The 144,179-nt window shown below is 42.8% G+C and overlaps 3 protein-coding genes across 5 annotated transcripts; 2 read left to right on the top strand and 1 right to left on the bottom strand.

Annotated features, from left to right (window-relative positions):
• The first annotated feature begins 42,191 nt into the window (after positions 1-42,191).
• ALKAL2 (ALK and LTK ligand 2) lies at positions 42,192-70,860 on the top strand. Its single transcript, XM_072143481.1, has 6 exons — positions 42,192-42,829; positions 42,952-43,224; positions 53,112-53,165; positions 54,365-54,448; positions 58,785-58,858; positions 69,895-70,860. Exons 2-5 carry the CDS (start codon positions 42,972-42,974, stop codon positions 58,847-58,849), a joined length of 456 nt encoding a protein of 151 aa, XP_071999582.1. The 5' UTR covers positions 42,192-42,829; positions 42,952-42,971; the 3' UTR covers positions 58,850-58,858; positions 69,895-70,860.
• Positions 70,861-73,903: 3,043 nt separating this feature from the next.
• Positions 73,904-82,459, bottom strand: ACP1 (acid phosphatase 1). Of its 2 annotated transcripts, none has more exons than XM_072143479.1 (6): positions 82,270-82,459; positions 79,700-79,773; positions 77,791-77,904; positions 77,105-77,166; positions 75,137-75,242; positions 73,904-74,199 (listed from the first exon to the last, which is right to left on the bottom strand). In XM_072143479.1, exons 1-6 carry the CDS (start codon positions 82,310-82,312, stop codon positions 74,122-74,124), a joined length of 477 nt encoding a protein of 158 aa, XP_071999580.1. In that variant the 5' UTR covers positions 82,313-82,459; the 3' UTR covers positions 73,904-74,121. The 2 variants fall into 2 exon arrangements, with proteins under 2 accessions (XP_071999580.1, XP_071999579.1); XM_072143478.1 differs by lacking the exon at positions 77,791-77,904 and adding an exon at positions 77,963-78,076 and having other exon boundaries at positions 82,270-82,457.
• A 98-nt stretch (positions 82,460-82,557) lies between these two features.
• On the top strand, positions 82,558-131,338 carry SH3YL1 (SH3 and SYLF domain containing 1). Of its 2 annotated transcripts, none has more exons than XM_072143477.1 (10): positions 82,558-82,631; positions 89,346-89,456; positions 91,037-91,150; positions 92,202-92,266; positions 106,566-106,678; positions 107,585-107,713; positions 109,359-109,524; positions 111,478-111,538; positions 111,683-111,739; positions 131,035-131,338. In XM_072143477.1, coding segments are annotated over exons 1-10 (1,011 nt in total). In that variant the 5' UTR covers positions 82,558-82,630; the 3' UTR covers positions 131,229-131,338. The 2 variants fall into 2 exon arrangements, with proteins under 2 accessions (XP_071999578.1, XP_071999577.1); XM_072143476.1 differs by having other exon boundaries at positions 111,478-111,568.
• The last annotated feature ends 12,841 nt before the right edge of the window (positions 131,339-144,179 follow it).

Below are 144,179 nucleotides of genomic sequence, written 5' to 3'. Positions count from 1 at the left end.
GCTCCTCACAAGAGACGGGGGAAGAAGATTCCCTTGTTGATAGCCAAAGCACCCTTAGGTCTGTTTCTCAGCGCATATCGGAGGAGGTGGAGGAGGATGAGGAGGAAGAGGAGGAGAATGTTGGCGAGACACAAGAGGGGACCATTGTTGAGTCCTTCACTGTTGAGCGTGTATGGGCAGAAGAAGAGGAGTTGGAGGAGTTGGAGGAGGAGGAAATGGACAGTCAGGCCAGTGAGGGGAGTGAATTCTTACGCGTTGGTACTCTGGCGCATATGGCAGATTTCATGCTAGGCTGCCTATCCCGTGACCCTCGCGTTCAAAGAATTTATTCCAGCACCGATTACTGGGTGTTCACTCTCCTGGACCCACGGTACAAGCAAAATCTTTCCACTCTCATCCCTGGAGAGGAAAGGAGTGTGAGAATGCATGAATACCAGCAGGCCCTGGTGCACAAGCTGAAACAGTATTTCCCTTCTGACAGCGCTAGCGGCAGAGTGCGTAGTTCTGCGGGACAAGTAGCGAGGGAGAGTAGGCGAGCAGGCAGCTTGTCCAGCACTGGCAAGGGTACGCTTTACAAGGCTTTTGCCAGCTTTATGTCACCCCAGCAAGACACTGTCACCTGTCCCCAGTCTCGGCAGAGTAGGGCTGATCTTTACAGAAAGATGGTGAGGGAGTACGTAGCTGACCATACCATCGTCCTAAATGATCACACAGCTCCCTACAACTACTGGGTTTCAAAGCTGGACATGTGGCACGAACTGGCGCTGTACGCCTTGGAGGTTCTTGCCTGCCCTGCCGCTAGCGTCTTGTCCGAGCGGGTTTTCAGTGCAGCTGGTGGCATCATCACCGATAAGCGTACACGCCTGTCGACTGACAGCGCTGACAGGCTGACGCTTATCAAGATGAATAAAGCCTGGATTTCTCCTAATTTCCAATCTCCACCAGGTGAAGGAAGCTCAACCTGAATAATTTATCCACTCCTCCTCCTCCTCATTTTCCTCCTTCTCCTCCTCTTTGTACAGTAAAGCAGAGGAAACTGGCTATTTTTTGACAGGGCCCACTGGCTCTAGCTATAGTACTTTATGCATTTAATTTTTCTGGAGGGCCACCGACCCGGTCCTCTGTTTTAAACAATTTTTGGGAGTGCCACATACAGGCACTCAATCTATTCAATTTTTCTGGAGGGCCACCTACCTGCTCCTCTGGTTTGAAAACTTTTTTGGACTGCCACATACAGGCACTCAATCTATTCCATTTTTATGGAGGGCCACCTACCTGCTCCTCTGGTTTGAAAACTTTTTTGGACTGCCACATACAGGCACTATCCAAATTGAATTGTCTCCATAGCAGCCTCCACACGTTGTCTCCATTGCTACCTCCAAAAGTCGTCCATATAGCTGCCTCCATACATCGTCCCTTTATCAAACGAGGTGTGTCAGGCCGAAATTTGGGTTGTTTTCATGGATTCCACATCAAAGTTGTTAACTTTGTCGCCACCCTGCTGTGTTATCCACAAAATACACTGGCAAACTTTTACCATTTACGGATATTATTTCAGCGCTTCTTGCACATCTGTTTACATTCCCCTCACCCGCCATATCCTAAACTTATAAGAACGCTACTACACTTGATCTTATACAAAAGGTTCTTAGAAGTGCTGTTTGGGGAGTAGCCTAGAGACAGGGGCTTGGATTGGCGAAAGCTCGCCTGGCAGCGGAGCGCCAGCTCCATGCCAAGAACCAACTAACATAGTTTTAACTGCAGCACCTTTAATCTACTACTAGTTCACTGCCTCCATACATGGCCGCCTTATCAAACGTGCTGTGTCAGGCAGAATTTTGGGTTGTTTTCATGGCTTCCACAACAAACTTGTTAACTTTGTCACCACCCTGCTGTGTAATCCTCAAAATATACTGGCAAACTTTTACCATTTACGGATATTATTTCAGCGCTTCTTGCGCATCTGTTTACATTCCCCTCACCCGCCATATTCCAAACTTATAAGAACGCTACTACACTTAACTTGGTGCAGGCTGGGACCGAGTCTGACCCTGGGGCTGGTCATATACTGCCGACGCAGAGGATTGCGGGGCCTACCTCGGTCCAGGTGTTTCAGGCCTACTATGCCTCCTCCTCCTCCCACCCCTCCTCCACCTCCTCCTCCTCCTCCGAATTACCATCCGTGGGCATGGCGCCATCAGTCGCTAGCTCTAGGCACAGCAGCAGTGCCGTCACTAAGCGACAGCAGGCGGTGCTCAAACTGCTGAGCCTAGGTGATAAAAGGCACACCGCCCAAGAGCTATTACAGGGCATTCCGCATCAAACTTGTTAACTTTGTCGCCACCGTGCTGTGTAAGCCACAAAATATACTGGAAAACTTTTTTCATTTACGGATATTATTTCAGCGCTTCTTGCGCAGATGTTTACATTCCCCTCACCCGCCATATCCCAAACTTATAAGAACGCTACTACACTTGATCTTATACAAAAGGTTCTTAGAAGTGCTGTTTGGGGAGTAGCCTAGAGACAGGGGCTTGGATTGGCAAAAGCTCGCCTGGCAGCGGAGCGCCAGCTCCATGCCAAGATCCAACTAACATAGTTCTAACTGCAGCACCTTTAATCTACTACTAGTTCACTGCCTCCATACATGGTCCCCTTATCAAACGAGCTGTGTCAGGCAGAATTTTGGATTGTTTTCATGGCTTCCATGTTAACTTTGTCGCCACCCTGCTGTGTAATCCACAAAATATACTGGCAAACTTTTATTATGTACCGATATTATTTGAGCGCTTCTTGCTCACCTCCTTTGGCTCCTCTCTGCCACCCATTGGTTTGAAGCCTGAGTCCATTTAGGGTATGTTGCCATGCCACTCTCTAGCCTGCCGCTGCTGCCGCTGCCTCTGCATGCCGTCCCCTATAGTGTCAGGGTCAATTATTGGATGTTTTAGATGCTATCTAGCCTCATTCGGTCACTCTGTCATGGCCATGCTGTTGCCCATAATTTTGGCATAATGGTGCGATTAAGCAGCCTCAGAGGCATCCATGCATGCTGCCCCTGCTGTTTCCTGTCCATTTCCGTGGTGTTTCCATCCTTTTCTGAGGTTCCCAGGTGTTTGGCCAAGCTTCCCTGTGCAGAGCCTTGGTCCCCTTGAAAAATGCTCGAGTCTCCCATTGACTTCAATGGGGCTCGTTACTCGAAACGAGCACTCGAGCATCGGGAAAAGTTCGTCTCGAATAACGAGTACCCGAGCATTTTAGTGCTCGCTCATCTCTAATTATCACCCATATGACATTACCACTTCTGCTATCTCATCACATCCACTAATGTTCTACAGGGAATCATGTTTCTTTATGAAGACCTGTCAGGTCTTTCGAGGTCTTCACATCTAAATAAAAATTGAAAAAAATAAACTTTTATACTTACCTAGATGTGATTCCAATTAAGCACTTCCCGCGCCGATGCATCATCTCGCAAGACATGAAGCCAGGACAGTATCCAGAAGCACGTATGGCGCTTGTGCAGTGAAGGCAGGCTGTAATACACCGGCTTCACTTGCCAGAACTCACAGATGCAGAGGGAACAATTGACGGGGTGAGTATTAAGCTTGGGTTTTTTTCCAGAATGCCTAAAAATCAAACAGGGTGATATGGGACTCTCCACCACTGACGTTTAAGGACCTCCGGGTGGTTTAGTTTCCCAAATCGCTCTGACAGGTCCTCTTTAATTAATAGCGAGTCAGTGACATACAGTGCAGTAGGTCTCCTTTTTCCTCGCAAAGACATATTGGGGCACATTTACTTACCCGTCCCATTGACGACGCCGTTCCGCAATGTCCGACAAGCTGCCGCGATTCACTAAAATCATGCGTCCAATTTCCTGCATGTTTCGCTTCCCCTCTGAGGTCCGCCGGAGTTCACCTTCTTCTTCCTGGTGCATGTAAGTGCTGATCTTGCGGCACAATTTCATTTTTTAATTCCGCGGTTTGTCCGAATCAGCCGGGTTGTCCGATGGCCGTGCCCTCCAATTTGTGCAGCATGAAAGCCGGCGCCAATGCGCCACAATCCAATAGATTGTGCCAAAAACCCGGGGGAATTCAGCGCAAAACAGAAAAATTCCGGAAACCCGACGGTAATGCGTCCGACGGACCCTTAGTAAATGTGCCCCAATGACTACTTCTGAACGTGGATTACATAGCTATCCAATCTGAGGCATTAGTGATATGTCATTGCTCAGGTGATATGACCAGTGCTGGCCCACAAGAGTGCCAGACTATGGCGTTCTATGTTCAGACTTCCTTTATTGGGCATCCAAGATCATTTGATTCATTATCTTGTGTATTTAATGTTGCACGTGTTAGATGCCGACAGCCATGAATAAGGATAGTGTGTATCCAAAACGCGTAGGTGTAATACTTTTTCTACATCCTGTATGCATCATGGGACTTTTTCTATTTTTAAATATGTACCTAATAAAGAATCTATTGGATTTTAATTTTTGGACCAGTCAATCATTTTGAAGTTGGATTATAATACTACCATGACTTTCACTCTTAAGTTTTCCTGCTTCTGATTCCTGTACAGGTGCCATGTTAACAGTATCAGATGAGCTTTATTTTACTGTAGAGTACCAGAGTATTCTAATACTGGACTCCAGAGTTTCAGTGTCAGACAACTCAATGCATGTGCTTGTAGGGTCTATAATGAAGATTGGGCCCCCCAAATAATTTGAACCCTAGTCTGTTAAATGTTATTGACAATAAATGACAACAAGCATGGGAACATCTCTAAAACTCGAATGCAGCTCCTCATGCTATAGCTCTTTTCTATTTTCTTTATATGACTATGAGTGTGGCCGTGGGACCTAAGCTGCCTTTGACAAGCTTCAGAGATATGCTTTACAGCAGCTACATGGACCATAACATCCAGTAGGCTAGAGATGTTCACTGACTTTAATCCACTTTCTAGGTATGTTCTGCAAACTGTGTCTGTGCAGAGGTCATTGTGCAGGAGGTAGAGGTGTAGAGCTGTGCTTCTTGTGTTATATTGTGTGACATACCCTCACTCTCAGGTCACATTATGGTGCACACTTACACTAGGGAACCTCACAATTTAGTACATACAGCCCTAATCACCTATCAAAGATGGCATTTCCATGCTAAATTCTACTCAAACCTTTGAGAAAATTATGCTACCAGCACCTGTACTAAACTAAACAAATGCAATAGGGGCCTATCTACATAAATTCCTACACAATTTGATAACCCAAAATACGGCAAAACCTAATAGCTAAGATAACATGAAAATAATACTTGTAGCATTATCCCTTTTAAGGCTACAATTAGAGACTTATTAAGTTTTAAAGATTTAATACATAGATGTGCAGTGCAGGTATAAAAAATAAACAGTTGTCAGGTAAAAAATTATAACAATGAATATAAAAACAATAAATATACAAACATATAAAATAAAATGGGTAAAAAACAATAATCTACTAAAGTACTTATTAATTGTAGAATAAGTGACGCTCTGAGGTTTCAGCAAAAGTGATTCGGACAGTGGGGGTCATTTACTATGGGCCCGAGTCGCGTTTTCCCGACGTGTTACCCGAATATTTCCGATTTGCGCCAATTGTACCTGAATTGCCCCGGGATTTTGGCGCACGCGATCGGATTGTGGCGCATCGGCGCTGGCATGCGCGCGACAGAAATGGGGGGGCGTGGCCGAATGAAAACCCGACGTATTTGGAAAAACCGCCGCATTTAAAAACCGAAAATGTGTCGCTTGGGAAGTGCTTACCTTCACCTGGTCCAGCTCGGTGTATTCCGGCGCGTTGAGATGATTGGTGGACGGCGGAGGAACTACCTTCATAAATCCCGTCCGGACCCGAATCCTGTTCAGAGAACGCGCCGCTGGATCGCGAATGGGCCGGGTAAGTAAATCTGCCCCATAGTCTCCATGTGGTGAGGACTAGCAAGAGTGTTGTGTGCTGTCAGCTAATTTATACCCAGCTAATTTATAGCCAGTGAGTTTTTTCTCCCACACTCTGGTTTGTGATGTCACCGAGAGGGACTCTTCACATACTAATTTGGATGATTCCTCCTCTCGGTGAAGTACCCTTTTGCAAGTATTGTTTATAAAACTTCACAACTTTTAACAGGAAATGTTATGATGGAACAACTGCCTTCAATCAACTGGGTATCCTGTTACCTCTCACCCCGTATCAGACTTGAGGGTTTTGAGGATTTTGAGGATCAGGGTTGTTTTATTGAGGTTCTCGGAGGGGTACAGTTCCAAAGTTTGCAACAGAGATCTGTACTCTGTTTTGTTTGATTCATCTTAGAGGGTAATACATCTGGCATCTGAGTCTTTTGGTTTTGTGCAACTTTTTATTTAAAAGATTGCATAAATTATTGAGCAGCTCCTTCAAATCTCATACACCAGTTTGAGAGTGAGTTTTTGTAACGCAAAAATTAGCAACTTTTTAAAAACCAACATCTGGATTCCAAAGGTACATCAGGGGCAACACCGTCATGGCAAACATTGCTTGGGAGGTTTAAAAGTCACAAAAAGGTGCAAATCCACTAAATGTGCCCACAAAAGTCACAAAAGAAGTGCAAAACAAAGATTATGATAAATTCCCCCCCCCCCCCCCCCCCCTCCATAGATGTATTGACCTGCTTAGCACAAGGCATCACGACAAAGCCCCAGGGAAGGCACTTACATAACAGCCTTGCAGTATGTGTGCAGCACTTCCACTCCTTATTATTGTTGCCGTTTGTAATGGTGCATCTAAATATATACTGAATTTTGCAGCCTGAGGTCGTGTTAATATTTTCTGCTCGTTGCTTTATCCGATAAATTGAAGGCTGACGTCACGGCCGAGAAGTGAGATTCTTCTTGTTAAAAATAATGAGGGAAACAGATCTACAACATATACAGACCCATACAATGAAATTTATTATACTTCTTGTGAATATGATGGTTGGATCCTCTCTGTTTATCCTTCTCTCCCCATAGACTCCGCTGGCCGGATACACAACTTCCATTGACTAGATGCTCTACATGTAGATCTGCTCTGTCATCACATCCAACCAACCATACACGACCATGGTTTGGGAACACTTCTCATTATCCACCGTTGGAAAAAGATATCCGGTTTAGCAAGTATTTTTGAGAGAGGGCCAGTATTTTTAACACTTTAACATCTGGTTGTTTTTAACAAGGCAGATGAAAATATATAGATCAATTGTCAAAAACAGGTGGGTCTATTTTCAATCCTCCTTAGATTTTAGTGTTGGTTAATATCGTTGTTGTTTTTTTTCACTTTGGGTGCTTTTTTCATAACAAGTTGTATTTGGTTATGGTATTGATACAATATATTGCGATACCAATTTTGTGTGTTCTTTAAAATGTGTGGTTTTTTTGGTGCTTCATGAAGATATTTTTTTTTAATTGATTTTTAGTCACCCTAGGGCAGTGATGGAGAACCTTTTAGAGATCGAGTGCCCAAAGGGAGACTCAAAAACCACTAGCGTTTCCCAAAGTGCCAACACAGCAATTTAGGCAGTAACAAACTTATTGCTACCAGAATCTTTGAGCTCCAATCCGACACCTTCTCACTCTTTGGACAGGACCAAGCAGCACAGGATGGGTCACTTTACAATAGCAGGGCACTACTTGGACTACCTGAGACTGCAGGAAGATGCCATGTCTGGCAAACTCTGTGCCTGGGAGACAGCCTGTGTGCCCACAGAGATGCCTCCGAGTGTCATCTCTGGCACTAGTGCCATAGGTTCGCCACCACTGCCCTAGGGGACTTGAACATGCAGCCGTTTGATGTGATACTTCTGGATACAGTACAGGCAGTCACCTACTTAAGAACACCCGACTTACAGATGACCCCCTATAAACGGACCTCTGGATGTTGGTAATTTACTGTACTTTAGCTGTAGGCTTCAAAGATCAGCTATAACAGTTATCACAGGTGTCTGCAATTGAGTTGTATTGTTAATCCTGGTTCTTATGACAATACAACTTTTTGAAAATCCATTTGTCACAGAGACCAAAAAAATTCTGTCTGCGGTTGCAATTATAAAATATACAGTTCCGACTTACATACAAATTCAACTTAAGCACAAATCTACAGAACCTATTGTCAGGGTTCAGTGTCAGTGTATCCTCTGGACCACCGCGGGAGATGGTACCAGCCGACACCTGGGACCGGAGTCTAAATGGCACCTGCTCTTCACCAGGGCCCACCGCAAAGTGGGATGGTCTTGAAGCGGCGGGGTGCCACCAGGTCGTTCCACAGGTGCGACTAGCCCACAGTGGCAGTCAGAACACAGTCCAGGCTCAATTTCGAACACCAGCGGGCAGTCCGGGATGGCAGCAGAGATACAGAGTCCAAGCCCGGGGTAACAATGGGAACACACAGGAGCAGGAACGCTGGAGAACAGGAACACAGGAATCACGCAGGGGAGATTTCTCTAAGGCTTTTGGCTCAAAGATCCAGCGGGGAATGATGGGAGCTGCCGGATTAAATAGAAATCCCGGAAGTGGCCAGCGCCAGTCACCAGTACACTGGGCCTTTACATTTTTGAGTGGCGTGCGTGCTTGCCCTAGTGAGTGGGGACGCGCGCGCGGCCTAGGCCAGATGGGAGCAGGAGAGTGGAGAGGTGAGTTCAGGCCAGGGACCGGGGCAGCGCCACGGAGAGGGGCACGGGTGTGGATCCGTGACATGGATCAAGGGGGCACCCGTGACACCTATCTTGTACTCAACTCGGGGACTGTCTGTATAATTATAGACCTGGGATGCAATAGAACCAAATGGAGACTCACTGTCCCAGGCCCAGCAGGGAGTCGAAGAACCCATTTACAGACATAAGAGATAAATATATAGCAACAGTAACTACAACTATACTTATTGTATGGCTTTATTACTGTATAGAAATTGCAACAGTTTTAGTGAAGAAATCCAGCGATGATCTTTCATAGCGGTTCATCTGCACCAGCACAGTACATCCTAACATATTTGTTTTGGAGCCTACATAGTAAAAGCCACAGATGTCTATTCAGAAGGCAATTTTTTATTAGTCAGGAATAGTGCTTCCGGATTTTTATTCTTTTGCTTTTCTTCTTTTTAAATTTATCTCTTGCTTTTTTATTTTTCAAAGTCTGCAGTGGTTTTTATTGTATAAATTTGTGTTAAAAAGACACAAAATACATTAAAAAAGCCAAGCAAATCCAATGATAAATAACTCCCAATGGGGCTTATTTACTAAGGGTCGCGGATCGCGCTTTCGTTGGACTGTTCACCGGTTTTCGGGATTGACAGGTATTTAACAGGGGTCTGCGCTGGGATTGTGTTGCACGCGATCGGATTGTGGCGCAGCGGCGTTGGCTTTCATGCAACAGAAATTGGGGGCCGTGTCGTCGGACGATCCAACTAATTTGGACTGAACGCGGGATTTAAGATTCAAATTGTGTCGCAAGACAATGCACTTACATGCAGCAGGAAGAAGGTGAACTCTGTTGGACCTAAGCGGGGAGCGAAACATGCAGCCAATGGGGCAGATTTACTTACCCGGTCCGTTCGCGATCCAGCGCTGGATTCGGGTCCGGCCGGGATTCATCAAGGCAGTTCCTCTGACGTCCACCAGATGGCGCTGCTGCGCTGAAGTTCCCTGAAATGCACTGAATTCACGATCCTATCCTGGATGAAGGTGAGTGCAAGCTCCGCGACACAATTTCCTTTTTTAAATGCGGCGGTTTTTCCGAATCCGTTGGGTTTTCGTTCGGCCACGCCCCCGATTTCCGTCGCATGCATGGCAGCGCCGATGCGCCACAATCCGATCACGTGCTCCAAAATCCCGGGGCAATTCAGATACAATCGGCGCAAATCAGAAATATTCGGGTAACACGTCGGGAAAACGCGAATCGGGCCCTTAGTAAATGACCCCCAATATCTTAGTGAATCGCAGCAGATGTGTATTATCGTCGGACAATGCACTTTATGTGAACTCCTGAAAAAGCTGCTAAAAAAAGCTAAAAAAATAACAAAAACATCACATCCAAATAACACAAATACATCCGCACCTGTATTATCTCGACAAGGGATGAGATGACCCAATCCCAGACTTCAGCCAGAAATTCGGGTTTGGGGTTCCGGCTCAACCTGGGATAGAACCTCGCTTCTCCCATGCTGCAGAACTTACCATTTTATATATCTAAGTCTCGCTTCACTTGAGAAAGGAGTCCTTGATACTCCGAAATGCGTTGTGTTCCGAGATTACCAATAAATGTTTTGCTTCACCATATATGATGTATCCATCTGAACTTGAGTGTGCACCACATTAGACAATCTCTAACCCACTGCTTCATACTCCGATCCTGACCGTCCTGGCAACCGTGTCTCGATGTTCACTGTCTGAAGGCAGCACCCCTACCTATACAACTGAGTGTTAACTAGCGTTGTGCCTAATATAGCACAACCCCATCTGATGAGCCTCAGTCCATTTGACTGTCTTTAACACCTATCAGCTAAGTTTAACTAAAATTACTACTCTATGAGGGCTACCCGGTCTCTCCTTGTTCGCCTTTCTATCTTCTGACACTTATCTGTAATTTAATAATCCTGGAACCTAATCGAACTTGTTAAAAACTTTATTTTATTAATATGTAAATTAACTGCAGAGGCTACTGAGGCGTGCACAAGCCTTATCTCCCAGTGCCTGGCAAGGCTAGTACACGCCCAAGTAGCCTCTGCAGATAATTTACATATTACTAAAATAAAGTTTTTAAAAAGTTAGGTTAGGTTCTAGGATTAATCATTTACAAATTAGGGCAGAGACAGGAAGGAGGAATCTACAATCAGATCTACTTCTGGTAGTAGATTCATCTTGGTAGGTATCCTTTAAAGGGTTAACACACACAATCATTCCTGCACTGATCACTGGTGCCGAACTTTTGCTCAAGATTCGGCCAAACTTGGCGAAGCTGAATCTCAACGGATCTACTCATCACTAGTCTTGACTTATAAAAGAAATATAAGCAAAAGAATGGATACAGGTAATAGGGTTTTAAGGGAGATTGAGGTCATCCCTAAACTGTAAACCGGGGCCCAATGTATGGCTCTTATTTGGTCACCCTATATAATGACACACTTAGTCGTGTTTGTCCTTAATGGCCAATATTGAAAACAATTGTACCCCTCAACCAGAGGGGAGAGAAGAGGACCGACTAAAAAAGGTGCATACGAAAAAAGAAGTCTTTATTGGTGACACTATACACTTAAATAAAATACAATAAAATCATGAGTGGTGGGATACAAAAAGGAAGAAGAAGCAGACCGATCTGGACAGGATGGAGTAACACGTAAATAACAGAGAGATATTGGTAAGAGACTAGCCAAGTGCAAGCGAGGTGCCTATTATTAGGCCATGTATGTGGTATAACCTGTAGTGGTTTAGAGGGAAGGTGTATGTTCTTACCAGATCGTTATAGTGTTAAGGTTCCACTGTCCAGGAAGGGCTGCATCCCCGACGTACTTTTTGGCTCGGGATGAGCCTTCGTCTGGGGGTACACCTTCCCTCTAAACCATTACAGGTTATACCACATACATGGCCTAATAATAGGCACCTTGCTTGCGCTTGGCTAGTCTCTTACCAATATCTCTCTGTTATTTATGTGTTACTCCATCCTGTCCAGATCGGTCTGCTTCTTCTTCCTTTTTGTATTGTCACCATTGTCACATTGTCACCACTCATGATCTTATTGTATTTTATTTAAGTGTATAGTGTCACCAATAAAGACTTCTTTTTTCGTATGCACCTTTTTTAGTCGCTCCTCTTCTCTCCCCTCTGGTTGAGGGGTACAATTGTTTTCATTATAAAAGAAATAGCAATATTCCTGAACATAACATGACGTGTATTCTTCATCTTTCAACAGCTTTAATCTCTGTCTATGCAGTTGTTCTCTGTTCTGGTGGGTGGAGACCTAACTCCTGTCACTCATCTCCCCAGCGGAGACTTCAAAGTAAAAATCAGCTGAGGAAGTAAAGAAAGTGGATGATAGGAACCAAAGTAATAGGAGAAAGAAGCTACGGTAAATCACATTACATCATTATCAATATTCACCTCTACAATGGATTTATACAAACAAAAGATATGGATTTCAATATCATTCACACCATATTTCTGACAGCGTGTTAAAAAACTGCATAAATAGGATGTCCCCTGATCTGCTCCGGATGTTATCACAATGAGGCTCATTTACTAAGGGCTCCACGGCCGCACTTTCGTCGGGTTGCCCGAATTTTTCCATTTTGCGCCGAATTCTGCAGGGATTTTGGCGCACAAGATCGGATTTCGGCGCAATAGTGCCGGCTTTCACGCGATAGTAATCGGGGGCATGGCCGTTGGAAAACCTGATGTATTCGGAAAAACCACAGAATTTAAAAAACCAATTGTGTCGCAAAATCAATCACTCACATGCACCAGGAACTCCGGTGGACCTCCGCGCAGCAGAGACACCTGGTGGACATCGGGCCACAACCTTACTGAATCGCCGGAAGACCCGAATCCTCGTCTGAGAATGCGCCGCTGGATCGCGACAGGACGGGGTAAGTAAATGTGCCCCAATATTTTGCATCTACTATATGCTAAAGAAAATTTGCAACAACAGTCCAATTTTTTTTTGTAAAGAGGTTGCAAAGTTGTAGCCTCCGTTCAGCATTTCAGTATTTTGAATCGCCTTTGAGTAGATTGTGGTGAGTCACTCCGAGTTTACATAAATATTGTATTTTCACTGCTATAAAGTGCTTGATCTAATCATCAGCAATCGTCCACTTCACATGACTGAGTGCTGTCATCTTCTGCGAATACTCTGTTATCACAAGGCTTGGGTCTGATGAAACATTGCCTGAGAAGTTGCCATACAATCACAAATCTTTCATGAAGGAAAGTATCTAGGATTATAGTTAACACTGGAGACTTAATATTTCCCCGAAATGTACATATATTTCTTATATATGGCAAATAAGCTTTTAGTCGTCTTGAAGTCTAGTGGGAATATTTTGTATTGAGTCTTCTTTTTCATTAATTAGGTGGAAGTCTGTAGAAGTTGGCATTGATCGCGGTTGTTAAACCTTTAAATTTTGGCCGCAGAATTTTTGGCAGAGCCACTGGCGGCAGCATCTGATGGGCACTTCTCCTCCTAAAGGCTTCTGCCTTCTTGATGATTGTACAGCGAGGCTCCATCACCCAGGACATACACCCCCTTCTTACTTCAAACTGTCCAGCTGTAAGTCTTCAATGCATAGCACCGACATTTAAATGGTGGCCTGTATTTGCCTACAGGATTTAAATGCCACTAATGCGTTTGCAGGCAGCATTTAAAGGGTTAACACCGATAATCTGTGCCAACACCGATTGCAGGTGCTACTGGTATGGGTGAACCTGAGTTTCAAACCTGAACTTCTGGTGGTTTGTGTCCGCTCATCCCTACTTGTAGATAATAATCTTTATTTAGAATAATCTTTATTCGTATAGGGCAGTGATGGCGAACCTTTTAGAGACCGAGTGCCCAAACTACAATCAAGACCCAATTATTTATCGCAAAGTGCCAACACAGAAATGTAATTAGTGACTTATACTTCCTTCTCTGTCACAGCTTTCATTGATACCGGCTCCTGAGGCACCGATAAAGCAGAAAATAGAAGAAATTTGGATGATCACTGTACCTTCCCTCCAGGGTCCCATAAACAGGAAGAATTGTCAGGGCCGGAGCAGTAGCTACAATGATAATCCAGATCTGTCCACACCTTCCCACACCTCCAGTAGTCCCAGGTAGCACTGTCACTTTAAAATAGCTCTGTACATAGCAAGTCCTGGGCTGTCTGGGACTGCAGGAAGATACCTGGAGTCATCTCTGGTGATGGCCTGAGTGCCCACAGAAAGGGCTCTGAGTGCCACCTCTGGCACCAGTGCCATAGGTTAGCCACCACTGGTATAGGGCATCATATTCCATAGCACTTTACAAATCATAGGGGATCTCTGAAGCCAACCATAAAGAACCCAACAGTCAAACCTAGACAGAGAATGAAGCATCTAGCAGGGGGCCAGATAAAGTTTCACATACTTTATTTTAAACACCATATGACACAGATATTTTTTTAAAACATGTTTGACATATTCAGTACTTTGTCTATAGCAACTTGATTGAGTGGAGATACTGTATGGACTAAAGTGTAACTAATAATATATAACATATATTGATTGCAACATATACAACATACACTCACCGGCCACTTTATTAGGTACACCATGCTAGTAACGGGTTGGACCCCCTTTTGCCTTCAGAACTGCCTCAATTCTTCGTGGCATAGATTCAACAAGGTGCTGGAAGCTCCTCAGAGATTTTGGTCCATATTGACATGATGGCATCACACAGTTGCCGCAGATTTGTCGGCTGCACATCCATGATGCGAATCTCCCGTTCCACCACATCCCAAAGATGCTCTATTGGATTGAGATCTGGTGACTGTGGAGGACATTTGAGTACAGTGACCTCATTGTCATGTTCAAGAAACCAGTCTGAGATGATTCCAGCTTTATGACATGGCGCATTATCCTGCTGAAAGTAGCCATCAGATGTTACAGGGTACATTGTGCTCATAAAGGGATGGACATGGTCAGCAACAATACTCAGGTAGGCTGTGGCATTGCAACGATGCTCAATTGGTACCAAGGGGCCCAAAGAGTGTCAAGAAAATGTTCCCCACACCATGACACCACCACCACCAACCTGAACCGTTGATACAAGGCAGGATGGATCCATGCTTTCATGTTGTTGACGCCAAATTCTGACCCTACCATCCGAATGTCGCAGCAGAAATCGAGACTCATCAGACCAGGCAACGTTTTTCCAATCTTCTACTGTCCAATTTGGATGAGCTTGTGCAAATTGTAGCCTCAGTTTCCTTTTCTTAGCTGAAAGGAGTGGCACCTGGTGTGGTCTTCTGCTGCTGTAGCCCATCTGCCTCAAAGTTCGACGTACTGTGCGTTCAGAGATGCTCTTCTGCCTACCTTGGTTCTAATGGGTGGTGATTTGAGTCACTGTTGCATTTCTATCAGCTCGAACCAGTCTGCCCATTCTCCTCTGACCTCTGGCATCAACAAGGCATTTCCGCCTACAGAACTGCCGCTCACTGGATGTTTTTTCTTTTTCCGACCATTCTCTGGAAACCCTAGAGATGGTTGTGCGTGAAAATCCCAGTAGATCAGCAGTTTCTGAAATACTCAGACCAGCCCTTCTGGCACCAACAACCATGCCACGTTCAAAGGCACTGATTGGGGCACATTTACTACCCGGTCCATTCGCGATCCCGCGGTTCGTTCTCCGATGTGGTTTCGCGTCCTGCTGGGATTCACTAAGGTCTTGCACCCGATATCCACCAGGTGTCACTGCTGCCCCGAGGTCCACTGGAGTTCACCATCTTCTTCCCGGTGCTTGTAAGTGCTTGTCAACCGACACAAATATTTATTAAAATACCACGGTTTTTCCAAATCCGTGGGGTTTTTCCAACGGCCACGTCCCCCGATTTCCGTTGCGTGAAAGCCGGCGCCGATGCGCCAAAATTCGATCATGTGCACCAAAATCCCAGGGCAATTCAGCGCAAATCGGCAGGAAACCAGACGAAAGTGCGGCTGTGGAGCGCCTAGTAACTGAGCCCCATTGTGTTGCTGGCCCTTTTCTTACCAGAGTTATGACATTTTCTGTTATGCAGCTACTTTTCAAGAATTTTCCTTAGCAGCAGTTAAGTGGGTAGAGTTTCACTTCTTCTTATCTTATTTTAAAGCTAAGTCAATAAGCTGCCCTCACTTCTCATGATGATTTGTGTTCTCTCATGAAGTAACTCCAGTGAGAAGTAATTGAAGTAATTCGGCAAATCCAGTAAAATTTCTACAAGTACCGTATATACTTGTGTATAAGCCGAGTTTTTCAGCACAAAAAATGGCTTATACACGGGTCAAAAAATAATAAAAAATGGACTAAAAAAAAACAACTTATTTACTCACCCTCCGGTGGCCCCGATGCGCAGCGCTGCTCCCCCGATGTCATCGCGGCTCCTCTTCTGGCTTCCCGGCTCCTCTTCTTGCTTCCGCGCCATCTTCTGTCTTCTTTAACATCGCGTTGGGTGCCGCCATTGTTCTTCTCCCGTGCGGTGCCTAGTATGACGTCAGCAGCGGCGCGTCATACTAGGCGCCGCACGGGAGAAGAACAATGGCGGCGCCCAACACGATATTAAAGAAGACAGAAGACGGCACGGAAGCAAGAAGAGGAGCCGGGAAGCCAGAAGAGGAGCCGCGATGACATCGGGGGAGCAGCGCTGCGCATCGGGGCCACCGGAGGGTGAGTAAATAAGTTGTTTTTTTTAATTCTGGGCTGACTGTATACTACTGGGGGGACACTGTATACTACTGGGGGCATACTGTATACTACTGGGGGCATGCTGTATACTACTGGGGGGCAGGCTGGCGTGGCTGTATACTGCTGGGGGCAGGCTGGGGTGGCTGTATACTACTGGGGGATGCCTGGGGTGGCTGTATACTACTGGGGGCTGCCTGGGGTGGCTGTATACTACTGGGGGCTGCCTGGGGTGGCTGTATAGTACTGGGGGCTGCCTGGGGTGGCTGTATACTACTGGGGGCTGGCTGGGGCAGGCTGTATACTACTGGGGGAAGGCTGTATACTACTTGGGGCAGGCTGTATACTACTGGGGGCAGGCTGTATACTACTGGGGGCAGGCTGTATACTACTGGGGGCAAGCTGTATATTATAGGGGGCTGGCTGGCTATATACTTGGCTGGGTCTGTGACCAATGCATTTCCCACCCTCGGCTTATACTCGAGTCAATAGGTTTTCCCAGTTTCTGGTGGTAAAATTAGGGGTCTCGGCTTATACTCGGGTCGGCTTATACTCGAGTATATACGGTAATTCTTTTTACATCAGCTGAGTGTCTACTCACAGCATCTATACACTGACTAGCCTGTTAGCTTTCATAACATGGAGGAGCATGGAGTAAGTAGTAGAAACCAGCAGTAAAATTGTTCCATGAAGTATATAGCCTACAGTGAGTGGCCATTGAGGGTTAGCGGTGTCTGTGCTCTGTAGATGAGAGTCCAGAGAGCAGAAGGTGGGGGAGCGTTGATGCCTAGGAGTCTAGACAAACTGCAAACTGACTTTAGTGGAAGGTATCTTCTACCGAGAATTAGAAGTGCAAAGTTTAGACGTTTGTTCCTACCATTGGCTATAACTTTGTTTAATCTGGCATGTGGTCTTGGATGACAAATGTGATCTGAAGAAAGAAAATGTCCTGATTTACGCTGAAACGGTATCTGCCTGTATATTTTTGTATGTATATTCTTTCTCTGTCTTTTAGCTGGTGCGATCTCACGCTTCCTTAGTTACCTGGAATCTCCGACTTCTAGTGCACTGGCTGGTAACTAAGGAAGTGTGAGATTGCACCAGCGAACGCATCCTTTGTTACCTGAACCCCCCCCATACTGCCGGCAATTACTTTATATTGGCAACGGATTGCAATCCCAGTCACCTCCATGCCCGCTCCAGCCTTTCGCTCGCTCCGCCCAACAATCCCCGTCACTTCATGGCCCGCCCAATGAGGAGGCGCTACCACTCCAAGCAGCACTATTGAAACTCGGAAGTGGACTGCGCATGCGTGGGGTGCCGAGTGCCCCGTTCTTATCTACAGGTTGCCTGTAACTTGAAACGCCGTAAGTCGGGGACTGTCTGTATGTATATATATATATATATTTTTTGCTGGCAATTTTAACCCTTCTTTGGGATTATTAAAGCTTCTATCTATCTGTCTATGATACAGGTTGAGGTGCAGAGAGAGACAGAATCATAGACTAGGATAGAGGGACTCATAGGGAACAGAAGAGAACTTTACTTATCTATTTTGTCCATCCACAGATTTGCACAGACACAGCTATTCTGCTACAAACCGACAACATCACATGATATGCCCTTCCGTCGAGAGTGAGCAGGGAGCAGCAACCCCTCCCCTCCAGCAGTTAGAACCAGTAGAACAAAGAACAATTTTACTTCTGGTGTAAACAAAGAACAATTTTACAGCCAGAGGATACAGCTACTGCAGGGACAGGCTAAACTGAGGAGGATAGCAAAGAAACTGTTGGACCTAGGTAATGGGTGTAATGGTCAAAGATGGCCTAAATCCCTAGAGCTATTAAGAAAAAAAATACTTATCACAATTGTGGAGCTGCACTTGTATGGGAACAAACTAAAGTTTTAGAGGCTAAACAAACCAGCATTTGTGCGCACAGCCTTTAAAGAGAACCCGTCATGCAAAATAACCCCCCTAAACTAAATCTATTTTCATAAACTGCCATTAGAGAGCATTGCCTGTATCCCTTCATTGTCCCTCTACATGCCTGTAAACCTAAGCAATGAGGTCCTAAAGCTGTATGCAAATTACCTGTGAGATGTCCAATGAAGCATTAGCATATTCAAGCTGTCCAGCTTATTCATGAGTGGGAGGCACAGCCACACCCCCAGTGCATGACTGACAGCCTGTATAATGATGTGAGGCTGTATAATGATGTAAGGCTGTATAATGATGTGCTTCCTGGTGCTGGCGCCCCCTGCAGCCTGTGTGTGTATGTGTGTGTGTATAGGAGAGATACAGCAGCTCCAGGCAGCCATGTTACAGCAGAACATGTCAGAGCTCATATGTAGCTGATGTCTGTGTCTCTGTGTATTAGGAGGATGCAGCATGTCAGCAGATACAGCACAGACACTAGCCATGCTTTACTATACATTACACACAGACATGAGCAGGGGGAGGAGAAGGGAGGGGTAACAGGGGTGACATCACTGCCTCTGACCATGTGACCAGCCTCATTTATATGATAAAGAATAGATGATTTTACAATGAATAATGTATGAAATAACTAGATAAAGGCTGGGATGGATCCTTGTGAGCTGCTCCAACAGGTAGTAGTGACAGGACTAGTGACACAGACCTGATGACAGGTGTCCTTTAATAGATACATTTCTTGTATCAGAATAATTAAAGTTTTATTAAGACACATTGCTAATTGCAATTTTTGTGCAGGGCATAAACATAGGACTTCCTGAAAGTCACAAACGGCAGATGTGTATTTCCAGATTGTCTGCTTCTACTACATAGTGGTACATTGAACCACTGAGCTATCTCCTCTCCTTTAGACCCTAAAAGAGCCATGAAATCTAATCAGCTCAGAAAAAGGACTCTGCAAGAAATATCATTTTTGTCTTTCTCCCTCTGGGCGTTGAGTCAAATAAAACTGAATGTAATAAATCAACATTTCTGTTTCTAATATGTAACTTCTAAAAGATTTGAAAGTTTATATTGTATGGGAATTCTGAGTAGTTTAAAGTATAGGAAAGAAATAAACTAAATAGTGAAAGTTATTCGGCAGAAAATTCTACCCAAAAAAACGTAATCCAGATAGTCCACCAGCTCATGGGAATGGCAATCATATGCTAGTTCTATTTTCCTCTCGGATGGGGATGGTATATCCACTTATAAGCCTTTAGTCATTAATATGTATGTCAGGATTTGGCCAACCTGTACAAATGGGAACTTCCTGATAACAAAACCTCAAAAACATTTCAATCCAGATTGAATCGGACACAGAAGCTCCACTTTAAAGCACCCAAAGCACCCTAATGTAATGCTGCTATGCAAATCCTTAAGAGCCACATCCTTCCAAGTCTAGATTATTACATACAATTATGGTTATAAATTCCAAATTCATTTGACATTACAGTTACAATTTGTAGCTCTACTAATATGATCATGTGAGAAGTAAGATGCAGAAAGATGGAGATAAGCATCATAACTAGATTCTAAAGAAAATTAGAGAAATAGAGTGTAATGATCCTGTTTGGGAATGGACCATAAAATGGAAAAGCAAAGGACAGACATAGACAGTGAGCCCTAAAGCCAGATCCCTTAGCTGCCCCTACCTACTTGACTATCCCTACCCTAGATGTAGGTGACAACTGGTTGATGTTCACTTCCTCAAAACACAGAGACAAAAACAGCACAAAACAACACAGAAGAATGGTTGTACAAATACTTGTCAAAGTCAAGAGAACAACGCAGTACAGAATCAAGAGACAAATGGATGATCATAAGGCAAGCAATGGTCCGAAGATCAAAGAACATGGAAGTCCAGGAAATGCTCTAACACTCCAAAGAAGACTTACAGCAACCATGTGGGTATAATACGGTGTTAGTATTTGAAAAGTAAAACTATTTGTGGGTATAATATTATTTACATTTAGCATTTTAGCAGCTCTTCAACCTGCAGGCTCAGTTAGTGTGCCACTCAGAAGACTGGCAGAAGACTAGCTGCTAGGATGTCTCCCTTAATGCACACATAATTTATAGTACAATTTGCTCTATGATTCTTGCTGAGCAGCAGCAGTGGAATCATTCAGGGCATTCTAGAGAAGTGATGACCTGTATAACGAGAATAAAGCACTTGGGGTTAAATAGAAACAAACTTTTAGCTCCAGCAGGATCTTTTAGGTGGGATTGTGTCGCACGTGATCATTTTCTGTCGCAGTGGCGCTGGCTTCCTTGCAACACAAGTTGGGGAGCGGGCCATCGGACGATCTGACGTATTCGGACTGAGCGCGGGATTTAACGTTCAAATTGTGTTGCAAGACAATGCAGTTACATGCACCAGTAAAAAGATGGTGAACTCTGTTGGACCTGAGCGGGGAAGCGACACATGCAGGATATCGGTGCACACAGTCGATTATAGTCTGACATTGCACTTTCGGTGAACTCAGGTGGGAATGTAAGTAAATGGGGCAGATTTACTTACCCGTTCTCTGCAGTGGATTCGGGTCCGGCCGGGATTCATTAAGGCAGTTCCTCCGACGTCCACCAGGTGGCGCTGCTGCGCTGAAGAGCATCGGAACACACTCAAGTTCACCGGCCTATTCCTAGTGAAGGTAAGTGCAAGCTCCGCAACACATTTTTTTTAAAAATGCGGCGGTTTTTCCGAATCCGTCGGCTTTTCGTTCGGCTACGCCCCCTCCCCGATTTCCGTCGCGTGCATGCCAGCGCCGGTGCGCCACAATCCGATCGCTTGTGCCAAAGTCCCGGGGCAATTCAGGGGAAATCGGCGCAAATTGGAAATATTCGGGTAACATGTCGGGAAAACGCAAATCGGGCCCTTAGTAAATGACCCCCACTGTGTCCCAATGTGCCGATGCTCTCTCCTCCATTCCCTCTTCATGGATTGCTCTAGCAATATAGGTGTAGGAGAGACGAGTAAATATCCCTTTTGAATGGGGGGAGGAGATAAGAACCATGTAGGTGGAGAAGGAAGCACTTTCCCTTTAGTTATTATAGAGTTTTTATATTCATTTCTACTACTTCATTCAAAGTTTCTCCACTCATTCTCCACTATTCCCCTTTTTCTAGACAATTTTCAAAGCAGCTGGCAATCTTATCATTTTGATGCTCATTACATTTTTCATTACTTTTGGTACAAATCTGTGACTTGATCTTTATATATTTTTGTTCAAATGGTAAATACATCAATTATAATATCATAAGTGCTTATAAACTCTTAGGGGGAGATTTATCATCAAGTTTCTGAGTTAAAACTGTTCTAGTTGCCCATGGAAACCAATCAGAGCTCCATTTAAATTTTATACACATCTTTGGGAAAATGAAAGCTGAGCCCTTATTGGTTGTCATGGGAAACTAGAACAGTTCTGCTCTATAAGACTTATGAGAAATCTCCCCCTTAAACTTTATATGCAAATTATAATTTTTATAAACTAAGTTACAATTCAGATGACAAATAACTTATGGTTCTGTGTTAGGGAATGTAACGTAACATGTCTGGTCTGGTCCTTGTTGCGGCAGTCCTGCATAACATTTGCCCTGTGCTTGCACCGTGAAGTCTTATTTCTGGGGTGAAGTGTAGACAACATGTGCTTTGAATCACTCTACCTTCTTTGTGGTGCAGTCACATACCTGCCTATTAAACAACAAGAAAGGTAAATATCTAAACACCACTAAAGCTCCGCAGCTTTTTGACTAAGCACATGCAGGATAAGTCAAGGAAGAGCAAACATACCAGGCTGGGCATTCACCTCTACTCTGTCAAAATGTGAGAAGAGATCTTAAAAACATGTTGACTTGATATATACTAGGTGCAGCTGACTTGCCAGAGAACGGTCAGGTACGTAGAGTATAAAAGGAATGGAAAGCTACTTTACAATTTTACGCAGTTTTATTGCTGTTTTAGCTCCTATCCCTCAGTGATGGTCAGTGTAAGATTCCAGAGTGTGGGCGGGGACTCTCTATGCAGACACTTCATGATTCCTCTGTGCTATGAGATGCTGTGTGCTGACAATGTGCTTAGATTATCAGGGTACAAGGTTTATATACACTTTTATTTAGCATCTGAACATTGTACTCGTATCTGACACAATAAGAGAGATGAGACACATCAGAGATGAGAGATGATGAGATGCATATAACACACAATGACACTCTCCAGCTCTGCTAACTCATCTATATCACACACACAGTCAGCTCTGCTGTGTCTTCTTCCCTTGATATAAAGATCTTGCCTGTAGCTTGTAGATTTACTCTCCTCACGCTGCTATTTGCCGGCAGTGTGAGACAGGACAAGATTTTCATTAGAAAAATCTGGCCTGCCCGACCCAAAGTCAGAAGATTTACAGTCGGATCCCGGAGCAACCAAAATTGTGTACACCAGGACAGATAGAGATAGCTTGTAATTATATCTGTGAAATGCTGTATTTTTGTTAATAACAGTGAATTAGAGAATTTGTTATTTTGTGATCCTGAGTATATTTAAGAATCTCGTCTTCATGGGAATACCCCTTTAAAGGGGCCATCTCCAAATTGATGTTCTTGGTTACCTCTGGAAGTCCCATAGTAAGAGGATCAGTGCATATTAACAAGATTAATTAGTGAAAACATGATCCACATTCTTGTGATCAGTGGGGTAAAAAAATTGACTTGAACCCCATTGATCAGCATGCTATCCCCAAATCATTTGGATTGTAATAAACAGATGAATAAATTATCAATCTTGCAGAAACAAATTAATTCTTTTTCATACAACAAGGACAAAGAAACCTTAAAATAAATCTTGTACTTCAGATCCTCTGTCTTAGACCTCCTAATGTATCTGTTGGGTGGCTGCGCTGCCAGGCAAAGCTATGCTATGCTCAACCTGTCATAGTTTTGCGTTAAAAAAAACCATCGTATAAAAAACAGTGAATGTTTGCAGGTTTTAAAGGGTGCGCGGGCATAGGGTAAGAACTCCACCGGCATCCGCGTCCCCTTCACATCCGCATTGTGTGGAGGTGGCCCAGTGGCAAGAATAATTGCAATTTCTTGCAGTGTTAAAGAAATTGTGATTATTTCAGTGCTTATACACCAGAAATCTTGTGTAGAAGCGCTGATACATCTCCCCAGAGACTTAGTTCTCATGCTGAACAGATATGTTGGAAATCTAATAAGAAGTAGGCATAACATGATTTTTTTGTATAGTTGTAATGGTGGGTCTGGGAATGGACTGAGACAAAGACAGAGATAGTTAAACAACCTTCCTAGCTGTCCCTACCTATTGCCCCAGCTTACCCTAGGCAGTCGGTAGACAACTTGGAGACATTTCTTTCTTGCGCCAATATGCAAAAAACAGAGGTGGAGACAAGACAAAGCAAGCAGAGAAGAGTTGTTGCCAGAGCTGGGTCACAACAAAAAGTGCAAATGCAGACAAAATCACAAGGCAGAAGGGTAGTTTGAATACAGGCAGAAGTTTAGGATACCTGAATATAGAGAACAAGAAAAACACAATGCTAAGATATAAGGAGCTTGCTTCAATCTATGACTATAGCAAACTGAACTGAATCTGAGCAGGTGATTTTTGTGGTGCCAGAGATCCGGATCTGGCAGTGATTGGAGCAAAGCTTTGAAACTCTATGAAGCTTTCTTACTCCAAACAGCATGACTAGGGAGTAATATGAGTGGACGGAGAACCTGTCAGTAACAGAAAGTTAACTGTATGAGAACAAGAACATGTGACAGACGGGTGTGATGTAATCCATTAGGGCAGGGGTCAGGACCTTTTTGGCTGAGAAAGCCATGAACGCCACATATTTTAAAATGTTATTCCATAAGAGCCGTACCATATGCACATGCCCTCCAGTAATAGGTAGTCCCAGTGTCACGGGTATCCCTGCAATCTAGGTCTCGTATCGCAGGCACACCCGTGCCCCTCTCCGTGGTGGCGCCCCTTTCCGAGCGCACTCAACCCACCACTTTCCGGCTCCCGTCTCGGGTGGCCAGCGCGCGCGCAGACACTTGCAGGTTTAATGGTGCCTTGCTGATTGGCGCTGCCCACTTCCCGGGTTCCTATAGAGACTGGCAGCTACCAGATAGGTAGCCACAGCACATGCCCCCAAGTAGATATGTAGCCACAGCTGTCTGAGAGCCAGATGCAGCCAACAAAAGAGCCATATCTGGCTCCCGAGCCATAGGTTTCCAACCCCTGCATTAATGTATTCAGCAAACACAAACTACTGTTCACACCAGCAATGTCACAAGTGACACAAGTGACATCAGATCAACCTTAGGCGTACCCCATATACGATTGCAATTATTTAAAAAATATTTTTCAATTGTGAGTCCTATAAAATATATTATCACCTGTGCATAGGAATAAAACATCACCCCCTCCCAGTTTGTATATTACATAAAATGTGCTACATCTGGTGTAAGGGTAAAGGAACTCGAATGGGTTACCATCATCTCACCATGTTAGGAGACAAGTGATGATGAGTATATACGGGATGAGTGAAGGGACTAGTTCTATAGTAAAAGCAAACACCTCTCTTTCATCACCCACTGAACATCTATTCTCTAGGACCTACTACCTCCTTCTCTATGTTTTCAATGGAAAAATTGTTAGTCTTTGTTTCGTGGGAATTTCCGGAGCCAAGTAACATAAATGTTATAGCACAAAGTGACATCGGCACAAAGCTTCTCGTTCTGTCTCCAAAACACTCCCATAAGTCATTTCTAGATTCATCTCATTTTAATGTCCATATGAATTTTTCTACAAAGCTAATTAGAATTCTAAGTTGGAAAAAGCTCTGGAAAATCATAAAAAGTGAGAAAAGTTCAAAACATAAGCTAATGGTGATGAATGATTGTTGGGTGGATATTTAGTCTGGGCATTTGGTCAGGCTAGCGGTTTTTGGCAGATTGTGCTATGGCTTGTACATATAATTAGGAGCAGACACATCAACACTTGATGCTCATTAGCACATGACAACAATATAACAGACATGGACTGCACATTCACATGATTGGGAAGTAAAAAGACGCTACCACCGCTGGTGAGTGGAGACTTACATACATTTCTGTACACTGGGGGATTCTGGGAAATATGCAAATACATTTACCAGGATGGGATCAGGAAAACATTGCCTCTTGGCTACCCTGTAAGGTGAACAGCACTTGGAATCTGTTCCTTCTGCCATAAATACTGCTTTGGTTTTAATCCCACATCATGTAATTAGGCTTCCTGGAAGTCATGATTGAGGGTAAGGGGGCTACAGAGACAGGTACAGGCAAGGTACAGGCAGTCCCTGAGTTACGTACAAGATAGGGTTTGGTCGGTTTGTTCTTAAGTTGAATTTGAATGTAAGTGGAAACTGTATATTTTATCATTTGTGCTTCAGACAAACTTTTAGCTACAATGGGATTAAGGATTATCAATAAATCTTCATTACAGACACCTTACAGCTGATCATTGCAGCCTGGGACTATAGTAACATCCAGAGACTTCACCAGAGGTCACAGTGGTGGGGTCCGTCTTCAACCAGGGGTTGTCTATAAGTCGGGTGTCCTCAAGTAGGGGACCGCCTGTATTCCTTAATCCATCCTGGAAAACTTATTTGCATATTTCGCAGCACCCACATTCATCCATCGCTGCTACACCAAAACAATTTGGGAGAGATTTTTCAGAAGAGTCTGAGAGAAAAACTGGGTGCAACACTGTCAAGTTTCTATGTTTATGCGGATAACAATTATTACCATTTATATTTAACATTCATATATATATTCCTATATTTATATAAATGAATCATGTCCCCTCTTAGTCGTCTCTTTTCAAGACTAAATAAATCTAGTTGTTTCAATCTTTCCTCATAACTGTGACCCTCCATATCCCTTATCAGTTTTGTTGCTCTTCATTGAACCCTTCCGAGCTCCCGGGCATCCTTCCAGAATTGGACGGCATATTCCAGGTGAGGCAGACTTTGCAGACAAGACATGTTGATTTCCCCCCATGTTTCTTCCATTATCAGCTATCATAACAGATTGAAATAATATAGCAACCCCACAACAGTATTTAGGTGGAAAAGGGGGAAATTTATCAGAAGTGTCTAAGAGCAGAACTGTTCTAGTTGCCCATGGAAACCAATCAGAGCTCAGCTATCATGCAAGCCAAAATCTGATCGCGTGCGACACAATCCCCAGCGCGATGCGGCGCAAAATGGAAATCGGAAAATGCACTCCGCTGACCCTTAGTAAATGAGCCCCATTAAGTATGAAGAGAAACTATTTTGATTGACAGGTCTTGCTTTCTAGTAGATAACTGTGCCCCTGATGCTGCCCCACATCTGGCTTCAAATGGTGCTGCCTGAGGCAATAGGCTCAACTCGTCTCATTACTGGTGCACCCCTGTGTACAGAAGTGGAGGGGCGTGATCGGGATGGTTCCCAGCCGTGAAGTGGGCAGTAGCAAGGCATTCCTGCCCCCCATGCTTGCACACTAACTATAGCCTGTGTAAGGAACTGGTACAAGTTGTAGCCCATTTCTACACCAGGCCGACCTAGAATAGAACTGCTTGGCCGTTGGATATATCTGACATATCCAGCGTGGTGGTTTTCATCAGGCACTGGCAAACCATGCGTCTTAGTGTCATTAATCTCCCCCAAAATGTCTAACTTGGAGTGAATATGCCTTGGGTGAACCAGACCTGAAAAGGGAAAATCTGAAAAAAACAGTTGTGTCTTCTTTAAGAATAAAATATAAGAAAACATTTTATTAAATTTGAATAGGGATTACTTATTCTCACATAATGTATTTTAGAACAGAATAGTTTACTTCATAACCATATGTATGAGTCTTAATATCCAATGCTAGGGCACCCTAGGAGTCTGGCTAAGCTTCTTAGACTACGAATACCAAACCTATAAAAGATAAGACACGGGAAGATTTGTACAAGCTCCATTTTCTGCCTTTACTTCTTTAGTCGAAAGTGAAATTATTTTATTATGACTAATTTCCTCTCACTTGTTGTTTAACGCAAAATAAACCCGGATTGACGGTAATTACTGGACAGCCACACGTCGTAATGAACAATTCCTACTCGGAAAGCAGGAAGTTTTAAGAGATATGATGAAGACTTGTTTTCCTGTGTTACAGGTAATTTCAATGTTAATTATTGAATGTGTTGGTGTTTGTGGGAGACGGTGCACAGGATACATTAGCGATTCTGGGATTACCATCTGTAAATAAAGCCGGTCACACATTGATATGTATTACTATGTCATAAATTATTGATCGTGGCTCAATCCTGATCACAGAGGGAAAAAAATGTGTTTTCTTGTAATGCAATCTTCTGGAAGTCAGCTTCAGACCTCCTACATTACAAGGCTGAACAATTTCCCTATTTATTACATTCTTTTCACTACTTGTGTGTATCTATCATGGATATGATATACAAAGACCATAGTCACAGGACAGAAAAATATATACATTTACATATTTCATGCATTTCTATCCCAACAGATTTTCATCGGGGTAATGGTTAAGCAGGTACATAATGCATGTGCTGCTGATGGTGGATGCACACATGGGCCCTGCAATTGATAACAGCGGTGAACCCGGGCAGGGCCGGCGCCAGCACTGGGCACACCTGGGCATGTTCCGGGGCCCAGGGCTCCTAGGGGGGGGGGCACATAAGGCTGTATCTAATAGATCCATATAAGTGAGTGGGCCTTATATAAAATAACCATGAGGGGGCAATTTACTATGGTAAACTAGGGAATATTTTAGGGAACAGTAGACTGTTTTAGTTTCTGCCACGTGAGGTCACTGCAATGGGGCCCACTGAGGCTCTGTCGCCCAGAGGCCTACTGAAACCTGGAGCCGACCCTGAGCCTTGGGCTAGGAGAGATTATAAAACCCATGTCTTCTCCCCTAACAGGGGCGTGTATAAGTCACCACCCAGTCACAATATCCCATTCGGGGAACTGCCCTCCGCCATGTTCAAGCCCCATCAGGAAGACTCCAGCAGCACATGCATTATTGTACCTGATCAGAGAACATCAGAGAAGTGGCAGCAAGTTATTAAGCCGCGCATGCGCAGCATTTTAGATGAAAGGGTAGTGATGTCACAAACTCAGGAGGATGAAGTACAGGCTGGCACTGAGAAAGGGTGTGAAGGCAAAAGGCATGTAAGAGAGGTGCTTACCTAGGGTGCACCAATAACTTCATATACATATAGGGCACATTTATTAAGGCCCTGCGCCAGATTTCTGTTAGACTTGGCACGTTCTTTCTTGCACATGTATTTAAGAAGTGTCCGTGCCTGCACTATGACCGACACAACACAAGTTTCTGCACATAAAGGGGTGTTCCGGTGCACAGTTGGTCCCCATGTTAAAGGTGCACCAAAAAAAGTTTGTGCACTCTGCCAGAGCAGTGTCGGGAGTTCCAGATTCTTGATGAATGGGAACCACAAATCCTGAATCTGGCGCCCTCTGTTTGCAATGTTTTGAATTTTGTTTGCACTGTTTTTGATGAATGTGGGGCATAGTTTTTTTCTGGATAACTGGACATCAATAGATCATTATCCATTTACTGTGACTGTGAGTGGTGAGGATGGTGCTTGACTCCCTAACACATAATTCTTTTAGTTTGGCTCCCACTCCTGGATGTTGCAATGACTTTGGCACCCAAGCATGGCTGTGCTCACATACTGTAGATGAACTGGATGTTGTGTCAGTACACAAGATCTGTATGTGAGTTACTTCTGTAAAGAATCGTTGGGTATTTGTCTATTCAACAACACTCACCATGGGTTTTTTGACAGATGTTTTTTCTGATTTCATCCTTTACATTCCTAGGGCAAACATTTGTATATAGATCCTGCACGCACAGGTCAGGTGAGTTGCTTCCGATGCACGCATAGTCAGTCATAACATCTTCTACTTATTGACCGCAAAAATAAAAAAAACCTTTATGCATATGATAAAAAAATTAAGGCCCTGGATAATATCTTTTGGAATGTACATACTGTTACATCTCAATGGTTACTCCAAATGTCTTCTATCTGTGACACAATCCCACAACAATGGAAGACTCTCACTATGTTGACTTTCCTACATAGCAAATGGGTCAAAAGGAACCATTAGTGGGTGTTTTGTGCTTTGGAGCAACTTCTGATGCAATTCAGTTGATTGAATGACCCAAGAGTATTCACCCTTTAACCCCTGTACAACGATGTAATTTTAGCTGCAGAGGACAAAGATACATCATGATGAGACATTGGTGCATTGATGGAACAAGCAAGGGCATGGCCAGTAATCAGGCCAAGGTTAAAGGAGGGGGTTACAGTAGGCCAGCAGAGGTCAGTGGAGCAGCCGGGGTCATCTGATGGAGATGGTGTGTTATATATGTTAAAGGGGTATTCCGGGAATATGAACGTCTGACACAAAAATCCTTGATGATATAAATAAATGAATTCAACAATACTCAATGTCATTAGTCACAAAACAGAGGTAAAATAATATGATTTTATGATTTACAAAATTTATGGCCTCTCTAAAGTAGGTGGAGTTATCACTAAGATGGCCGCCACTGGAAACTACAAGTTCCATGATCCTTTAGTTCTCAGTAACTCCTCCTCCCTCTTATGCTCTGCTCCCAGTGATGATGTAACAGGTTTTCTTGCTCTGTTACCATAGTAATGATGTGTAACTGCCATCACCACAACACTGACCATACTGGATGCACTGCAACCAACCGACTACAGCCAAACATAGTGGTGATCACATGACCTGCCCAGACAGGTAAAGGACATGTGATGTGGACATGTGACCAGCGGCCATCTTCTTTTCTGCGACGGACCGCGCTGAGGAAATTAACGGACTGATTAAAGGGCCAGCAGCATTTTAATTCTCCATTACAGTCTATGTCACCAGCATTTTCTGCTAAGGGGAGCAAAATTTTAAATAACAACTAATTACACATTAGCTTCTATCTTGAGTGCCCACTTGTATATGAATTATGCTGATTCTCGGAATACCCCTTTAAGGACAGAGATGTGTAACAGGATGTATATGCTGGTCATAAGAGCTCACTAGGAGCAGCCAAAGACTGTAGGAGGAATGTATGGGTGTGCAATGAGAGGTTTTCTTTTGTAGTGCGAACTAGGGAGACTAGTACCATATGTAACTACAATTCTTCCAGATAAGTTTTAACCACTTACACAGATCATTACAATCAGAAGTTTTTCCCCTCCCACGATTCTGTCATGAAGCTTTACTACATATACATGTCATCTACACTCAAAAGTAGTGCAAACAGTGGTGTCTACTTGCTGTTTATCTTTTTGTAGACTTCCTCATGTGTTTACATATAGGATAAAAAAAAATGTAAAAAATGTGAATTCAATGACACTTCTGTGAAATCAACTAGTCCAATTATAAATCAACAATGATTGTTATTCAGTTTTTGTTGTTGCGCAAATAGACGACAGGTAGCAAGACAAACCCTACACATGAGTGGTTCTGTAGGTGGTGACCACAGACCATTTCTTTGTTCTCATCCGTTTTGGCTGTTGTTTTGGTCGCTCTTTTTTTGGCATTGCTCTCAGTCGTAGAAGAAGCCAAAGGCATTGTCTACAATACACAGAGGTTGCGTAGGTAGTGCAGCTCATCCAGGATGGCGTCAATGCAAGCTCTGGCAAGAAGGTTATCTGTCACTGTGCATTCCACTATCTAGGATGTGATATTCTAGGGTTATTTTTTGAGTATTGTCTATCTTGTGCATATCTTATATGTTTTATGGTTAGACATATAGATAATATTTTCTAAAGCTTCTTATGGCTAAACAAGGATTGTAGAAGCAGAAAAGTAGAATTTAGCTGAACCTTTAAAGGTGTGGGGTGCTCAAAATAACATATAAAGTCATAATGCAAACTAATGACATATGAGGCTAAGCTAGGAGATCAGTCTATGTAAATATAAAACTTGTAAATGAGCTCTACAGCCTGTGATATGCACATCGTGAAGCATATGGAAAAGCTCTATATGTTCTCTTCAGTCTAATTAAAGAAGCAGACGACTCCCATAGAAATGATACTAGATATACTATAAACAGCCATTAAAAGACTGTCTCCATGACATGATGCAGAGCACATGGAGTCCTCATAGGGATTATGCTTTACTCCTAAATCAAGGTCACTGTCCATTACGTCTTCTCCTACTTTACTGCATAAACAATTACAGGATTGGTCATTCCCCTACCAATAGAGTCGCTTTATTTTTTCCAGCTTATGTGCTTTCTTATGTTTTATGCTGAATGTTTTATTAGGTAATGGAATGGGCTTATGTTGAATTATTGGACATCAAAATAAAGGATCTTTAAAGGAAATCTACCATCAAAATAAAGCATAATAAACCAGGGGTAGTTACTCATAGATCCAGGCACTGTATCCGTGGTAATCTTCTAATATTTGTTATCCATGGCCTCCTTCCTTCTAATATCAACTTTTACAATAAGGTTAATGATTCTGAAGCCCTCTGGGGGGAGGGGGTTACAAGTGCTCCTCCATGCTTAAGTTTTACAGACTGTTACACTGTCACCCTTCCTCCTGCTCCCTCAGCACCTTCCCTCCCTCTACAAGACGTACATCTTGCGCAGTGTAACAGAATTGAGGGGCTCTGGTAACGGCCTCGCAGAGCCCTTCAGGCTTATTAGCATAATTTTTAAACATTGATTTTAGAAGCAAAGAGGCCATGGATAACAACTATTCACAGGAACTTCCTGAACTGTCCAGACAAAACTAATCAACCTGAGCTGGATGACTCATACACAGCAGATGGGGGATGGTGCAGCGATTGATTACTTCTGCCTATCAAGGAAAACACAGTGAATACAGCGTTCTCTGGAGCAGTGCATAATTAGGGTAAAAGGAACAGGAGTGACAGAGCCTCATTATCGTAATTGTATAATTGTTTTCAGCAAAACCACTCAGTTCAGGGATTAAGCAAGATATGTTTCTGCATCAGTGTAGCTACAGCATTCTCAAGGTATGGTTGGTTCAAAATGCATGAAAGCAAATAGTAGATTTGCAAGCAGAGATCTAGAAAACTATAAGGAATTGATACAGAAAGTGTATTGAAAAATGGTATTTAACAATAACAATTATTTCCTGAAAGTAAAGATCTTTACTGTACTGTTACCCCTTCATAAAATCTGCTTTATCACGAGTCTGAATTTGATCATTTTGCTTTTATTTCCCCAAACTGAATATACTGTATTCCAGACTTTACACGATCACTTGTAAGATAGGTCTTTCTTTCGGTTCTATCATTCATCGTTCTTATAGTATAGCAGCAGCTTGTAGGATAGGATTGATTAAAGGGGTATGATTGCTTCTGATGACTACAGATGCCTTTAATCTTACCCTATGTCGTTCATTGGTTGCGCAGAAATTGACTTATAATAACTATGAGGTCGTAACCTCAATACAAGAAGAAAGGTTTTGACATTGACTAGAACCTCTCGCGTTCCCTCTCCCAAATATTGACACAGTGTAGGAAGCCTTCCATTTTTCTAATATGACATGGCTGTGTTTATACAGTCCTGCGAGGTTGTTCCTAGATATTTTCTACAGGAATTTACAACAAAGAGATTTTCCATTATTACCTTAAAAGGAGACTCCCCCCATCAATATAAGGCGCGTGGCATCATAGGTAATATGGCATCTAACCAAAAATAGGCAAATGCCCTCTGGCTCATCATCCTGACCCTATGATAGGAGTTCTGTTGTAGAGCCTTGGTGCCCTGTGCATGTTCTGCTCTGTGAGAGCCACTAATGCATCCGAATAGAGGGAAGATTTATCCAAATGGGATAGCATAGCCAAAGGAGGGGTGGAGGGCACCCCATTGCGGTACCAAACCAGCATAGTGAGTGATAGGCATATAGGTAGGGATATGCAAGATACATTGGACTCCTGGGTAAGATTCAGCATTACACAGTGCCATTGTCTTTCTCTTGATGGGGTAGGTGCTTGAATCCCTTTGAATTTATATGTAGACCCTTTATAATTGATTTAAAAGGGTTTTCCCACTACTGACATTTTTGTACCGTCCACAGGAGAGAAGATAAATGTCTAATCATGAAGGGTCAAGCAGTCACAAGATATGGGATCCACAAGTGCCCCTGACTAAGGGCCGGTTTTAGACAAAGTGTGGCCCTGGGCAAAAGTGGGGCCCCAAAATAAAACAATTTTATGAACAGTCACAGTCAGTAAGAGGCTCCTTTATCCCTGCACAATAATAACACTTTGTAGTTACACACAGTAGTAGGTAAGTATCTGTAATATGGGACTGTAGGAGGATTGTATAGGAAAGACAGATGATAGTGATAGAAGATAAATATGAAAGATGTTATAGATTTATAGATGCAGAAATATAAAGTAGATTACAGATCGATACATGATAGATAGATAGATAGATAGATAGATAGATAGATAGATAGATAGATAGATAGATATGAGAGATGTAGTAGAAGAGACATAGAAGATTGATAGATGGATAGATAATATATAGGAGATAGACAGATGATAGGGAGATGGGTGATATTTATCTTCTATCACTATCATCTATCTCTCCTATACAATCCTCCTACAGTCCCATATTACAGATACTTACCTACTACTGTGTGTAACTACAAAGTGTTATTATTGTGCCGGGCTAAAGGATAGAAGTAAAATATAAAAAAGATGATATAGAGTTATATAGATAGATGATAGATATATAGATGCAGACATGTAAAGTAGATTATAGATAGATAGGTACATAGAGCTGAGAGATAGATACAGAATAAGACAGATAGAAGATCAATTGGTAAATTAATAAATAATAGATAGGAGATAGATTGGTAGGTAGAAGATATACAGATAAATAGATAGAAAAAAATCTAGATAGATAAATGGTTAGATAGACAGATATATAGATGGGAAATAGACAAATTACAGGAGATAGATAACTAGACAGATAGATGATAGATATATAGACAGGAGATAGATAATAAGCATCTTCATCCGGGTATTCAACTAAAGGAGGCATGTGCCCACATAAGATCACATGCAGGGGGCCTCTTTAGGACAGGGGGGGCCCTTTAGGACAGGGGGGCCTGGACAAATGCCCAGTTTGCTGCACCCTAAAGCCGTCCCTGCCCTGACAGATCCATCTCTAGAAAGTCCCATAGAGGTGCAGAGTGTAGTAGCCAGTGGATTAACACTATTCACAAAGCGCACTAGGGGGAAATTGCACACCCTTGTTCTCACAATTATTAGGGCTGTCAGATGTTTGATCTTCCATCGTCAAAAATAGTGAAAGAAAAACCAAATGCTACTCTGAGCCCCTAGGAGCCTACTGTTCAAAGAGAACTGCTAATGTGCAGAATAGATTATTTTGAGATTATTTCAACACATATAAAGTGATTTTCGGTTTTCTAGATTCTCCAGTGCAAGATAGGGGTAAGATTTGGGGAGTTTCTAAGAATGTTGCATAAGAGCAGAGAACGGACTGTGCTCAGGAGGCGAACACGGAGGTGATTGACAGTTCTACTGAAATCAAGATTATTTTATTTGTGTTCCATGAAAAATGTCAAAGGGAATCCAAAGTTCCACAAAACAAATACACTCATTATATTATTTTCTCAAAAATATCAACAGACAAAAAATGTCAAGATGACATGGTGTCCTCACTTTTTGGTAAAAAATAAAGATGAAAGTGGTGCACTCTGTTGGGGCAGGGCAGGGGGCGCCAGATACATACAGAACGTGTTCCATAAACCCTGAATTTGACTTCCCCTGCACACTACACAGGCAAACTGCACATAGCACATTCAAGCTGTGCCCCTCTTCATGCCCACCTTGCATGGAGGTGGCGTAAGGGGGGAAATAGGAGCAATTCTTGGCCATGCACCAGGAATTGGACCTATTTCATGGTTCTTAGGCCAAACTGGAACACAAGCCCTGATAAATCTGCCCCTTTATGTTATAATGGGTCACCTTGATAGGGCTTTTCTCTACATATCTACAAATACTTGTAAAATATAAAAACAATCTTTAAATGTTACCAGTCTTAGAAGCAATTTCCAAGACTATTATCATATTTTGGAAAATTGTATACATCCAAAAAGGTTCGGTATCTTACAAAGTATTGGAACTAGTGTAACACATAAGACATAATTAATAACTAATGACCACACAACAACCCCATGGGCCGCAGCAGGGAGGTAGGGGGCATCTGGTCTATCTCCCATACACTCTCATGAGGGATTACTGGGTCGTTTCCATCTTTAATCACAATATGATGAATATTGGGTTATTTTTTCCTCTTTGAATTGCTGATCCAGTGGAAGAGTCGTTACAGTTTTATGAGCAATTACATGTTAATTATCAGGATTTTATGTTTAACTTTGCTGTAGACTCAATAAAGATTGAATTCTCCCTGCCAGGGACCCCTATAACCTGTCACTGCTCACTAGTAAAGGCTGTATTGTTCCCAAAATAGGACCTGGTTTACTTTATGTTTTAAAAAAGCTTGTGACAAGTGAAAACGATCATCCATATACTCATCAAAAGTGAAAAATTCTATGTTTGAATGTAACAAGTCACATACTGTATAGTTGTGCTTTCATTGTTTGTGGATTGTTCCCACTTTGTATAGCTTTATTATTTGTCTTATGACTACTTTAAATAAAGCTTTTAGAAAAAAAGTTCTATGTTACTAAAGAGGTAATAGGTTACTTTACTTGTCTCTACTACAGCGATCCCCTAAATCAGTGTATGGGGGGTTGTGAAATGTATTATAGTTTTGTGTATACAGCTCTCACGCAAAATGACTTTCTATATAGGGACTTACAAAACTGATCATGGATTTCAGGAGCTTCATTGAATAACATTGCCTCCATGGTATAGAATCCAGCTCCTAATCATGTATTCTGCTTTTAAGAAGTTGTAAAGTGGAGGAGCGATATTGTTCTTTGGCAGTTCTTCAGGGGTTGGCCTAGGCTCCTTAGTTTGGTGTCTAGGCCATCCCCTGAGTCCATCGAAGGCTCCCTGCACACCTCCATGTGAACGGACATGTTCCGTGAGTCGAGCGCAGGGTGGGGAGGAGAGGGGTGAGCGCTTCTCAGGGGTCAGCGGCCATGCTGAAAAGCCGGGCAGAAATAGAACGTGCTCTATCTTTTGTGGTGCGGCCGCCCAGCTCAGACATGCACATTGCTAATTTTCTTCTTGATAAATGGGAAGTGCTTCTTCCTAGCTGCTTAAAGGGGAACATCTAGGTATAAATATCCATGGATTAAGCATGAGGAGGTAGCCATACACTTTAGATCTGTCATTCAGCGGATGGCAATCATCTTACAAATAGACATGTGCAACATCCCCAACCGGGGCCTAGCCTTTTCTTGATGGCCTGGAGGCAGCCGGGGCCCAGAATACTGGAGTGGCTGGCGGTTGCGGCCTAGGCACGCTGTGGTCACGGTGCTTGGTATGGGGACCGGAGGGCTGTCCTACAGCCTGGCAGGTCTCCAGCAGGTGGTGTGTGAAAGATATATGGAGGGAGAAGCTGATGCCATGGTATCTTCCTGGGGCAACCCCTGAGGTGTCTGTAGGATGAGTCCCTGGGTGATGGATTGGGATGATTGTGGCGGTAAGCAGCCTGGATCCAGGGGTTAGATGGAGGAGACGTTGTGCAAATCAACTTACAGTTCTTTATTCAACAGCAGGCAACGCCTAAACGATAACAGCAGATTTGGCAAGCTGGAAGAGTCATGGAGAGCTGGTCAACAGGAATGTTACACACATCCTGGTAGTAGCTTCAGGCTGAGCTGGTAGAAATGGAGCCGGGTGGTGGATCTCAGTTCTGGGCTTAAGTCTCCTGACTTGCCCTGACTTGCCAGGTTAGGCTGGGGGCCTGAGGCACCTGTGGTTCCTGGTATTAGGTCACTGGCTGGTTATCACTCCTTTGCTCACTGCTCAGACAGACCTTGAGGTCTGAGATATCAGAAGACTAAGACATCAGACCATGTGCTCTGGCCCACCAGGGCTTTATATACTCCCTTGGTCAGGTGGTAGCACTTCCCAATCAGCTTCCAGCTTGCTTCACGAGAACATCATTGGACAATAGAATTAGGTATTGTTAACTCTTGCCTAACCAGTCAGTGGCTACAACTGTAATCACTAAGTCCTCCAGTACATAGAGAGGTGATCAGTCTCCCTAACAGCTCCTGACATGGAGAGGGCGTTATTCGAAAAAATACATTCATCTAATATGTATGGACCTCTGAATTGTTAGGTGAGTAGTTGTATGAGGGGCGTCAGATGTTCCATTTCATAGACTCAATCTATCATCTGCCACAGGGAATAATCTAATAAATCAGGAGGTGGAATGTGGACAGGGGTTTATGTGTCACACCTGGGTAAATACACTTACTGTACATGTATGAAGGTGATGCATGGAGAAGTATGGGAAATATGCGCAGAGGTAAAATCTGATATAAATCACTTGATATTCAGAGATTTACGGTATATAAAGCGCTACGGAATTTGATGGCGCTATATAAATAAAGATTATTATTATTATTATTATTATATACAGTTTGTCAGATGCCTTGATATTATACACAGGCTTTTGGAACTACAAGTGTCAGAAGCTCCTAGACTGAAATACAAAATCTCATATGAAGCTCACTCCCATTTAGGGTCCTCCCATTATGGTCTGTGGTCCCCCACTTATATTATACTGTCACTTCCCCTGTGGTCTGTTTGTTTCACCAGTGTCTACTGTGCTGGAGCCTGATTTACAGGTATGACCCTGATACAGAGGTGACCATAACCGTATACAGGGGAAATGGATGTCTACTACATGGGGATTGCCACAGAAGAAACTTTTCCTTCATTTTCTGCGTAAATATGCTAAATTGCCCATTACTAAAAAATATGTAATATACTGTCCAGGACCCCCGCCCCTATAATATACTGTCCTGTAATCCCTCCCTTATAAAATACTGTCCAGGAGCCCCACCTATAATATACGGTCTTTGAGGCTACCATTATAATATACTGTCATTATTCCCCCTCCCTTCCCATAATATACTGTCCAGCAGTCCCCCCCCCCCCGTAATATAATGTCCAGGAACCCCCGTCCCTAGAATACACTGTTTAGGAGCCCCCTTCTTCTAATATACTGTACAGGAGCCCCCTCTTATAATATACTGTCCAGTAGTCCCCGCTTATAATATACTGTCCAGGAACCCCCCTCCCTATAATATACTGTCCAGGAGCCCCCTCCATAATAAACTGTCCAGTAGTCCCCCCCTTACAATATACTGACCAGGAGCCCCACCTTTAATATACAGGCAGTCCCCAGGTTACATACAAGATAGGGTCTGTAGGTTTGTTCTTAAGTTGAATTTGTATGTAAGTTGGAACTGTAACTTTATATTTTTTGGGTTGTCATAAGAACCAGGATTAACAATAAAGCTTCAGACACCTGTGATAACTGTTACAGCTGTTTATTGTAGCCTAGGACTAAAGTACAATAAATTACCAATATCCAGTTGTCCGTTTGTAACTAGGGGTCGTATGTAAGTTGAGTGTTCTTAAGTAGGGGACCGCCTGTACAGTCTACCATTATAATATACTGTCATTATTCCCCCTCCCTTCCCATAACATACTGTCCAGGAGCCCCCTCCCCCATTATATACTTCCCAGTGGTCCCCCCTTATAATATAATGTCCAGGAACCCCCTCCCTATAATACACTGTCTAGTAGCCCCCCTCTTATACCCTGTAAATAAGATGGCGGCTGATGACTGGTTCAAGCAGCAGAATTTTATATTTATTAAATCATTATATACTGTTCTCTTATAAATTATGGCTGGACCATTTTACAAGCTCTTATACCTCTTGTGTCACCCCCTCATCCTCATAGACTGTAACCTCTTGTGTCACCCCCTCATCCTCATAGACTGTAAGCTCTTGTGTCACCCCCTCATCCTCATAGACTGTAAGCTCTTGTGTCACCCCCTCATCCTCATAGACTGTAAGCTCTTGTGTCACCCCCTCATCCTCATAGACTGTAAGCTCTTGTGTCACCCCCTCATCCTCATAGACTGTAAGCTCTTGTGTCTCCCCCTCATCCTCATAGACTGTAAGCTCTTGTGTCACCCCCTCATCCTCATAGACTGTAAGCTCTTGTGTCACCCCCTCATCCTCATAAACTGTAAGCTCTCGTGTCACCCCCTCATCCTCATAGACTGTAAGCTCTTGTGTCACCCCCTCATCCTCATAGACTGTAAGCTCTTGTGTCACCCCCTCATCCTCATAGACTGTAAGCTCTTGTGTCACCCCCTCATCCTCATAGCCTGTAAGCTCTTGTGTCACCCCCTCATCCTCATAGACTGTAAGCTCTTGTGTCACCCCCCTCATCCTTATAGACTGTAAGCTCTTGTGTCACCCCCTCATCCTCATAGACTGTAAGCTCTTGTGTCACCCCCTCATCCTCATAGACTGTAAGCTCTTGTGTCACCCCCTCATCCTCATAGACTGTAAGCTCTTGTGTCACCCCCTCATCCTCATAGACTGTAAGCTCTTGTGTCTCCCCCTCATCCTCATAGACTGTAAGCTCTTGTGTCACCCCCTCATCCTCATAGACTGTAAGCTCTTGTGTCTCCCCCTCATCTTCATAGACTGTAAGCTCTTGTGTCACCCCCTCATCCTCATAGACTGTAAGCTCTTGTGTCACCCCCTTATCCTCAAAGACTGTAAGCTCTTGTGCCACCCCCCCTCATCCTCATAGACTGTAAGCTCTTGTGTCTCCCCCTCATCTTCATAGACTATAAGCTCTTGTGAGCAGGACCCTCACTCCTATTGTTCCTGTTTGTCCTCTGTAATGTATTATATTTGTATATGTCCCCTATGATTTGTAAATATATAAAATACAAATAATCCAGCTCCACGGACACTCCACGGTTGTAGATAAAAACGTGATATTTTCTTTATTGAAGTACAAAAAGGAGGTATACAGCCAAGCAGAGGGAAACACACACAGAGCCACGGCTATGGTCTACACTTTTCGGAAAACTCCTTAATCATGACCACACATACCAAATATGGTATGTGTGTATTTATGCATATATACTGTATGTGTGTATAAGATGTGTATACACTGTATGTGTGTATACACTGTATGTGTACGTGTATGAATGAGTGCATACATGTGTGAATGTAATAGTGTATAAATGTGTGTGTATGAGTGTAGAACTGTATGTATAAGCATATAAATGGTGCACAAGTGAATAAATGTGTGTGATTGTATAAACACTCTATTGAGAAGGGGAATGCACATTTACTAAGCTGCGCCAGTTTTCTGTCGGACTTTATGGGGCTCATTTACCAAGGGTCTGTGGAGCACATTTTCGTTGGGTTTCCCGGCGATTTCCGTTTTGTGCCAAATTGCCCCAGGATTTTGGCGCACGTGTTCGAATTTTGGCGCATCGGCGCCGGCTTGCACGCGACAGAAATAGCGGGGGCGTGGCCATCAGACAACCCGACGGATTTGGACAACGCACAAGATTTAACATTTAGAATTGTGTCGCAAGACAATGCACTTACAAGCACCGGGAAGAAGAAGGTGAACTCTGGCGGACCTCAGCGGGGAAGCGACGGATGCAGGAACTTGAGCGCACAATCTTCATGGATTTCATCCTCGTCGGAACGTCCGAATCGGTGATTGCGACAGGACCAGGTAAGTAAATTTCCCCCTATACGTTCTTTCTAGTGCAAACTGCATGCACATGTATCCAGGGCCGCTATCAGGGAAAGTTAGTGTGACTGTGTTCACAAAAGTGCACTGTCCAATGATAATGCACTCTGCCGCAATTCACTAAGATCGTGCGCCCGATATCCTGCGTGTGTCACTTCCCCGCTCAGGTCCGCCGGAGTGCACCATCTTCTTCCCGGCGCATGTAAGTGCAATTTTAAAGTTAAATCCTGCGCTCAGTCCGAATCAGTCGGATCAGCCGACGGTATGCCCCCTGATTTTTGTGGTATGGAAGCCAGCGCAGTTGCACCAAAACCGAACGCGTTTGACACAATCCCAGCGCAAACACCTGTTAAATACCGGTCAAAGCTGCGCAAATCCAGAAAACTGTGAACAGTCCAAAAGTGCGATCCGCGACCCTTAGTAGATAAGCCCCATATTGTAGCCCTGGCAGCATTGATTAGATGTTGTCAGGGTACAACACTAAATGATAACAACCAATTGTCAATTTATGTATACAATTCTAGCAGGAGCAACACCGAGAAAGCTTTATACAGAGTAATAAGAAACTTATTTTGTAGAATTTTGAGGATCACAATATTTTAAAGAAACAGACCACCTTAGACTCTAATCATTTTAACTACAGCAATTAATAAAAAAAAAAATCCCTGCAGTACCAATATCCACCACTGTGTGTCCTCAGAGTAGAGAGAATTACCTGTAGTGATCTGAGTGTCAGTGTTTAATGACTTTTTTAACTGTTGCATCTAAGTAATGGGAAGAATAACTAAGTGCCCCCTTTATGCTTGACCCTCATTCTTTCCCAGATTTTTCCCTTTACCCCCTTTGTCTTGAAATCCAGACAAACCACCATCTTCTGCTATATTTACTCATGGCTGGGAGTGGTAAACACACACAGATTAAAGCAAATAGAAAAGTTCAAGCAGCTCAGATTTCTGCATCCTTCCCCTATAGCCCTGACACAGGGAGGGTGGGACACAAGAGCTGGGTGCCCCTGCCACCTTCCAGGGTGGCACATGAGCTGAGTGCAGCAGGAACTTGCTCATCAATCAGCAGCATTAGGCTAATGCATCTCCAGGAATGAGGGTTATGGATCTGGAGAAGATGTTGTGAGTGAGAAGATGGTTTCCTGTAATATTCTCCTTGAAGTAAAGTTGCTGCTGGTAAAGGCTGGTGGTGTAAAATGAGACCTCTGAGAAGACTTGCCTCCTGCACATGAGGTGTGATGATGAGGATGATGATGATGGGAATCCAGCAATGGATTTTCCTGGGGATTGCTAATTAAAGGCTGGTGCATGAGATGAGCCACAAGGGACAGCTCCTACGTCTGCTATGAGAGAGGATAAGAAGTGCTGCCTGCCCAGCTGAAGATCAGGGGGACCTGCCTGCCTGCCTGCCTGCAACACTCACTCTCCCAAGTTGACTTTTCCTCCCACATTGAATATTAGAAGCTGCAAGCACCTCATGGACAAGCTAAACTCTATATAAGAGTCATCTGGCACTGAGGGTGCAAACTTCATCCCTACCAGCAGGAGCCAAGGGGGCACAGGGACCAGTACCAGCTGCAGATCAGGTAACACTATGCAGGTGTGAGTGTAATGTGAGTGTGTATGACCCACACTGAGCTGCAGCTTTATCATACTGATACATGTGCACTTTATCTTCCTCTTCTTCTCCTTCTTCCACCACCACAAGGAGCTCCACTTGGATGAGATATGAGGGATATTATGTGCTCTGCACTGCTGGTTGTTCTACTTCTATTACTCTCCCCTGGATGCTGCAAAGGCAGGACTGACTCCGGCAACCTGACTGACAAGAACCTGCTCAATTTTATCATGAAAATCATCAAAGACTTTAAAAAGTATAATAATATAGAAGACAACAGGGTGCAATATCCTTCCAAGCAAGACTATTACGCAGAGGACAAGGAGGATGTGGAATATGGGGCTTACCAGGAGAAGAGAGTAGGTAAGAACTTTACTTGTTGCTTTTGTATCTTCCATACATTATGTGATACTATGTATTTAGTTCCTAGATTTCTATTTATTTCTCTATTATACATTTGTTTATTGCTATTTACTTTTAGGTTTATTGTTATTTTATATATTTATTTAAGTGTTTGGTTTCCAATTTTAGATTGATTGAGATATTTTAATATTAAATTATTTATAGATTGATTTTCTAGTTTGAGATTTATTGCTTTCTTATGCATTTGTGTTCCGATTTTGGTTTCTAAATTTATTGTTATATTATAGGTTTATTTATAGTTATAGATTCAGCTTTATATATAATATATGAAATATATATATATATATATATATATATATATATAATTTAGATTTTTTAGGTTATTTAGTTTTGATATATGTATGCATATATATTTTTGTGTTTGACTTAATGTTTTAGATTTCTTGAGATATTTAACATTTTTTTTGTTAATTCAGTTTGTAGTTTGAGATTTGCTGCCATATTAATTAATTAATTAATTATATATATATATATATATATATATATATATATATATATATATATATATATATATATAATATATGAGAGAGATCATTACTTTCTGAAACTTTTGAAAGTTTGCATGACTTGCTATTGAAATACAGAAAAAACACCGAGTCCAACTGGTTAGTAGTGCTACATTATTAAACTAAGCAATTCTACACGTGCCTAGTTTTAGGTGTGTTGCTATATTATATATATATATATATATATATATATATATATATATATATATCTGTATTTGATGACTTGCTGTTGAAATATAGAAAAAACCCTAAGAAAGCAAACTCATGACTACTACATTAGCAAACTGAGCACTGCTACACGTGTATTTAAACTTTTTGCGCTGCCTAGTTTTAGATTTGTTGCTATACTTATGTATTTCATGACTTGCTACTAAATGTGGAAGTTTTCATGACTTGCTATTGAAATACAAAAAAGAAACAAGATAACAAGCTCATCACATATATTTTTTGGAGCTTCCTAGAGGATGACTGTTTGGGATCCATGTTATAACGTGATGGTATCTTTGGACTAAAGGATGAATGACTTAATATTTATCCAGTAGTTGGGCAGATTTTACAAATTCTTCTTGCCCCTAGCCACCACTAGAGGGAGCTTAGGAGTTTGTTGCATACAGTTTTCATTTCCTTTTTTCTTTTTAGCTCAGGTTCATATGACTGAGCAGGTTTACCAACATTTCCTGGAATTATCATAGATAGACAGATAGTATGAACAGGCAGTGAATGATAAGGTGCACTACACATATTATATGTAGCACCTCTAACGGGGGCATTTCTTAAAAATGCACTTGTGAGTGTTAGCTATTAAATCCTCTAGTAGATATACGTGTTTTGCTGTCCTGTATATAACCCAACATGTTGAGAGCTGATATGCTGTATAGGTTACAAGATAGGGGGTATGGCTGATGAGGTGGCACAGCTGGCATCACCCATGTGTTGTGTAAGCTGGTCCTTGCGGCTATGTATACCTGGATAGAAGGTTAGCATCACATGCTCCAGCTTGTACATACAAAGTGCTCCTTGTGTCAGATTTATCTTACAGAGCCAAGTATGTATTAGGCATATTGCTCTGTACAAGGATCACATACTGCATAATGTAAAGCAGGACTTAGTCACTTCTCTGAGTATCTACTATAATATTTCTGTACTGGGGTATAGAAACAGTCTTTTAGTTAAATGTTTGCTTAATACACTTTATCCTCCAGATACTTGTTCACACTTGGCATAATACAGGCTGCCACCAAATAGTAAATCTTTATTTCTATAGCGCCATCGTATTCTGTAGTGTTGTACAGATCATGGAGTACAAATACAGACATATTAAGACATTACAGAACAATAACATAGCCAGAAATGAGGGTCCTGTTCAGAAGAGCTTACAATCTAACCTGATTGGATGGCTGGGGAGCTACATGTTGTCCTGGCTGTCCTGTGATATAACTAGAGTGATATAGATACTAATAGTTTATAAGAGGTTATCTGATATAAAGGAATAGTCTGAGGAGCTGCAATGAATCTATAGCAGATGCAAGTTATTATACATGGTATTATCTAGTTTGGGCAAGCGTTCTGCTTCTTGGCAATCCCCTAGTATGTGTACATGGCTGCCAAGCAACAAACTTACATGCGGTAGGTAGCACGGCTATTGTGTCGTTTAGATACTAGACTGTAGCCAAATCTGTTTGATCATTCTCAAGATACTAGAAACTGAAACCAATTATGTAGGATTGATAGAGCGGAAGGTACGGGAAGGTGCTCTATGATGTGCAAGGGGGGCCGTATAGTGTTCATTCACAGTGGTCCTCATATTTCACATACCCCCCTGTCCTATGACTAGTCAGAGTTCCCAGAATGCACTGTTCTCAGGTAGAGGGAACCCAGAAGAGTTCTGACTTTCATGTGAATGAAGAATATATCAACTTTTATTTGAAAAAAACATTTACAATTTGAAGTAAAAATTTTATTAAGTATTAAAAAGAACCTGTCACCACATGTAAATGCTAAATATATGATATTGGTGCTCCCCGGGATAGGAAATAACTGCTCTTACCTATAACAAAATAGAATGGGTTAACCAAAAATATTTTATATGCATCTATCTCTCTCTCTGACTTTCTCTCTCTCTCTGACGCTCTCTTTGTCTCTAACCGTCTCTTTCAGTGACTGTCTCTGACTGTCACTTTGTCAGAAGTGTCAGAGGAAAACTGCTCTACTTGGCCATGGCAACCAATCAGAGCTCAAGTTTCATTCTTGCACAGTTGTTTATAAAAATTACAGCTGATCTCTGATTGGTTTCCATGGGCTACTGGAAGAATTGTACTTCAGACATTTCTGATAAATCTCCCCCTATCTCTGTATCCCTCTCCATCTTATCTCACACATAAGCGTCTTATACTCATTGCCTATAATAACCAATCACAGCTCAGAGCTCATATTAATGACCTGAGGCAAAATAGCAACCAATCACGTCTCAGCTTCCAACTGCCACAGCAGCAGCAGACAATAGCTCCTGTAATGGTTGTTAATAAGTGTATTTTGGAAATCACAGGGTAAAAATTTTTGGCTCAAACCCTAATCTATGATATTCCCTGAGTCAAAGAGGGTGGCTGTGCAAAATCTGGTGATTGTAAAGGGGACGGTGCACACATACACACAGACACACATACATACACTCGGCTTTATATATAGTCTACTGCATTTACCCAGTTGCCCACGAGCAAGTTTGGTCTGAGAAACTCCTTATACTTGTCGTATTTCCCAAACTGAACTTGCTTGTGGGAGGCAGGTAACTAAGGCTTAATGCACATTGCAAAGGAACTAAATCTATGCCAGCCAAAGCCTGTTGGATCAGACTACAAAGAGTTTGCTTGCAGTCTGTTACTATGGCGATTCATTGCTTTGCATGGCACCAACGCATAGGACAATTTTCATGCTACTGGATAAGTTGCTGATTGGCTGGAATTGGATCTTTCTCTTTTTCAACAGTGTATGTAAAGGGGTTGGCCACTTTATCTCATGTTTTTTGTAATGTGTGTGTGGGGGGGGCAGGATATTAGTTAATTTACCAATATACATCTATAAAAAGTTTTGCACTGCTTTCTTGATATGTAAAGTGAAGCCTCCTGTCTGTTACCTTATCAGCCGGACTATGTAAATAAGAACATTAAGCATGTAAGCAACAAGTAGTCTTAGTTTATGTAACTGTATATAACCGTGCTGTATCCATATCTGTTGTAACAATATACCTGAACACTGTGTACAAAAGAATCCCCCCCCCCCCCAGGGGATCAATAAAGTTGTATTGTATCGTATTCCTGAGCATAAAATGGCCACTGATGGTGGGTCATGTGATCTCTATCTGTCCATCAGCAATCGCCCTGCCAGGGCTTTATAGTAGTAGCCATGAATATAAGATCAAGGTCCTGGCAGGGTAATTGTTCATGGACAGTTAGATATCACACAACCCTCCATCTGCGGCCATTTTATACACATGAATGTCTGGCTGATGAGGTAAAAAACAGGAGGCTTCACTTTCGATATCAAGAAAGCAGAGCAGAACTACTACTAGATGTATATTGGTAAATTACCAAATATCCTGCTCCCTACACATATACACAATACTAAATCCAAGACGTTAAGTGGCCAAACCCTTTAACTGTATCTCTGGTTCTGTTGATCACACAACAACAATTTTGTGTCATCTGAAAAATGAAATTCTTATCGTTAATGTGACACCAAGTTGCCCATGTGTGGGTGCACCTTCTGTATTGCCTATAGCTGGATACGCGCCAATTTTCCCGTTTCTAACAGTTTTTTTCTGTCTTTCCTCTTTGCTATGTAATGGGCAGAGCTACATTTCCATGATCGTGTTCTTTTCCTCCGGGTTGGTAGGTCACCGTTCTGATCCACATGATACATATTACAATGTGTATTTCTATGAAACTAAGTGATATATCCCAGGGGCGCGATTAACTAGAGAATCCGCAGCTTATAATGAGATGGATCATGACAGTGTCTTACACCAGATCATCACTGCTCATGTAGCTGCACTGCCTTCTGCTGCCATTAGGCTTCATATTATAACATACTATATGTGATTGCTGAAGCTTTTCTATAGCTATAGCATAGCCGCCCTGTAGTGTTCCATCTATTCTCTATGGTTATCTTTAGACTAGTTGCACTCGTTAGTTTGTATCCATTTTATTAGTAATTTCATTACTTTTTAGTTGTATTTAAAGGGGCTTTTGCTTCTTTAGAATATTTGACATATCCACTAGATGTGCCAACAGTACCTGAAAAAGGCAAGCCCCTGAAATGGGGTCTCCTGACCCTGTCCCACCACTAGACCAAATAGAGAGTTGTCTGTGCATATCCTGTAGATATGTCCTACATCTACATGAAATCTACCATGAAAGTTAAGCATGATAATCTAGGGACACTTACCCACAGATCCAGGCACCCTGACTGTGGTAATATTTTACATTTGTTATCAATGGTCTCCTTCCCTCTAAAATCAACTTTTTCAAATATGCTAGGCGTTACCAGAGCCTCACCATGCTGCAGCTTCAGAGGCTGTTACAATGACTCACCCTCTCTTTTTGCCCCTTTTGCACTTTCCTCCTCCCGCTGCCTGATGTAATCTCATGGCAGCAAAGGAAGTTTCATCACACAGTGAGAGGGGGAAGTGTTCCTTACAAAGTGTAACAGTCTGTGAAGCTGCAGCGCAGAGAAGATCTGGTAACACCCCAAAAAGCTCTCCTGACTCATTAGCATAATTTTAAATTATGTCTTCCCGGCTTTGACTCTTCTCCTCTTTCAGGCTGCTAGGGAACCTCTTACTGTGACTGACAGCTCAGTGTCTCCATAAATCCCTGCTCTGCCTCCTTGTACATAGGGACTGTCAACTAATTTTTAAGGGGTTATCCGATTATAAAAAGTTACTTATGGCCGGGCTGGAACTGGCTATTTAAAAATAATAAATGTGTACTTACCTCCTCCGGAGCCGATGTCGCGCGCCGCGGTCCGTTTGATCCGTGCCACTGTTTGTTTACAGGCGCACAGAAGCCGCGCACAGGGACCCTCCGGTCCGCGATGTGGCCGGCTCCTCCCATCCGTCCCTATCTCTCAGTGTTCCAGCCGGCAGGAAGCTCCCTGTGCACCCGCGCACAGATCAGATGGACTGCGGCCCGGGACCCCAGCAGCGCCGCACGAAGTAAGTCCATGTTTATTATTTTTAAATAGCCCGCCCCAGCCCGGCCATAAGTAACTTTTTATAATCGGATAACCCCTTTAACTACATACAGTATATACATAAGGGATATTTTGCAAATGTAAAGGGTATAAGGCCTATAGATAGCATCACCCTGGTCACATGACATAAGGAGGCATAAGGCATGGGGAGGAGTAGATGGGAGGGGCCGGCCAAGCAGGACACGCCCCCTCCGATGCCTGGTAATATACGATAAAGTTGATTTACGGATATATGAGGAAAACTATTTTAGCTAAAAGAAAGATGTCAGTTAGTTAATAGGGCTCTAAATAGACCTGTCACTAGCTGTATATCTTACAATGTTTCCTTTAGAGGGGTTTTCAGGTCAAATAAATAAGTAACAGAATACCTCAATATGTGTGCTGAATGCTCACCAGATAATACCACCATTAGTATTATATGTTTGTATCTTTCAGCACTCAACACCAACACCATTGAGCTTTACAATTGCAACACTAGACACAATTCATAGGTGAAGGTGTTGCGGTTTTTGAAAGAGCATCAACCCCCTTTTCTATTTAACCACCAAATCAATATGGTGGCTCAGCCAGGGGCTCGGCTTATTGATTCTGATCTGTGCCTAATACTATTGCCCACAAACTATTAATACATTAGCTGCCATCACTGAGCCGCATTGCTATTCCTAATTGTTGATAAAAAAGGTGATGACCTGAACCGAACCACAATGTCTCTGTCCATGCAGAACAAAGTCTGTGTTTCGGTCTCAAAAACTCTGTTGATAACGCCTGCCACGGTTACGGGCACCGATTGCAGGTTTTAACTGTGTAAATGCTGGCAACAAAGCACGGTGGCATTTAAATCAATGTTATGTGCAAGTGCCGCATTGATTTAAAAGGCTGCCAGCATTAAAACAGTTAACGCCATGATGCTGGGGTTTCGGGTACTGGTTCAGGAATTTTGGGTTCTGCTGAACTCGGTCAAACCTGAACTTTACGGGTCTTCTCATCACTGTAGATGAAGGAAACTGGCCGCCAAAATATCTTTAAGTAGCGAAGAATGGCCAATGACACATCCCTGGAGGCTCATAAGTGACATCTAAGCTATATGTAGGAGATTATTTACTGGATGCAGTCTTTTGACTCTCCTCGATGGTAGAGGGAATGAAAGGGAAAAGAATGACCATTTTACATTACCCTTTAAAGCAGTTTTTTCTGGATGATTCCCCCATGTTGGACCACCTTTAACAATCTAAAGGACTTTCAATCTGCTCCAGGCCTTCTACGTCTGTGCACTATATAAGGAAGCTATTGCTTGTTGCATTTTCTGATTCTGCCTGACCTATAGCTGGAACTTTTCAAATTTCAAATTCTGACTGCCTTCACTTCAGATTGCCCATTGTCCATGTGCTGGCCTGATCCTTGGTGCCAGACATCAGCACCTTCTGTAACACTCAGGATGGATTTCACCAACATTGTGAGTTGACACCAGAGGATCACCGGGATCATGGCCTTAGGATCAGCCAAATGGCCAAACCGATTAGTAACACAGTGGGTCCACACCTTGCTGTCCGTCACACAAATGGGACTGACATCAGCTCACCTCATTCAGAACATGCTAAGCCAAAACAAGGGAACTTTTTTGAGAAGGGCAAAGAGAGAAATAATTATCACACGCATGAGCATTTGGGTAACAGATACCTAAATGTCTGGTCAGCTTTTCCGGCTTAGAACTGATCCAGAGGATAACCACCCCAATAGGATTTGATGGATTATATTTTGGTAGACTTCAGGACCACTGTTTGATTTGCTGTGGAAGAGAAGGGGCCAAAGGTGTAAGTGGCCCTGCTGTCGCCCTAATGTAGCTTCCTATTGTCTATTGGAGTCTATGAAAAAGATAATGAATTTCTTGGCCAACAAGTAAAGTAGATAGTTGATTGTTACAGAGAAAGTAGGATGGTTCTTTATGATAAAATGGGGAATAACAAGGGGCCCCTATTGGGCCCCTTCACAAGGGCTCATGTACTGTTTTGTCTACCATTGTAACTATATGGATAATGATTACCTTAACATTCTTGAATCACTGGCCCCATACACATAAAATATATATAATATACACCTAAACCTCCTATATCAGTAGGACAAACCATCTCTCTCTAGAAAAATGATGTTTAGGAAAGGAGAATTGGGCATTTTGAACTTTACTATGTCCAATCCCTTGTTCCTCTTCCCACTGAAAATACAGTGGGTATGGGAAGAATTCAGACCCCTTTAAATTTTCACTCTTTGTTTCGTTGCAACCAAATAGTAAGATCAGAAAAGTACTTCTTTTGCTCATTAATGTACATTCTGAACCCCATCTTGACACAAAAAAACAAATCTTCTGATCTTCCTTTAGATTGTTCTACTCCTTCATTGGAGTCCAGTAGTGTTTAATTCAACTGATTGGACTGAACTAGGAAGGGCACACAACTGTCTATATAAGACCTGACAGCTCACAGTGCATGTCATGGCAAGGCACAGATCTGGTCAAGGTTACAAAAGAATTTCTGCAGCACAGTGGCCTCCATAATCCTTAAATGGAAGAAGTTTGGGATGACCACAATTCTTCATCGATGTGACTGTCCAACCAAATCAAGGAATCAAGGGAGAAGAGCCTTGGTGAGAGAGGTAAAGAAGAAGTCCAAGATCAATGTGCCTGAGCTCTAGAGATGCAGTAGGGAGATGGGAGAAAGTTCCACAAAGTCAACTATCACTGCAGCCTCCGCCATTCGAGGCTTTATGGCAGAGTGTGCCTACTGAAGTCTCTCCTCAGTACAAGAACTTTTTGGTGTTCATTTTTAGTGCTATGTGTGGAGAAAACCAAGCACTGCTCATCACCTGCCAAATGCAATCCAGTAACACATGGTGGTGGCAGCATCAGGCTATGGGGACAGGGACAGGAGAGATTACAGCAATTGAGTACAGAGAGATCCTGGATGAAAGCCTCTTCCAGACTTCTGGTCTTTAGACTCGGCCAAAGGTTCACCTTCCAACAAGACAATGCCCCTAAGCACACAGCTAAAATATCATAGCAGAGGCTTCAGAGCATCTCTGTGACCATTCCTGACAGTCCCAGCCAGAGCCCGGACCTAAACCCAATTGAGCATCTCTGGAGAGACCTGAAAATGGCTTCCACCAATGTTCAGCATCCAACCTGAGGGAATTGGAGATGATCTGCAAGGAAGAGGCAGAGGATCCCCAAATCCAGGTGTGAGAAACTTGTAGCATCTTCCCAAGAAGCCTCCTGGCTGCACCAGCTCCAAAGCTGCTTCTACTCAATACTGAGGGGCGGAATACTGATGTTTTAGTTTTTCAAAAATATCTACATTTCTGTTTTTTTCTGTCAAGATGGGGGTAGAGTTTACATTAATGAGCTAAATAAGAACTTTTTTGATCTTACCAATTGTCTGCAATAAAACAAAGAGGGAAAATTTTATAGGAGTCTGAATACTTTCCATACCCACTGTACATGGATGCCGGTCCAGTACTTGTAGTAATAGAAACTGTCAGAAGAAAAAACCATTGACCAAGAGCTTTTGGAAGTGTATGAGAACATTAGAAAGGTTGGTAACTACTCAGGTTGGGTCATGGTTAAGGTTTGGCTAGTTGGTTAGTTATGTCTTGACTTTATAGTTCGTTCTTTCTCACGTTTTTTGAGCAGACGCTTCCTGTAAGTTGCTGGTACTCTGTGGTGGATCCAGCCCATTTGTGGTACATTAGGATAGTAAAATAAACATGGCTGTGTTATGTATACCAGGCACGGTATCACTTGTGTTTATACCTCCGAGTTGGCTCTTTCATCCTTGCGCTTAGCCGGCAGCAGTAACGGGAGGGTGTAGTAAACACACTGTGAAAGGATTGTATTTAATGGATCAGGCCAGCTTAGCAGTTTGGAGGCCCGGATTTCACTGTCTTATATACTTTGGCACAGTCTAATATCCACCACTTTGATTTGTCAATCAGGAGGTCACGTCTTCACATGTACATTCAGCCCTCTGCAGAACAATTGTTCTGTTCTCTGCAAATCTTATGTGTGTTGTCTTTATTTCCCTCTAGAAATAGTTCCCAGAGACCTTCGAATGAAAGAGAAGTTTTTAAAGCATTTAACAGGTATGTTCTCCAGCTGCAATGGTCAGAAGACAACATTTATGTTACCGATTATCTCTATTACTTGTCTATATCGTAAATGTCCTATAACACCATAATAATCTGTCACAATGTACAAGCAGTTCAGTCACCATATGCATACTGTCCTTTATGCAGGCAGCATATTATAGAGCAGGAGGAGCAGAGCAGATTGTATGCCATGTCCTATCTGCAGGCAGCATGTTATAGAGCAGGAGTTGCTGAACAAATTGGAGGTACTAATTTATAGTGCAGGAGGAGCTGAGCAGACACAGTGTCCTATCTGCAGGCATCTTTTTATAGAGCAGAAGGAGCTGAACAAATTGAAAGTAGTAATTTATAGAGCAGCATCAGCTGAGCACATTGAACATATACCGTATTTTTCGGCCTATAAGGCGCACCGGAGTATAAGGCGCACCTCTAATAAATGCCTGCTAAGACATCTAGGTTCATATATAAGGCGCACTGGAGTATAAGGCGCAGGATCAAATGCAGTACCTAAAAATGACCAGCAGGTGGCAGACCTGTGCACAGTTCAAGCCAGCTACACTTCCCGGGAAACTTGTCTTCAGCATGTCACAGAGCTCCGATCTCAGAGGTATGGGCTGCTGGGGGTTAATGCAGGGTGATGCAGCAGGGGTTAAGCGGTCTCCCTCTGCCCCTTCTCCTTCCCTCCTCAGCCAGGGTGTTATTCCTGAGGGATTCCCTGTGGCTCCTTCTCTTTCCCCTGTGGTATGGGGGATTTCTTACTGATGATGATTGCCTCGTGGTCGGCACTATGGCAGCTCCTGTCTCTCCGTGCTAGGGGAGGCCAGGATGGGCACAATGTTAGTTGTGGTGCCAGGGCACTTCAGGAGCTAGGGACCCTGTATACTGTGTGGGAAGGTGCAGGAAATTTCTGGGGATGGAGCTATTAAACACTGGTAAATGTACATTACATCTTGTCTGTAGTACATTTCTGTATAAGTTCATATATAAGGTGCACTGGCCTATAAGGCACACCTTTGATTTCTGAGAAAATTAAAGGATTTTTGGTGCGCCTTATAGGCCGAAAAATACGGTAAGTGATTTGAAGGGGGCATGTTATAGAGCAGGATGAATTGAGCAGATTGTACATAGTATCCGTTTTTTTTACTTAAAATATAAGATTTATTGCTACTCATTCATCTCCTCCTGTGTTCTAGGGCGATTATCTTTCACCAGCCCAAACTGCAATAAACACTTTCGAAGACTCTACAATAGCACAAGAGATTGCACCATTCCAGCACGTAAGTGAGAAAAAAATGTACATATATAATAATAATTCCTTTATATATTTATATAGTGCACACAGATTAGGCAGCGCTGCACAGAGTTTCCAGATCAGTCCCTGTCCCCAATGAGGCTCACAATCTAATCATCCTACCAGTATGTTTTGGAGTGAGAGAGGAAACTGGAGGACCCGGAGGAAACCCTCAGAGAGAACATACAAACTCTTCACAGATGTTGACCCTGGGTGGATTGGGTAAGCTTTATTGTTAATTCTGGTTCTTATGATAATCCAACATTTTTTAAATCCAATTGTCACAGACACTAAAAATATTTTGTCTGGGGTTGCAATTATAAAATATACAGTTCCGACTTACATACAAATTCAACTTAAGAACAAACCTACAGAACACCTATCCTATATATATATATATATATATATATATATATATATATATATGCAGTCCCCGGGTTACGTACAAGATAGGGTCCGGAGGTTTGTTCTTAAGTTGAATTTGTATGTAAGTCAAAACTGTATATTTTATAATTGTAAACCCAGACAAAATTTTTTTGACCCCAGTGACAATTGGAGGTTAAACATTTTTTTGCTGTAGTGGGACCAAGGATTATCAATAAAGCTTCATTACAGACACCTTACAGCTGTACATTGCAGCCTGGGACTATAGTAACATCCAGAGAGCTTCACCAGAGGTCAGAGGGGTCTGTCTGTAACTATGAGTTGTCTGTAAGTCGTGTGTCCTTAAATAGGGGACCACCTGTATATATATATTGGATGAATCAAATCCAAGGTGTGCACATCACAATTTTACCAAGATATCCCAATATGTTAGCCAATTCTTTAGAAAAAGATTATAGCTGACTGCCAAATAGACTGCTTACATCCAAGGCTGTCTAGATCAACAAACAATTAATTTGTATATATTATAAAAAAATTCCTTTACAAAAGTTCCCATAAAGTGGAGCTTTCCTTTAAATATAACCTCCATTCTATTTTTGGCATTGAGTAAGCAGCGCCTAATGATGGGATGTTATGTATATGCAGACATTAAAGCGCAGTGTTGTAGTATTGTATGGATTAAGTCCAGTAATGATCACAGATGGCTGGAGCACAACCTGGATAAATTACTCCCTACTAAGCAGAGGGCAATTTTATTTGCATAAGCAATGACTTTCCATCAAGTACAATTAGGTTTATTTTACTATTTTTCTAGGAAGTGGATAATTTACAGGTTTATTTGGGTATAATTTATTGTAAGAGCATTAAGATTTTGTTGAGGTTTTCATGATTACTCAAGTTATTGGAATGAAGCACAAAAAGTTGGTCCTAAAAAGTGAAAATATGTGTTATTACATTTATGTATGGTAACTTCTTATAGCATTCTCCTTTACACTTCTAACAAATCCTTCTGAATAGTGGAGGACCTGTCCTCAAACGTGACATTAGGCCTACTACCTCCTGCAGGCCTTTATTCTTTCAGTCTTTTATGTCAATTCTGAGAAATTCCCATTTTATTCTATATGCTAATAAGGCAGTTGCTGCTCCCAATGCATTGCTATTCCTGCCTGCATTCATATTCTCGTGGTCAGATAAGCAAGATATTTGTCTCAAGAAGCCTGGGGGTCACAATGGTTGAAGAGGGTGGTGATTTAGGTGGGAATAGTAGTGTTCTGGGTGCTGAAGACACAAACTATGTACCTCATTAGCATAAAGATTAAACTGGGAATATCTTGGAAATGGCATAATTGACAAAATAATAAAGGTATATTGGAAATTAGAGCCCATTCCTTTAGACTACGCTTCTGGAAGATTGTAACGCTGGGTGGGTGGTAGAATCCCTTTAAAGACATTAGAGAGTAAGATAATAACTGGATAAATAATCATTGTGTTTCTCTATAACCCATCTAAGCAAAAGGGAAATGGGAAGTCTTTAGAGAACAACTTATTATAGTTAGTATAGTCTCTGTATTGAAGGGGTTTTGTTCTGTTTTTCTGTAGTGGTCAGGCTAGGTTATTACAGATCATCTCCGATTCATTTGGAGATTGGAAAAGTAAGCTGCAGTGTCTCGTTTTAGCCACAAAACAGGAAACAGAGCTGTCTGCTTCCTGTTCCATTATTTTTGTATCAGCAGCTGAGAACAGCTCATCTTTAGGGGTGCTGGGTCTTAAAGACCCACCAATTTGAAACTCAAAACCTATGCTTAACGATATTTGTATCCCTGTGAACCCCTTTAAAGGGGTTGTCCACTTGTCTGTACTTTCTAGTTGATCAATGATATCCCACTGCAGTCATGTGATCACTGCAGCCAATTCCTTGCTGTATTGGGGGTCTACAGTGTATGGTGATTGGCTACAATGGTCACGTGACCATATTCAAGTTGTTCTAATTAAAACAATTATAGGACTAGATTCTTCTGAGCATCTTCCAGTCCTCCATCCAGTTGACCCTTCTAACATAGGAGATCACCATTAGTAATGGGAAAAAATAGTAATTTCTGGTAGTTCTATGTTCTTACTCATCCCGGGTAAAGAAAGACATATTGGTATGTTGTAACCAAAGTATAAAAAGCAATGTATAACCTCATAAAACTAAACAAGACACAACACAACCTGCCAAATTCATGGAAGTCTTTCATGGTTCTTAGAACTCTGCGGATTGTCTCACATCTTGTAACATCTTGATTTGGTTATAACTTAGATATGAAGGGTTATCATTACATCTAGATGATGGAGATGTTAGGAAACTCACGTGGATCCAGTAGGAGTCCTGCGCATTGATTAATGACTTTGCATAGACAATGCTGGGAAACAGGCCCGGGTGCTCGTCTATACGCTAGCCTTAGGCCTTCTGCTTTGTTCTTCTATTATGTTTGCTATAATGTCTTGATGTTAAATGAATGACATTTGTTCATACATGTTTTGTATTAAATGGGTTTTCATATATGGGCTATAGATACCTCACACACAAAATCTAACATCGGAATCCATCATGATAAACCAGGGGCACTTACTCATAGATCCAGGCACCGCGGTTGTGGTATCTTCTTATATGTATTATCCATGGCCTCCTTCTTTCTAAAATCAACTTAAAGTATGCTAATGAGCCAGAAGGGGGTTGTTACCAGAGCCCCTCTGAGCTGCATATTCACAGGTTGTTAGACTGTGGAGGAGCAGAGGGGAAGGGGGAGACAGTCTAACAGCCTGTGAAGCTAGAGCATGGAAGTGCTCCGGTAACAGCCATTAGCATAATTTGAAAATAGGAAGGCGGCCATGCATAACAACTAAGAAGATTACCACAGTCTGGGGCGTAATTCCAGTGGTAGCAGCACAGTGTGGGAGGTCCCCAGTATCTGAGGCATTGGGTGTGTATTTGATGTATAAATGTATATGGAAATGTATGTTTGCTGTATGTGTGTGGTGGGTATATAATGTGTGTGTGCGTGTATATGCTGCATGTCTATATATGATATTGTATGCATATGTGTATATTTGCTGTATGTGTGTGTATTTGTGATGTGTATATGCTGTATGGGTGAATATGGTGCTGTATGTATGTATATGTGGTGTGTGTATACTGCATGCATGTTTATGCTGTATGTCTATATACTGTATATATAAGTATATTATTGTGTGTTTATATCATATGATGTGTTTGTATAATATATATATATTTTTTTAAAGGGGACGGGGTGCCTGGATCTGTGAGTAACTGTCAATGGGTTTATCCATGCTTGATTTTGATGATAGATCTCATTTAAAGGATACCTTTAGGGAGATTAAATGCTGGTCAACCCATAGGTAACATGAAATCCCAAAAGGCTCCCTCATTACAGTTTGCTAAGTGTCACATTATGAATGGAAATGTGTCTGGTGGTTTCCTTTCAGCTTTTGCAGGTTCTGTGTCTTGAAGAAAATCTGAGAAAGCTGCTTCTTTCTCCACTTACTTGGCTCTTATTATCCTCCCTCATTCCCTCTTGATCTGCATTTATAAATCTGACATTTCTGTGAATTCTCTCTTGCTAGCAACAAGACAGAAGCTCATTGCGTTGTCTGCTTAAATGGCAGTCAATGGAGAGGTTGCTGAAAGTGTGCAGCAAACTCTAAACAAGACTGCAGGGAGAAGAGGGTCTGGAAAATGCCAATTTTTGGTCACATAATTACCAGAATCAGTGTTAGCCCTCATGGATCTGCACTGGATTACTGATAAAAGGATTACGTATACTTTAAACTATTTGGCAAAAAGAAAACCTTTTATAAATGTGTGTTACTATATTGTAGAAACAAATGTTCTTTGCAGTTTCAGAAAATTATTTAAAGTCATTTTCATCTTTCGCCAGGTTACAAGAGGTGCGCAAGGCTTCTCACCAGATTGGCGGTCAGTCCAATGTGTATGGACGGATAACAGGAATTAGTAAGTCTTATTTAGTTTCATTGTAAAGCCATTTTTTGTGATTTGTAACCAAGATAAAGATGCACTTGTAGCACTAGACTGCATGTGGTTGGATGTACATGGTGATAAAGTTATATATACAGTATAGGAGTCACTTTTATGCTACCTCTATTTCATGAAAGGGCTTGTCCACTTTAAATAATTGATTTTTGTTTGTGTATTGAAAATTGATACAATTTTCCAATGTACTTTCTATATCAATTCCTCATGGGTTTTCTAGATAACATAATACATTGTAATTGTAATTGTTTACTTCCTGTGGATAAAAACTGGTTCATGATCATGTGATCACACAGGGTCAGTGTCAGCACTGGGCAAGTGCCAAGGCCCAGAGATGCTGGGGGGCCCACTTAAGGCTGTATATAAGGAATCCATAGGAGGTGAGGGGGCTGTGTCTAATGAATCCACAGGGTGTCAGAGGGGGCTTATATAAAATAGCCATTAGTGGGCTGTATATAAAATGACCATCTTAGGCTGTTTGGAATGATAAACTAGGTAATATTTTAAGGAACAGGAGACTGTTTTAGTTTCTTAATGTTTAATGGCGCCATGTGAGTTCACTGCAAAGGGGCCCACTGAGGCTCTGTCGCCAAGGGGCCTACTGAAACCTGAAGCCGACACTGATGTCACACAGGAGCATGGCTCGTTATAACCGTGGTCATGTGATGTCACACAGGTGCACAGCTTGTTATACTCTCTGTGAGATAATGAGCCATGCACCTGTGTGACATCACATGACCAGAGATATAACGAGCCATGCAACCGTGTGACATCACACGACCAGAGATATATAATGAACCGTGCAACTGTGTGACATATCAAGACCAAGGATATAAGAGCCATGCATCTCTGTGATGTCACATGTCCTGGGAGTGTTTTTTATCCAATGATAAAAACAAGTAAACAATGAAGCTTCCTGTAGTAATTATTTGATGTAAGTGGACAACCCCTTTAAGTGTCTCAAAACCTGTACTTGGTGTATGGTAGAATTCAAAGACAGGATTTTCTCTAACTAAAATTCTAAATTTTATTTTTCTTCTGTGCATTATCTATAAAGAATGTACAAAATGTATATTGGATATTTCTTTTCTTTTAGCTAAAATAAATATACAAAATAGACAATATACAAAAGCCTGATGCTAGATGTGAAGTCTTCCAATGGCTTTAGAGGCTCTGTACGCTGTGTAAAGCTGCTGACAGCATATATCTGATGCCTGGATTGATGATAAATCTATTAATGGCCCGGAATAGTGATATATAAGGAAGTCATTGAGTAAGAAGGTGTCAATGCGGCACTTACATAAGAATGATGAGAGTATCTGTTACACTTGTCAGAGAATAGACAGATCAGAGAGAGAGGAAACCCCTGTCTATAATTCATTACTCATCTAATACATTATTTTTTTTCCTTTACTTACTGACTTTTTGCCACAAATAGTTCTGCATGTGAGATTAAGCATACCATATTTTTGGATTATAAGACTAATAATAATGAAAAATAATTAATAATATAATTAATAAAATAATTTTGCTAAAAAGTGCCTGTGTGAGCTGTGTGAGCAATGGATGAAGCAGAGCTGTATGTGTGTTAGAGAATGGATGTAGCTGTGTGTGTGTCAGAGTATGGATGTAGCAAAGCTGTGTGTGAGAGAGAATGTATGTAGCAAAGCTGTATGTGGGATTGGATGTAGCAGTGCTGTGTGTGAGTGAATAAAATTAGCAGAGCTGTCTGTGTATAATCCATACATAGTAGGTATCAGCCAGCTGCATTATGCAGCTAATACCCACCTGGGTTCTGTGTCAGTTGACCCCTTAGGTGCGGTCACCAAACACAATGGCTGCACTTAAAGGGGTTAAAGTTAGGCCCTATCCACGGGAGATCAGTGGGGGTCACAGTTATAAGAACCCCACAGATTGCAAAAACGAGGGGTCTGTTGGACTAATGGAGCAGACGGCCTCACATGACCGTTCTGCTCCATTAACCTCTATGCAGCTGATGGAAATTTCTGAGTGCTGCGCATGGGCACCATCCACTTGCATCCTGGCCAGGACCCTACCCTAATGTTCCATGAATTCCATTGCAGGATCTGTGATCAATCCCCCTAGGGTTCAAGTAGGAAGTCTAGAAATACAGTATGAAAAAAAGTTTAAATACAAAAAAAAAGTAGAAAAAATAGCAGTAAACCCCTTAATGGAAAATGGAGACATGTCATTTGGAGTGCAAAGTGTAAGTCATAAAAGTTAAGCCTACAAGAATGACTTTAGTGTTCCTAGGGAGGGTTAGGCGGTACCTGTGCCACCAGGGGAGCAGAAGATTGAGTATCACTGAGTACAAGGCACATCCTTAGGGCATAGACACAGTCACATTCTCATTCATAGTTTTGCGTTTTCATCTTGGCTACATGTTCAGGAGCAGCACACAATTTGTAGGAATGTCCTCAAATAACCAGACTTGTATATGAGCGCACATTTTGTGAATGTAATTGAATACATTAGTAGATTGCTATCTCGCTCATCCCATAAATCTCCATTATCTGTCCTCAGATGAGTTTCTCCAGAGACGTTTATCTCCATAGAAGCAAAACATACAAAAACCTTTTCAAAGATAAAAAACCCCCCAAAGATTATAGACATTGAGAAAGGTAGAGAGGAATAAGCTCTAAGTCATTCATTATGCGACCGGCCTCAAAGATTGACATTTTACATAAGTCCATTATTGGGTCTTTTATGAAGACCTGACATTCCTAGAATGACCTGTTCCTGAGCAATGTCCTATTAGCCACCCAGTGCTAAAGTGCCCCTAACATATGGGCTGGTAGCTTATCAAAGGGTCTTTATGTACCTGGGAACATGCTGCCTGACACTATGTACAATCTGCACCTGCTGAAAATGTTCCTAGATCCTCCTGCTCTATATCATGCAGCCTGTACACTGCATTTTTATGGTGTCAGGTTCCCTTGTGCGGCAACGTACCGTTCCGCAGACGGGAGAAAGATAGGACATGTCCTATCTTTCCCCAGAATATGGCGACGTGCCCCATGTTTCTGTGTGGAGAGGGGCGGGAGCGCTCATCCCCTCATTCTCTCCCCGGCTCCGACGTGTGCCCACTGTGCTACTGTATGGCGGGCACACGTTAGTGTGAATTTAGCCTTACTGTAGTTATATAGAACTATCAGTAGCCTCATAGATGGTGAAGACTAAGGAGACAGACAATCTGCTGATGGACTCCTGAGATATAAGGGCAGTACTGATCTGTATAGTATGGGATACATGGTGGGGACTGCTCTACTTGCTATATGGTGACCACCAGGTCATCCTAGCCCTGTCTCTGCATTCCTTGACTGGATTATTCCCTCTTAATGATGTCTCCGCGGCTTTCACTCCATTCACAGATGTTGTGAGGTGGAAAAACCTTATTTGCTATATAATGGAATTCCTCGCTTGGTTACTCGGCAACACCACACCTTGTGCTAATCTGTAGTGAAAGCTAATAAAATATTAATATCAATTACGTGTGATATTAATTCTCCTCAGCCGCCTTAGGGGACAGCATTTCTACATATTTGGCACAGCGTTGGTTTTAATAATTTTTTTTCCATTGTTCTAAATTATTAAATGATGCTTCATTATTGAAAATCAAAGGCATTAAATATGTACATTATTATTTTTAAACTATTAGAAGTTGAGTAATTAAATTAGATAACAAACGCATCCCCAAGAGAGAAAATAACCAGAGGTGATAGAAGAAAGGTGGAGAGAGACAGAAACCAACTTACTTTTCAGAGTAGATCGTGCACGGATGAGTTCATATCTGTAACCTAGTGTTAGTATTGTAGGAAAATTCTTTGCAGCAGTCACCTCATTTACATCAATGAATTTATAGCATCATTACATCACTACTGACAATAGATGTCACAGCTTATCTCCTCCCCCACCCTGTACAATGACCTCTATATAGATAACTGACCCATCATTACATCACTACTGACAATAGATGATGTCACAGCTTATCTCCTCCCCCACCCTGTACAATGACCTCTATATAGATAACACTGACCCATCATTACATCACTACTGACAATAGATGATGTCACAGCTTATCTCCTCCCCCACCCTGTACAATGACCTCTATATAGATAACACTGACCCATCATTACATCACTACTGACAATAGATGATGTCACAGCTTATCTCCTCCCCCTCCCTGTACAATGACCTCTATATAGATAACACTGACCCATCATTACATCACTACTGACAATAGATGATGTCACAGCTTATCCCCTCCTCCTCCCTGTACAATGACCTCTATATAGATAACACTGACCCATCATTACATCACTACTGACAATAGATGATGTCACAGCTTATCTCCTCCTCCTCCCTGTACAATGACCTCTATATAGATAACACTGACCCATCATTACATCACTACTGACAATAGATGATGTCACAGCTTATCTCCTCCTCCCTGTACAATGACCTCTATATAGATAACACTGACCGTTCATTACATCACTACTGACAATAGATGATGTCACAGCTTATCTCCTCCCCCTCCCTGTACAATGACCTCTATATAGATAACACTGACCCATCATTACATCACTACTGACAATAGATGATGTCACAGCTTATCTCCTCCTCCTCCCTGTACAATGACCTCTATATAGATAACACTGACCCATCATTACATCACTACTGACAATAGATGATGTCACAGCTTATCTCCTCCTCCCTGTACAATGACCTCTATATAGATAACACTGACCGTTCATTACATCACTACTGACAATAGATGATGTCACAGCTTATCTCCTCCCCCTCCCTGTACAATGACCTCTATATAGATAACACTGACACAACATTACATCACTACTGACAATAGATGATGTCACAGCTTATCTCCTCCTCCTCCCTGTACAATGACCTCTATATAGATAACACTGACCCATCATTACATCACTACTGACAATAGATGATGTCACAGCTTATCTCCTCCCCCTCCCTGTCCAATGACCTCTATATAGATCTAAACATAGACTATATATAACACTGACCCGAGTTATTTAGTGTGAAACAGAAACAGTACAAAAAGAAAGCTTAGAATAACTGTTCTAAAAATATATATATTGTTTTATATTTTGCATAAAATATTTAAAACATAAGCTAAAGGCCACCACAATAATACAGTCTCTCCCAGATAAACCAAGACTGCACACCCCAGCAATTAAAAAAAAAATCTCAAGCTGTTATTCAGGAAGGAGTTAAATCATGGAAAGTAAAAATATGGAAAACTTTTATAAAACCATACAAAGGTGTAGTTTGTTTTCTCAGCAAACCTTTGAGTGTTGTTATCAAGCAATAAAAACATTAATGTGTCTGTAGATAAGATTTCATGTACAGGATTCTAGCATTACAAAGGCTAAAATATTAAATAATCGCCTGCTTTGTTTATATAGCAATGTATGAGCGCCACCACCCGCCGCTATACCTGAGCGCTGTCAAGATAATGGGTTTGGCCCAGTATGTATCACAGTGATGACATTGGGTATTGGGCCCCCACGCGCTTGTGGTTTCTGTTCAGAAAATATGGAAGTTATAAAGCAGCCGTACAGTGTATGGGATTCATGAAAAGCGTAAACTACTCAAGATTTCTTCCAGTTTTCTTCCCTTGGGGTCATGAGATCCACTGCAGCCAATGAGTGGCCTCCTTGTACCTGGAGATTTCTAAAGTTATGTCCACTGGTCAGAAGAAGTGATGTCCCATTCTGCCCTGGTCCTCAATGGAGTTTTCAAAAATTCCTGAAAACCCGCTTTAAATGGAAACTGCCAGGGTGATTTTGGACAAGTTCTAATGGACTAGTAGTTTAGTGTCCCAAATCATCCTATAACGCTATCATTGCCTCGTTAATACGCAGGTCTGATGGCAAATGCCTTTGGAAGTTCCATAGTCCAGACTGGAAGAAGAAGAACAGCTCCGTTCTTTGTACAGTGCAGCCTTGCTCTCATTGTGTGAATTGAGCTGCAGTTACTTGACACGGCCACTAAAGATAGAACGGAGCTCGTTTTCTGTTCTCTTAGTTTATCCATCGTTAGCAGCAATATTATAGCCCCCTACAAGTCTGGAATTCACTTCCTAGATGGTACTAGAATCAGCTTCTTCGGAAATAGAGGATGAGTCCTTTCTAGCTGCTTTAAATCTGCAGTTTCAGGACCTTTGAAAGACCTTTAAAGGTCCTGAAATGTCTCTTGTGTACAGAGAGCAGGAAGAGATGTAAGAAGATTTCTTGGGTGAGGGTGGACACTGCAACTATGCAGGTAACCATCACATTCTACATATTGTATGTAGAAACTGTCATAGGGGGAGATTCTTTACTGGTAGCGCAGTGCAATTTGTGATCAGAAATAGACCATGTCAAGATATGCTGGAGAGAGACAAATCAATTACAATACAAGTAGTCCCCGACACTGAACTTGCAAATGGCCCCTAGTTACAGGCGGACCCCTCTGCCCACTGTGACCTCTGGTGAAGTCTCTGGATGTTACTTTAGTCCCAGACAGCAATGATCAGCTATAAGGCGTCTGTAATAAATCTTTATTAATAATACTTGCTCCCATGATTTGTGAATATCCAATTTACTTACATAATCCATACTTACATACAAATTCAATTTAAGAACCAACCTAAGAAACCTGTCTTGTATGTAACCCGGGGACTGTCTATAGTGTATTTTACCCCAGCAGTAATAAATCATTCCTAGGTTATGTGTCCACAGTCTTTGCTTATATTTACTCGTCCTGCCCATCATTTCTCATATTCACTCCCAAGCCAAATCCTGTTTCCACATCCTCAAAGCTATTTCCCACATCCGCCCTTATCGCTGGAACAGTAATTAATGCTCTTATCGTGCATCGCTCCGGCAGCTATAAAGCGCTATCAATCACACATCAGGACTGTGGTTTTCTAGCGTTGCTGTGTATTGTTGTCCTTGTATTCCCTGTCTCCTTGTGAGTACAAGTCAGGGCTCCGCTCATTTACAAAGCTTTCTACCAAGCCAAACAATGCCTATGGCTAGAATATAGCATTATTTATTTTGGGATAGCAAAATTCTTCAACATTGTGCCCCACTATGAAGGCTGAGCCACAAGAAGGCTGAGATTTATTACATAGACCACCAGACAATCCTTTATCATTAACCTTTTAATGTTAGAAGAAGGAGTAGATGAGTATATAGTCAAGAATCTGAGCCTACAGAGAAATATGCAGCTTCAATGGTTACAGTTTTCTCCTTTTACTCCATTCTCACTACATTCAGGAAAGATGTGACTGAGAAACTGGAGGCACCTACCATACATAGCACTGAGCTGCTGTATCTAAGCTGCCAATATATAGGCATCAACCTTACATAGAGTTGACCTATATCTAAGCTGCCTTTTTAGAGTCTTTAACTATATCCCTGATGGTTCCCCATTATGGCATAAAATAGAAGCTACAATTCCGACCATGGCGTGACAGTCTACATCTCACTGGGCATGGTTAGAGTTGTAGCGATGAAGTATACAACCTGTTCTTTACTAAGCTAAACACAACAATATGAAGATTATACTCTGCACACAAAGTATTTAAGCAAAAGTCATGCGGTTCCGTCTAGGTGATACTTGCAACATAGCATTCCCGCAATTGTGTTTAGCCAAGGTCTTCTGGACCTCAAGATGTTATGTCGCAAGCCTTCAGTATTGATTGTGTTAAAGTTTTAGCATTAAGTAGTAGTTTAGTTTTGTACTATGAATTAAATAATGAGATCTGTGTAAGGTTTACTGAGTTATGTGACCATGGATGTAACGTCACCGAGTTATAAGGCTTTAGTGATAAAAGACTTCTTTCTGGTAGTGGGTCTTACAGGAAGTCTACCACCTCCACCGGGCATTGTAATCTGCTGGCTGTAGAGAAATGTACTGTGATTTCAATTAAACCCTTATTACATCTGTCCATTATGTTCTTTTCTGAGAAATTCCCATTTGAATCCATATGCTAATATGGCAGTTGGTGCAGCAAGGTCACGTCCTGAACACTGAGATCACTACTATTCCTGCCTGGACCAAAAACCTCTCCATCAGAAAATCAGGAGATTTGCTTTGTGCGAAGCCTGGGGCGACAACTAAGGAATAGAGAAATAATTTTGGCAGGAATAGCAGTGCTCTGGGTGCTGACTAAACTTCCTGGGTGCACCAACTGCCTCATTACAATAAGAGTAACTAGGAGAGGCAGGACTCCATAGCAGACTTCTGAATGGGGCCCCCCTTCCCACTTAAAAATATCCATATTACACTCTTATATACATTATTTATTTATACATTTCTATACCTATATACATAAATGTACAGTTCTTCACTCATACACACACAGTTATAAACTCTTACACACATACACAAACATATACTGCATATACACATCACAGATACACACATATACATCACATATATGTTATATACATATTATGATGTACAGTGTGTATATATATATATATATATATATATATATATATATATATATATATATATATAATGGTGCACCCCCTGACACTGCGGCTCCTATGGCTGCTACCACTGTAGTTATGCCCGTAATTGCCATATGGATTAAGCTGTGAAATGGTATAATGTACGTAATAAAGGTAAGTTGGAAATCCCATTGCATTTCTCTACTGCTGACAGCAGTTTACAATAACGGGTGGAGGTGGAAGCCTCTCTTCAAAGAGAACCTTTCGCTTCCTAGCATCCTTCAATTCCACTAATTAGGACACTCATGGATTTTTTTCGCTGCCCATGACCATTCCAGAGTTATCAGTAACATTAGCACCCCCTGACACTGCGGCTCCTATGGCTGCTACCACTGTAGTTATGCCCGTAATTGCCATATGGATTAAGCTGTGAAATGGTATAATGTACGTAATAAAGGTAAGTTGGAAATCCCATTGCATTTCTCTACTGCTGACAGCAGTTTACAATAACGGGTGGAGGTGGAAGCCTCTCTTCAAAGAGAACCTTTCGCTTCCTAGCATCCTTCAATTCCACTAATTAGGACACTCATGGATTTTTTTCGCTGCCCATGACCATTCCAGAGTTATCAGTAACATTAGTTTCTGCACCCAATAAGGCTTTCTACAGCCAGACGGGTGATCCTGGGCTGGATCAGAAATCTCGGACCTCACCCACCTCACAGTAGTCTAAAGACACTCACAGGGGCAGATTTATCAAGCTGTCTAAAAGTAAGAATGTTCTTAGTTGCCCATGGCAACCAATTACAGCTCCCCTTTAAAATATTCATTAGCACTGGTAAAATGAAAACTGAGCTGTAATTGGTTGCCATGGGCAACTAAGCACATTCTTACTTTTAGACAGTTTGATAAATCTGCCCCACAGAATGTTTTTGGAGCTTGTGAATTTTCTAAACGTCTTTGTTCTGGACATGTGGACACGGCTTTACATTCTGAGCAGTCTACTGTGTCTGCAGCACAAATCTCTCTCCTGCTCTTCTAGTTTGCTCCAGTGTATCCGCGTAGATGAACGCCATCCCCTGGAGCTCAGGATGTTCAGTCCAGAGATTTCTATGCTGAATATAATTATGGATATTCTCAGCTGTGAGGAATATGGGACTGTAGAGGTTTTAGAAGGATCTAGCACTGGATGGTCTTTTACATAAGGCTTGTGTTAGATGCTTAAAGGGGTATTCCAATCATTCAAATTCAGGCTGCGGTCACACGTACCACTAGGCGTCCATTCATAACGCGACTCTAGCGCATAGGGGGCACTAGCGTGGGGGCACTAGCGCGTGGCACCGGCCTTAGGGTGATGGCACACGTGGCGATTTTGGCCCATTTTTAACCAGTCCATTAAAAACGCATGCGTTTTTGACAGGTTTGACCAATTATCTTTATTGAAACTGGTCAAAAACGCATGCGTTTTTTGACAGACTGCTCAAATACGGTCCAAAAACGCGTTCAAAGTGTCACGTGTTTCATCACCCTTATGGTGCGTTTTTCACACGGGTGACTTGCAAAATTAGAACATGCTGAGATTAAAACCTGTCAAAAAACGCATAACAAGAATGTGAAAAGCACAGGTGTGAAATGGGCCTTCATACTAGTGATGTGTCCCGCCCGATCTGAACACTGCCAACCGGAAGAGAACTCAGTTCTGATTGTCAGCGTTCGGGCCGGACATTCCAGCCAGCACACACACAATCTCTAGTGCAGTGGTTCTCAACCTTTCTAATGCTGTGACCCCACAATACAGTTCCTTATGCTGTGGTGACCCCAAACCATGCAACTCGCAGTAAAAACACATTAAAATTGCGGCTCCGATGGCTTTAGACGACCCCCGGTTTTGGTCGTTCGACCCCCGCTGGGGTCCCGACCCACAGGTTGAGAACCACTGCTCTAGTGTGTAATGAAGCGAACAAAGAGTGTTATAACTGTGCTTTACTATGAAAGAGGAGGATCCTTGACAAGGGGAACCCCTTAAAGGGAACCTTTCACCAACTACTAGCCCCCTCAGGTCGGGTATGATTTTCCCTCTTTAATGTGAAATCTTGCCCATTTGCCTATAAAAAAAAAAAATCACCTCAAATCAAGTCAGAGATTGGGGGATTGTCTCTTCAGATGATCCTATCTTTGGTTCTATATTACCAAGAAACATGCTCTGGGTGTCATATTAAAGATAAGAATCTTCACTTTCAGACAAGATTAGAAATGTGTGCGCTACAGAACCAGAAATTAAGTATTTTTACATTAGTGATGGCTGCAGCATAAATTGACATACTAAGAATAGAAAATCAGTACAACAGGTCAGGCTGAGATACAGGTTTTTGGATATCACATGTCTGAGGTGTATTTATCTGCCTGTACTGTTTCTATGGTTGTAGCCTTTCCATTTTATGGTGTTCTCCCTTTGCATAGAATTGCATTGTAACTTTCCTCTTTTTTTTCTCTTTCCAGATATCAAAAGAGCATGAAATAAAGACCAAGTGCCTTGGAAACCAACAGGGAACAGACGCAGATGCTTCTAGCACATCCCATTGTGAACAAATACATTTATTTTTGCATATTGACAAACTAATGTACTTCCATAATCCTCACAGCGTCCATTTTCCATGTTGTCCCTCTCTGTATGCAGATGGATGTAGTGTTACAATGACTGTAAGGCCGCGCTCCTAGTGCCCTTGTCCCACGGTCAGGCCAGTCATTGCCGAAAAATAGGAACCATTGAGGCGTTGCGTGCCTCATGCCTCTACTGGCAAATGGCCGTTTTTTGGGAGATGTTTGGGTCTGATGTGTTATGCTGCCAAAAAGACTTGTTTGTGACCTCTTTAAGAACAATATATTGCATACGTTCTGTGTATTATTTTCCGTTGCGATTGTGTATACAACTCCTGCTTTGCAACACTGGTAAATCAATGTATTTAATGCTTATGCAGCCAAAAAGAACCAACGTTTGGTTCAGATATATAACCCTACGTTGAATATTTATGGTCACAGAACGTTTAGTTTTTTTTTTCCTCTCGAATAATTGCATGACAAATTGCCTTGTTCATTGTCTGCACAGGACAATGTATTGTTATGCAGAGGCCATCCTAGGAGAGCTTTATATACAAGACTGCGGAGACGGGGGTTAACGGATTTGTATGTAGACGTATAGGGGAGATTTATCAGAAGTTTCTGAGGTAAAACTGTTCCAGTTGCCCATGGAAACCAATCAGAGCTCAGTTTGAATTTCATAAACAGCTGTGGGAAAATGAAAGCTGAGCTCTGATTGGTTGCCATAAGCAACTAAGACAGTTCTGCTCTCAGACACTTCTGATAAATCTCCCCCATAGAGCCTAAGAGTTTTCTGTACATTACATGTATAAAACATTCCAGTGACATGTGCAATATGTAAATAGATGTAAATATGACATACATAATAAAGTGTTTGGTATATATACAACATTGTGCGTGTGGTAGAAGGATGGGGAATCTACAGGACCTTGGCTCTCCCATACTATTGAATAGAGTGGCAAGATGCATCCTCCACCTATTAGTGTGGGGGGAATCTGAAGATCGACAGGGGGGTCCCAGCAGATCATCTTGCTATGCTTATGATGTGGCTACAGGATAATGGAAATAGTTGGTGCGGCATCTTCATAGCTACAATCACTTTACAGCTTTTGGACATGCATAGTATATACGCATTGGCAGATCTGCATTGGCCGTTTTGGGTGGCCACCTGGGGCACCAGGCCGTCCAAAATGTTCATTTAGTTTAGAATCTGCCTGCCACTGCTATAGGAGTGTACTGGCTGATAGTACAATCTGTACAGCAGGATAAGCGAGAGCTTAGTCTCCCTCCTTTTCATACTGCAGTCGGTCTTGCTAGAGGGGTCACAGCACAGCCTTGCAGTATGTATGTGTAAACTGTAAGTGCACGCAGGGCGTGTGTTAGTATATAGTGTATGGAAGTGCATTAGTATGCATGTAAACATTCTGTTGCATATGTAGGTACATACAGCAGGTACAAAAAGTATTCAGACCCCTTTAAAAGTCTCCCCAGAGAGGCTCCATTGGGTTTAGGTCCGGGCTCTGGCTGGGCCAGTCAGGAATGGTCATAGAGATGTTCTGAAGCATCTGCTGTGTTATTTTAGCTCTGTACTTAGGGTCATTGTCTTGTTGGCCCAGTCTGAGGTCCAGAGCTCTGGAAGAGGTTTTCATCCAGGATATCTCTGTACTTGGCCGCATTCATTTTTCCTTCCATTACAACCAGTGGTCCTGTCCTTCCCCCCCATAGCCTGATGCTGCAACCACCGTAGGTCACTGCTGGGATTGTATTTGGGAGGTGATGAGCAGCGCCTGGTTTTCTCCACACATAGCACTTACAATTAATACCAAAAAGTTCAATCTTCGTCTCATCAGACCAGAGAATTTTATTTCTCATAGTCTGGGAGCCCTTCATGTGGCTTCCATGTCTTGCACTGAGGAGAGGCTTCCTTCAGCCACAAAACCCCAACTGGTGGAGGCTGTGACTTTGTGGAACTGTCTCCCTACTGCATCTCTGCAGCTCAGACACAGTGATCTTGGGGTTCTTCTTTACATCTCTAACCAAGGCTCTTCTCCCACAATTGCTTAATTTGGCTGGACAGCCAGGTCGAGGAAGAATTGTGGACATCCCAAACTTCTTCCATTTCAGGGAACCTGTCATCCTTTTTGAGCCTCAGGTCCTAACAGACGACAAATAGCTTATCCCCAAACAGCTTTTATTACCGTATATACGCGAGTATAAGCCGAGACCCCTAATTTTACCACCAAAAACTGGGAAAACCTATTGACTCGAGTATAAGTCGAGGGTGGGAAATGCATTGGTCACAGAACCCCCCAGTATATAGCCAACCGCCCCCCAGCAGTATACAGCCAGCCCAGCCTGCCCCCAGCAGTATACAGCCCCACCCAACATTATAAAAAAAAAAACAAAAAAAAAACTTGTATACACACCCTCCGATGGCCCCGATGTGCAGCGCTGCTCGTCTTCAGGCTTTCGCGCCGTCTTCTTTCTTCTGCAGGGCGCCGCAAACGTGCTCCCCGGCTGGCAGGCGCATAGTATGACGCGCCACTGCTGACGTCACACTAGGCGCCACCCGGGGGCGAAACATGGCGGCGCCCAGCAGAAGAAAAGATGGCGTGGAAAGCTAAAGACGAGCCGCGCATCGGGGCCACCGGAGGGGGAGTATATAAGTTTATTATTTTAAGTATTTTTTACGGGTATATTGACTCATGTATAAGCCGAGGGGACGTTTTTCAGCACATTTTTTGTGCTGAAAAACTCGGCTTATACACAAGTATATACGGTAAACTTCTGGCAATAGTGGTTAATACAATAACTTATATTGACGTTTACCTGGCTCCCTGCCAGCTTGTGTCCTCTGTCTCTGGGGAGTAGAGCCCCTCTGGAAAATGCTCATCTGAGAGTTTGGGGGAAAAAAACTATTTTTTTTTGTCTGATGACTTCGAGTAGGCCAATAATGGGAAACTCACCAGCAACCCCTTAAGGATAATGAAGACCACCTATTTTGTGACCTTGGCCATATCTGTGCCTTGCCACAATTCGGTCTCTGAGCTCTTTAGACCTCATGATTATCATGTAGTCTGACATGCACTGTGAGGTCTTATATAGACAAGTGGGTGCCTTTATTAATCAAGTACAATCAGCTTAACTAAAGATAGCTGGACTCCAATAAAAGGAGTAGAACCATCTCATGGAGGATCAGAAGGAAACGGACAGTATGCGAGTTAAATAGGGAGTGGCACAAAAAAGGGACCAAATACTTCCAAGCATGTGAGATTTCTGTTTCTTGTTTAATAAATCAGCAATATTTACTTTATGTCAAGATGAGGAGCAAAGTGTAACAGAAAACAAAACACAATTTTTATCATATCAATTGGTTGCAATGAAACAGTAAAAAAAAAAAATTAAAAGGGTCCGAATACTTTTCTTACCCACTGTACATAGGCATTTGTGGTTATTGCATGTTTGTCATAATACTTTAGTTGTATGGCTTTGTTTATTCTGCTGTCAGTTACTCAGGTAATCATCCCTAGCAGTACCTGGCAGACCCCCAGTAACTTAATGGGGTCTGTCTGTGCTCTGTTGTGGGGTCTATTGTGCCACCCTATATTTGAATGTTGTATGCAGTGGTTTGACTAATCGAGAATAGAGTAGATGTGATCCAAAAACAGGACGTGAGAGGAGGAGGAAGCACCAGGAGGAGTTTGTTCACTCTGCACATAATGTGAGCATGAGCCTGTAAATTTGAGGAGAATCCGCATGCCATGCATGTACATAGATCACAGGTTTGCATGGATTTTGCAGAGGATTTTTCTCGGGTTAGTTATCGATATAGTAGTAGGGATTCAATGGTTTCCTTCTCTACAGAATCCCTTGAGATGAAACATGAAGCAAAACTGAGCACACAATCGTCTAAATTAAAATGGTCTTTATTTTCCATTTCATAATAAAACCAGGGCCTGATTATAGCAGAGACTGTGGATTCGGGAAAAACCCAACATGAAATGCTCTAACATTGTGGTATAAATTATACATCACGTCTTGTTCCATTGTTAAAACACGAGACTAAAAGATTCATGTACTGTCAGAAAGCAACGGATACGGCCACGGCACACGGCGAGATGGGGAATACTAGGAGCTCTTCTCCAAGAAGGATTTACAGCACCTGACACATTGCTGGTAGACCGTCTCAAAATCCTCATCACTGCCCTGCAAAACAGAAGAGATATTAGCTGCACATTTATTCATGTGCTCATGGTCAAGATAAATCAAAAACACATCCATGGTCTGTATTGTATAGAAGAAATATAAAAGACAGACTAGGATTAGAAGAAATGTGGCTGCTGTCTACAAAACAGCACCACAACTGTCCCCAGGCCGTGTATGGTATTGCAGCTCAGGCCCATTCACTTCAATATAAAGGTGCAACCCGTGTATAGGAGTGATTTCATTAATGAAAGACGACCAAAATGGGTTTTTTTGGGCAAATACTGGACAATCCCTTTACGGCTGTCATATGGCCACGGCCACACACACAAAAGACTTCAAACAATCATATCCCCTGCACTCTGGCACCTAGAAACACAATACTGGTGTGCTCTGAAAGAGGAATCTCCATTTTATCATCCCAAAAATTATTACAAAGGTATTTAAAAAAAAAAAAAAACCAAAAAAAAAAAAAACCACACACTTATATCCAACAGTGGATATCTCAGATTCGGTACAACTTAGAAATAAAAGCCTGATAAGATATGAAAAGGGAGATTCTCCTCTTTAACCCCCTTCCCACCGCAGCCCTTATTAGTTTTTACATTTATTTTTCACTCCCCACCTTCAAAAATCTTATTGTAGTGGCAAAAAGTTAAAGGAACAATGCAGTTATAACGGATACATAGAATAATACCTTCTGCAGGGTGTGAAGGGAGGAGGACTCCAGGTTATAGGAATACAATGAAAATAGACCTTGCACCTCCCTTCAGGCCCGACACATGGCATTATTCAATGAATTAGCTGCAACTGGAATGTTCCTTTAAATCTGATCCCAGAACTTTCCATTTTACAGAGGAGACCGGCTTCTAAAACTTCTTAAAATATTTAGTTAAGACAATTTGGGGGGAAAAAAAAAGCCAAAACATAAAACACTTACATAATATGGATCTTCAATGATGAGACGTTTCTGTGGGTCGTAGCTTCCGAGCAGCTCGATCTTCGCTTTGGAGTTTTGCACTTGGCTACATTTACGTTTCAAGTCTCTGCAAAACAAAATCCACTGATTTCAATCAGTCTCAAATATCAGAGAAGAAGAAGAGGATTCCTACATCTGGGAATACTTGGTTACACTTAATTTCGCAGTCTACAATTAGTCACCCAGTGAAGAGCTCAACTATGGAGTTGTTCTCATTTTGGAGAATAAGAACTTGTCGTTGGTTAAAGGGGTTGTCCACTTACACAAACCGTATCAATTATTTGCCGAAAGAAAAAAAAAAAAAAATTATACAATTTTCCAACATACTTTCTGTAGCAATATCTTCCTGTTTTCTAGATCTCCGCTTGCTTTGCTTCTTTAGGCATGAGCCGTTAACAGACAACTCTTATTACTAGTGATAATAGCGGCTCGTGCACCTGCGTGTCCATCACATGACCGTAGACTGATTCTATCCACTGGAAGTAAATAGAGAGGCTTTTTATAGATAGACAGACAGCAAGCAGAGATCTAGAAAACTGAGGAATTGATACAGAAAGTATATTGGAGAATTGTATAACTTGTTACACAAATAATATCCATTTACGGAAAGTGGCCAGCCCCTTTAAGTCATAGAGCGTCCGTCTCATAGAATAAAACAGGCGGAGAAGGCTGAATGTTTCTTTAGAATATTCGTGTCCCCAGGTCTAGTCACATTTGTATACCACACTGAAAAACACTCCTGTACCAAGAAATATCCACAGAACGAGTGGGAAGCCAAGCTACTTATAATAAGTAATAATTCCTTTATATAGCGCACACAGATTACACAGCGCTGTACAGAGCTTGCCAAATTGGTCCCTGTCCCCAATGGGGCTCACAATCTAATCAACCTACCAGTATGTTTTGGAGTGTGGGAGGAAACCCACGGAAACACGGAGAGAACATACAAACAGATGCGGATGCAGATGTTGATCCTCAGAACCCAGGTCCTCAGCGCTGCAAGGCTGTAATGCTAACCACTGAGCCACCGTGCTGCCCTGCTTCTATCAGTACCATAGACAGTAGATGGAGTGGCACCCTGCATGTTCAACATACATCTCCATTTATTTGGGGTGCAATGGAGTCCCCACTTTGTGACTTGTGGATAAGTGACAACTTGTTGTGAAAGGGAAAATTCCTCTAAAGGGGTATTCCCAAGAACACAAGATACTTTCCCACAAACTAAAGTTAGGCCCTATCCACGGGATAGGCCCTTACTTGCTGACCAGTGGGGTTCTCAGTGACAATGCCCCCACAGATCACGAAAAACGAGGGACCCTTAGTCGCTCTGTCAGACTAATGGAGCAGACGGCCGCGCATGACCGCTCTGCCCCATTAATCTCTATGGAGCTGATGGAGAAAGGGAGGAGATTTTAATTTTTACTACCAATTTTGTTAATACTTTTTAGGCCTGAGGGTAATTTACCCTTTGGGGGTCTGATTGCTCCAACCATATACTGCAATAACACAATATTGCGGTGTGTGGAGAATTTGCCTTGGGCACAATGTTATAGAGCCTGCTGAATGACAAGTCATACAGACCACCATGGGAGCGGATCATTCGCACACTGAATGATGGGTCAGCAGAGGGGGGTGTGGCTGCATTTGCCCATGAACCCCCTTCATACATCCTTAACAGCATTATAACATACATGTATTAATTTGAGCACAGGCTTTTATCCAACTAAACTTCTACTAAATAAATAAAATAAAAAATAAAATGATATAAAAATCTAATATAGACCCCAAAGTTGAATAGGGTAGCAAAACTGTGAGCAATCACGCCTGATCATTTTTACCTCCCTGACTTTGGTGTACCTAGAAATGTTTGCAAAATCTTATCAAATCCTGTCTACATGTAGGAGCACTTGTGGATAATGGTATACTAACCTTAGATTACTTTCATCCATGCACAGAATATAGTCATAGGAGAGGAAATCCTGTTTTGTGATCTGCAGACAAAAACAAACCCAGGATTATTGTTTTGCATTCACCACGTCATAAAGCGTAGCAAGTTTTGAGGAGTTCTTCATATACACACAATGGACTATTCTTTAGGCATTGTCACCCAATCTCTATAGCGATGCACTGCGCACGACCGGGGGAAAGATAGAACATGTTCTACCCTTTCCCTTTGTACGGTGCGGTACCACATGTGTGGGGCAACGTACCGCCTGATTCCGGATGAAGGGAATCAGTCAGCATATTTATGCTGTTAGAATTTTGTAGGAAAAAATTTGACTACCCCCCCCCCCATAGGTAGCTGATAGACAGGATGCTCCTGACTGTGTATAGGGATTGAACCGTCTATCAATGATGGCTCTACTAAATAACCGCTGGTGGATCAGGATGTATGTGCCATCCCATATCTCCAAGTTATACACGGTCACACCTCGAGTCCTAGGTCATAAAGACATTTACTAGAGTTGGAGACATTGGATTATACTGCAGCTTGGATTTGGCTTCGCACTATAGAAACCATATACAATTGTCACAAGACGCCAAGAGTCCTGGTGGAGGAAGCCAGCAGGAGAGAGCTATGGAGGAAACCGAGAAGAACATGGACTGTCCTATACCTGCTGTGCTTTATGCGTTGTTTCGGTATCATGGCTTTTTAGGCACTTTACGGCCCTTGTATCTGGGGAGCAACCCACGTTCCAGTCAGAGGTAGCAGCGCTGTCTATGGACCACTGCAACACAAAACATAATGGATAGGATTGAGCGAAGGAGGTAGTGGTGGTAACTTACCTGCCTGGCTGTGTGACTCATATTAACACCGTGCTTCCTCATACAGCTCTGCCCGCGATAATCCGGGGGGTTCCCTATTTCATAGGTAGAGGTGGCCGCACTGTCTATGCTCCACTGCAACACAAAGACACACATTGTATCCGTACATTTCCTTCCATTAGCCCAAAAGATGAGTTTTCCTCAAAAAAGTTCTAAAGATTAAAAATTGGTAAATGTACATGCACTATACGCATGGATGTGGTGTATCAAATTTACGTTCACGTGGCAGTACAGTCACATTACAAAAAAAAAAAAAAAAAAGTTTCTTTTATGGCACATATCTTAAAGGGGTTTTCCCCCCGATTTGTGTCACAATAAAGCTGGCGCTCATGCGCCAAAATCCGATCGCGTGCGACAAAAAGCCCTTCGTTGGATATTCCGACAATAGTGCGGTCCGCGGACCCTTAGTAAATGATTGTGTAAGGGATGCATCCAAAAGATGGAAGACCTTTTGCACAATTACACAAGCCAAATGCCAACAGGATCTTTGACGCAGTTTTGGAAGCAGATATTGAGGACCTACTGTATGGATATTTTATTAACCCCTTAACGACCAGGCCCTTTTTTGTTTTTTCATTTCCATTTTTCACTCCCCACCTTCAAAAATCTACAACTTTTTTTATTTTTACACCTTAAGAGCTCTGTGACTGCTTGTTTCTGCAACACAAATCGCTATTCATAGTGATGGCATTTAATATTCCATGCCATACATTCGGAAGCGAGCAAAAAAAGTCTCTAGGCCATGCGCCATGTAAACAAACATGGCCGCCGGAGCAGCGCTGAACTCTGCTTCTGGCCGGCCACGCCTACCAGTCCCTATTCAGAGCACTGTGTATGCGGGCCGGATGGTTGTCGGGTCCCAGCTGTGGGTGGTGTCATTTTTTTGTGACTTTTGATGACGTTTTCAATGGTAACATTTTTAGGACTGTACGACCTTCTGATCACTTTTTATTGAAATTTTTCAAAAAAGGCAAAAAAGTGCCATTTTCAACTTAAAACGGTCATTATATTTTGATAGATCGGGCATTTTCGGAAGCGGCGATACCCAATGTGTTAATAACCCTAATTTAACCCTTTGCTGTCTGATTGATCCTATCGCATACTGCCATGCTACAGTATAGCAGTATATGGGGATTTTCCTCCTCATTCATTACAATGTGCTAATCGCACACTGTAATGAAATGGTTAAAAATGAGACCGATCACCACCATCTTTTTGAAGCCGCGGGCAGCTTTGTGGCGAACGATGGGATAACACCTCACAGGTGTTACTGCCAAGTCCTCTCCATGCACCTGCACCCATTAAGGGGTTATAGGAACTCTACCATCAAAACCAAGCATGCTTGGCTGTGCACTGTGTGAGGTTATAGTAGGCACAGGGAGGGGAAAAGAGTGCCAATGGAGGGAAAATATGCTCCTGCACAGTTTAACAGCTTCTGCATGGAGTGTCTCAGGTAATGTCCCTGCAGAGCCCTTCATGCTCATTAGCATAATTTTAAAAGTTGATTTTATAAGGAAGGAGACCATGGATAACAAATATAAGATTACCACATATATGGTGCCTGGGTAATGCTGGTTTATCATGATGGATTTTGATGGTAGATTTTGTTATTTTTATTGTTGGATTCTGGGCTTCATCCGCTGCCCTAGAATATCCAAACACTTTCTGTGCCAATTTGAGAATAACATGAAGCCTTACCTCGTGTGCGACCCCCTCATCCTGTACCAGCTTTCTAAACACGGCTTCTGCTATTGGAGAGCGACAGATGTTACCTGCAAGAAATTTACAAGCGTCACTACAGAGGAACCAAACTACTGACTCTCAATGGTAAAGCAGGGCAGAAACTCATAATGGAAAGAAGTGGAATTTATGGCTGCATCAAATTTTAGCTGCGTTGTGCCCTGGTTCTGAATAGTGATAACAGACCAGACGCTGTGGCAAGGTGAAGATGTGAACAGAGCCCAAATCCATGAAGGGATCAAAATAAAAGAACCAAAGTTGCTGCTAATGTCATAGTGTTCCCATAACTGCTGGAGAAACAGAAACCACTTCACTCACTACCATTTCTGTAACTCCTATTTAACTCTGTAGAAGTTAAAGGGGTTGGCCCCCTCTTTTACCCAAGTTGCCCATGTGTCTTTATGGCCTTGTGGATAATTCCTTAATGTTCATCAAGTTATTCAACATCCCTGCTGTGCCATTCTGTAGACCTTCCATGGGTCTTTATTTTATTCTGTCAGCCATGCTGAAAAGGAGGAGCTGTAGAAGGAGAGTTATTACATTCTGCTTCCCCCTCCCCTTTTCCTGTATCAGTCAGTGACTGACTGGGAGAATACAGACAAAGTGGGAGATGCCATTAGGACAGGCTGGAGCATCGCAAGAGAGGAAGTTGTATATGCAGAGGGCAGCATGGTGATAATAGGGAAAGGCAGAATCTCTCAAAGGAGGCGAAGACACAGATACATATACACACACAGAGGCATGTCTGATGGAACAGATTCAGTGAAAAGTGACCAACCCCTTTAACGAAGCAGCATTGAATGATGTTGTTCAGATAACTCAGTAACTCCAGACCGGTTGGTTAGGAAACGGAGATCCTTAGTGCAAGAGTTAAAGGGTTATTCCATGAAGGGGTGAGCACTAAGGGTGGTGTCACATGTTCCGTTTTGTCTGCGTTTGCAAGCGCAGACAAAGCCGCACCCACCAGGGCGGGCCGCAGCCCGATCGCATTGACGTTTCTATGGTAACGCCTGCGATTGGAAACGAGCCGCAGGCGTTTCCGATCACAGGCGTTACCATAGAAACGCTGATGCGATCGGGTCGCAGCCCGCCCAAGATGGCACGTCTGACATCACCCTTAGCTCCCTGTACTCAGACATGCCCCAGTAGCTTCTAAAGCTAATTTGCATATAACACAAATAAAGATTTTTGTTAGACTAGGTAAAAGGATAAGCTAAAGATGGTGGGATATTATAGAAGTAGAAAACTACCACCAGATCTACCTCAATTGGGTAGAATGCCAATGCTAGGTTTCTCTTAAACTATTTTAAGCTACGGAAATAGTCAGAATGCTGACAAAGGCATTTTTTTTTTTTAAATCAGTATTGCATAAGCTATTGGAACCTGTCACCAGCTAAACATCACATTCACTTAAATAAAAGGGGCAGAATGATGAAGGGAGAAAATGAAGAGATCGTGAACATGGTCTTCTTCCTCTGCATTCAATTGTGCGATCATGGGAAAACATTTTTGTTACATGCAGGGGCCAGCGACGGCATAAATCACCCAAGATGTAGAGAAGTGGCAAGTACTGTATGCAAATAGTGAAGTTCAACCACATGAAGAATTTGTGCAGCTATATATCAGTAAATCAAAGTTCCAAATATGGGCGGCACTCAAACCGCTTCTTACCTCGTGCTCGTGGATAGTAGCAGTGTATCCAAATGAAAGAAATGGTCTTGGCACTGGGAGGTAACTTTTAACTTCTTTTTACTGTAGTTACAATTTGTCATAAAGTATAATATCCATTTAATATTCAAAACACGTCCGTAATATTAAATGGATGCTCTACTTTATGACAAATCGTACCTACAGTAAAAAAAAAAAGTTAAAAGCTACCACCCAGTGCGGAGACCATTTCTTTCATTATATAGCAGTAGTGTGTATGTGGTGAGGAGTGTATGGTGGTATTATACGCAGTATAATAATAATAATAATTCCTTTATATAGCGCACATAGATTACGTAGTTTGCCAAATCTGTCCCCAATGGGGCTCACAATCTAATCAACCTACCAGTATGTTTTTGGAGTGTGGGAGGAAACCGGTATGCTGCAGTACACTGTAGGTGGTGAGGAGTGTATGGCGGTATTATAAGCAGTTACATAGAGGGTCAGTATACATGGTGAGGAGTGTGTGGCAGCATTATATGCAGTTATATAGCAGTACAGTATATGGCAGTATAAGCAGTCACATAGTGTGACAGTATACATGGTGAGCAGTGTATGGCGGTATTATAAGCAGTCACATAGTGTGACAGTGTTGGTTATATTGAAGTATAAGTATCATACAATCCTGGGGTTCACTACTGCCATATTGGTTATCACACAAACTTCCCATATCCCAGGAGGGTATACATCTGACAAACTAGAAATCCCCCAAACATAGTTTAGAAAACCTGAATGAAAGTCATACACGTGACTTCTTACAGGGGAACCCCAGCCCCAGTCTGAGAGGATTACACTACAGTATGAGTGGTTCCTCTACTCACCTAGACACACAAACAGCACAGACTTGCTCCCAGCAGCCGCCATGTCTCTTCCCCTCTGTCTCCTGCCGTTCTGGCCGCTCTCCCGCAGCACAAGATGTAGAAGATTCACATTACCGGAAGTACGTCACTTTACGGCACTTAGTCCAGACAGAACGCCTGACCTGAACGACGACTGGGCGGCTGACGTCATGCGGCGCTGTCAGAGGGCTGGGGAGCACGTGACCCAGCCTCATGTCAGTGGTGGTGGGCGGGGTCTGCGGCAGGTGTAAGCCACGCCTCCCCGGCACTCACCTGTATTGCCGGGTGTGGTGTGGTGCGGGACAGGACGAAGCGCTGCCCCCGTAGAGGAGCGGGGGTCGCAAGTAAGTACAAGCCTCAGCCTGTCACCCACAGTATAGCCCCCTGCGAAGCTGTGTGCCGCTCGCTGCATGATCCATAGCACCCAGCTTTCCTGGGCATAGATGTATCAGCAATACATCTACATTGTAACTGGGGGGTTGGTGCTGGGTAAATATGGACAATAATCCCCAACCCCCTAGGGGCTTCGTCCCCATTTGTGTTTTGGCTTCTGTTCTTTTTTTTTTTTTAAATGGATTGTAATTTAATCAGATGTCCAAAAAGTATCCATTTTTTAAACAGTTACCTTTAACAAATCTGCTTAAAGGGGTTGTCCGACTATTTGAAAAATTCTGCAGGTGGGTTGGGGAGGGTTTTTTTACAAAAAAAAAAAAACCCTTTACTTACGGGTGGTGTTCCTGGTGCCGGAGCCGTGTCTGTGTTTTTTTTCTTCTTTTTACAGGGGCACAGCCCCTCCGCTCCGGTCACATCCCGTTTCCTGTCCTTGCGCCTGATATAAAAACGGTTATTCCCGGTGGTGATCCCTGTAACAGAAAATAGCGCCCTAATCTCCAAATCCCCACCTATCTTGTCATTTCTCAACTTATAGAAATTGAAATAAAAGGTGATCGTACAGTCCCACAAATGGTATCAATGTAAACGTCAGCGCATGCCACAAAACGCCATAATCCATGGTCTGGTGCGGCGCTGTGTTTGGAAGAAAGCAGCCATGTTTTTTTATCTCCAGACAACACCTTTTAGCCATTGAGTTATTTAGTATTTTTGGCATTTTACAACTAAATGCTCTGGACTTCTCCAAGTCATAAGTGTATAATGGGTTCTCCACACTAGTAGTGATGTGATTGGACGGGTGCTGAGTGACAGTATGTCATGGTATAGCCGTGGTGTGGATCAGGCTTCTAGTTTTCCGTACCTGAATGACCAGGAGTTCTAGCTGACCTGTCAGATGTTATCTGGACTTGTCAATCATCCCCGAGGGGCTCCATGTATCTGCGCTGAAATGAATATTCTGGCTCATAGTGAGGAGTCATCCTGCAACAACCTTCAGCGGACACTGTGGAAATTCCGATTCCAGCTTTTCCATCTTTCTTGGCTAATAATGTGTGTATATATTACGGTATATTATATTACATATAGCCAAAAACAAGCTGGATAAGAACCATTGTAGAAATAATTAGCCTTATTGTTGTACAGTTAAGGGCGATGTCCTACAGATCTGCTTTTGGTCTAAAACCACAAGTAGAAGCAAAGGGACCCCCCAATTATCCATGGTTCTACCTGTACACATGGATCTGGACTATGCGTTCACAATTGCTGACAGAAGTGAGCAGATGATGCTAGGATGTGGTTCCCTATCGGCATGTGGCAAAGGTCCGGCCTAGGTCCGAGCTGGCAGCCTTTAGGCACAGTAGTAGACAAGTGATATGTCAGATAGGAAATATTTGGTTGGAGGACAAAGCAAGTGGAGAGAAGACTTTAGTGGTCAAATAGAACTTGAAGGAATTAACTATTCAACCACAGGATGTTATAGAATTCCCTCTCACAGAGTTTACGTATACAAATAAGTTCCGTATACAAATAAAATCTCCTCCAAGTCATAAGCAAATGAGGTAAGAGTCAAGTTATTGCCTGAAATGAGGCACTTTTAGAGGCTGCGGGGGGAGTGTAACTTCAGGGGCCTCTGTCTTTGGTTCTGTAGTACCTAGAAACATGGCTTGTGTGTCATATTAAAGATTAAGATTTTATCTTTAAGATAACATCAAGCTTGTGGTCTTCAAGACTGGGACAGCAGATCAATATTGTTATGTAACATTCCTTTAAATGGGTTGTCTGGGATTAAAAAAAAAGAGCTGTTCACCTGCCACAGTGTGTAGCAGACATAACTCTGCTCGGGACAGGACTGAAAGCCTCAGTAAAGCAGTGGCCCAGCAGTGACATACGCCGGTGTTACAGGAGCACAGGAGGAGGTATGTAAAAAATGTTTGTTTTAATTCCCCACCACCACCTTCCCAAGCCATATATAGCATTTTCTAAAATCCCGGACAACCCGTTTGAGTACCAGTGATCAAAAGGAGCAATGGATAACCAAGTTAAGGTAGCAGCAATAAAACTGTGTTCATGATTATGACATGCAGGAAGGACCAGACTGAAGGAAAACACCGCTCATAGAACCTCTAAGATTAATAAGAATAATAAAAATGCCTATTATACACTGACTACGCAGGGGTTTTGTGTAGTCTGTTACCATGGAGATACATTGCTCTGTACTCCCTGCTGTAGACAACATTCCAAGTATCTCTTGTGATACTCCTGAAAATGATTCCATCCATATAAAAATTGGAGACCACTAAATTGCCAGTTACATTGTATAACTGATTTGCATATTATTTGTAGATAGTCAGGAAATCATGTGAAGAGAAACCAGTTCACCTTGTCTGACCAAACCCTGGAGTATGTTAAGAATGCACTTCACCTATAGGACTATACTGAGGTAGTAAAACTCTTCTCCCTAGGAGTATCCAAGATTGTAAAAATTGATAAACTGTCCTTATTGTGGACAGAATTTTTGGACTCCTGGTCCTGATGTGTAAGGGTCACGTTGTACAGGAAAGCAGGATTTCCAGTATAAAGCAGTGAATACGATACAATGCAGTGTTATATCATGCACATCACCCCCCATGACCTGGTTTTGTCTTATTAAAAGCCTGCAATTAATAAGTGACTCCCTAAGATGCGTGTCTCCATGTTCTGCTGTGTGACCGTGGGTGCGGGAGCAGCAGCGGATCACAAGCTGACACCATAGTAATTTTGATTTTCCTAGTTGCCCATTGTATTGTCACAGTTGTTACAGAAGTACAACCAGCAGACCATGTGAGAGCGTTCTGGGGGATTTCTAAAAATACGAAGTTGTAATTAAGAAATGTAAATAGACATTCTTTCATAAACTTTTTGATAGATGCTCTAAAATGTTGCTGATGCAGAGTTGTGCAGAAGTGCACACACTTGCAAAGTTACATGTATTGATAAAGGGGTTGTAGCAAGTTAAATTTTTTCCCCTATCCATAAGATGGATAAAAAAAAGGGGGTCCGATGTTGTTCCAATCTGACCAGTATGGCGCTCGGCAGTCTTCGTCGGCTCCATAAAGCCCCGCTCATCTCGGGAGGGATGGGGGAGTTTGGGGTGGCGTGGGGTCTGACTGGGGTTCATCGCTCCCACCCCCCCTTCTGTTGATCACTGAGACCCTCACTGATCCGCAAGTTAGACCCCATCCCTGCCAAGGATGTACTTTATCAGATACATCTTAATAGGAAAGGACCTATATGGCCAATGATGTATCTGATATGTCCTAACTTCTAGGAACCATGGGGCGCATTTAGTAAGAGTAGTTCAAACTGCACTAAATGCAATGTGCCTGTGTATAGTGCAGGGGGCGCCAGATTCAGGATTTTTGGTGCCCGTTCTTCATGAATCTGGCGCCCCCTGCAATGCCCCAACAGAGTTCACCAATTTTTTTGTGGTGCACCTTTAACATAGGGCGTGCGACAGACTTTGCATGATAAATCTGGCGCACAGTCCAACTAATTTTTGTCGCATGATGCCTAGTGCAGCAGCGCCACAAAAGGGTCACGTGCGACACATTGGTGCAGACACTTTTTAAATATCTGTACAAGCAGGTTGCACCTAAAAGAACGTGAAATGTCTGACAGGAAACTTATGTGCCCCCATAACTTCGGACTGGTGGCTCCTAGAAGCGAATCGCAAACATAAAGCACAATCCCGGTATTGTATAAAAGAGGGGACTCTTCTTATTCAGAATTCTTATTCTGGGTGCCACTGTGCTGAAGTGTGACCTTATATGTTCTGTTCATTCAACCCTCTCCTACCCAGAACAATCAGAGTGAACAGTTGCTGATGGATGTTTACCTAAGTTAGATCAAGTTAGCTTTGTGTATGCAGAGCTGTGTCCCTAGTCCCATGGGAGTGTCCCACTCCTAACTGGCCACTCCCATGGGACTAAGGACACTGCTCTGCATACACAAAGCCAACTTGATCTAACTTATCTTTTTTCCGGAAAAAGCCACTTTTACTTTAAAACCTCTTTGGTAATGTGTACACTATTCCCTATGGGGACATGGGTTTTAATTTCTGATGCAAAGATTACAAATTTTTAAAAATCATTAAAACTTTTGCTTCTCAGGATGACTTTTGTCATTTTTATAATCAAACCTCCGGCTATCGGTAGATAGAGTTCGGAGATCATGGAGCCAGCAAAATGTACGTTAGTCACCATGCAAATTGCCCGTGTTGACGCACTTGTCTTATAAACCTCCAAATGAAATGGTTAGTCAATTTTTCGCTGATAGACCCGTCTGCTGACTCACTCATCCTCAATACCATCGTCTCATCAGCAACCAATCCTGGAAATGAAAGATGTTCCCAGCAGAGTAGTCACTAATCATTGCATGCGGAACCTATCAATTCAGCAAATCCTCTAGACAGAAATTATTCGTCTATTGCTCGCTATTTTGTCCCTTTCCTGAGCTTCACATGAATATCTAATGCACAATTATGGATGTTTAGGTGACTTTATTAAATCCTGCTCACGGCAGATGTACCTTATCAAAGGAAAACGCCAACCAGATAGTAAGTATGAGGCATCCAGTTGGTAACCTTCAAGTGTTAAAGTGTCTATTGGATATTCGAGAGCGGCTCTCGTGTTCAATTGTTTTCTAAAATTGGTCAGAACTTGCTAAATTGAGTACCGTAAGTCTTTCATGTACTTCATTCAAGTTTTCCGCTTCCAGGTCAAAGTTCCAGTCCACCAGCTGGTTTTACATGACTGAAGTAAGGTTGCCCGATGGAGCTGGGTATTTTGAGAGCCTTCCAAAATAGGGGTGGTCTTCCAAAAATAGAAGATTGTGTGCTAGCACTGCCTGGGAATATAGAAGTTTTATAAAAGACTTAGTTTTATTATTTTTTTTCCCCATAAATAAATGACACAGCAACTTTGTACCAGAAAAATGGATCCTTCACTTATCAGAGCCTCTTCTTCTTGCCCCCTTACAGTGATTGCTTACTGGTACAGAGGTTCTGTGAGGGCAATTGGGGACACTAAACCACCCACAGGTCCTTATGGGCCATTAGGCTACATTCACACGGACATATGAAAACGGGTTTTTTTTACGGATTACATACGCCACATTCATTTTAGTGGACAATACGACCAACCATTTATATTGCCATTTTTGACACTGGAGTGTACCGTACCGTATACTGGCCGTATAAAAATATTAAGCATGTACTATTTTCTCCCGTGTTTCAGTTCCGTATGCCCTAGAAGTCTATGGGGGCGTATAAAATACGGGGTACATACGTGCTGCATACGGATGAAAAACGTCACGTTTATACGGGCACATGCAGCCCGTAAATAGGGGACTGGAGAAATCATACGGTCGTGTGAATGTAGCCTTAGTGACAGAAACTACTGGACTTGTACAATCAATAAATGGTGATATAAATGGTTTATACAGAAGAATTGTGGAAAATTAAAGGGGTTTTCCCACGAACACAAGTTATGCCTTATCCACAGGATAGGCCCTAACTTGCTGATCTTGGGGGTCTCAGTGATGATACCCCCACAGATCACGAAAATGAGGGGTCCGATGGGGTCTCTTGAACCTGCATCGGACCCCTTGTTGCTCCGTCACAGTAATGGAGCAGATGGCCGCGCATGACAGTTCTGCTCCATTAATCTCTATGGAGCTGACGGAGATCAGTGAGCGCAGTGCTCTGCAATTTCTGTCAGTTCTATAGAGATTAATGGAGCAGTACAGTCATGCGCAGCCGTCTGCTCCATTACTGTGACGGAGCCTAACTTGTGTTTGTGGGAAAAGCCCTTTGACAATTTCTTGAAAACAGATGTAATACAAGTTTGCAAACTGTTTGCAACTGTTTATTTTCTAATGATGTCCTCACTATGTGTCAAACAAAAAAACCAAAGGCCATTGTCATGTACCAAATAGATGTAGAACAAAATAAAATCAAAGAGTTTTATTGGTATGCATTAAGAACACTTAAAAAATGCCACACCCCAGTGTGCTCCTAAATCCCACCGTGAGGGTAACACACTGTGATCTCCTCACCTATACTAATCAATGTAGCAGCATGGACAAAGTGCAGGTAAAGTGCCAAAGTAAATTCAGCAATAATAAAGGATCAAAAAAATCACATGAAATCAGCAAAAAAGCAACAATAAATATGAAATATCACCATAGTCCATGTATGCGTGAGAGGAAAAGCATGTTTTTAATGCATACCAATAAAACTCTTTGATTTTATTTTGTTCTACATCTATTTGGTACTGGTCTTTGTTTTTTTTGTTTGACATATGTATATTCCAGTGTATCTACCTCACATATATGATGATCAATAAGAGGCTATCATTGGTTATAGATGTCCTCACTATGTATCACGTGCTAAAATCCGTAATTGCTTGTGCTTTCCATGTAAGATGAAAATCTGCTACGAGAACATTGTGAATTATTCGCTCAGTCACATGTGAATTTACTTTTTAGTAGAGGAAAGACATTCTGCTAAGTTGTCCTAATATCTTATTGGTGCATATCAAAATAATGAATGGGTTTATTTCAGCAACTGAATGTATGCAGGAACATACACCACTTCCACTGTGCTAAATCATTGTGTATTATGTTCCCAGTGAATAACCCAATCCCTTCCAACCTGAAGTCCGAAGCCAAAAAAGCTGCAAAAATTCTGCGAGAATTCACTGAAATCAGTTCTAGAACTGGACCTGATAAAATTATTCCAGGTATGAGCTGTGCTTTATTTCTTCTAAGAACAACTTTTTTTTTCATGGAGATCCAAAGGTTATGGACAAAAAGCTTCACATACAGAGAATGAGTGCATCATCTTATTATTCCTGGTCTAATTTCCAATCCAAGTACAAGTTCCAATGGTACCAGTGTTGTTGGGCCTTTATTGAATAAATTCTGTAATACAGGCAGTCCCCGGGTTACATACAAGATAGGGTCTGTGGGGCATATTTATCAAGCAATCTGAAAGTCAGAATATTTCCAGTTGCCCATGGCAACCAATCACAGCTCCCCTTTAAAATACTCATGAGCACTGGTAAAATGATAGCTGTGATTGGTTGCCATGGGCAACTGGAAATATTCTGACTTTCAGACTGCTTGATAAATATGCCCCTGTAGGTTGAATTTGGATGGAAGTCGGAACTGTATATTTTATCATTGTAATCCCAGCCAGAACTTTTTTGGTCTCTGTGACAATTGGATTTTATAAATGTTGGGTTGTCATAAGAACCAGGATTAACAATAAAGCTTCATTACAGACACCTGTGATAACTGTTACAGCTGATTATTGTAGCCTAGAACTATAGTACAGTAAATTACCAATTACCAATTACCGTTTGTAACTAGGGGTCGTATGTAAGTTGAGTGTTCTTAAGTAGGGGACCATAGGGCAGCAGTTTTTTATACAACACTGATCCAGACCCCAGGAATTATAGTCATCAATGATGCTAGGAGTCCCTGACTCTCTTCAGGACTACTGCCCCCTAATTAAAACATTATTACCCCCTAAAGAAATATGAGACCTAAGACCCCTACATCATTTATGAATATCATGTTGGGAATTCAGGTCCTGTGGCACTTTTTTATGCTGAAAATATGCTTCTGGTATGGCTCATGTTTGACACCCTAAACACGCTGTCTGAAGGGCTTCCAAATGATGGCAGATTCTAGATTTCTGTTGATTTTACTAACATAAGTAACACCCCGTAGCACCCTTCTTATTTAAAAAAAGAGGACAAATAAAGCCTTGTATGAAATAGCCTGAAAGGTCCTGTGAAGTATCTGATTTCATCTTAACATTTGTTGAACTTCAACTCAAGCCTGGATTTTGGTTGAGGCCAGGAGTGCAGTGGAGGAGGACACCAAGAGCAGACTCTGAGATCAGCCTATTAGACTATTGACCTCCACTTGTGAAGGGAACCAATGACCCAGTCCTACTCCTTAACCAGATCACCCAGTTTGAGATTGGGTTTCGCAAGCCCAACCTAGTTTTCGGACACGATCATGCCAAAGTTAGTCTTTACTGTCCGAAAAAAAACTCGACAATCGATTGGGATGTACCGCGGAGTCTTTGGGTTCTGAGATTACAGCAGATTTTGCCTTCCAAAAGGCAAATCTGTGATGAAAACCTACATAGACTGAGAATAAAAACATGCTTTAAATTAAAAAGAAAAAACAATCCTCTTTGAAACACCCTTGTTATGGTTTGCTCCACCCTTCTTATTGGTTCAATGTCCAATTTTTGAAAATCTATGAAAAACAACACCCTATGACTTTTTTTACATTTATTTTGCAGCTCATGTCATTGCCAAAGCACAAGGGCTTGCAATTTTATCTGTTATCAAAGCGGGCTTCTTGGTGACTGCCCGAGGAGGAAGTGGCATAGTAGTGGCCCGCCTTCCGGGCGGAAGTAAGTATTTCGCTGTTGATGAAGGTTTATCTTGTACAATTTAAGACATTATGTAAGATAGTAATGGCAAAGAACCACAATGACTTATTTCAGAAATGTATAGAGGAGGTGATATTAGTAGACTTTGTGATATAATTCTTTAAGTAAAGCAATTTTTCTGTGCCATACCTGCACCCGAACTTCAGTCCGAAGTTTGAGCCCAAGTACGGGTCAACAACCCCCCGCCCCATCCAATAATGCCCACGACGGTGATTATCTCTTTAAACACCACCGTCGGTAGCATTTTAATCAATGTGGCATTTGTGTGCTGCCAAAAACATAGGCAGCACGTGCACGCCAACGTTTTGGAAGGGGTTGTCTCTTCTCCAAAATGGCAGCGCCCACGCACTGCTGCAGAACGCATGGTCAGTGCCACTCCATAGCAGAGAATTTGCACCATGCATGGATCTAAAATACTGTTCTATAGTCTTATTTTTGCAAATTCTCAACAAAAAGATGAGATGTGTCCTATAAGATTAAAGGGGTAAATTGTTCCTCATACCATGGTCGCTGCGGAGAGCCACTACTCTAGAGTGCGTAATGTGAATCAGCTGCACGTTGGGGGTGATGAGACCCCTTGTTTTGTCATTAATAAACTAGAACGAGAAACCTCTTTTAAGCACACTTTAGGGGAGATTTATCAGACGTGTCTGAGGTAAAACTGTTTTAGTTGTCCATAGAAACGAATCAGGACTTTGATATAATTTTACACAGTGGTGGGAAAATGAAAGATGTGCTCTGATTGGTTGCCATGGACAACTAGAACAGTTTTACCTCAGACACTTCTGATAAATGTTTCACAAAATTTGTTTCAGTTCTTTTCATTTTTGGCTTAACATTGATGAAAAGAAAACTTTATTGGGAAATTCTTTCTGTTCACCTGAGGGGCTTGATAAAGAGGATTTTGTACAGAGTTATGAGCAAGAGAGAAAGTTTTATGGTCTGAGTATCAACAGGGATTGCGTATTTTATTATTCCATTATTTGTAAATTTGTGGTTTTTCCTTTCCCAGGATGGTCGGCTCCATCTGCCATCGGGATAGCGGGACTCGGCGGTGGATTTGAAATTGGGATTGAAGTACGTGTTGAGGGTGACATCCGATATCTGTTAAAATGTGTTAAGTTTTCCTTCTTCCACATGCGGCTTTGTTCATATGTGCAACCTGGTTATGTTTCTTATGAAGCACCAGGACCAAAACTTGACAGACCTTGGGTTGTGACATTATCAAAACATATCTTTTATCCTATAGGGGATAATTGTCATATTGCTTGTGTGTGGTCCATGTACGAGTGATAGACCTGTGTGACATTACATGGCCATAGACCAGTGTTCATCTACAGGAAGTATAGAAGCTTCCTATAGATATAGAATGACAAGCAGAGATCTAGAAAGCTGAGAGGAGTTGATACAGAAAGTATATTGAAAAATGTAATAACTTTTCATTACACAAACCATATTATTATTTGCTGTAATGTGCTTAAAGTGGACAACCCCTTTAAAGAGGACCTGTCGCCCAATATAAAGTGTGCTGAAAAACTCAAACTCTGATGATACTCGAGTCAAGATAAAAAAATAAAGTCAAAACTCACCTTTCCGGCGCCCCCAGCAGGTCTTCTGTCGAGAGCGGCAGGTCCGTGCGCAGCGGGCACACAGCTATGATGTCAGCCACTGCAGATATCATAGTGTGTCCCGGGCGTGCTGCGTTCACGTACCCGTCGGTGACCTGGAGCTGAAGCAAGAAGAGGACCTGCCAGGGGTGGTGAATACTTAGTTTATTATTTTTTGTGCATGGCAAACTGGGGGCTGGCTAGCTATATACCACAGGGGGCTGGCTGGCTATGTACCACAGGGGGCTGGCTGGCTATGTACCACAGGGGGCTGGTTGGCTATGTACCACAGGGGGCTGGTTGGCTATGTACCACAGGTGGGTGGCTGGCTATGTACCACAGGGTGGTGGCTGGCTGGCTATATACCACAGGGTGGTGGCTGGCTGGCTATATACCACAGGGTGGTGGCTGGCTGGCTATATACCACAGGGGGGTGGCTGGCTGGCTATATACCACAGGGGGGTAACTGGCTGGCTATATACCACAGGGGGGTGGCTGGCTGGCTATATACCACAGGGGGGTGGCTGGCTGGCTATATACCACAGGGGGGTGGCTGGCTGGCTATATACCACAGGGGGGGGTGGCTGGCTATATACCACAGGGGGGTGGCTGGCTGGCTATATACCACAGGGGGGTGGCTGGCTGGCTATATACCACAGGGGGGTGGCTGGCTGGCTATATACCACAGGGGGGTGGCTGGCTGGCTATATACCACAGGGGGGTGGCTGGCTGGCTATATACCACAGGGGGGTGGCTGGCTGGCAATATACCACAGGGGGGTTGCTGGCTGGCTATATACCACGGGGGATGGCTGGTTTTTTATATACCACGGGGGATGGCTGGCTTTCTATAAACCACGGGGGATGGCTGGCTTTCTATAAACCACGGGGGATGGCTGGCTTTCTATAAACCACGGGGGATGGCTGGCTTTATATATACCACGGGGGATGGCTGGCTATATACTACAGGGGACTGGCTGGCTATGTACCACAGGGGGCTGGCTGACTGGCTATATACCACAGGGGGCTGGCTGACTGGCTATATACCACAGGGGGCTGGCTGGTTGGCTGGCTATATACCACAGGGGGCTGGATGGTTGGTTGGTTGGCTATATACCACAGGGGGCTGGATGGTTGGTTGGTTGGCTATATACCACAGGGGGCTGGTTGGCTATACACCACAGGGGGCTGGCTGACTGGCTAAACACTACAGGGGCTGGATGGTTGGCTGGCTATATACCACAGGGGGCTGGATGGTTGGCTGGCTATATACCACAGGGGGCTGGATGGTTGGCTGGCTATATACCACAGGGGGCTGGATGGCTGGCTATATACCACAGGGGGCTGGATGGCTGGCTATATACCACAGGGGGCTGGATGGCTGGCTATATACCACAGGGGGCTGGATGGCTGGCTATATACCACAGGGGGCTGGATGGCTGGCTGGCTATATACCACATTGGGCTGGCTGGCTGGCTATATACCACATTGGGCTGGATGGCTGGCTGGCTATATACCTCATTGGGCTGGATGGCTGGCTGGCTATATACCACATTGGGCTGGATGGCTGGCTAGCTATATACCACAGGGGGCTGGCTGGCTATGTACCACAGGGGGCTGGCTGGCTATGTACCACAGGGGGCTTGCTGGCTATGTACCACAGGGGGCTGGTTGGCTATGTACCACAGGGTGGTGGCTGGCTGGCTATATACCACAGGGTGGTGGCTGGCTGGCTATATACCACAGGGTGGTGGCTGGCTGGCTATATACCACAGGGGGGTGGCTGGCTGGCTATATACCACATGGGGGTAGCTGGCTGGCTATATCCCACAGGGGGGTGGCTGGCTCTATACCACAGGGGGGTGGCTGGCTGGCTCTATACCACAGGGGGGTGGCTGGCTGGCTATATACCACATTGGGCTGGATGGCTGGCTGGCTATATACCTCATTGGGCTGGATGGCTGGCTGGCTATATACCACATTGGGCTGGATGGCTGGCTAGCTATATACCACAGGGGGCTGGCTGGCTATGTACCACAGGGGGCTGGTTGGCTATGTACCACAGGGGGCTGGTTGGCTATGTACCACAGGTGGGTGGCTGGCTATGTACCACAGGGTGGTGGATGGCTGGCTATATACCAGAGGGTGGTGGCTGGCTGGCTATATACCACAGGGTGGTGGCTGGCTGGCTATATACCACATGGGGGTAGCTGGCTGGCTATATCCCACAGGGGGGTGGCTGGCTCTATACCACAGGGGGGTGGCTGGCTGGCTCTTTACCACAGGGGGGTGGCTGGCTGGCTATATACCACAGGGGGGGTGACTGGCTATATACCACAGGGGGGTGGCTGGCTGGCTATATACCACAGGGGGGTGGCTGGCTGGCTATATACCACAGGGGGGTGGCTGGCTGGCAATATACCACAGGGGGGTGGCTGGCTGGCAATATACCACAGGGGGGTTGCTGGCTGGCTATATACCACGGGGGATGGCTGGTTTTTTATATACCACGGGGGATGGCTGGTTTTTTATATACCACGGGGGATGGCTGGCTTTCTATAAACCACGGGGGATGGCTGGCTTTCTATAAACCACGGGGGATGGCTGGCTTTATATATACCACGGGGGATGGCTGGCTATATACTACAGGGGACTGGCTGGCTATATACCACAGGGGGCTGGCTGACTGGCTATATACCACAGGGGGCTGGCTGACTGGCTATATACCACAGGGGGCTGGCTGACTGGCTATATACCACAGGGGGCTGGCTGACTGGCTGGCTATATACCACAGGGGGCTGGATGGTTGGCTGGCTATATACCACAGGGGGCTGGATGGTTGGTTGGTTGGTTGGCTATATACCACAGGGGGCTGGTTGGCTATACACCACAGGGGGCTGGCTGACTGGCTAAACACTACAGGGGCTGGATGGTTGGCTGGCTATATACCACAGGGGGCTGGATGGTTGGCTGGCTATATACCACAGGGGGCTGGATGGTTGGCTGGCTATATACCACAGGGAGCTGGATGGTTGGCTGGCTATATACCACAGGGGGCTGGATGGCTGGCTGGCTATATACCACAGGGGGCTGGATGGCTGGCTGGCTATATACCACAGGGGGCTGGATGGCTGGCTATATACCACAAGGGGCTGGATGGCTGGCTATATACCACAGGGGGCTAGATGGCTGGCTATATACCACATTGGGCTGGCTGGCTGGCTATATACCACATTGGGCTGGATGGCTGGCTGGCTATATACCACATTGGGCTGGATGGCTGGCTGGCTATATACCACATTGGGCTGGATGGCTGGCTAGCTATATACCACAGGGGGCTGGCTGGCTATGTACCACAGGGGGCTGGTTGGCTATGTACCACAGGTGGGTGGCTGGCTATGTACCACAGGTGGGTGGCTGGCTATGTACCACAGGGTGGTGGCTGGCTGGCTATATACCACAGGGTGGTGGCTGGCTGGCTATATACCACAGGGTGGTGGCTGGCTGGCTATATACCACAGGGTGGTGGCTGGCTATATGCCACAGGGGGGTGGCTGGCTGGCTATATACCACATGGGGGTAGCTGGCTGGCTATATACCACAGGGGGGTGGCTGGCTGGTTATATACCACAGGGGGGTGGCTGGCTGGCTATATACCACAGGGGGGTGGCTGGCTGGCTATATACCACAGGGGGGTGGCTGGCTGGCTATATACCACAGGGGGGTGGCTGGCTGGCTATATACCACAGGGGGGTGGCTGGCTGGCTATATACCACAGGGGGGTGGCTGGCTGGCAATATACCACAGGGGGGTGGCTGGCTGGCAATATACCACAGGGGGGTGGCTGGCTGGCAATATACCACAGGGGGGTGGCTGGCTTGCTATATACCACGGGGGATGGCTGATTTTTTATATACCACGGGGGATGGCTGGTTTTTTATATACCACGGGGGATGGCTGGTTTTTTATATACCACGGGGGATGGCTGGCTTTCTATAAACCACGGGGGATGGCTGGCTTTCTATAAACCACGGGGGATGGCTGGCTTTATATATACCACGGGGGATGGCTGGCTATATACTACAGGGGACTGGCTGGCTATGTACCACAGGGGGCTGGCTGCCGGCTATATACCACAGGGGGCTGGCTGACTGGCTATATACCACAGGGGGCTGGCTGACTGGCTATATACCACAGGGGGCTGGCTGACTGGCTATACACTACAGGGGCTGGATGGTTGGCTGGCTATATACCACAGGGGGCTGGATGGTTGGCTGGCTATATACCACAGGGGGCTGGATGGTTGGCTGGCTATATACCACAGGGGGCTGGATGGTTGGTTGGCTATATACCACAGGGGGCTGGTTGGCTATATACCACAGGGGGCTGGCTGACTGGCTATACACTACAGGGGCTGGATGGTTGGCTGGCTATATACCACAGGGGGCTGGATGGTTGGCTGGCTATATACCACAGGGGGCTGGATGGTTGGCTGGCTATATACCACAGGGGGCTGGATCGTTGGCTGGCTATATACCACAGGGGGCTGGATGGTTGGCTGGCTATATACCACAGGGGGCTGGATGGCTGGCTGGCTATATACCACAGGGGGCTGGATGGCTGGCTATATACCACAGGGGGCTGGATGGCTGGCTATATACCACATTGGGCTGGATGGCTGGCTATATACCACATTGGGCTGGCTGGCTGGCTATATACCACATTGGGCTGGATGGCTGGCTGGCTGTATACCACATTGGGCTGGATGGCTGGCTGGCTATATACCACATTGGGCTGGATGGCTGGCTGGCTATATACCACATTGGGCTGGATGGCTGGCTGGCTATGTACCACAGGGGGCTGGATGGTTGGCTGGTTGGTGGTGGTAAAATTAGGTGCCTCGGCTTATACTCGGGTTGGCTTATACTATACGGGCGTATGTATATGGTACCCTTTTAGTTCTGCTATCTTATTCTTATCCTGTGGATACAGAATACAAAAAACCAAAGGGTGTAGCACAGCCCAAGTGTATACGAGCCAAATGCACAGTAATCAACTTCAACCAAAACACAAGAAAAAGAGTGCATTCAAATGGCTCAAAGGGTATTGCAAAAACATCAAATTTTATTAGTACAAAAACCCCTAAGGAAGTTGCCCTTTGTGGCGACGAAACGCGTAGGGAGCCTAGTGCCTCTGTCCTTGCTTACCTCCCTTGACAGCATGCAGACCTTTATGTGGTAACTTCTCATCCTTCGAACTTCCTTTTTTTCCCTTGATCACTGTCGCGCTTACCCCTGTATCGTCACCAGCATATACCCTTTTATTCTTGTACTTAGCACTTCTAGCACTTTATATACATTTCGTGTGCAATAATCAGGCTGAGGGTTGTTCTTTGAGGAGGTACAATATCACTACTGAGTGATTGACAGTAGGCAGTCACGGTGTACCTACACCAGGTCACTGGACATTGTTTTGGTATGTACATTTTTGTATTTTAAATGTTTTTAGTATGTCGCTGATTGTTTGTTTTTGTACTAATAAAATTTGATGTTTTTGCAATACCCTTTGAGCCATTTGAATGCACTCTTTTTCTTGTGTTTTGGTTGATCCTGTGGATACAGGTAAGTGTTTAAAACTGTGCATCCCCTTTAATGATCTTTGTCCTATTAAATATGTCAGAAAAGAAGGAAAGCTCCTGCTATTGCTGTGTTCATTCTTGGACTTTCTGTACATTTTTCTCTAAATGATGGGGGATTATACTTTGAGACTGGATCAATCTGTGCCCTTTTTTCGTCGCCTATATGATAACGACAGGACAGCTTTAGGATAGGACATGGTGAAATAATGAAATGTAATGACACAACCTTCCAATGCTGTAACTTACTTTATGTTAAGAGTAAGAAGAAACCCCGGGCAGTGAATAGTAAGCGCTGACACTGGGCTGAAGCCTGTCTGGAAATCTCTGCAGGAACATCATTCATCATCCATCAGGGATTGTCATACAGTATAATAGTATAAATGCTCTTTAAAGCAAATCTACCACCAGGATGAAGGATTGTAAATCAAGCACATTGTCATGCAGGTGTGCGCCCTCTCTGACAGGATCTGCTATTCTTTTGGCTTCTCATGCACTTGTTTTTTTAAAAAAATGGCTTTTAAAATTATGCAAATGAGCTTGAGGGGCTTCAGGCTCCATAAACATTTGCATAATTGTTAAAGATTTTTTTTCTTAAAAGCAAGGGCATTAGAAACCTATAGAAGAGCAGATCCTAGCAGAGGGGGCACACGCCAGTATGTGCTTCGTTTTAATAAACCTTAATTCCAGTGGTAGATGTCCTTTTAAAGGGGAGTCCTATGATAAAATATACCTGATTGGTCCAGTGTTCTACAGCTATTACCGGATAAATTGACTAGTCTCTTGAAAACTAGGGCTTGGTCATTGAGGTACAAATGAGCTTGGTTCAGTTTATGCTCAGCAGATCTGGAAACTTTTGAGGAAATTATAAAGTTTAGGGTAGGATCATATTTTTTCTTACGCACATTTAGTATGTATGCCAGAAAAGCATATACTGTACACTAAACGTGTACATAGACTTATAGGGGCGATTTATAACAAATTTCTGAGGAAAAACTGTTCTAGTTGACAAGGAAACCAATCAGAGCACAGCTTTAATTTTAAAAACAGATGTTGGAGAATGAAAGCTGAGCTCTGATTGGTTGCCATGGGCAACTAGAACAGTTCTACTCTAAGAAACTTGTCATAAATCCCTCCTTAGTGGCAGATAGTGGTCTACTCTTTTACCTCCTTTGCTTGGCATGCATTTCATCCAGCAGGAAAGGTTGAATAAAAAAGTGCTGTAGACAACACACTATATCACCATGCTTCCTGCTGGGGTGAGCATTACAGGCGGTCCCCGACTTAAGAACACCCGACTTAGTGACAACCCCTAGTTACAAACGGACCTCTGGATGTTGGTAATTTACTTTACTTTCGTCCCAGGCTACAATGATCAGCTATAACAGATATCAAATGTGTCTGCAATCTAAGCTTTATTGGAAATCCTGGATCTTATGACAACCCAAAAGTTTTAAAATCCAAATGTCACAGAAACTTAAAAAATTTTGTCCGGCATTACAATTATAAAATATACAGTTCCAACTTAAATATACATTCCACTTAAGAACAAACCTAAAGAACCTATCTTGTACGTAACCCAGGGACTGCCTGTGCAACACAGCGGGGCCCATAATATGGGGGATGGATGTCACTGTATGGCATCCATCCCTGGCCTCCACTGAGCACACGCTCGGGGTGTTTCCCCAGTGATGTCACGGTCCATATAACGACAGTTTTGTGTCTGATGATTACCCCTCCTCTCGATTTCAGAGGGGAGGAGCTGATCTGGAAGGCGTATCCCACCGCATGAGCGTTCTGTGGAAAACATTGTAGCCCTCAGCTAAAAAATTATTTAAAATTCTATCATAAACTGCAGGGACCTTTCATTCGGTCAAAATAGTTTTTTTTTTTTTTTTTCTATGAAGGAGCCAAGATTTAGTTTGACATTTATTGCACAATTGTCCCATACATTTCGGCAGAATATGGAAACCATAATCCAGTACAGGCGCTCCTGACTTAAGGACACCCGACTTACAGACAACCCATAGTTACAGACGGACCTGTCTCCCACTATGACCTCTGGCGAAGCTCTCTGGATGCTTCTCTATAGTCCCAGACTGCAATGATCAGCTGTGAAGTGTCTGTAATGAAGCTTTATTGATAATCTTTGGTCCCATTACAGCAAAAAATTTTGAAACTCCAATTGTCGCCAGGGCAAAAACATTTTTTTGCCTGGAACTACAATTATAAAATATACAGTTTCGACTTGCATACAAATTCAACTTAAGAACAAACCTATGGAACCTATCTTGTATGTAACCCGGGGACTGCCTGTAATATGAGAGGATCCGTCCATAAAGGAAGTAGTATTCTAGTCTGTACTAAGAACCTATGGCCCCAGGCAGGGACCATGACGAGGACTAGGATATGACACATAACCTGTATGGATTATACATGTGCGCTGCAGATGCAATTATTTTCCCGTGGTCTTTTCCTAATACCAATGTTTCTATATTTACTCCAGCTCTCCATGAATACGGAATAATGACCATGTGTCTGTAATGAAGTTAGTTGATCTTTTGTTATCTATCTCACGAGCCTCTAATCGTTGAATAGAAATCCAGGAGGGGTTGATTACAGAAAATCAGTCTGATCATACACCAGACAGGTTCCTGGCTGAGGAACCTGTCGTAGACATCTGCTATTGTGCGCCGGAGGACGCAACGTTTTCCAATTTTTCCTGAGTAACGGCGCACGACTCCTACCTGATGAGCACACTCGCACTGTCAGGCGTCACGTTATCATTTGATGGAACTACTTATGGGGTATTTCTAACAATGGCAACCTACAGCTTCTAATTTACTACCCACTGGTAACTGCTTCTCATAAGAAAAAGTATAGAAAATGTACATTGTAGGAAACTTGCCACTGAGTTGTCTTTGTGTTAATGGTGTAACATTATAGGTTTTATGTTTTTTTTTTGTTTTTTTTTTAAACAAAGTTTACATTAGTTACTGTCTTAAAAAAAACTATGGGGCACAGTGTGAGGAGACCTTTGAGTTACCGCACACCTTTAGTGTCTTCTCACTGAGAGCTACTTAGATGTATTAAGGCGTATAGTCACAGCGCAAGGCATTGTGCTTGATGGTTGCATCCCCAAATGTTACAAGGATAGCTGCCTTCTCAGAGCCCAGCAGCTGCTGTATCATCTATATGTCTTTCTATGAAGGCAACCAATGATGATGGTTTGATCTCTTAAAGGGAACCTGTCACCTACTTTACCTTACTCAATTCCCAGCCCCTTTCAGGTAGAGTATGAAATGCCCTTTCTAGAATTCATGTGAAATATCACCCATTTACCTATAAATAAAGTCTTCTCCAAGTTCATGTGAAAATGTCATCTTCAGTCGGGTTCAGAGGCCGGAGAAGTGGAGTGTAAATTTAGACACCTATATCTTGGGATTTATATCAGCAAGAAACATGGTCCGGGTATCAGTTTATAGAAAATAATTTGATCCTTTTCAACCACATCAGGCTTGTGATACAATTGTCTTCTTTAATCTGATACCAGAACCCTGATTCTAGCTTCTATAAATCACAAGATATAGGCATATAAAGTGACCCTTTCCCTCCAGCCTCTGAGACTGACTCTTTTCTGGTAAAAGATGACCATTTTCTGCTTATTTTCACATGACTTTGGAGAGTCTTTTTTTTTTTTTTTTATAGGTAAACTGATGAGATTTCATATAACAGCAGGAATTTTAGAAAATGTCATACCCTAACTCAGGGGACTAGTAGTTTAATAGGGTAAATGTAAGTGATCAGTTCCCTATTGCAATCCTTGAATCAATAGGGTATGTAACCATCAAGTAAAATGTCTTGTACTTAAACATTTCTCACTTCAGTGGGGTAAAAGTTCTGTGGCACAGGTTCCTCTACATTTTTTATGATTATAGAAAAAAGTGGGAGCTGGATATTAATCACTGGAGGATATCATCTCAATATCACTCATGAAATACAAAACTTTTAGATTTTTCCAAGAATAACACCAAAATTGCATTCCCTGTGTTTAGTTAGGTGTGAAATGTTGACTATATAAATTAATTGAAGGAGTGTAACATGCGGAAGTTCAATGTACGAATCATCCGAAATTAATATCTTATTTGATTGACAAATGCCGGATGGGTGGCCAGATTTTTTTTTTTTTTTTAGATATTCTCAATTATTAGCACTTTTATCGTCTGTTGTTACTGAGCTGCACAGAATAATTTATGTTATTACTTTAGAGTCATTTTGGGGGACTTTGATCACTGAGGTCCTACCAATAAGATTCAGTGACAGAGATGTATCCTCTATCCTGCACACTTCTGTGTGATCTTTGCAATGTCATGTGTTCTCCACATGGTCCAGGTCCTAAAACAAGAGGCGCTATACTGCTATCTATAGTCTGGGGTACTACACTACATTAATGAATATACTCTGGTGTATTACACTACACTGGTAAATAATCCTTTGGTGTACTACATTGGTAAATATATACAGTATCTGGCATATATGGTTAAATTCGATGCCGGGAACATAACTGGTTATTCATGTACATTTTTTTTGCACCTAATTTTTTGTCTGTGTCTATAATGTCCATGCCGCTCGGTCAGCACTGAGCTACTTCATAAGAGAATACATAGTATTGTGAGAAGTGAGAGTAGTATGTAGTAGACTTAGTTCTAGGGGAAAGACACGACAAGGATAAGCTCCACCCACTTCTTTGCTTCTGAGGAATATATCTGACAAGTATACAATTTTTCATTGGAAGGAAAAATGCTATAATTATAAGGCTATATGCACACAAATTAGTGGCTTTTATGGGCCTCAAACACGCTGTGTTTTTTGCCGTTTGTTGGTCCTGTGGACATTGCCGGGGTGGACACTGGTCCCCTTGTCGGTGTCTGGTTAAAATGCCCAGCCACGCTCTCAAGAAACGTATCCAGGCCTCTCTTGAATGTGTACAAATTATCTGCCATAGTAACCTACTGCGGCAGAGAGTTCCACAGTCTCACTGCTCTTACAAGAGGCATAGAGGATGCCCCCTGTATATGGCGAAGGTAGAACCTCCTCTCCTCTAGGTGTACAGGATGCCCCCTGTCTATGTTGATGGTAGAACCTCCTCTCCTCTAGGTGTAGAGGATGCCCCCTGTCTATGGTGATGGTAGAACCTCCTCTCTTCTAGGTATAGAGGATGTCCCTGTCTATGGTGATGGTAGAACCATCTCTCTTCTAGGTGTAGAAGATGTCCCCTGTCTATGGTGATGGTAGAACCACCTCTCATCTAGGTGTAGAGGATGTCCCCTGTCTATGGTGATGGTAGAACCGCCTCACCTCTAGGTGTAGAGGACGCCCCCGTCTATGGTGATGGTAGAACAGTCTCTGCTCTAGGTGTAGAGGATGCCCCCTGTCTATTCCCTTTATAATCTTGTTTGCTCTCCTCTGCACCCGTTCCAGCTCTACTATATCCTTTTTATATACTGGTGCCTAAAACTGTCCACAATATTCCATGTGTGGTCTGACCAGGGATTTGTATAAGGGCAAAACTATGTCCTTATCATGAGAATCTATTCCTCTCTTCATACATCCCAAGTTTAATGCTTTATCAGCAGCTGCCTGGCTCTGATCACTTCAATGAAGTTTACCCTCCACCATTATCCCCCAAGTTTTTCGGCTGCAGTTTATTATACGTGCCACAATGGTTTCTGAATAATACCAACTCATTTGCCTTTAATTGTTAATGTTTGGTGGAGGTTTCACTTTCCGCATCTCAAAATGTCAAGCGGATGTGTGATTTGGGGGCAAAGATAAAAACCTGTTTTAAAAGTTGTAGGGGGTCTAAGACGACTATATGTAGATTTGAAAGCCCTGCATTTGTGCTTTAATAATTTGCGCCATGTGTCCTTATCCAACATACAGCTACAATAATAGTTGTCTTCAGTGGTTTTGACTGCAGTGCGTTTCTTTGGTTGCAGTAAGTAATGTGTTTTTAGTATGGGTAGATTAGGAAAGGCATAGGTGTTCTGTCACTTCCACAGAAGGTCCAAAATTCGGATGAAAAATGTGTTTTGAAATGGACAATGTGGGGGTTAATATGAGCACCTGCTACTGTGTTCTCCTGAATTAGACCTGAAGAAGGCAGTAGTATTCTCCCGAAACGTTCTGTTTATTTAAATAAATATCCGAGATTTGGAACTTCGGTGGAAGCGCATCATGATAAGATTTGTGTTTTTCGTAATCTACCCATACTATTGTAACACCAAAACCCAACCCCACCCCCCGCCTCTTACCTTCACGACTGGCCTACAGCAGATGCAGCAGGCCACAACCCTCACTTATAGGACATCTACCACCAGGATTAACACCTATGGAGCTTGGAGTCCCTCAGGCTCATTTGCATACAGTTCTTCATTCTGGTGGTAGGTGCCCTTTGAGTTGAGCACATAGACGTTCTTGTCCACCCACCCTGTGCAAAACATTAATACCCTATGACACGTCGTGTCTCTTTATTATTCTAGCAATGTGTTTTTGTCTTCCAAAATCTATTTGGTGGACCTGACATTTCCAAATCTAGAAATCTAAAACTTTCTCAAAATGTTTTTAAATTTCCTGACAAAACTTCAGATTTCCCAGCGCCACATTAACCAACTATTCTATGGTTAGAAATTTATTTTGACTAAATGACTTAAAATTTATGCCGTGCGCCCACCCCCCGCTGGCGCCTCTTAACAATCGGCTGAATTATTTTTCAGTGCTTTCGTTTTTCTGTAAAGGCTACAGAAAAAAAAATTCCGCACAATGGGTGACTATCGGCAACAAAGGTTGTGTATAAATTTAGTAAACCACATAACCAACTTGGGCCACATATTATAATTCAAATTCATTTTGGACGTAAACTGCTGTGTTTTCCAAAAATAATTAGACCATTGTAAAGTTATGGGCTTTGTCATGTGCCCTTGTTTCAGAACATCACAATTTTTGTCATTAGTTGTGGAGTTCTTTTAGTTTTGGGGGCTTTTTTGTAATAAATTATGCCAAATACGGTACCTTGTATACAGTTACTAGATATTTATAGCTTCAAAGTTTTACAATAGTTATAAACTCAGGAAGTTTTTCTTTTTATCTGCAGGAATGTCATGTTTAGCTGGTGACAGGTTCCAATAGCCTATGCTATGCTGATTTTAAAAGGAATCATTCTGAATCATTTTAGTAGTTTTTTTTTATAAGTCGTTATTTCACATTACCTTGTTCCCTGCCAGCAGCATGCGGTGAGTCCTGGAGGAAGGGGACAGCTGCAGCCTATGTGCCTGTGTCTCAGTATCCTCTCCTCCTCACTCAGGTTAGTGATGGGTTGTTCGCGAACCAGCCGGCACAAAGAGCCGGCTAATTCGTGTGAAGGACGCGAGCCAACTAGCCTCAGTGAGCCGATGGCTCACCAAACCCCGCCCTGAGCGGCTCACCACGCCCCATTTAATCTGATAATATCAAGTTAAAAGTGGTGTGGTGTGGGGTGACTCGCTGACCTGCGGCTCCCTTTTATATATTTATTAGGGAGCTGTTCAGGAGCCAAAAGAGCTGGCTCTTCTTAGTGAGCGGAGCCTAATGAGTCAGCTCGCTAAGAAGAGCCGGACTTCCCATCACTAACTCATGCAGCACCCCACTTCCTGTCTTGTGCACTGTGCATGCAGGGGAGGGAGGGGAGTGTTGTGGAGGAGAGGAGGAATTCATGAGGAGAAACAGGTTGCAGCCACCCCCCCCTTCCCGGGACTAACCACACATTGCTGGCAGGGAGCCAGGTATTGTGAATTAAACTTCCATAAACTACTGAAATGTTTCAAAAGGCATATTTAAAATCTGCATCGCATAGGCCATGGGAGTCTGTCACCGGCTGAAATTCACATTCCTGGTGACAGGTTTGCTTTAAGAGAAAATTAGGTCAAACAATTGTCTCAACTGGACTGCTTCCTCTTTGTATAACCCATCATTATAAGTACAATGCTACTTTTCACCACAAGAAGTTGGAGAGAAGTCTGGTCTTTTATTCAACTGATTTTTAAATACTTGGGTCATACCTTCTATTGAAGGCTTCATGTTTTTTCATCTTTATACAGGTCTCTGATTTAGTGATTATTTTGAACCACAAAAGGGCAGTTGAAGCATTTGCCAAAGGGGGGAACCTGACTCTAGGAGGAAACTTCACAGTGGCTATTGGACCTCTTGGAAGGTAAAGGCTTTATACAACAGTCTACAACGGGGGAGGGAGGGGTGACCTTTTAAAGTCTACTTTGATATGTGTTTTCAATGGGCTTCTGTGCCTTGTGTATTATCTCGCTCCCTCCCAGCAGTGTGTGGCGAGTCCTGGGGAAGGGGGCGAACTGAAGCCTGTGTGTGCTTGTCTCTGTGTGCATTCTTCCCCCTACTCCACACCGTTCCTCTCCTTCCCCTACCTACTCAATACACATGACAGGAAGTGGGTAGGGAGCTGCCTGAGTGTGGAGGAGAGGCCCGCCTTCCCCCCCAGGACTCATTGCACTCTGCTGGCAGGGTGCCAGGTAATGTGAAATACCGTCTTATAAACGCCTGAAATGATTGAGAGTGCTGATGAAGGCATTTTTAAAATCGGCGTAGGATAGGCTATTGGAACCTGTCACCAGATTGACATTCCTGGTGACTATTTCACTTCAAGCTGGAAATATCCATTATATATATTTATGTAACTGAACTATTAAATAATCAGACGATAATTTTTCTTGTTTACCCCTCACCTTTACCCCCATCTCTTCCCTGACCCATTCCCCTACCCCTCCAACTTCTTAATTGGGGATTCTTTGCAGATAGTTAACTGGAGAATGCACCCTTGTCTGGATGAATGATGCGCCCATTTGATGAGCCAATATATACTGTGACCTTGTACCATATACTTTTAAACAAGTATCTGGTCCCCTTTATAACATTACCATCCATGGTCAGTGTGCTTGTGACCCTGGGGCCCATTATGACCAGCCGGAACAATACATCGCCACCATGTAGTGTATCGGCTGTCCGGTTGCAGTGCAGGCGCAGCTCTCGTTCACACCTTTCGGCTTTACTTACTTTCCCGTTAAATCCTATTTTCTTGATATATTTATAGAAATCTGGAGGGAGATGTGGCAATTAGAAGTTCGGCAGCCGTCTATACGTACTGCAAGTCACGTGGGCTGTTTGCTGGAATATCATTGGAAGGGTCTGGATTAATTGAACGAAAGGAAACAAATCGCAAGTAAGTAAAGATTTTACTCCATGTTCATTTGTAAAATACTTTATATTTTTTAACATTATTTTGGAGTGTGCAGCTGAGGGCTTGGGATATTCTGGCCTCTTGGTGACTTGCAATCTGCATTTTTTATCAGTTTTTCCCTCTGTAGATTCTATTGCTTCATTTTTATTATAATTGTGGAGACTAGCAGCAGGTGGGGACCTCTCCGAATAGCGGCTCTTGCTTAACCTCCCTCCTTCCCCCATCTTTCCTTTAAAGGGCATCTACCACCAGGGTGAAGGACTGTATGCAAATGAGCCTGCGGGGCTCCAAGCTCCATAGGTGTTAATAGAGCCTGGAGCCCCTCATTTGCATATAGTCCTTCATCCTGGTGGTAGATGTCCTTTAAATTCTATGTACTTTCACAAGAGAATTAGTCAAGGGTTTAGGAAGAGAAAGCAATAAGTGTCTTATATATCTAGTTATTATAAATCTCTTTTTATTTTCACTTATACTGTAGATTTGTACAAGGTTTGTTTGACTAAGGATATCAGTTTTAAGGATCCAAAAACTTTGTCAAACTATTGATGGCAAGATACCGTTATACTGTCCTAGTATATACCTTCATACTTAAAGAGGTTCTCCAGCTATATACACCAGGGGCCCTTGTACCCCTGTTATATCTCGACTAGCACAAAGCAGCTGTTTGCGCATGTGCTGGCTGCTCTACTCATCTCTATGGCGCTGACAGAGATTGCTGAGTATGGCGCTCAGCAACCTCCATTAGTGCTATAGAGATGAATAGAGCAGTCGGTGCATGCGCGGCCAGTTACTCTACATCTTGAACGACGATGGGGATACAACGGGGTGAGGGTCCGATCACTGAGACCCCCACCAATCTGCAAGTTAGCCCCTATCCTAGGGGCTTACTTGTTCATTGCTGGAGAACCCCTTTAAAGGAAAACTACTGTCAAAATCAAGCATGATAAAGCAGGGGCACTTATCTCTTATATTTGTTATCCATGGCTTCCTTCCTTCTAAACCAACTTTTACAACTATGCAACTGAGCCTGAGTGGCTACCCTAGCCCCTCTGTGATCTGGCTTTACAGACTGTTAAACTGTCTGTCTCTCCCCCTGCTCCCTCAGCACTGAAAATGCAGCAGGAAATCCTCCCTGCACAAGTGCTGCTGAATCAGGGGGGGAGACAGTGTAACAGTCCCATTAAACTACTAACCCACTTAGGTAGAATATATAAATGTTCCCTATTTTTTGTGAATCTCTCAGAAGGGCTCTGGTGGGCATTACCAGAGCTCCTCTGTGCTGCAGCTTCAGAGAGCATTACACTGTCTCCTCCTCACTTCTGCTGCTTTAATATCACACAGTGGGTGGGGGAAAGTGCTCCTGCATAGTGTAATGGCCTGCTTTGTGCTGCTATACATCCAATATTAAAGGCACTTTCAATATTAAAGACACTGTGTTGCTTTAAAGATCCATTTCTTCCGAATTCCCAGCTAGTGTTTCCATTCCTATATCGAACATGGTTTTTTTTTTCTCCTATAAATACCCCACACATTATTATATTCTGTATTCTCCTTATATGCAAATTTGCTAATTATTCAGATATGATTCCCTGTATTGCCTAAAAATTGCTCTGGGTTTCCAATACAGATTTTATTGTCAAGAGGACATCCGGGCGTATGAGATCTTGTTTGGTGAAATTCCCCGCCCTGCTTTAGCTGAGGAACTTTATGAAATTCTTGATTCTTTTACTGAAAAATATGAAAATGAGGAACAGAATATAAACAGAAGAAAAGTTTTGAGAGAACCGAGAAAGGTACTGAAAAAATTAAATTTTATACGTACATCTTGGTCTTAGAGTTGTCTCACCATTGACCGAAAATGGTTCATGTTGAATTTTACTTTTTATTAGTATAACCAATGTACTTATCATAAAGTTGTTATCCTAGGCCTAATCACATCCAATCTTTGAGTTCTTTGATTCCTACTGCTGTGAACTGATGTCCAGAGTAAACTACTGAGAGCTTCTCTATCATTAGACTGATAATCTAATCTGATGGATGCTACTTGATCTGTGTAGAAATCTTGCCAAAAGAGGAGTCGAAATGTTAGGAATCTCTGATGACCTAATAGAGAAATTCTAGAGCTGCAGAGTGAAGTGGGGTTGAATTTGTCATATTTAAAGGAAATTTTCCACCAGTATCGAAAATTGTAAACCAAGCACACCTACATGCAGACGCGTGGCCCCCCTGGCAGGATCTGCTGTTCTTTTAGGTACTTATTCCCTAATTTTTGCAAAAAAAAGCTTTTAAAATTATGCAAATTAGCCTGAAGGGCTTTGGGCTCCGTCATCTGATAAGTGTCCACACCTCTCTGCAGGCTTGTGAGCAGTAGGATTGAACAGAGGTGTGCAGAATTATCAGACGACAGATCCCCTCATTGGCATCATTGTAAAGGCCCCTTTCTTAAAAATGTAAGGGCTTAAGGAGCTAAAAGAAGAGTAGATCCCATCGGAGGAGGCACCTGCATGTGCTTGGTTTCCGATATTTGAACCTGGTTGTACATTTATTTTAAGTTTATGCCTAAAGGAATGTTTCCAGTACAGGCAGGTTTGTTCTTAAGTTGAATTTGTATGTAAGTTGGAACTGTATACTTTATAATTGTAGCTCGAGCCAAAATTTCTTTTTTTTCGTCTCTGTGACAATTAGACTTTAAAAATGTTGGTTTGTCAGCAGAACTAGCAATAAAGCTTAATAGCAGACACATTTAATAACTGTTACAGCTGTTTATTGTAGCCTAAGGCTAAAGTAGAGTAAATTGCCAACATCTTGGGGTCGTCTGTAAGTCGGGTGTTCTTAAGTAGGGGACTTACTGTATTTAAGAGTCATAATTCAATTTTGCGTTGGTGTATTATGAACAAAATTCTGGTTCAATTTAGGAGCAGTGTGTAAAACTTGAAGCCACTTTCTTGAAACACATAATGAAAGCCAATGTTTAAAGCAAAAATTGAGTAAAAATTAAGTAAAGCTTTGCAAATTTTTCCCACTATATTTCTGTAGGGGTGACCATATTTAGTAAATCTTGTAAAAGTTGCACAATCATATAGGCAAGGCTGGCGTGTCTGGAGCCCCAATTAAAGTTACATCTGTGGGCCCCATCGTGCATATCTCTAATCCGAATGCTAGAACAAGGAGCCCAGAAGCTCTTCCATAGTATTGAACTGTATTGTGTGCCCCCCACACCTCAGGGTAGTTTAGGTATTCCCCATCCTTTGGGCAAGGAAAAAGTGTATGTAGCGGGAAATGCCCTTGAATATATTAAATAAAAATACATGAAAGAAAATGAAATAATAATAAATTCCCAGCGCTACCTGCCTTGATGGTTGACATTATTTGATCCGATTTGTTTAGTATAACTTAAAAATTAAATTTTCTGCTCCAATAAGATGAAGCCCCACCTCTCATCCTCCTAAGTATCTGGCTGTAAGACAACTGGCTGGAGCAGGAGGTTTTCTCTCTGCATCTGCCTGTAAGACAACTGGCTGGAGCAGGTGCTTTTACTTCTGTGTCTGTGATGTCTCCTTCCCCCTTATCTGGGGGAAAACTTTTGCTTTGTCCATATTCTTCACAGCAGAGGTTTTGGTTTTGTCTTGGTGGCACTTTGTTGGCCCTATATGTGATGCACAGGCTATACTGTATTATATACTGTAATGTATGAATAGCCTTTAATCCATTGTGTAACCTTCTCTGACGTGTTGTTCTTCCTGCAGAAAGAGGTGGCAGCGAAGTCCAGCCGACCGCGCTCTTACACCTCAGGAAATGGCTACGAAGGTCAGGATCAGGTTTTCTCTACATCAAATGGTTAATATCTTTTTTTGCATTTTTTAAAAAACAATTAAATCCTCACGAAATAACTCTAAAGTGTTTCCAGGATACATGAATATTTTAAAACTGTAATATCTCTTATTTTCTCAGCTTCCAGACCTACACAGAGAAGTTACCCCGACCTCTCCAGCTACAACATGAATGAACGTGAGTAGAAGCAAGCTGAATTTTGCTTAAAGGGTTATTCTCGTGTAATATTTGACATATCCACAGGATGTTTCCTTAATACATAGATAGATGCAGGCCAACCTCTGGGACCTGCGTGATGAGAACGGGGGTCCGCTGACTGCCTTTCTGTGATCAGTTAAGCGGAGAGATGCGCAGCCGGTCTTCAATAAATCTACCATCAAAATCCATCGTGATAAACCAGGGACACTTACTCATAAATCAAGGTACTGTGACTGTGGTGATCTTCTTGTAATTGTTATCCAGGGTCTCCTTCCTTCTAAAATCCACTTTAAAATTTATGCTAATGAGCCAGAAGAGCTCTGGGAATCGTAGCTTATCCACCACCGTTCTGCAGCTTCACAGGCTGTTACACTGTGCAGGGGCATTTCCTTTGCATCCTCAGGCAGGGGGATGGGAGAAGTGCTCCTAAACCATGTAACAGCATGTGAAGCTACATTAACACCGCCACCCAGAAGGAGCTCCTGGATAACACATATAAGAAGATTACCACAGTCACGGTGTCTGGATCTATGAGTAAGTGTCCCTGGTTTATCATGATGGATTGTGATGGTAGATTTCTTTAAGGTCTATAGGAGTCTATTTGCTCCGCTTTTTTGTGGTTCCAAAAAACTAGAACCGAAAACGTTTGTGCACGGGGTTCAGAGGTGGAGCCTGCATCTAGACAGGGACGATATCTTTGTAGGGGAGGACATTGCACAGCAGCAATGAGGTATATGGTTTGCATTTTTCAAGAAAGTCGGAGATTCAATACATAAATCTTGGTGATTGAATCAATAGTCTATAATTGACTAAACAGCCAAAAGTGGCACCTGGCCTGGCACGTGGGCATATGAGAAATCCTAGACAGGGGGATAATAGAAGCATATTTTATATAAGCCATAGCCTCACACTGAATAGACATCTAAAAGGCATCCCCCATAAATCCCTTTAATTCAGCTGAGGATTAGCGGAATAATATTTCCCAGTCTTTTCCACATCTGAGCTGCTGTATTTATAAACCAAGTAAATATGTTAATCCCACCGGTGGTCCCCTTCTGGCTTTTCTGTTACATCACCTCCTACGAGTATAAAGCAGCAAATGTCAAATATTTTCAGCCTAGTACTTACGAGGGAATCCTTTATAAGGATTATCCCATACATAACATGGATGGGGTCATTTATGAATGAGGACAGTGGATAGTGGTCTTGAATGGAGGAATAGAGCATCTTGTGGGGAAGGGGGGAAGATCACGGCATCAAATTGGGGGCTAGCACAGACTATATGGAGGACGTGCTGTAATAGTCGGATGTGTGCACGCGAATTGCTTGTGTAATGACATCCTACTTCACATCAATGTACAGGACACCCAACCTGTGGCATTGGCTATCTCTGAATAGTCTACAAGCATCATACAGATGATGAACCCAGGACCCCTGGGCACAATACTAAGCGCAATATGGGATTTTTTTTTCTGATGACTAAAAAAAAGAAAAGAAAAAAGAAACGGAATGTCCACTGTCATATGTGTATGTGTGTATATGTAATATATAAAAAATAGTCATCAGAAAAAAAACATCCCTTCCTAATTTTCGCATTAGACAGAACTATATCAAATAATCTAATGTGTGTGTTCCATTATGTCACTTGTATCAATGGCCATATATTTTTTCCTATTGTCAGTTCTCACTGAGCTGGTGGGTGGAGAACTAACTGCTGCCCCTTCCCTTTCCATAGACGTCCATGTAATCTGACATGCTGGGTAGAATGAGTGTAACTGATGTTATCAGGGAGTGGGCATGAAAGGAGCTAATTTATGTGGAGAAAGAAGCATTTTTCGCGGATATGTTGAAATACAGCATTTTTGATGTTCTCCTGCTCTACTGACTTAAGGAAACTTTGTTGAAATATTAGTGACCATAGTTGATGACAATTTTATCCTCACTGCTATAGGGGGATATGGCGCAGAGGCCCTGAAATAATCGCAAATGCTAGCTTATTGCTAGCTTTGCCCCCATCCGCCATCCCGATCCGCCACCTTCACATCAGTGGGGCGTGAAGGAGGGGCGTGGCCGGCCGGGAGTGGGCCGGCGCGGGCCGTTACTGTCCCCGCGCCTGCGCACTCGCTGCTGCCGGCAACTTTTCATATGATAAACGCTGCGCAGCCAGCTGCCCCGATACATCAAGAGGCAGAAGCCTCTTGATGTATCCCGCTGTGAACATGCAGCGGCGGGGCTATCATACGCTGGCGCACGAGCACTAGCGTATGATAAATATGCCCCATAGTGTGTAGAACTCTCCAGCCTTGTCCAATTCAAAAACTCATTGATGCAACATTTTATATTGTGCACACCTGACCTGCTACTGTACATTGCACAACTTTTACTTCTATTAACATAGAAGCTGATGCTTTTGATGTTACTATATTTTCTAGTTTGATAAGTCTCGTCTGTGTATAACATGGCAGGCACCCCAGAATCCCACTTTACTCCTTCCATACCGCTAATTGTTCTGTACCTGATGATCACGGAGCTATTTTCGCTCTGCTTAATATTCACCTCTCTTTATAGCTGTGACTCAGAAGATATAAGAATACGGAGGGAGTTATTTAAGTCTAATTAGCTATCATTTAGATTTGCTTTGTTTTAGAATTTTTATTCCCTCCTCTAATAATTTGCCATTAACATCTCTTCTCCCATTGAGGAATGGATTTGTATTTTTTAATGGTTTTGCCCCCGGCTTAACTTTCCACGACAAACCTTACTGTGTGCTTCATCTATCTTTTATTATTACTCGTCCCATTTATGTGTTCATTTAGTTTGAGACCACTTACTTCATCTAATTCCATAGAGTCACATTATGAAAGGGCAACGTCTACTCAACCATTACAATTCTGCGCGATCTGCATCACCCACTATCTGGGTCTTACTAGGGTAAATGTCCCATGGGCCAAAACAAAGCCATAGGGATGACGCAGTCCTCCCCCACAATGGCCGAATACCCAAACAAGATAGTAGTGCTCTACAGAATCACATTCACAAAGTAGAGAAATTGGATCATACTGTATGCTTAAAGGAACACTCCAAGTAAACCATCTTGTGCTTTTGTTTCCTGTTACTATGCGTTTTACAACTTCCGTAAAAGTTGTACTACTACTTCTAAGTTGAAGCACCAGGGAGCTGTCATCTATATAACTCCAAGGTCAGTACATGAGCCAGTCATATGTTAATGATCTCTTCTTGCATAGATGCCAGCGGGCAGCTTTTGAGTTTGGCCGCCTGACCCAGAAATATTGTCATATTGCGGGCGAACAGCCAATCTGCCAAATTGACGCCCCTAGTAACTAGCCATGGCTATGATTAGCCAGGGGACCCCACATTTGTAGTGACGTTCCTCAGGGCACTTCTGGCTCATTAGCATAATTTTAAAAGTTGATTTTAGAAGAAAAAAGGCCGTGGATAACAAATATAAGAAGATTACCACAGTCGCGGTGCCTGGATCTATTAGAAAGTGTCCTGGTGAATCATGATGGATTTTCATGGTAGATTTCCTTCAAATTCTGATGCTAGAAAATACAATTTGTCCCGCAGATAACTGAAAAATAAAAAATAGTTGGCTTTTGGAAGGTTGTCCCATGCTCTCAAGTTTAATGGAGCAGACAATAGTATTGAGGGGGCACTGTCTCCGTCTGGAGAAATCAAGGTTTAATTACCGGAGGCGACAGTGCTTTTTTACTATGAGAACGGTCAATCTGTGGAATAGCCTGCCTCAGGCGCTGGTCACAGCAGGGACAGCAGAGAGCTTCAAGAAGGGTCTAGATGCCTTTTTACACCTAAATAACATGGATGGTTATGTTATATAGAATTGTTTCCCCTAAATCCCTTCCTCATCCAATGCCTTCCTTTCCTTGGTTGAACTTGATGGACAAGTGTCTTTTTTTCAACCGTATAAACTATGGGGGAAAAAAGTATACTTTCTTGTGGGGATAGAAGATAAGTGGTAGTTTTTGGACAACCCTTTCAGGCTAAGTCACTTGATGGGCTACTATTGCATCTATAACTTTTATTAGCAGGTTACCAAACTTTTCCCATTATAAATCCATAAAATAAATTAACAGAATCTGGTGGAAAAAAACAGGGAAACTTAACCCAAACTAGAGTTTATATGCAGTAATGGGGCCCATTGGAGGATATGTGAGGACAATATTGGAGGACAGCCCATGTGATTCAGCTGATGTAACCAGTCAGGAACGAGATATTCGGCCCAGGTCATGATCTTGTACAAGTCTTTTTTTTTTACAGATGTCTTCATCCAACACAGCTGTTATTAAAAGCGAGAACTGAACAATGGTAACACAGGGAGAAACTAGATACCGTGATACTTCACCTAGCAGGAAAACGCATGGGGCACAGTAGCTAAAAGTAAGACCTATCCTGTAATAACACAGGTGCAGGAATAACCTTCTTAGTGTAATATAATGGGAAAATCTAGTCCGATCCCAAGGGACGTTTATTAGATGGTTATCAATATTTCAATATGTTTTTTCTGCTTTTTATCCATGTGCGGTTTCGTGTATTTTATTTCTTAGTGCTCACATTTTATGGTCACGGTAGATCATACATTTTAAATTTATTTCTGCAGCATTTTCAGAACTTTGATATTGCTGTAATGGGAGAGGACTGAATTAGGCAGAGCCTAAAAATTACTCTTCATAACCAGTTTCACTAAACCGATACATAGTCTAAATTCAGCAGCAAAGGGAATATGTTACGGGGCTGGGGTGGGAAAAATTAAGATTTTTGTAGTGCTATTATCATAAATATTTCTGGACATTCTTGTACGTGTTCTGTTTTATATCTTCGTCTTGGTAAACGAAAAAAAAAAGTCACAGCTCTGGGTTCCTTGGGTTTCCCTGGTTTGGTTTTTCGACAAGCTGCAGGGATCACACGGCTCTGGCCAATGAGTGGCCTTCTCCGACCATGCAATGTCAATTCATTTGCTGTTCCTGGGTCCAAAAGGGTCACTCATTGGATTTAACAGGTCCTGTGACCACCACCGAAACCTCTGGACAGGTACAGTCAAGCTCTTCAATTTATATTTTGTTTTGGTTATCAATGTTCATTTGGATAATATATCACTTTCAGAACTTAAGGGACCCTCTAGGCTAATATAAAAGCTACCTCCCTTCAGTGATAGATCTGCGTTGTACAGCACACAGGGGTGAACTAAGCCTTTCTTCTGCCTGAGGCGAGCCATAGAGAGGACCCCCTCAATATATGTAATATATCAGGGAGTGTCAGGACAAGATGCATACAGCGTGCCGCCATACAGTATAAGATAGATAAAGCGTACCGCCATGTAGTATAACATGCATACGGCATACCACCATGTAGTATGAAATGCATACAGCGGCGGCGTGGAGCATGGTGTCGGACCCATGGTGCCGCCCCCTCGTCAAGCAGGAGGCGCACCGCCTAAGGCGAGATGCTCAACTCGTCTCATGGCAGGTGTGCCCCTGACAGCACAGCTGTACACAACATGTACCAATGATGAGACAATAGGAGTGTCTCAGACCAGGAAGTCTAACTTCCCGTAAGCACGGTAACAAGGCATACTCACAGTCCCTCAAGTGTATGGGACAAAGGGAAAACTAAATATAAAGATTATATTTTTTAAACATTGTTTTTTTAGGCCCTTAAAAATATCAGTTTGGGATCCACAGGCCACCAGTGGTGTCGATCAAGAGATGAATATTGTGGCGATTAATTCCCAGGGACGTTGTTTCTGTTTCTCCCCCTCTATACCCCGTCCTATGTTGCCGCTTTAGGAAATGTAATGTTGCGCTGATCTGGTTTAATCCCTTTTTATTTATAGTGTGCACAGACGGTTTCCTTCCTGCTCCGGCATGGGAAGAGTATTCTATAAAGCTAATCTGGATTATCTTTGGTCTTGTCAGGGGAAACCCCTTTTAATGGAGCTATGCTTGAGAGCATTTTAAGTGTTATCTGATAATGATGTATAATACATGGCGTTCAGAAACACAACATTCAAGGCAAGGGGTTCATGTCGCCATTAATGATTTAAGATGGATTTACCTGTGGGATTCTGACTGGTGAAGGTCAGCGATTTGTACATTCATTTTTATTCAAAGTTTGTACAACCACCAGCAAAAACGCAGCAAAATCCTGACATTTACTGACGGACCAACTCCTGGTCTACGCAAACCACACATGCAAACCTGCTTCTAGGACTTGGAAAGGGCTTGGATCAGGGCATACGGCACCCTGTTTTTGTGTATAGAAAGAGGCTGCCCCTCACAGTTACTTATAGTAATTATACAGCTTCCTGTTCCTGTCACAAAAAGGGGAAAACGGGCAAAGGGGAAATCCTATTACACAGACTAATAATCATTTATACATGTTTGTGTCAAACATTTATGAATAAGCAGAAAACGGGGAAAGGAGCTCTCCTATCATAGTTACTTATAATAGTTATCCAGGTCCCTGTCACACATTTATGGATAAGGAGATAATAGGGAAACGGTGCGATCATCTCACAATTTGTGCCCGGGACCTGTATAACTAACTGTGAGATCATTGCACCGTTTCTGTGTTATCCCCTTATTCATAACTATGGGATTACAGGGAAACGGTGCAATGATATCACAGTTGCCCGGTGGGCATACATTTGCCGCAATTGAGAGGAGGCGGAGGGGTGACCCTTCTCCTCTCCATAGCGATACATGGCGCCGTAACACGGCGGAAAGATAGGACATGTTTTATCTTTTCCCCGTGTATGGAGCGGTACGTGTGGCAAGCTTCCAGCCGTACATACGTTCCCCGATCATATGAATGGGGCCTTATAGAGGTTCCTGTCACACAATTATGAATAAGGAGAAAACAAGGAAAGGGGGAGATCCTCTCACAGCTGCATGTACTGGTTCCTGTCACAGTTATGAATAAGGAGATAACACGGAGCGGGAGATCTCCTATCACAGTTACTAATAGTTACACAGGTTCCAGTTATGACTAAGGTGCTCATAGGGAGAAGAGGAGCTGCTATCACAGTTGTGCCTCTCATCCACAAGCGAGTGCAGACAGTGAAAATCTCTCTGTGCACTTGGAGGGATCCCCGGATCCGGACCTCTGATCACTGGAATGAACTGATATTCTGAGTTTGTTCCATTGATCATTGTTTTGGGTCATGAGATCCCTTCATCGCAGAGTGATTTTCACTAACTGCACTCGCTCGTGGGCAAGAGGCCTTACTTAAAATAATTCTGCTGGTTCTGTTACAGTTATGGATATGGAGCTCATAGGGAGACAAGGATCTCCTATCCCAACTACTTATAATAACTATAAAGGTTATAAATTAGGAGCTCACTGCTCAGCCTCCCTGACTCCATTGCGGGATTGATAGAAAACCATAGAGGTAGTAAAAGAAACCGAAATCTAAACATCAAGATGGAGTCTTGATACACTGCAGTGAGTGAAGTCCATATAAAACAAGTGCAGAGTGTGATACTTAGTCCAAATGTAGGTTCTGCAATGCAAAGTTGTACTTCTAATGGGAGGTCTGTCTATTAAACATGACTGTGATCGCATTAGCATATTCTCCTTTTGCCAGAACCTTGTTTTGTTGTTTTTCGCAGTGTGTGTCTCCCAGGTGGTGCAGATTCCCTTTAGTATCTGTTGAGTGTGCAGGTGGTACGCCGAGGACACTGAATACTTAGATTTGGAAGTGATGTATTAAATATTCTCTGAAGAGTTCTACGTAACTTCTTTGTGAGTAATACAATGGCAGATGTACAGCCTTTACATGTGCTAACTGCATATTAATCTGTATGGGAAGTGTCAGGCTGAAATAATACCGCTCTGGGCGTTATATTCTCCTACTACAATAATAATAATAATGTTGTACATAATTGCTGCCAAATCTAAAGGCGCTGACTGTGTTGTAATGCAACATGGCTGCCTTTCCCAATGTTCCATGTGCAGACTTGGGCTGCCCTAGCACAATAGAGAATAATCCGTTTTAATTTCTGAGAAACTCCACTATTGGAAGCCACTGCAGGGACCTCCGCAGGATGGTGACTATAGCCAAACTGATAATGACAATCCTCTCACTGCTCAAGGAAATTGTTTTAGACTATAAGAATGTTGCTATTTATACTTTTATCATGCAGTGTGTTTTTGCTCATGTGCTTCTAGAGACCTAAGAACCAGATGAGCGCAAATATTGTCACAATGGACGGTTTTGCAAATGACATGAAACAGAACAAGTTTTTGAGTTCCCTGGATTTAGACTTTAAAATAACCGTAGAAAAAAAATACTTGTAAGGCCCAGTTCACACTACCATCAGGTTTTCCGTTTATTTAGCTCCGTTACAAAAAGATGGTAAAAAAAAAACACATATGACGTTATGCTTTACTATGTACCTACCTATCTACCTATTTATCTCTTATTTATATCTGCCTACCTATCTTTCTCTCTATACCTCACATTTATCTATGATCTATCCATCATCTGTGTTTCTACCAAGAGATTTCTGTATTTTCATGACTATAAAAAAATGTAGATTCCCCCTGAAGGCATCAAAACTATGAATTAGCACAAGTGGAATTATATACTTAACAAAAAAGGGTGAAACAACTGAAAATATGTCTTATATTCTGGGTTCCTTTTGCTGTGATTACTGCTTTGCACACTCTTGACATTCTCTTGATGAGCTTCAAGAGGTAGTCACCTGAAATGGTCTTCCAACAGTCTTGAAGGAGTTCCCAGAGATGCTTAGCACTTGTTGGTCCTTTTGTCGTCACTTTGCGGTCCAGCTCACCCCAAACCATCTCGATTGGGTTTAGCTCCGGTGAGTGTGGAGTAAGGTCATCCGGCATAGCACCCCATCACTCTCCTCCTTGGTCAAATAGCCCTTACACAGCCTGGAGGCGTGTTTGGTGTCATTGTCCTGTTGAAAAATAAATGATGGTCCAACTAAACCAGTTGGCATGTAATGACGCTGCAGGATGCTGTGGTAACCGTACTGGTTCAGTATAAATCCCCAACAGCCCTCCCACACCATCTCCCCTCCTCCTCCATGCTTTCTAGTGGGAACCGATATGTAGAGTCCATTCGCTCTCCTTTTCTTGCGTCACACAAAGACACGGTGGTTGGAACCAAAGATCTCAAGTCTCTTGTGCTTGTTGCGTGTCCATAGCAGTGGTTTCCTAGCAGAGATGTTACCATGAAGGCTGCTGCACACAGTCTCCTCTTACCAGTTGTTGTAGAAATTTGTCTGCTGCTAGACCTCTGTGCGGCAGTGACCTGGTCTCTAATCTGAGCTGCTGTTACCTGCGATTTCTGAGGCTGGTCACTCGGATGAACTTATCCTCCGCAGCAGAAGTGACTCTTGGTCTTCCTCTCCTGGGGCGCTCCTCATGTCAGCCAGTTTCTTTATAGCGCTTGATGGTTTTTGTAACTGCATTTGGTGACGCTTTCAAAGTTTTCGTAATTTTTCGTACTGACTGACTTTCTTAAAGTAATGATGGCCGCTCGTTTTTCATTGCTTCGCTGCTTTTTTCTAGCCATAATACAAATTCTACCAGTCTATTCAGTAGGACTATCAGCTGTGTATCCACCTGACTTCTGCACAACATAAATGATGGTCCCAACACCGTTTATAAGGCAAGAAATCCCACTTATTACACCTGACAGGGCACCTGTGATGTGAAAACCATTTCAGGTGACTACCTACTACCTACCTACTATCAAGGGAAGCCAAGAGCGTGCAAAGCAGTAATCAAAGCAAAAGAACCGATAATATAAGACATATTTTAAGTTGTTTCACACGTTTTAGTTAAGTATATAATTCCACTTGTGTTAATTCATAGTTTTGATGCCTTCAATTTGTATAGTCGTGAAAATACAGAAAACTCTTTGAATGAAAAGGCGTGTCCTAACCTTTGGTCTGCGCTGCATATATTAACTATTTCTGTCTATCTACATACTGTATATGTCTATTTCTTCATCTAAAAAAACTATCACTTACGACCCGTCCCCATTGACTTCAATGTAAAAGGTAACTTAATTTCATCTGTAATGGTCAGTTAGGCAACCGTTAGGAATGTTTTTTTTTTAATGGAAGAAAGGACTTCAATAGCTGTAATTTTTTTCTGTACAAAAAAACGAAGAAAAACATTAAAAATTGGATTGACTTCAATTGGATTTATAACTGATCCGTTCAATTTCAGTTTCTCGCTATTAAGTGTGAACTGAGCCTAAGGGAGATGCTACACATACCATTTTGAAACCGTTTTTAGTCCTTTTTTTAAGCAATCCGTTAAAAAACGCATGCGTTTTTGACAGGTTTTCCGAATTTGCACAATAAAAAACGGACAAAAAACGGATGTGGTTTTTAACGCATGCGTTTTTTAACAGTGTGCTTAAAAACGGACCAAAAATGGTTTCAAAACTCCATGTGTGGCATCACCCTAAGAGTTCAAGGGATTGTCCACTTTCAGCAAATAATTGATATGGTTTGTGTAATTAAAAGTTATACAATTAAAAGTTATATACTTTCTGTATCAATTGCCGTTGTCAAGATCTCTGCTTGCTGTCATTCTATAGAAAGCTTTTATTCAAGGAAGAAAAGATAAGCGGCACTCACCATTACTGTGCAATCGGTATCTTTATTTCGGGTGCAAGTACAGGGAGGAGCGGGACCTGGCAGGCCTGTACTTGCACCCGAAATAAAGATACCGATTGCACAGTAATGGTGAGTGCCGCTTATCTTTTCTTCCTTGAATATCTATGGGACTATTTGCCACACTAGCTGAGCACCACCTATAGTGCTATTTGAAGAGGATTATATCACCGGAGTCTATCTGCAGTAAACACTATTGCCCCGCGATTGGCCGGCGGTCGCCATCGCCATAATCTGGATTGTGCCGAGCGCTATTTTTCTTTTTATGTTGGATAGAAAGCTTTTATGTTTGGTTTCTATTAGCTTGACATCAGGCTTAGAAACCAGGGGCCATAACTGGGCTGCAGCCACACTATATCTACAACATGGCATACAATGAATGATATCTACTTTGTATAATTAAAATTTTATAGGATTTATTTGACAACGGGTCTCTAAGAACTTGTTTCACTGGAAGTTTATTTTTATTTTTAAACATCAGCGGATGCTGGTCCCGAGTCTGCAGTGATGTTTCTCCTGCACTCATGCAAATTGCGGGAGTGGGACTGGGTTTCCAGCTGTCAGACACAGCCAGAGACCCTGGGGAGAGGGGAGAAGTGGTTTATTACCAGAGGGTCACGGGACCTGCTTCAGCCAATGTTTGATCACTTCCAACCATAGGATGTCAGGTGACTTCCTGTGGATCAAGGAGGCCACGGATTGGCTGAAGACGGTCACCTACCCCATACAATTCCAGCTTGGAGCAGCAGCTAAAGACTAAAATTACTGACTTGACACTAGAGTCAAAGCAGGGGGTAAGCACCCGTTTGGGGAAATTATCATGACTGCTTGTGGTACTCGCTCCACCAGATATATCAAGAGTAGAGATGAGCGGACCCGAACTTTAGGTTTGACTTCCTCCATTTGGTAGCTCCACCAAAACCAGGACTTGTTGCTTGATAGGACACCTTCCCAATTACTAGTATGCCTAGTTGCTGGGGACGTAAGGCTACCTGATTGGCTGCAACATGTCCGTGTTAGGCGGAGAAGGCGAACAGATTACGCCAAACCTAAAGTTTGGGTCCGCTCATCTGTAATCAAGAGGCTATGTGTGTTTTAGTAAGTAGCAGCAGGACTGTGAAAAGTCAACAACTGCCCCACGTCATTCTGTATGTAGTAGGAACCTGTCTGAGAACAAGATTTTGGTTAATTCCCAATCGCAATTTGGCAGGTTACCACCTGTAGTGGTTGTCCTCCAGCTGGAAGTCAATGTCGAAAGTACTCAACTGAATGGGATTTGTATTTGGAAATCCTTTTGCATTCCTTTTTGAGTATTTTGGGTCAGCGGCCTGTAAGCCTTGTTGATATAGTTTGTATGTTCTCTCAGTATTGGCTTAGATTGGTGCCATAACCTCTGCCCCCCTTTTTGTGGTGCATTAAAAACCCCTTATACTCATTTCTTGACTTTCTATAAAATGTGTGTGATATTATAGATTATAATCTGCATTGCTGTGTACAGCGCTACAGCATAGGTTGGTGCTACACATGCATCAGAGAAAGTTCCTTTACTGGAAGATCCCTGGCACACAATGAAATCTCTTGTAGAATATTTGATATCCTAAGTATACTGATTATCAGCGTATAATGATCCCGGCATTGTGAGGCTTCTTTTGTTTCGTCCTCGCTATTTTTGAAGTCTTACTTGCAGTCACTTTCGGAGAAATGAGTCACGGATGGCGGATCTATTGTATACGGCATAAACTTCTGTATCATCATCATTCCTAGCCATGGCTTCTACTACATAGCCCATTGTAATCCTATCCTCACTTCATTATCTTCCAGTCAGCAGTGTGAACAGTGGAGAAGCCGAGCTCCGGGATTAGGTGACGCCGCTTATGTGCCGTTATTGAAATCAAAGAGGATCTGGATGGGAAAAGCTCTGAATATTGTCTTAGAGCTAAAAATATTCTGAGCAAAACTGACTTCTTATTGCAGAATTATAGGAACTGTGCAGAAATCACATCATCATTGTGTGGTTAGATCCTCTGCAGATGGTATATTACATAATCCGGAAAAAAAAATAAGGAAACATGATGCAAGGAGTCCCTGTCTGCAAGGCGAACTGTAGAACCAGCACAGTGTTAACTGTTACAGTGCCAATGCTGCAGTTTGTCCGGCAGCCATGGAGTCCAAATTCTCTGTATGATGTAAGGACTCCCTCCCTGTGCAGTGTGTTCAGTCTGTGGGACCAGCACATGGGTCCGTTTAATTGGGCTGAATACGTTCATGTGTAACTGGCTTAGCTCTTATTAAAAAAAAAAAAAAGAGGGAGCATCCCACTTAACGCACATTGGATATTAACCCTTTATATTCAATGTTGTTGTTTTTTTTCCCATCTTTCAATGCATTTGCTTGAACACGTCTAAAATTTGAAGCATGTTTTGCTTATGTCAAAAGAAGCTGGTGAAAAAACTATGGGGACACACCAAAAAAAACCCTTGTACTCTGGTGCAATACAAGTGTAATTCCATTTTTACTGATCCATTTCTTCCGAAACAGATTCAATACTGACCATTTTTTTGTGATATGTGTTTAGTTTTTCCTGTCCTTGCACCTTGCAGGTGCAACTTTTGCCTTTGTAAGGGGGTTATATACAGAAGTGGACTCTACTGTACATTTTCAAACGCAACACAACAATTGAGAAGAAGAGATTTGCCTAATTACATTGCAATCAACATGACGTTTACAAAATCCATGATTTCAACACATATGTTAACATAATGTTAACAAGCACATGTGTTAACGTATGTGTTAATGTAACGCCGTGTTGACAGCAATGTTATTGGGGAAATCTGCTTCTTCTCAACTGTTGTGATGGTTTGGAAAACACAAGTGTTAACGCCATGTGTGACCTCGCCCTTAGATATAACCAATAAATTTCAATAAAATGTGAACTGAAAAATTTATGAATTTAACGAAAAAACAGGCCAAGCATTCAATGCCCAGCAGGTTTATGTGTAAAATTGTAAACATTTTAATGCATGTGAAATAATTTCAATTTACATTTTAAAACCGGGTCCATGAAATAAAATCCTTCCTTTGCCCCTGCCCTGGACCAGGTGCAGATTTCCACCTAAAAAGTCACAAAAATATGCAAAAGGAAATTAAATAGAAGTGAAAAATTGCACATAACATCTGGAAAATAAAGATACATAAGGCACCGCACAAGGTGCAGACCAAGGTGTACGTGATACGACAGCAAAAGTTGCAGTTAAAAGTCCCAAAAATGAAAGAAAAAAACTAGCAGAAATAAATAGACATCAGCTATTAACGGACATGCCTGTGTGAATAAGCCCTTAGAGTATTGCCTTGGCAATATTGAGGAGACAAGATAATAAATATGTTTTAGCAGGACCAGAAATGAGTCCTCTACGGCAAAATTACAAAATTGTCAGGGAAAGTTGTAGGAAATTTTCTGTTCTCCTTATAGCCATATCATTCGACAAGTCAGGATTGACATCCAGAATTTCATCAATAAAACCAACAAAAAACTATTTGTTACAACATTCTGGTCCTTCATGGACCTTGAGATGATGTACAGGCGGTCCCCTACTTAAGAACACCTGACTTACATACGACCCCTTGTTACAAACGGACCTCTGGATTTTGGTAATTTGCTGTACTTTAGTCCTAGGCTACAATAAACAGCTATAACAGTTATCACAGGTGTCTGTAATGAAGCTTTACTATTTATCTTGGTTCTTATGACAATCCAACATTTTTAAAATCCAATTGTCACAGAGACCAAAAAAAGTTTGACTGGGGTTACAATAATAAAGTATACAGTTCCGACTTACATACAAACTCAACTTAAGAACATACCTACAGACCCTATCTTGTACGTAACCCGGGGACTGCCTGTAAAATGAAAAATCTTTTCCCTAGGACAGATTAGTAGAATGATGTACTTTAATGTCTGACCTTTGTACAATCCCTTTTAGAAGGAAATCTCCCTGGCGATGACATGTGATATAGGTGATTGGAGGTTCTGGTTGCTCCCGGCTAGTGATACATTATATGTAGAGGGAGATCTTGGCTTGTGTGGCACTTTAGCACCATCTTGTGTGAGATGTGGTTGTCACATACCAGTAGGTAGAGATACACCTCTGTTTTATTATTATTATTCTTGATGATATCCAGTATAAAGTGAGATTTGTACATTTTAACACAACAAGACTGGACCTCTGGTAGAATGTAATGACTACTATTACTGATACGTATATAATAGTAGTAGTGTATACTAAGAACTGAGACTCTATAATGTTAGTTTGACTTTAGAGATTCATTTTTGTACATGTCCTTAAGGTATCGAGGGGGGAGCCAAATCTGTAGTGGGACAATGGAAAGACGTGACTTATCATTTTACCGTACCGGGACCATGATCCAAAGTCCCAGAGGTCATAAACTTTGAGTTAATTAATACCAACATATGTTTCCACTATGACCTTACAGAGGCGCAAGGTAACCCAAGCCAAAAGTAAAGATATATAAAAAAAAATGTTTAGATTTCGGTAACTTTCGAGCATTTGAAAATAGTTTTTTGATTCGCTGAACAATAATTTGTGTTGGTATGTTGGGTGAACATGTCCTAATGCCCCCAGTGTTGTATTGTGACTGAACAATCACCAGCCAAGAAAAATTCACCTCAGGATCTGGATCATAGATTGTATTTTTGCTGCCCTAAGGCTACATTCACACCAACGTATGGGGGATGTATATACGGCGTATACACGTCCCCCATACACTTCTATGGGCTCACGGCCCTGTACGGGAGCAGTACGTTGCAACATACGTACGGCACTGTACCGCTCTGTAGCCCGTAGAAAGATAGGACACGTGCACTGTATATTCCTATGCACAGGGGCGGGGTTGAGCGGCGCTCGCCTAAATCTAACACTTCAAGTGCGCTTCAGAACAGGTAGACCGCAATGCATAGAGGCCCCTGAAATTATTTTGTCACGGTTATGCAGGGGTTAATGTTTTTTTCTGTCAGGGTTGAAATTTGCCGCCCCCTTTCTCTGTGTTATGTTTCTTGCAATTCTCCTCACAAAAATAATGCCACCTGATTGGTGGTTAGGCAAGATCAGCTGTAATTGGTGATCAGTTTTAATGATATAATTAAATTATCTTTTTCTTCATTAAAATTTTGTCTTGGGTCTTTATTTATAGTTAAGTCAGCATTAAAATGAGATTAGGGCAGCATGGTGGCTTAGGGGTTAGCACTACAGCCTTGCAGCGCTGGGGACCTGGTTTCAAGTCCCAGGGTCAACATCTGCAAAGAGTTTGTATGTTCTGTTGGTGTTTGCATGGGTCTTCTCCCACACTCCAAAGCATACTGGTAGGTTGATTAGATTGTGAGCCCCATTGGGGACAGGGACCGATTTGGGAAACTCTGTGCAGCGCTGCCTAATCTGTGTGCGCTATATAAATAAAGGAATTATTATTTGTGTCACCATTAAAACTCGGCATTGACTTAGCATTGTGAACCTCATACTCTGCATTTAAAGGGGTTGTCCGAGTTTAAAAAAAAATATATATATATATGTGGCCGGGAGCAGGCTGCCTAAAATAATAAAGATGTACTTACCTCCGGTGCCCTCTGGTATCCAGCGCTGCTGTCGCTCCGGTCCGGGCGCCATGTAAACAAACATGGCCGCCGGAGCAGCGCTGGACTCAGCTTCCGGCCGGCCGTGGCCGGGTACGCCTATCCGTCCCTATACACAGCATTGTGTATGGGGGCCGGAAGGTTGTCGGGTCCGGCCGGAACGTTTTTTTTTTTTTTTTAAAACTCGGACAACCCCTTTAACTTCGAGGACAAAACATGCCCAAACTTACTTAAAAAAAAAAAAAAAAACACTTTACATTACTCCAGGAACAAGCAAAGTCACAAATACGATCTACTGCTTCCAAGAACAACTCCTTGCTCCTGATTGCTGTAATATTACTATGTGTTTTTAGTTCAGTGATGAAGCAATGATTAATGGCATTCCCTAGATATCTTCATCTTCTATCTCCAGACTAAAGGGCATAAACAATCTAGTACGCCAAAGTGCCTGCTGCCAAACCAAACCTCATCCAGAACCCAGGCCGCCGCTAATGTGTAAATAGATCCCGCTCCTTATTAGGATATTTACAGGAGTGAAGTATCTGGACACGTGATGTCTTCCTGCTGGAATTGTTCAAGCTAAACGATTCCATTCCCCCTCGTAAACAGAACTGCGCCATAAATGCAAAGTGTATTTTATTATCTGGACTCGGCAGTGTAATAGTAACGCCCTTGTGCAGTGTAGTGTGTTATAGAGCAGGAGGAGATGAGCAGGATGACATATGGTTTGATGGAAAGTGACTGGGGGGATTGATCAGTGCTCCTATGCCAGTTTTTTGGCGTAGAAGCACTGATATAATCGCATATTTTTTGCACAATGCAAGAAATTGCAATTATGCCACTTCACGCCATATGGGTTGCAACCCCCGGGCAGGCACGGGTCGGAGCTAGCGTAGTTTTCTACCTATTAAGGTGGACATGATGGTAGGTTCATATTATCCTACTAAGCCATGCTTTCTAAACAGAGCTAAATTTTATTAACCCAATATGCTAATTTTCCACAGTGGCTACTGGGGTGTGGAGTAGCCCTTCATGGCAGTGGGAGCAAAGGCTACTTCACGCCCCAGTAGCCTCTCGGATCCCTCTCTACTTGCGCATTCACGCTTCCATAATTTATTATTTTATTCATGTACAGAGCTGTATATGAGGCCTTGTTTTCTGTGCTACAAATTGTCCTAGTGATGGTATTTATTTTTCCATAACATATCCCGGGAAACTGGTCACTGTTACACTCTGCATTTCAAATGATACCTCTGGTCGATCACAGAACAAACTTGAAAATATGTGTAGGAGTTTTATTAGGTTTTAATAAATTTTAAAAATGAAAACCTTTTGTACGAAAAAAAAAGCGCCATTTTGCTTTATTCTGCCATTTTGGAGACTCATCCCCATGTCATCCAATTAACATCATCATTTAATGTGTTATTGAGCGCCTCATACGCTTCAGTTGACTCCTGGGTTGACTTGAAGCCTCCTGTGTGTACGTGTAACTGGATGCGTGTTACTGTAACTAGACATGTGATTGTCCACGTAAGTGTGAAGAGATTGGAGAATGGAGGCAGAAGCGTGGAGGAATACATCATGATGGCACTTTGTCTTCCTTTGCCGGTCTTTTTAGTGCTCGTTGGCAATTCTTTCTGGAGCGGTTGTTGTATCCATCATGACGGCCATTACTGGCTTCTCCATGTTATCATTGTAGCTGGATGAATTTCACTTTTGTATTTAATAAACTCCTTTGCATAATCCATCCCGAGTTCCAAGAAGAGTGTCACAAATATTCTGGTCTTTAGACGTTGCTTCCAAATTCTCTGCAGATGTTGGCAGGTGGAGAAGCGATTCTGTCCACGGGAATAAGAGTCCCTGTCCATCACACTGTGTATATCTAGACAGCTGGCAATTTAGCGCTATGAAAATCGAACAAAAATAACCTTTTCTGGCTTGGGTTTTAGATGTTTGTTCCTGTTACACTTCCTGTTACATTCCGTTTTTGTTGAAAGAGGTTGTCCAGGGGTTAAAGGTCCCAAGCGTTCGGCTGTGTTTGGTTATTCCGCTGAATCCCATCCTTTATTCGTATGTTGGACTCTTCTGAACTCATTGGGGGGGCGTGTATTTTAGTTTTTTATTCTTTGGTGTATAATTGAGACTTGTAGAAGGTAATTTTTGCACATTATGTATGGTCATGTCTTCTTTTTTGCAATACATGTTCAGTTTTTCCGGTCCTGGAAAGTGCAAATTTTGGCAAATTCCAGGCATCCACCGAACGCTCAACGCGATTTTCCTCCTATTTTCTATATTTCACTCCACCAGCGGCAATCAGTGCTTGACATAGACCTATGAAATGGGTCGAAACGTTACACATTATGTTAAAGCCGCAAAACTTTAAAAATTTTTAAAAAGCACAAGACATTTACTCTTGGAGTGCCGGGATTTATTTTTCATTATTAATAGATGTATATTGGTAAATTACAGATAGGTTCTTTAGGTTAGGTTTGTTTTTAAGTTGAATTTGTATGTAAGTCGGAACTGTATATTTTATAATTGTAATCCCAGGCAAAAATTTTTTTGTTCTCTTTGACAATTGGATTTTAAAAATGTTGAATTGTCATAAGAACCAGGATTAACAATAAAGCTTCATTACAGACACCTGTGATAACTGTTATAGCTGATTATTGTAGCCTAAAGCTAAAGTCCAGTAAATTAACAACATCCAGAGGTCCGTTTGTAACTTGGGGTCGTCTGTAAGTCAGGTTTTCTTAAGTAGGGGACCCCATGCCCCTGACACTCTTGAATGATGGAGATCTGCAGTGTAGATTCTTTGAGATTTTTCTATTTAGTAGTCTAAACTATAAACCTGACGTTTAGTCTCTGAATCGACTCAGAAAATCTCCATATACTAAATGCTTGAGGTCTTAACCTTCTTCTGTCTTTTGTAGGAGGTTCAAGGGGAGACTATGTCACGGCCACTGCCATCTATCCATTTGAAGGATTACAGCCAGGAGACCTGTCCTTCCAAGTTGGCGACAAGATCATCGTCACCACAAAGACTGATTCTCAATATGATTGGTGGGAGGGGAAGCTAAAAGGAGAGTTGGGTATTTTCCCTGCCAATTATGTTATGGTAAATTAAAGTATTGTAATGGAAAAAGGTATTAAAAAGGATTATGGTGTTGAATATATTTAAGTATTGCAGTGTACATTGGGAGATAAATTATTGTGTAAAATAAATTTTTACAAGTATTGACGTTTCAGTAAATGATTGATTTTCTTTTTTTGATGTGTGAATTGTAAAAGGAATATTGAATTATAATAATCTTGTTTTGTGAACTTTTTTAAACTGAATTTATAAAGATAAGGGTAAATAAAAGATTACAATATTCGGAAAAGAATGTCTAAAAGAATAAAGAAAACATTTACAAAGCAATGTACATGGTATATATTTATGATACAAACATTAAAATTGGTATAACAGAGCAGACAAAAAAAATGGAGTGCCCTGGATTTAACCTTACTCCCAGATTTGCCCCAAAATGAAATGACATGTCAAGTGTACCCATAATGCTCTAGCTTCTAAGGCAGTGAACCAGGGAGGTATAAGAGTTTGCCAAATACAAGATAGCAGGGGAGTCTTTCCACAGTCCCCAATCGTTATGATATATATCCGGTCAGACCCTACACTGAAGGGGAGGATTGTGTTTAGCAGTCTTCTCTACATGGATAGAGTGGGTGGACCATACAACACAACGCTACGGCTTTCTAGGGTAGGAAGAGTGACTGTGACCTGATCACATTGTTATGCTTTTGGATTATTCTAAATAAAGGACGTTTTATTCCAACACGAGCTGGATCCGTGGAATCTCATTTTAGGAAAATGGCTAGTTGCATACAAAGCTGCCTCTTCATTAAGGACACCCATCATGTACACTTCAGGAGACCCGCTACTGTGAGAGATTTATGACTTTTTGTCAAATTGACTCGGCTATGGAGAAGTCCTACCCATTCTGTGAAGTCTCATAGGTGTCAAGTAGCTTTGATGGATGAAAAACTTTTGATTTGACTTATTATGAGCTGACAGAGAAATGTACAGAGAACATTCTAGTACTTGATAATAGGATTTGTCCATTAGTATTGGTAGCGACATCCTTCGTTTATGCAGTTCCGGCAAGTCCAGGTGGGAGACTTTAGCAGATATGGCAGACTGTCGCTACAGTGCGTCTACATGTTTTAGATCTGGAAGCGTTTGCCCAAAAGTTGTCTGACATTCCAGAACAGGCCGCAAAAAGAACTGAGCAAGATGGTGGGCCAACGGAAATTGGGCAACATTTGACTTGTCTGTGCTGCTGCTGGGGGCCAAGAGCTGAGCAGTCTGCAGCACAGACCAGTCACATGTTGTCTTTTTAAATGCAGCCAACCAAAGCCCAACCTCTATTACTACACAGAGGATTCTTTCAGGAAGCAAGTTAAGTTATAACACACTTATATAAGGTATAACACAATTATATTGTAATTAGAGATGAGCGAACACACTCGTCCGAGCTTGATGCTCGTTCAATCATTCGTGTACTCGTAACTGCTCGTTGCTCGGACGAATACTTTGCCCGCTCGAGAAAATGGCATCTCCCGCCATTTTGATTTTTGGCGGCCAGAAACAGAGCCAATCACAAGCCAGGAGACTCTGCACTCCACCCAGCATGACGTGGTACCCTTACACGTCGATACCAGTGGTTGGCTGGCCTGTTCAGGTGACCCTGGAATAGACTAGCCCCTGCCCGCGCTGCTCGGATCATTCTCTGTCTGGATGCCGCTAGGGAGAGAGCTGCTGCTGGTCAGGGAAAGCGTTAGGCTGTTCTATTAGCTTACTGTTAGGCAGGAGTGATTCTACAAGAACCCAACCGGCTTTCTTAGGGCTACAATAGCGTTATATATATATATATATATATATATATATATATATATATATTTTGTTGATTTGCTTGTGGCTGGGCTTTCGGGAAACTAGTAGTGCAGCTAGTACCATATTGTGACGAATTTGCAGGGAGATTTGGGAACGTTGTGTTTAGCTCTTAGTGACACACATATCCACCTCAAACACCGAAGTGGGACAATTTATTATGGGTTTGATTGAATTAGGCACAGTCTGCTTTTTCTTTTTTTTTTTAACTTTTCTTTTTTTTATAACTGAAACTAGCCATAGCAATAGGATAGCATTGTTTTGTTAAAAAAACAAAAACACAAAAAAACCACAAAAAAAATTTACAGTTTACACTTTAATTTTGAAAATGATGAACCCGAGGGCTAGGGGTAGAGGACAAGGCCATGGGCGTGGGCGTCCAACTACTGCAGGGGTCAGAGGCCGTGGTCCTGGGCGGGGTGAGACACCACATGATGATGAGGGAGCAGGGGAACGCCGCAGAGCTACACTCCCTAGGTTCATGCCTCAAGTTACTGGGACTCGTGGTAGAGCAATGTTTAAGGCCAGAACAGTGCAAACAGGTGATGTCGTGGATTGCGGACAATGCTTCTAGCCATTTGTCCACCAGTCAGTCTTCCGCGCAGTCCACCCATGTCACTGAAATCAGCACTCCTCCACCTCAGCCTACTTCCCCCCAGTCTGCCCCCTCCCAGGAAAATTTGGCATTTGAACCGACATACTCTGAGGAACTGTTTTCTGGACCCTTCCCAGAGTCACAAACCACTTGTCCGGTTGCTGCTGAGCTCTTTTCCGATGCCCAGGTTTTCCACCGGTCGCAGTCTGTGGGTGATGATGACATTGTTCATGTAGTGGAAGAAGTGTGTAAAGAGGTGTCGGACGATGAGGAGACACGGTTGTCAGACAGTGGTGAAGTTGTTGTCAGGGCAGGAAGTCCGAGGGGGGTGCAGACTGAGGGATCGTCGGAGGATGATGAGGTGACAGACCCAAGCTGGGTTGATAGGCCGGGTGAACACAGAGACGGAGGCGAGTCCTCGACGAGAACAGGTTAGAAGAGGCAGTGGTGGGGCCAGACGGAGAGGCAGGGCCAGAGCTGGTGCATCAGCGCCAAATGTTTCACGTAGTGAAGCTCCCATGGCGAGGGCAAGATTTTCGGAAGTCTGGAGGTTCTTTAAAGAAACACCGGATGACCGACGGACTGTGGTGTGCAACCTGTGCCACACCAGGATCAGCAGGGGTTCCACCACTACTAGCTTAACCACCACCAGTATGCGCAGGCATATGATTGCTAAACACCCCACTCAATGGAACCAAGGCCATTCACCTCCGGCCCGGGAACACCACTGCTCCTTCCCCTGTGTCATCTGCTGCCTCTGCTAGTCAGCCCCCTGCCCAGGACCCCGGCCCAAACACCTCCCGTGCGAAAACCACACCTTCGCCTCCACAATCCTCCACAGCATCCACCAATGTCTCCATGCACAGCGTCCAGCTCTCTATACCCCAGGCGCTGGAGCGCAAGAGGAAATACAGTGCAACCCACCCACACGCCCAAGCCCTCAACGTCCACATCTCCAAATTACTTAGCCTGGAGATGCTGCCCTATAGGCTGGTAGAGACCGAGGCCTTTCGTATAATCCTGGCGGCGGCCGCCCCTCGGTATTCGGTCCCCAGCCGCCACTACTTTTCCCGATGTGCCGTCCCAGCCCTGCACCAGCATGTGCCAGACAACATCATCCGTACCCTGACCAACGCCGTTTCTGACAAGGTCCACCTGACCACGGACACGTGGACGAGTGCTGCCGGGCAGGGCCACTATATATCGCTGACGGCACATTGGGTTAACTTGGTGGAGGCTGGGACCGTGTCTGACCCTGGGGCTGGTCATATACTGCCGACGCCGAGGATTGCGGGGCCTCCCCTCAGTCCAGGTCTCCCAGGCCTACTATGCCTCCTCCAACTCCTCCTCCAAATTACCATTCGTGGGCATGGCGCCATCAGTCGGTAGCTCTAGGCACAGCAGCAGTGCCGTCGCTAAGCGACAGCAGGCGGTGCTCAAACTGCTGAGCCTAGGCGACAAAAGGCACACCGCCCAAGAGCTATTACAGGGCATCACGGCGCAGACTGATCTGTGGCTGGCACCGCTGAACCTGAAGCCAGGCATGGTTGTGTGTGACAACGGCCGTAACCTGGTGGCGGCTCTGCAACTCGGCAGACTGACACATGTGCCATGCCTGGCCCATGTGTTAAATCTCATAGTTCAGCGGTTCCTCAAGACATACCCCAATCTGTCTGATTTGCTCACGAAGGTGCGCCGCATCTGTGCGCATTTCAGGAAGTCCAGCAAAGATGCTGCCACTCTCTCCAAGTGCCCGCTCAGCGACTGTTGTGCGACGTGCCCACGAGGTGGAATTAAACATTAACCATGTTATCCAGAGTTTACCAGCAGCGCAGAGCGATTGTACACTGTCAGATGTCAACTTCCACCAGAACTGGTAGTCAGGTCAGTCAGCTTCCTCAAGTCTACAATGAGGAGTGGACGTGGATGTCTGATATCTGTCAGGTGCTGAGTAACTTTGAGGAGTCAACACAGATGGTCAGTGGCGATGCCGCCATCATCAGCCTCACCATCCCGCTGCTTGGCCTGTTGAAAAACTCTCTGGTCAGCATGAAGTCGGAAGCTTTGCGCTCGTCACAAGAGACGGGGGAAGAAGATTCCCTTGTTGATAGCCAAAGCACCCTCAGGTCTGTTTCTCAGCGCATATCGGAGGAGGTGGAGGTGGAGGAGGATGAGGAGGAAGAGGAGGAGAATGTTGGCGAGACACAAGAGGGGACCATTGTTGAGTCCTTCACTGTTCAGCGTGTATGGGCAGAAGAAGAGGAGTTGGAAGAGGAGGAAATGGACAGTCAGGCCAGTGAGGGGAGTGAATTCTTGCGCGTTGGGACTCTGGCGCATATGGCAGATTTCATGCTAGGCTGCCTATCCCGTGACCCTCGCGTTCAAAGAATTTATTCCAGCACCGATTACTGGGTATTCACTCTCCTGGACCCACGGTACAAGCAAAATCTTTCCACTCTCGTCCATGGAGAGGAAAGGAGTGTGAGAATGCATGAATACCAGCAGGCCCTGGTGCACAAGCTGAAACAGTATTTCCCTTCTGACAGCGCTAGCGGCAGAGGGCGTACTTCTGCGGGACAAGTAGCGAGGGAGAGTAGGTGAGCAGGCAGCTTGTCCAGCACTGGCAGGGGTACGCTTTACAAGGCCTTTGCCAGTTTTATGTAATCCCAGCAAGACACTGTCCCCAGTATCGGCAGAGTAGGGCTGATCTTTACAGAAAGATTGTGAGGGAGTACGTAGCTGACCATACCATTGTCCTAAATGATCACACAGCTCCCTACAACTACTGGGTTTCAAAGCTGGACATGTGGCACGAACTGGCGCTGTACGCCTTGGAGGTTCTTGCCTGCCCTGCCGCTAGCGTGTTGTCCGAGCGGGTTTTCAGTGCAGCTGGTGGCATCATCACCGATAAGCATTCAACCAGGTACTCAATCTATTTAATTTTTCTGGAGGACCACCTACCTGCTCCTCTGGTTTGAAAACTTTTTTGGACTGCCACATACAGGCACTATCCAAATTTAATTGTCTCCATAGCAGCCTCCACACGTCGTCTTTATAGCTGCCTCCACACGTTGTCTCCATTGCTACCTCCACACATCATCTCCATAGCTGCCTCCCAAAGTCGTCCATATAGCTGCCTCCATACATCGTCCCCTTAGCAAACGAGCTGTGTCAGGCAGAATTTTGGGTTGTTTTCATGGCTTCCACATCACACTTGTCAACTTTGTCGCCACCCTGCTGTGTTATCCACAAAATATACTGGCATTTACCGATTTTATTTCAGCGCTTTTTGCGTATCTGTTTACATTCCCCTCACCCACCATAACCAAGCCAATTACTTATAAGAACAGTACTACACTTGATCTCATACATAAGGTTCTTAGAAGTGCTGTTTGTAGCCCCCGCCTGCTTTGAAAATGATACTTTTTTCAAAGTAAACGCTTCTGGCCCCCAGGCCCATTTTGGGTGGGGAGGAGCCGAGAGACAGGGGCTTGGACAGGCAGCCTTAGAGCCATCCATGCATACTGCCTCTGCTGTTTCCTGTCCATTTCGCCTCCACGATCCTCCACAGCGTCCACCAATGTCTCCATGCGCAACTTTCAACTGCCTATACCCCAGACGCTGGAGCGCGAGAGGATATACAGCACATCATCCCCTTATCAAACGAGCTGTGTCAGGCTCATTTTTCGGGTGTTTCACCAGATACGTTATGGAACTTGGTCACTATGTCGCCACCATGCTGTGTTATCGACTAAATATACCGTCAACCTTTTGTTCACATAGGAAATCATTTCAGCGCTTCTTGCTCACCTCCTTTGGTTCCTCTCTGCCGCCTTAACCAGGCAAAATACTGATACATACAGTGCTATACTTTATCCTTGCCAAAAGGAATTTTTTTAATTGGTTTGAAGCCTGAGTCCTTTTAGGGTATGTCGCCATGCCACTCTCTAGCCTGCCGCTGCTGCCGCTGCCTCTGCATGCCATCCCCTATAGTGTCAGGGTCAATTATCGGATGTTTTAGATGCTATCTAGCCTCATTCGGTCACTCTGTCATGGCCATGCTGTTGCCGATAATTTTGGCATAATGGTGCGATTAAGCAGCCTCAGAGGCATCCATGCATGCTGCCCCTGCTGTTTCCTGTCCATTTCCGTGGTGTTTCCATCCTTTTCTGAGGTTCCCAGGTGTTTGGCCAAGCTTCCCTGTGCAGACCCTTGGTCTCCTTAAAAAATGCTCGAGTCTCCCATTGACTTCAATGGGGCTCGTTATTCGAGCATCGGGAAAAGTTTGTCTCGAATAACGAGCACCCATTTTAGTGCTCGCTCATCTCTAATTGTAATGCAAATGCTTAGAGAAAACAAAGTCATATTTGCAATGCGCTTCTGCAACCTGTCTGAGGTCCCTGCTGAAAGGTTCTCTTTAAACTGCATTTAAACCAGTGGAGAGACTGACAGAAGGGAGGCAGGGGAGAAAAGTGAAGAAAGATGAGTTAGCCGGGCAGCAGAGTTTACGTTAGATTGGAGGGGCATTAGAGAAGTAGCCGGGAGACAATGGAGGAAAATATTGCAGTAGTCCAAGCAAGAGCAATTTAGGATGTAGTAAGATTTTCAATATGGAGCTTAAAGAAAACCTACCATTTGATGCATTGTGAAGCAAACATACCTTGAGACTGCTGTAGCAACACTGATGCAGGATCATATCTTGATTAATCCCTGAGCTGAATGGTTTTGCTGAAAAATTATAGCATTCAGGACCTTGGGATAGCTGGGATAGCTGCCTGACGGAGCTTATAATTACAAATGGAGGTTGGTCAAACATGACTAATCAACCTGAGCTGGATCACTCATACACAGCAGCTGGGGGATGGTGCAGCAATCGATTATTCTGCCTTAATGCACAACCCAGGGATTGCATCATCCTCTCCTGCAGAGAAAAACTCACATGCTAGGAGAAGGGCTGATCCAGGCGCTGAAGGAGCCACAGAAGCGACAGAGCTGCATTATCATAATGTTATATCTGTTTTATCAGCAAAACCAGGGATTAACCAAGATATGATCCTGCATCAGTGTAGCTACAGCATTCTCAAGGTATGTTTGCTTCATAATGCATCAAATCAAATGGTAGGTTTCCTTTAAACAATAAGGTAGAGTCAAAAGTTGCTCTCACCTTTAAGGTCCAGGGAAAATGTTGAACCATTGATTGTGGTAGATAGGTCTATGGGAGGAATCATTAGTTGGAGACCAGGTTGTGTTCATGTAACGGGATAAGACGAAGGATATGGCCGATCGCTGTCTAAAGACATTAAATTATTCCTCAAAGATCAACTCCTGCCAGGGAATTGCTTTTATTGCTGCACTATTATTAACCTACAGAACCACATAAAATTGCACTTATTATCTAAGATAGAAATATAAAAATGATAAATTCTACTATTTTTAATACATTTTTTAAAATGAATTCTTGACTCTCATCGACCTAAGCCAATCAGTCAATTCCTACATTTGTTGTGCTAAACCTTCAACTTTCCATGGTTTCCTTACGGATCTCCCAGTACACATTAACATTGACCTCTAATTCAGCAACACCACGGTTATTATAAGTTGGACTACTGTACTGTTGACTCAATGGCTTGTATTTCTTTATTTTACAAGCCTTTTGTGTGTGTTTTCAACTTAATAATTAATTGCAGATGTTTTCCATTAGTTTTCAACACTTCACTATAGCTTTTTGGCAGTTTATCCGAATTAAAGTTTTTTGATACATGTGAAATATTATTTGCTATGTCGCCACCTATGTAATAGGACACAACTTTTAGTGATGATTCACTTTATTTAAATCCTTTATCTAGAGTGTAAAAAAATATTCCCTTTCTTGCTATGTAATACTATTACTGCTAATTGCTTATACAGCCCAGTTGCAGTTTCCCACAACTTTTTTTTTTTTATTAAGGGTTACTTCTGAAACCAATGAGTCAATCAGTTATTTAAAAAGTTTGCCTGCTCTTGTGTGAAACGTATCTGCATCACAGATGTGACATTACATCCGTCAGATGACTTTCTGCAGCTCAGGCCCTTAGAAGTAAATAGGGCTGAGCTGCAATACCAGGCACGACCACTGTACAACACAACGCTCAACTTGGTAGACCGTACAGAGACTGCAGAAAAGTTGATCGGTGGTGCAAGTTGTTGAACCTCTGGCAATATGATATTGATCAGCTGTTAACTGTCTCCAGGGGTAAGACACCTGAGTGTTACGGCCGTACCCGCGATCCTCGGTACTGATCGCGGGTACACCCGTGCCCTCCTGTGTGGGGCGGTGTCCCCGTTCCCCCGGCCCAATCTGCCTTAAAGGGCCAGCGTCCTTCTGATTGGCGCTGGCTAATCTAGCTCACCCTTCTAATCCGTCACCTCCCGTCACTCTCCGCCGGATCTTCAAGTCATTCTCTCTGAAGTGAAAGCCCTCCTATGTTTCCAAGTGTTCCTCCGTGTTCCAGCGTTTTCAGGATTCCTCTGTGTGTCTGTACTCCAGTGTTCCTCTGTGTTCCTGGGTTACCTGTGTTTCCTGTATTCCCGTGGCGTTCCTTTATTCTGTGGTGTTAATAATAATAATAAATAATAATAATAATTCTTTAATTATATAGCGCACACAGATTACACAGCGCGCTGCACAAAGCATGTCAAATTGGTCCCTGTCCCCATGGGGCTCACAATCTAAACAACCTAACAGTATGTTCTTGTATTCCCGTGGCGGTCCTGTATCCCTGTGCCGGTCCTGTATCCCAGTGGTCAACCTGAGATCCTGCCGTCCTGCCGAGGTCCTACCATCCTGCTGAGTTCCTGCAATCCTGAGGTCTGTTCCTGTGTCCAGCTCTGGTGGTCCATCCGTGTGCTTCCTACTCCGATGATCCCTGTGGTTCCTGTGCCATCCTGTGGTTCCTGTTTCCTGCTTCCCTACCTTGGCTGCCACCGTGGGCCTAATCACACCCGTGGAAAGACCTGGTGGCACCCCGCCGCAGCAAGACCATCCCGCTTTGTGGCGGGCTCTGGCGAAGACCAGGGGTCACTTAGACTCCGGACCCGGGTTGTGGCTAGTACCATCATTCCCTGCAGTGGTCCAGAGGGTCCACAGACTCTTCCCATAGAGACTTTTCCCTACACGTGTACCCACAAGTGCGACATTGAGGCTCCATAAACACATCTGCAAATAGTGGATGTGAGCTAGCCGGAAAAATGGAAGCATCACAAAGATAGGGTAGCTCTGATTTGGGGCTAGCCGCTCAGCTCACTATGGAGAGGGGAGAGCAGCACTCACCTCTCAGCTCTCACCGGCTTTTGACACACTTCTGCTCATGCAAATGTGTGCATGGAGTCCTACCCCTATCCTGGTTCTTGTGTCACTTTGGTACTTTTGCTACCTGAAGTTCTGGCGGATCACTGGACCTGCTTCACTAAATGAGAATGCATTCAGCCCTACGACTCTCCAAACCTCTGATCAAGTACAGGCCCAAAACTGGAAGTAGGTACACAGGATCTGTTGCACACTAAGAGTTAAGCCTTCATCCAATGAGAGACCATTAAGACCCATCACCCTCAATCCATGACCTCTGATCAGGAGCAGGCTTGAAACCGGAAGTACCAGAGTGATGCGGGAGCTGTAGAGGGGTAAGTTTTTATAATAATATAAGTATTTTACATTTTTGGAACACATGGCATCAGAATTCTGGCGCATAACCCCGTCCCCGTCCACCACTTTATTTCACATCTTGGTTATGCTTACAGTTTTTAGGTTTATACTTTGTATCTTCCCCATCTAAAAAATTCCCCTTGTTAAATCAGGAAACTTACACATCTGTTCCGAAATCTATAAACCCCACAAGTGTGAAAACTATCTTTTATTTGGGTGTGATTTCGGAAATATATGAGCAGTTAGAAACTTAACGATGGGCTTAGCAATCCTCTCCCAAATGGAGACTAGCAATGATTCTGTCACATGTCAACTAAGCTCATGTAACAAGGGAACTCGAGTGAATAAAACTGCTTAACCAAATGCATGAAGCATTTTATATGGGATATAATTAGGGATATAATTAGGTTTGTTGACTGCTATTGACAACAGGATTTAGTTTCATAAAGTGAAATTGTCCTAAACCTTTCAAAGCCGGCTGAGGAAATTACATCTCAGTATGGTTTCTCCACTACATGACTCACATGTTGGAACCCACCGCGAGCTAAGAATATAGCAAAAAAGAAGTAACACAAGTTTGGGTTAAGCGTTCAAATTATAGATATTTTACCTAAAAAGGGAAAACCATTAGCTACATTAGAGTGAGAGCGGATCAGTATAACATGGATCAATTATTTGGGTTTTTTCGTATCAATTCTCAAAAGTGATAATCCACTTTATGAGTGTAAACTACTATTGAGCCGCGTAATATGCAGAAGCGCCAGAAACTGATGGTAAAGGATCTCACACTCGCCTCATTCAACACTGCGGGAAGAACATTTAGTAAGTTTACCGAATTTGTTAAAGAAATTTTTTGGATATGGTCATTTTTCCACAACAAAATTTTGCATGTTCATGAAGTATATGAGTGCAACCAGTTATCAGATGTCCCAAAATCCAATTTTTTTTAAAATTAATTAAAGGGATTGTCCGGTTTAAAAAATATATATGTATGTAGCCGGGGTGCTAAGAAAACAGAACACAAAAAGAACTTATGCTTACCTTCTCTGTTGTTCCACGCTCCTGCCTGTTGATGCCACACCTCTGTTTTAACCGTACACTGCCGCGCACCAAACAGGGCATTAGATTCTATGCTGTATACAATGACCGGAAGTGGTCAGATGGCAGCGCCCCCCTCTGTAAATAGAAAACAGAGGTACCGCACCAACCTACAGTAGCACAGGACAACATGAGCAACAGAGAAGGTAAGCATAAGTTCTTTTTTGTTTTCTTAGCCCCCCTCACCAGATATATATATTTTTTAAACCAGGATAACCCCTTTAAGACTGCCATTTTGAAAGCCAGTCTTAAAATTTGCCCATACTCTCACTCTGACACCCATAGATACTAAGAGGCACCAACCTCTTACTAAATACGGCCAAAAACTCCAGGAGACCTGTACAGGTCAAGGTTTGAACTGGCTAAGTATTTTGCTAAAGTCTCCGACGGTTATTTGGCGGAGACTATAGTAAATCTACTGGGCCGATTGTTCGCGTCACTGACCACCCTCTGCTTGCACTCCGCCCTGCTTTGTGTCCCAACACGCCCGTAGTAACATGTGTGTCAGACATGCCAGAAAACTGACAGGGAGGGGGAGATTCAAGTGAATCTCCTGCAAAGTGTTAGTGTGCTGTGGAGTTGCGAATATTTTGGTAAAAAGTTTCACAAAAGTTGCAAACTTGTCAAAAAGTCACAAATTTAGTTCCAAATCTGCAGACCCCCAACGGCACAAGAACAACTGTGGGGTTGCAACTTTTTTGTGGCTTTTAACCCCTTAACGCCGCAGCCCCTTTTTTATTTTTACTTTTTCATTTTTCACTCCCCACCTTCAAAAATCTATAACTTTTTTATTTTTCCATGTACAGAGCTGTGTGTATTTTCTGCGTAAAAAATTACACTTCAAAATGGTGGTATTTAATACTCCATGCCGTGTACTGGGAAGTGGGAAAAAAAATTCCAAATGCAGTGAAATTGGTAAAAAAAAAAACGCATTTGTGCCGTATTCTTGTGGGCTTGGATTTTACGGATTTCACTGTACGCCCCAAATGACGAGTCTAATTTATTCTTTGTGGTCGGTTCGGTTACGATGATACCAAATTTGTATAGGTTTTATAATGTTTTCATACACTTAAAAAAAATTAAAACCTCCTGTACAAAATTTTTTGCCATATTCTAATAACTTTTTTATACTTTGGTGTACAAAGCTTTGAGAGGTTTAGTTTTTTGCATATTTTGATCAGGTTTACAATATTATCATTTTTAGGACTGTGCAACTTTTTGATAACTTTTTATAGAATTTTTAATTTTTTTTTAAATGGCAAAAAAATGACATTTCGACTTTGGGTGCGATTTTACGTTACGGGGTTAAACGCATTTTATCGTATTTTGATAGATCGGGAATTTTCGGACACGGCGATGACTAATGTGTTTATGATTTTTACTGTTTATTTATATTTATATCAGTTCTAGGGAAAGGGTGGTGATTTGAGTTTTTAGGGTTTTTTATTATAATTTTTTTTACTTTTTTATATTTTTATTTTTACTATTTTTCAGACTCCCTAGGGTACTTTAACCCTAGTTTGTCTGTACTATCCTATCATATACTGCCATACTACAGTATGGCAGTAAATGTGGATTTTACTCCCCATTCATTACAATGTGCTAATAGCACATTGTAATGAATGGGTTAACCTGAAGTAGCCTCGGGTCTTCGGAAGACTCGAGGTTACCATGGCGATGGATCGCCGCTCACGGGGAGCGACGATACTCGAAAAGATGGTGGCGATCTTTTTGAAGCCGCCGTCAGCTTTGCTAG

Source organism: Engystomops pustulosus, chromosome 3, assembly GCF_040894005.1.
Source record: "Engystomops pustulosus chromosome 3, aEngPut4.maternal, whole genome shotgun sequence".
In the NCBI taxonomy this organism is placed as follows: domain Eukaryota; kingdom Metazoa; phylum Chordata; class Amphibia; order Anura; family Leptodactylidae; genus Engystomops; species Engystomops pustulosus.
Note: the sequence above shows the minus strand (reverse complement) of the source record. Positions and strands in the feature narration are given on the sequence as shown.

Coding starts and splice junctions, on each gene's coding strand:
- ALKAL2 (XM_072143481.1), top strand. CDS start 42,972: ATGAGGGATATTATGTGCTCTGCACTGCTGGTTGTTCTACTTCTATTA. Junction 43,225..53,111: donor TTACCAGGAGAAGAGAGTAG/GTAAGAACTTTA, acceptor ATTTCCCTCTAG/AAATAGTTCCCAGAGACCTT. Junction 53,166..54,364: donor GTTTTTAAAGCATTTAACAG/GTATGTTCTCCA, acceptor CCTGTGTTCTAG/GGCGATTATCTTTCACCAGC.
- ACP1 (XM_072143479.1), bottom strand. CDS start 82,312: ATGGCGGCTGCTGGGAGCAAGTCTGTGCTGTTTGTGTGTCTAG. Junction 77,905..79,699: donor ATGAGGGGGTCGCACACGAG/GTAAGGCTTCAT, acceptor TTTGTGTTGCAG/TGGTCCATAGACAGCGCTGC. Junction 77,167..77,790: donor CAACGCATAAAGCACAGCAG/GTATAGGACAGT, acceptor TTTTGTCTGCAG/ATCACAAAACAGGATTTCCT.
- SH3YL1 (XM_072143476.1), top strand. Junction 92,267..106,565: donor GATTTGAAATTGGGATTGAA/GTACGTGTTGAG, acceptor ATCTTTATACAG/GTCTCTGATTTAGTGATTAT. Junction 107,714..109,358: donor CGAAAGGAAACAAATCGCAA/GTAAGTAAAGAT, acceptor TTTCCAATACAG/ATTTTATTGTCAAGAGGACA.